The 144,179-nt window shown below is 40.1% G+C and overlaps 1 protein-coding gene across 1 annotated transcript; it reads right to left on the bottom strand.

The window, feature by feature from the left end:
- Positions 1-37,317: 37,317 nt before the first annotated feature.
- On the bottom strand, positions 37,318-135,793 carry LOC126174143 (CCR4-NOT transcription complex subunit 3). Its single transcript, XM_049921013.1, has 12 exons — positions 135,395-135,793; positions 134,668-134,900; positions 132,931-133,086; positions 132,650-132,829; positions 132,453-132,572; positions 132,180-132,362; positions 131,940-132,060; positions 131,739-131,852; positions 121,605-122,173; positions 64,766-65,080; positions 60,193-60,402; positions 37,318-40,233 (listed from the first exon to the last, which is right to left on the bottom strand). The coding sequence occupies exons 1-12, from the start codon at positions 135,417-135,419 to the stop codon at positions 40,135-40,137; spliced, it is 2,325 nt and encodes a 774-aa protein (XP_049776970.1). The 5' UTR covers positions 135,420-135,793; the 3' UTR covers positions 37,318-40,134.
- Positions 135,794-144,179: the final 8,386 nt, after the last annotated feature.

The raw sequence follows: 144,179 nt of genomic DNA, 5'->3' as shown, positions 1-144,179 counted from the left end.
TTCAAGTTCGTTTGTTGATCCTTCCACTCAGGTTTTTATTACAGAGGCCAACTGGCCCTCTCACCGAACACGCTGAGTTACTGTGCCGGCAGGCAGGAGTGACTTACTTATAAGCCCAGTAACCACAATGACAGATATATTGCAACATAAGAGACGAGAGTAGTTGTATTATTACATTATTCAATTCAAATGACACCAAAATATCAAGTGAATTTAGCAGGATAGTTCTGTAGCATCAAGGAAGTAACTCGTCGGTCACAGAGTTGCCAAACACATTCTACATTGTTGCCAAGTTTCAGTTATACTGCCAGGAAGGATACAAGCTGATGTGTTCTGTGAGTGACATCGGAAGTGACTATAGCCTCGTCTCAAAGTTGTGGCTGGTAAGAGCCGGGATATCCTAATTATATTTCAGTGAGTCTTATTCACATTTCTGTAGCTAGGTTTAGGGGCTAGAATGTAATTACTTGTAATACATTGATGCACTGAGTGCAAATGAAACGTCATAAATTTATAACTGCGATGATTATTTGTGTTTTACTGTCTTAATCAGACCGAAACTTTGTATTGTGAAAGTGTATTCACCAGTCGCGATTCACAATTTTGGAGCTTCTCCAGTGGTTGAGTTGGCAACGTATCTTTGCTATACAATATTATTATACTGAGGTCACTGTCATTGACATACCTGCCAGAAGACAGGCATGACCTGGCTTCTACTTTTCAGCTTTTCTGAGGGGTATTCTGCCGTTGTTCGAAACGTGAAGACTTAAGGTGAATTCGAATATTCCATGGTGCGAAAATCTGATGTTTCTATTCTTCCAGCTCTAACATTCAAAAAAACAGTGGTAGGAAAGCGTCTGTGAACCAACAATTAATAATGGAGTCATGATTAGTGGAATCTGACAAACTCCATCTGTCATTTGATAATTGTGAAACAGCACCACAGTATGAACTCAAGGGTTTCGCGGGATTCCTATACTTAATTTCGTTGTGATCGTTTTCAATGACTGTAGAGGAGGAGCAAAACCATCTGACTTGAAATATACTTTTCCAGAGGGATTGGAATCTTTGGCTACGGTATCAGTAGCACATCCAGTGAGGTATCAAGAATGTGAGTGATCACTCATTGCTGTAGTATAGGCTAGGACAGAAAGAAGCAGGTTTCCCACAAAGTAAACGATGAGAGACACTGTCGCTGTCACTTGTTGAACATGAATGGGTCAGAAAATTACAACTATATCTAGTGAAATGAGTAAGTTAATGCAGCTCCAGTCCGTCACTGTCACTGGGTTGCCAAACATTTTCCGAATAGCTCTTAAGATAGAAATGTGTGTTTGCCAGACTTTCAGGAAACATCCCTCACACACAAATAAAGAAAAGACGTTATGTGGACATGGGTCCGGAAACGCTTATTTCCATGTTAGAGCTCATTTTAGTTTCGTCAGTATGTTCTTCCACCTACGATCAATGGAGCACGTTATCATGATTTCATATGGGATACTCCACCTGTGCTGCTAGAGCATGTGCCTTTACAAGTACGACACAACATGTGGTTCATGCACGATGGAGCTGCTGCACATTTCAGTCGAAGTGTTCGTACGCTTCTCAACAACAGGTTCGATGACCAATGGATTGGTAGAGGCGGACCAATTCCATGGCCTCCACGCTCTCCTGACCTCAACCCTCTTGACTTTCATTTACGGGGGCATTTGAAAACTCTTGTCTACGCAACTCCGGTACTAAATGTAGAGACTCTTCGTGCTCGTATTGTGGATGGCTGTGATACAATACGCCATTCTCCAGGGCTGCATCAGCGCATCAGGGATTCCATGCGACGGAGGGTGGATGCATGTATCCTCACTAACGGAGGACATTTTGAACATTTCCTGTAGCAAAGTGTTTGGAGTCACGCTGGTACGTTGAGTTGCTGTGTGTTTCCATTCCAGGATTAATGTGATTTGAAGAGAAGTAATAAAATGAGCTCTAACATGGAAAGTAAGCGTTTCCGGACCCATGTCCACATAACATATTTTCTTTCTTTGTGTGTGAGGAATGTTTTCTGAAAGTTTGGCCGCACCTTTTTGTAACACCCTGTATATGCATATGCTCCGCAAGCTATAAAAAGAAGAAACACACCATAAAACACTTGATGTCGCGTTGTGCTGAAAATTATTTTGTGGCAGCATGTATTATTATTCCCTTATCTCCCCCCTACAGCTCAAACGCGAATACAACAAAAGTGGACATATCGGGTTTTGTTCCGGCGCTCCTCAGTTGTGTTGTCTGCCGCATGAATTCTGTTAAGTATTGTGGCAGCTGGCAGTCATTACTGAATTCAGACATGTGCAAATATCTCCACTGCTCTAGGGGAACTCATCTTTGTTGGATTATTTCCATACTGTAATAGCACAGTAAAATAAGGCTCATTCTGCTGAAGAACTTGATGCCCTGAAGTCCTTATATAAGAATCTGCGAGCGGTAGTAATGCATGAAAGGAAACTGTCTGTTGGACAAAAGAATGGAGAGCTCCCTTCTTTTTGCGTATATGCATATACAGGGTGTTTCGGAGGAATAATAGATATTTTAGCAGGTGGTAGTACAGACGAATTGCATAAAAAAATCCATGTAAATGTGTCCAATTTTTATTGAGTACAGATATACAGCTGTTAGTACGTAAGCCTAACAAACTCAAAGCAAAGGCAAATGAAGACGTTCAAAGTTGATTTTCAAAAATTCCCCAACCAACTTCAATCCACTTTTGACTTCTCTGGATAACATCATGTGTAGCTCTTCTGAGGTCGTCTTTGCGTTCTTTTACGGGGGCTGCAGTATTCATAATCCGAACGATCAAATCAGCTCTTGAGTTTACTTTTTCTTTGTAGATTTCGCTTTTCAACCATCTCCACAGGCAAAAATTTAAAGAGATAAGGTCCGGGGACCTCGGTGGCCAAGAAAAGTGCCCATATCTACTGATCCATCATCCAGGAAATGTTAGGTTTGGACGATGTGTCTCCTGACGACTAGACTGTGCACGCGGCCCGTCACGCTGGAGGAACATACGCATTCTTGTAGCAAAAGGAACCTCTTACAATAATGCTGAAATCTCATTTTCAAGAAAGTGTAGACAACGGTGTCCTGTAAGGATCAACAAACGAAACGAAGATGCATTGAACCCAGTTGTATGTACTCAATAAATATTGGACACATGTTATATGGCATTTTTCTGCAATTTATCTGTACTACTACCTCCTACAATATTTACTATTCTCCTGAAACATCCTGTATAATTATTCAGGTCTCGACGTGCCATCTAAAGTTTTCAGAGCTAGACGCACGTCATCGTCCGAACCCTCGCCGGAATATAGTGTGGCTGCGAGCGAGTGGAATAAAAGGGGGGAAGGTACCGGTTATGTGGTATGCAGCAAAGACGGGAATTTTCGTCTGACGAGGATCATGTATAGACAGGTCCTGCAGGCAGCTTGGGCGTTTTGTCACGATAGCGCAGCCGGCACGGTAGTTCAGCGTGTTCAGTCAGAGAGCCGGTTGGCCTCTGTAATAAAAAAAAACTGAGTGGAAGGATCAACAAACGAACTTGAACGGATGTCACTGTGACGCGCGTCTGCCTAGTTTGCAGGAGGTCCAGGTTCGAACCCCGGGCGATCACGAATTTTCATCCGCTGTCGTTGTTGTATTTCAACGCCCTGTGACAGTGTGGACGTCTTTCCTTCGATATTTAAGATGCCTTTTTTTTTTTTTTTTTTTTTTTTTTTTTTTGAGGCAGTACAGGTTATTTGCGAACATTCGTCTTGCCAATAATGTAACGGGACTTGAACGGCATCCATTCATTAGTCAATGCTTTGTGATGGCGCTAACAGATGTCATATACATACGAATCAGACTGCAGCGCATATTTAGTCAAGTAATGAATGGTCACTATACAAGCATTTACGAACAGTAGAAGCAGGAAGTTGCCGATCACTTAACCAAATGCAACATAGAGTACCTGTGTAGTGAGTCATTTCAGCTGCATAGCTGATGGTAATATTTGTCAAGCAGTTCACTGTAGAATTAATGTAATACCTGCACGATTATCTCTGTAGTCATACTGTATATTAGCAGTTTGTGAATGGAGTATTATGTTTGTTAAATCAGATTACTCGTGCTGATGCCAAATGAAGAGAAGTGACGACGCCACCACATTATATTTACGTAGGTAGTCAGCGCCAGATAATGTGCCCCACCATTTACGTTACTGTAAGCAGTCTGACAACATAACACCACCATATCCACTGCAACCCGAATCATTATCATCACGCAGTTGTTGCTCGCAGCGATTAAAGGTTGCTGATGTTTGTCAAGAATAGCGGAAAGTTCCTCATAAATGTGAAGTTCCATTTGCATTATCTGTAGGACAGAGAGAATCCTAAATAACAGTAAGATGTTAGCCAAAGAAGGGAAGAGTCCACGTATTATCTCAAGTTGTTGCAGTTTGATATTAATGTAGTTCCCCATGGTTTCACACTAACCGGTTCTTTTGGCTATCGGAATACTCATACGTAAATTATCAAAGCGTAATTCCTAGAACGCTCAACTACCTTAATAACATTTAATTTTGGATTGAATATGACTAGAAAAGCGACTTTAATTTTACGTTTCCGTCCGTCTCCTGACGACTTCCGAATGAAGTGTGAAGTGCACTCACAGTTGAGGAGCGCCGGAACAAAAACCGATAAATCCGCATTTGCTGTTAATACAGAAAGTAACAAATAGTGATCTCTAAATGGCTCCGCAAGCTATAAAAAGAAGAAACACACCATAAAACACTTGATGTCGCGTTGTGCTGAAAATTATTTTGTGGCAGCATGTATTATTATTCCCTTATCTCCCCCCGTGCAGCTCAAACACGCGAATACAACAAAAGTGGACATATCGGGTTTTGTTCCGGCGCTCCTCAGTTGTGTTGTCTGCCGCATGAATTCTATTAAGTATTGTGGCAGCTGGCAGTCATTACTGAATTCAGACATGTGCAAATATCTCCACTGCTCTAGGGGAACTCATCTTTGTTGCATTTTTTCCATACTGTAATAGCACAGTAAAATAAGGCTCATTCTGCTGAAGAACTTGATGCCCTGAAGTCCTTATATAAGAATCTGCGAGCGGTAGTAATGCATGAAAGGAAACTGTCTGTTGGACAAAAGAATGGAGAGCTCCCTTCTTTTTGCGTTTCCGATAGGGCCTACGATAAGAATCTGGTGTCATGTTATGCTTCAGAACCCTCCATACTAAAACAAAAGCTATGGTATGAGAAGAGGAAATGACATATATGCTTCTCAGAAACTTTAGTTTTTTGTGTTTATTTTCTCATTTCCTACTAAAACAAGGGCGTTGATATGAGAGGAGGAAATGAAACATACGCTTCCAAGACATAATATTTCCTTGTGTGATACAACTGCGTGCATGAAGGCTCTGCCGTTAATTTTTGTGTGTTGGATAAATTTTGATATCACCTCGGATTACTTTGTGAGATGGTTCCTTGGGATTCAAATAGAGTGGAGATTTCATCACTGGTTAATATTCTGATGACTAATGACATGATACCCATTCCAATTGCTCCACTGCGCCTGTGAATAGTCTCACATTGGTTACTATAAGAACACGCAGACAGTGATGTCCGCTCACTGCAGTCAGAGCCAAGATGATTTCTTTCTGTTTATGACGAAGTGTCTGCTGCAGTGTCCACGCTCAGCCAACATATACAAATCGCGGTGGCACTGGGCACTGCTAATCGCTGCACTTTTCGCGAGCCGCGACAAGAATGCATTGTCTCTACTAACGATGCTATGGAGTTAATACATCTTAGTTACTTAACGCAGTATGTAAGTCTTGGTTGAGTAAAAATTCGTTTGTAGTAACTAGCCACTGCATTAAAATACTTTACTGTTTTATTTGACGCAATATTTAATGTTGCTAGTCTCTCTAATTTTAATAGTATTGATTCAGATTGTGCGTGAACACGAAAACACACACACACACACACACACACACACACACACACACACACACACACACGCACACAGCCATTGATTCTAGTGAGAGTGACGAGTGCTGTCTGTTGAACAACACATGCGCCAATCAATAATTCCTCAGTTTGTGTCGAGTGAATGAGATTTTTCAGTTACCTCGCATTGCAAGAATTGTGAGGAGGAGATCGTCTTGTACTCTAAAGAGCTGCGGCAAAGCAAAGCTTGCCCGATTATCAGATGATTGTCCGCATGGGTTTTGTGGACCAGTATACTTTTAGTAACCAACACACACCCCATTATTACGTAAGATTTCTCGAAGGCGTCGGGGAATTGATTCCACTAAGGCTCTCGATAGCGTAGCGTGATGGTTTACTTCCCACCATACGTTTTCTATATTCGTCCAAAGGTTACTTGCATTTGTAGGTCCACATGGCAATGACCTCGTTACCTCTGCCCACATATTCACTATTGGCTTGATCGTGAAACAAACGGCAACAGCCTTATCCTCTCTTGGTCCTGAAATCAATCTTGCACTGCTCTTCTCTGATGGGTGGAACTGTGGTCCTGTAAATAAACTGTTATCTCGTTAATTCATAGATTTATATTTAAATAAGATATATAAGCACATTGTATTAGTATTTTCCATAGTGTTTAAGAATGCAGGCCCTGTCATAGATGAGTGATCTAGATCCAACAATCCGATTAGGAATGTGGTTTACCGAGTCTATCATATGATGAGAGTCGCAGTCGGAAATCCACATTAAGACCGACTGGCTGAATCCGATTAGAACGATCTGGTATCAAACTGAAATGACAGAAATCAGATAGTTTGAACGTCTGTATTGCAACAATGCTGTGCACATTAATTCCTTTGATAGAGTAACAGGTAGCAACTGTCTAAGAAAAGTGAGAAATATGTCTGCTAACAGCAATGTAACGTAATTATAACCTCTATTTATGTGATGCAAAATTGAATCGAACAATACACATATACACTCCTGGAAATGGAAAAAAGAACACATTGACACCGGTGTGTCAGACCCACCATACTTGCTCCGGACACTGCGAGAGGGCTGTACAAGCAATGATCACACGCACGGCACAGCGGACACACCAGGAACCGCGGTGTTGGCCGTCGAATGGCGCTAGCTGCGCAGCATTTGTGCACCGCTGCCGTCAGTGTCAGCCAGTTTGCCGTGGCATACGGAGCTCCATCGCAGTCTTTAACACTGGTAGCATGCCGCGACAGCGTGGACGTGAACCGTATGTGCAGTTGACGGACTTTGAGCGAGGGCGTATAGTGGGCGTGCGGGAGGCCGGGTGGACGTACCGCCGAATTGCTCAACACGTGGGGCGTGAGGTCTCCACAGTACATCGATGTTGTCGCCAGTGGTCGGCGGAAGGTGCACGTGCCCGTCGACCTGGGACCGGACCGCAGCGACGCACGGATGCACGCAAAGACCGTAGGATCCTATGCAGTGCCGTAGGGGACCGCACCGCCACTTCCCAGCAAATTAGGGACACTGTTGCTCCTGGGGTATCGGCGAGGACCATTCGCAACCGTCTCCATGAAGCTGGGCTACGGTCCCGCACACCGTTAGGCCGTCTTCCGCTCACGCCCCAACATCGTGCAGCCCGCCTCCAGTGGTGTCGCGACAGGCGTGAATGGAGGGACGAATGGAGACGTGTCGTCTTCAGCGATGAGAGTCGCTTCTGCCTTGGTGCCAATGATGGTCGTATGCATGTTTGCCGCCGTGCAGGTGAGCGCCACAATCAGGACTGCATACGACCGAGGCACACAGGGCCAACACCCGGCATCATGGTGTGGGGAGCGATCTCCTACATTGGCCGTACACCACTGGTGATCATCGAGGGGACACTGAATAGTGCACGGTACATCCAAACCGTCATCGAACCCATCGTTCTACCATTCCTAGACCGGCAAGGGAACTTGCTGTTCCAACAGGACAATGCACGTCCGCATGTATCCCGTGCCACCCAACGTGCTCTAGAAGGTGTAAGTCAACTACCCTGGCCAGCAAGATCTCAGGATCTGTCCCCCATTGAGCATGTTTGGGACTGGATGAAGCGTCGTCTCACGCGGTCTGCACGTCCAGCACGAACGCTGGTCCAACTGAGGCGCCAGGTGGAAATGGCATGGCAAGCCATTCCACAGGACTACATCCAGCATCTCTACGATCGTCTCCATGGGAGAATAGCAGCCTGCATTGCTGCAAAAGGTGGATATACACTGTACTAGTGCCGACATTGTGCATGCTCTGTTGCCTGTGTCTATGTGCCTGTGGTTCTGTCAGTGTGATCATGTGATGTATCTGACCCCAGGAATGTGTCAATAAAGTTTCCCCTTCCTGGGACAATGAATTCACGGTGTTCTTATTTCAATTTCCAGGAGTGTACTTCAGTGGTAGGAAAATACACCATATCCAATTTGCTAATGACATAATAATAATAATAATCCCATGTGATGTTGTTAGACCCTCCATCGGGCACCTGCCCAGTTGGCAGATAGGGGAAAGCCTCCCAGATATGGGTGGTACCAAGGAAATCAAATACTTGGAGTGGGTCAAATACTAACACAATCCTCAACAGATATTCAACCCATTGAACCCGAAATCCAGACACGTATGAGTGAAATCACCAGTACTCTGGTCACCGTCTCTTAGCACAATGAGCTTGGCTGAAAATATTTCGTTTCAAAGGCTTCAACACAAGCAAACATGAACAGTGCAAGTAAATTCAACTTTTCTCTTGGTGGTGCACAACCCGTCCGTCGACAGACGGCAACTGAACTTTTGGTTTCTGGGGTGTCCAGGTTACCACGGCAGAGAATATCGGAGATCTCTGGTGAACTTCCCTACAAGCAGAAAACATTCATTGGAACAATAAATATCAATGCATTGATCCAAACAGGAAAATAAAAATCTCACATAAGAATTCGACCGACAAAAAATTCTCATCCTTGCTCTTCAGAAACATGACTAACTGATAATGAAACCTTGCATTACAGAAACTATCGCATCTTCAAGATCAAAACAGAACAAAAAGTAACAAAAGGCGCACCAACATGTGGCATGGCATTTCTCGTACACAGATCCATCATCAACTCTGTCAAAGAAATCACACCCATAAACAATCGACTTATCACTATGTGCATCCAGAGCGCCAATAAATAACAACACTCATCAATTCACATGCGCCCCCCCCCCTTCTGGAACACACTCGAAAAAAACATGAACAAAATTCGCCAAGAAGAACGTGAAAATGCTAGTGGCAGACTTCAACGCGCAATTTGCGACAGAAAAGAACCTATAGCAAAATCATTGGTAAAAATTCTACACACCGAAATCATTTAAAACCAACGGCACACCTGTTATTGACATTTGCCAACAATTCAAACTCAAAATGATGTCTACCCACTTTAGGAAAAACCAGTTCCGAGGTAACATGCCTGCCTACCAGTTGCAAGCTGCTTTCGTTCGCCTTTCGAGACTTACTGAAAGCCATATTTTTAATTCTTTTCTACCAGAGCTACAAGCAGGCAGATAGAATTCAACAATGGAATCATAAGACAACGCTCTAGCAAAATGTCAATAAACCAGTGTAGTATGACGAGCATTTCCATCGATAAATGAATTACCTTGACAGTTAATCGATCAAGAGCGGGAAAGGTAAAATTTTACGAGTACCGGTATACGATCAGAGGGACGAGTGCCTGAGAAATGACTTCCCTATCAATACTAGTGTCTGAGAGAGGGCTTCCCTATCAATCTCCTGGATAGTTCTGTGTCTCATATCAACAGTGTGCATTATCATGTATTAGCACACGAGATGTATTTTTGTCGGTCGATTTTCTTGCACGGCAATCAAAAGGTGTCTCAATTCCTGGCAACAAATTCCAGCTGTGATGAACACACCCTTGGGGAAGCATTCGTAGTGCAAAACACACTTTTGGAGCTATCAGATGGAAAATATGATGTTCACACTACTCTTTTCTCGAGTCAACGTCTTTTGGTGGGCTCAGCCTTTCATTTCTTCTTAGGAAGTTAACGATAAAGGCAACGTAACGCGTCACCAGTAAAAGTATTGAATAGGAATGCTCAATGAGCGACCTGATGATGTTCAAGCAAAGCTGCAATAATAGTCACTCTGTTGATTTTTGTTGTTTCGAATTAGAGCATGCAGGACTCCTATGCCACACTTCTGAATCTTGCCTGTTGAATGCAAATGTCGCATGATGGTTAAATGGTAATCCATCACTTATATCAGTAGTCGAGACTTTCTTAACGTGGAAAATCAGTCATGCTAGAAAGATCTTTGTTGAAACAAGAATATCTTTTGGTGACGTATATTTCTCAAAAGCACCCGCTCCACACACAGTTCAAATCTTTCGAGCTGCCTCCTCTACATTCACCCCTCTGTTATACCAAAAGTAAATACTATATTACAGATATTACACCTTTCTCCACTTGCAACCCAATTTTACAACGCTTAGTTCATGATTTTCAAGTATGCAAAATACACTTACAGCATCGCGCCGCGTTCACGTGGGCGGCGCCCGATTTCAGTCGGCGTGTGGCGTCTGGCCGGGGGCCGGTAGCCGCTGCAGTGCGAGGAAACGCTCGAGTGTAAGCTGCAATGAACGCGACACAACCACGAGCTGTCCTGCGGAATTGTTTCTGAAAGTGTTTGTTATTACTAGTGGGTAGAATGTGGAGCGAATGATCTTCGATGTTCAATGAGACTCATAACTTAAGACAAGGGCCGAAATGTGTTAAAAAAAGAAGGAGAGATACAGTTGGACGTGAACACGTGACTATAAGTATAGAATGGATGACTATTACCACTAGACCACGGGCCAACACAACCCCACAATATTTCGTAACTATATAACACTTCCTCCTGAAATTTCCGCATCTTACAACCTTTGCCAGATTGTGCAGATGGCCGGACTTAGCATTGTGAGAGGCGGTCGGTTTTATTGGCCACCTTAAGTGAACCACTCGGACTTAGTCTCTATGGCGGCCAGCCGGCGGTCAGTTTTTATGTCTAAGACTGTACCTAGATTGATATTGGGTAAATTATGGTTCTGTCATAGCTGAACTGCCATAGATCGCCATCCACCATAAAGATGACATGTTGAGTTGCAGACAGGCACAATGTAAATAGTATTACACATTAAACTTTCAGCCAAAGACTTCTTCAGAAAAGAAAAGACACACTTTCATGCAAAAAAAATTCAAATGGCTCCGAGCACTATGGGACTTAACATCTTAGGTCATCAGTCCCCTAGAACTTAGAACTACTTAAACCTAACTAACCTAAGGACATCACACTCATCCATGCCCGAGGCAAGATTCAAACCTGCGACCGTAGCAGTCATGTGGTTCTGGACTGTAGCGCCTAGAACCGCACGGCCACCGCGGCCTGCCTTTCATGCAAGTAAGTACACCTCACCTTACACACTTTTGCTATTTGATCCTGTGTAAACAGGAAACTATTTACCATATTGGTACCCCAACTTCATAGAAATGATATTTGAACTGTGTGCCACAGGATATGTGTTGTTAGTAGTGTTAATGTCATGAGTTACTGTTAGGTACCAGCACTAGTACAGTGACACAGAACTGAAACATATATGTGTGTGTGCATTACGGTTGCAGACAGTCAACATGGGCCTGGACTAGGTGAGCAGGGCTTTACCAGTGAAGCCGTTTTATCAAAACAACAGCAATAGTGCTGCTGCTCTTCATGAGTATTGATGCACTGAAAGGACACCTGGGTTGAAGAACGTAATTCTGAAGTTTGAATTAACTAGTAATTTGGGAATTACTCCTGGGAGAGCCCAATGGCCAATTCTGTTACAAACTTTTGAGGAAGTTTCTGTTGGCCTGGCTATGAACGCTTGATGTAATGTCCAATCTTCAGGCAGTGCACAAGCTATGTCAACTGTTCAGAAAGTGCTGTGAACAATTGTGATATGGTATCTTTAGTGCGGTTCCAGGCTGACGTGGATGCAAACGGCTATCGGATTGAGCAAAGTTTGTAACCTGGAACATAAATATTGTACGTGGTGAATAATTTTGTTACTCTCTCATATGGAACTTAAGATGTATTTCTTTCGATTATTTGATCGTCATTTCTCTACTGCATGTCTTTACAAATGTTTCCACCACTTGGTTTTCATAGGGATCCTCACAAGTAGCAAAAGTTTAGTTATAACCACCTTGTACAATTAACTATTTGCAAAGTGGGAAACTTTGTGAAGAGAGATTCAGAAAAAATCTGTACACAACAGTAACAGCACTTGATGGTATATGTTGCCAAATGTCAGTTTGATCTGCAGAATAGTTACACAACTTTTTAGAGCAACTATCATATAGAATAAACTGAATTCCCATGCTATAATAAATTCCTTTGTTTCTGATAGTTCATCCAGAGTTGTTGAAAATTTGTAAGGAATGTGATCCTTTGTTTTCAGGACTTAAGAATTTGATGGCTGAATTCAGATGTGGTTATACTTCACTTAAAGATGATGTGCATCAAATAAATCTCAAAAACTGTGAAGAAAATATATAATATTGTATGGAATGGTGGAGTTGATAGTCTCCCATTGGGCACCTCCCCAAGTGGCAGATAGGGGAATGCTCTCCAGATATGGAGGGTACTGGGGAAATAAAATACCCGGGGTGGACCAAAACTATCAACTGAAATCCACTAATGTCTGCCTGGTATCCAGTGGTTAGGGCTCAGCGTCTGTTCGCCTGCCCTAGATGGTGCGGCTGCAGCAGCCTTCTTGATCTGAACAATCAAGTCGTATTCCTTGTGATCTTTCCTCGGAAGGACTGTAACCTCCCCCTCACTTATCGACCTTAATGACAGTGAAAAATTAAACCACGTGTACCTAATGGAAATTTGGGAAAAGCAATGGTCACCGAAGTTAATTTGTCGGTAAAGAGGGAGGAAAGGGTTACATCTAAATGAAAGGAAAATTGCAAATGAAACTGGTGGAAATTAATTTTGAAAAGGGGTAAAGTTATTAAAGATAGTAAATGTGCGTCTGTTACGTTAACAGTTAACTAGCGGTAATTAGATATTTGAGATTTGGGGAAAATTACGGTCGCCCGTCCTATGGACAATTACTATAGTAACTGAAAAAGAAAGGTTATTGCACATATAATTAGCATTAGAAGCGTGGCAACTGAAGGTTGACACGTGTAGTGTGAAAACTGAGTTTGTCAGAAGTTATAAATTTCGCTACACCCTGACTTAATTTAGCAAAAGAATTAATAAAATCGGAAAATTGAAAGTTAATTTAGTGACTGAAATTAATAGTGAGCTTTGTTTCTGAAGCGCATCGAAATTCAGTAAAATACGGTTAGTCTTGGACTACCTCAACAATCATTTCAAAAGCTATTGAATCTACGCAGTTTAGAAATAAGAGATTTAACTTTGAAATTGAATTAAATGATTCTGAACAATTAACAATAGTAAAATTTAGTACATACCAAGCTGAGCTGCAGTCACAGATAAGCTAAAATATGGTAACAAAACTCGCACTCTTAATTTGTGCTTGTGTAATCTAAATGTTGTAGCCAGCTATGAATACCTTAACTGAACTTTGAAATTAAAGCAGTGAAATCGAATGGTATTACTTTAATGCTGGCATTTGAATTTCAACGACACTCGGGTTCATTTCAGAAAAGGAAGGGACCCTGCTTGGTAATGCAATTGGGACAATGAGCAACAAAAGTTCATGCTACGTAGCTGTAATTTTGTGTTTTGAACAGTTTTAAAAGCTGAGGTCTGCCATACAGTTCTAAAACTTTACGTGCTTCCAGTCTTCCTTGTCGGTTGATTGAAGGTTTGAAGCTGTCGATCGAGGAGGTGGCGACAGTCACTCATTGTCGGCGTCGCTGTTGCAAAAGCTGGATGTTGGCGCGCCTCCTTCTCGACATGGTCACCAGGCGAAATGGGCTCTTGATGTGCGCCAGCTAATGCTTCCCGTCCGCGACACCTTGTCAGAAACTATCATAGCAAGTCGAGCGCAATTACATGCTGCCAAAGCCCGAAAGCGCGGCAACTCGCGGGAGCGTCACACAACACACCTCCCCACTGCACCACCCCAGCCAGACTCTCCCTCTGCCCGCGCTCCACGCGACAGAGTTAACACTACCAAAGATCCTAAACACTTTGGTTCTCCACATGACCTATCGATGTATTCGTTCGATAGCATAGTTTTCCCTAGGCCAGACCCAGCGTATAAATACAAATAATATTCACAAAACAAACCAACATAAATGCATATATATATATATATATATATATATATATATATATATATATATATATATATACAATCACAATATATGAAGAGACAGATGTGTCATATCTTCAGGTGACAAAATAAGGAAAAAAATTTGCAGTGCAATAGATGGAAATAGGAGGATATGCATTTCCGGCGTTACAGGACCACCACCAAGTTAGTTTTCAACTTGAAAACCAAACATGATTATAACACAAGGAATGCATCCACTACCCCGGGCACCAGTCGCAAGGCTGGCTTTACCCAGTCATCAGATTCCGGGGGACCAGGAGCATCATGTTATGCATAAGGTTGAGAACCAGACGATGTCCAAATTATTACACACAAAACAAAGACACTTCATTGGTGCACTTAATACTAATACTCTCTTCAAACTGCTGGGCAAGATCAAACAACTTACAGGTGTGCTGCAAAAATTCCAGATCAAAATCCTTGCAATCCAGAAAGCACGATTTACGGACGAAAACCATTTTGACACAGACTACTCCAGGATCTACAAAGGAAAACCAGCAGTTGAAACTAATGAGAAAGGACTCAAACAGTTTGGTACAGCATTTGTGGTCCACAAATCTAACAGCGACTCTGCCATTGACTTCCAGTGTGCCTCAGAATGTATACCAACGCTCTCCGTCAAATCGGCCAACGAAGCATATACAAGCATATACCTTGATCAGCGCACATGCACCCACAAATAACTATAACAAGAACCACCCTCAGAAAGTGGATGACTTCTGGAATGACCCTGAAGAGACGACAAACAAAATTGCCAAACACCACGTAATAATCTTGTTAGGCGACTTTAACGCACACTTAGGCAAAGAGAAAAAATACAGGAAAATCACCAGAATCCATACAGCTCACAAGAGAACTAACAAGAATGGGGAAAGATTCATGAGCTTTTGCAAAAATTTTGGCCTCGTAATTATGTCAACACAATTAAAAAAACCCAACAAGAAACTGTATACTTGGAAGTCGCCCCACACAATGTTGGGTGAATTCCAGATATACCATGTGGCCATCTCCAAGAGTAACACAGCAGAAATTCTGAATGTGAAAATGAGAAGAGGATTTTTTGAATAAGACCACCATCTTCTGCAAATAAAGACCAGATTACAACCCAACAGAAAAAAGCCAAAACTAAACAAAGTGCTGAGACCAGATCCCGAATACATGAAACTCAACAAGGGAAACATCTTACAGGAAATTAGTCAGACAAACACCACAAACTGGACAGAACTTGTGGACATACTCAAATCAGCGATGAGATTGGGTCAACCCCTGAGAAGGAGAAAACACAGATAGTGGAATATAATATGTGACCAAGCAATAGAAGAAAGGACCAATGCGTGGAAAAACTTCAATAGACACAAAACATCAGAAAAATGGCAAAAATTTCTAGTAATCCGAAAACAAACATCAAAAACTATTTGGAGGGAAAAAAGAAATTCTGACAGACGGCAACTAGATGAGATAGAACAAGACTTTAAGAAGAACAACACCAGGAATTTTTATAAGACATTCAAAGAACATATTGCAGGATACCAGCCACATAATCTTTGCTTCAAGAAACCGGATGGTTCACTAGAAACTAACATGAAGAATAACTGCCAAATCCTCGCAGACTATTTCAACAAACTTCTCAACTGCGAAATACCTACAGAGGATATTCACTACCAGAAGTCTACACCAAATCCCGACGCTAAACCACCAACCATCACCGAAATAGTAGAAATTATCAAGACACTGAAAAACAATAGAGCTCCAGGAGAAGATGGAGTTATTGCAGAACTATGGAAACTAAATGATGAAAGATTAACAGGAAAAATCCACAAAATCATATTAAACATTTGGGAAACAGAACAGATCCCTTCTGAATGGAAATGCGCACTCATCCATCCACTCCACAAAAAAGGGGACAAAACTGAACCAAATAATTACAGGGGTATCTCACTCATGCCGGTCACATATAAAATCCTATCAAAAGTTCTCATGAATAGATTAGAAGAACAAGCTGACCCACAAATAGGAGAATACCAGGCTGGTTTTCGAAAGGGACGATCATGCATAGAACAGATCTGGAATCTGAAAATGATTCTCCAGATGAGAAACACCCAAAACACAGTGGTCACTTTTGTAGATTTTAAAAAGGCCTACGACTCAATAGACTGAGTAGCACTCAGCAACATGCTAGAAGAATTCAGCATTCACAGAAAGACAAGAGCAATCATTTGGCAAACATTAACTGCCACAATGGTTAAATTTATGGGGGATATCTCTGAACCATTTGAAATCCAAACTGGAGTGCGACAGGGTGACGGACTTTCACCATTACCCTTTAATATCATTCTTGAAAAAATTATCAGGGCATGGGAAAAAGACGTCAAAGGAATCCAAATTGGCATTAGAAAAGATAATAGATTCAATGTGAAGTGTTTAGCTTTTGCAGATGACCTTGCAATCCTCGCAAATAATAGAAAAGAAGCCACTAACACCATAGAGAAGTTACACGAAATTGCACAAAGAACTGGCCTGCAAATCTCGTATGAGAAAACCCAGTACATAGAAAGAGTGCCACAAGACAAATTGCCTGTTGTGACAACCCATGGGAAAATCGTACAAGAACCACATTTTAAGTACCTGGGAGAAATCATCCAGCCATCAGGGATCAACCTAAAGGCCAATGAGGAAAGAATAAAAAAAACTACAGAAAGCATATAAACTCACATGGAACTATTATAACAGAAAGTCCATATCCATTAATGCAAAATTGAGGAACTACAACACTGTCGTACTTCTGGAGGCACTGTATACATCTGAAACAACACAAATAGGTGGGCAAACTAAAATCAAGGAAACAGAGAAACAAGAAAGGAAAATTCTCAGGAAAATTTTTGGCCCAATACAAGAGCAAGGAATCTGGAAGAAGAGACCAACATCAGAATTATATAAATACACAGACAAGATTATGGATACAATAAGGAAAAGAAGAATGCAGTTATACGGACATATCCACAGGATGAATGAAAACAGAATTTCAAAGCAAATTCTTAAAGTCATCAACGCAGTCAGGGGAAACACAAAATGGTTAAAAGAAGTTGAAGAGGACCTTAGACAAGCACACATAACAGTAAACGATGCAGAAAATAGAATTGAATTCAGGAACATCATCAACAAACATAAATTTGACACCACAACACAGAAGAGACCAAGATGCAAACGGACAGTGGAGCGAAAGAAACAATGCAGTGAACACATGAAGAAAATTTGGGTTCAGAAAAAACATAAACAATCATCATAAAGGAATTCAAGTTCAAATGCTCTCTTTAAATGGGAATAATCGAAAATAATAATAATAATAATAATAATAATTGTATTGAATGATTAGTACTGAAAGGTGTATGAAACAGTATTAACTATGAGAAAGCTTGTGTAACTTTATGAATGGTGACCAAAGGTAAATGTGAAAACAATTTTCTCACCTATTTGGTCCATTTTAAAAAATAATTCAGTTGATTTTGTGTGGCTCTTCATTACTGTGGAGGTAACATGGTGATATATCCCATGCTGATGGAGGTGCAGTGAGAACACAGTGCAGGTAAACGACGCAAAACAAGTTTTTTAAAAAGCACATAAACAAAAGCTCTTTCTTGGAGTAAGTTATTTACAAGAATTTTCTATGGTAGTTGAGGGTGATCACTAATTTTACTTAAGTTGGTAAGAAGATAGATGGCCCCAATAATGGACAAAGCTGAAGTCTGAGTTCACTCTGAAGTGTACAGTTACAATGTATGATGATGGGAATGGCCAATATCAAAGTCCTCTGCAGTCTCAAGGGTAATGACAACTTCCTGGTGATGCCTGAGGTAGTCACTGGTGGCTCCAGTGGTGACTGGCAGCAGCATCACATTTACGGTTCTGATTTTTTTTTCTTTAGTGAAAGCCCTGATGATGGACTGCTACTGTGGTCAGTGTCCGAGCCAGAAGTCTCTAAGAAAAAGACTGGTTCAATAGCCCAGACTTAACTGTCATTCTGTGGTTGTGTATCGGCATAAATACTGTTGCTGTGCTCAGATACAGCACAATCTGCTAATGGGCGCCTCTTGTTGTTGTCTGGAATGTGTACAAACACGAGGTGAGTGTGAGCCATTGTCTGACTTGCATGCACTTGTGCCTGTTGTGGCAGACAATGCCTGAAGTGTGGCCATCAGCATAGTGTGAGTGTGTAGTTGGTCACAGGTTGCTGTCTCGCAGGAGGAACGTAGCATCTCTTTTTCCAGAGAAGATATAGCAAAGTTTTCTTGGTGGAGAGTAATGATTGGGCCTCTCCCCCCTCCCCCCCCTTCCACACACAAAATGATGGCGGCGTCATTGAGAGAAGTAGGGCAAGGAGCCACTGCAGCATCTGCCTTGAGGAAGTGGCATCACAGATGTCCAGCAGATCAGGCCATATATGGGGATCCTGAACCCACTGTGAGGATGGAGTGGGTGGACCTGAAGTGGCCAGTAAGAATGACAGCAGCCAAGGAGCGAGATGTCTGGAGTGAATCTACAAGGATGCCAAACACGGTAGTAGACATACTGTAGGGTGGAGTGAGAGCACCATGGAATGAACACAGTAAAAGTGCACCTGGAGGGCAGATGAATGCAAAAGCACCTGAGAGATATAAAAGCTTTACTTGGACGGTGTATGCTATGCAAAAGCAGCAGCACCGATGAGTGCAGGAGCACTTGAGAAGTAGAATTATTGTGTCGGGGGGGGGGGGGGGGACTGACAGGAGTGGGAGTGCCAAGAATATAAAATTATTGTGCACAGAGGACACAGTTGAGTGCAGGAAGACTGGTGAAAGAACTGCATATATTAAGCACAGAAATGATATTTATAAAATGTGTGCATCGGTTAGGCACATAAAAGATTATCAGGAAGTGCTTGTGAGAAATAAGTACAGATTGAGCCAGGGGAAAGAGAAGATGCTAAAGCACTAAGGTTCACTGTTGAGAGTTACCGCAAGGTCCATGCACGAGATAGTATTGCGTTGAGGAGGTGGCTGACCCTAGAGGTGCATTGGGGATGACGGCTGGGTACCTCAGGAGCCATGATGATGCTGACCAGCTTTTCCAAAATGCATCTCTGTGTCTGCTGCACATTGTGTAACAAAGATAGGACTTGGGGAGTTGCTTCTGTATTGGGGACAAACATACTTGTCACTAGTTGATGGGATGAAACTTTAAGCAATGGTGCTGGAGTCAGTGCCGGCACTGGAACTGGCAAAAAATTCTTTATCCTCAGCACCAGTTGATACATCCTGCACCAGTGGAGGTGCAAGAACACAGTCCTGGTGAACAATGCAGAACATGTTTGTTAAAAAGTATATAAACACAATTTCATTATTTACAAGAACTGTTTGTGGTAGTTAATGGTAACCACTGATTTTACACAAGTTCATAAGTGTCCCAATACCGAAGTCAAAGCCCGAGTTCACTCAGACATGGAACAGTTACAATGTAAGATAACAGTGATACCCAACACAAATGACTTCTGTAGCCTATGGTTTAGAGGCCACTTCCTTGTGGTGCCTGAATTAGCTTCACATTTGGCAGTGACTGGAAGTAGCACGCCATTTATGATTCTGAGGTGTTTCCTTAGTGAGAGTTCTGATTGATTGATGCTACTGAGGTTGGCACCTGACCAAGAGTACTTAAAGGAAATGACTGGTTTGGTGGCTGAGACCGAACTGCCATTCTGATGCACTGCATAAATAGTGTCGCTGTGCATGATGTGCTAGAGGCCATGTGACATGGTGTAGGAAAATAATGCCCACAATTGTACCACCATGCTCACAGAAACACACTCTGCATCAGCAAAGTGACACCCCATGTAGTTTTTTTTTTCTTCTGTTCCTCCCACCCCCCCCTCCCAAAATGTGTACCAGCATGTTTGGCGAGTGTATGGAGCACTGAATGATCTTGCATTTAAATATGTAAAATCGATTTTATCTGATAGAAAGTTTATGAGTAGTGTTTTCTGCAGTGTAAAAGGGATTCCTCTAACTGATTATCCAGCGAAGTACAAAACGTTAAATGGTAAATACCCAAGTCATCTGTAGGCTCTGATGTAGATGTCACTTCCTTGCAATGTCTCATATACATGGAAGTCACACAGGGACAAAACGGATGGATCTGAATTAAGAACTTTTCAGAAACTTCAGCATCCTCTGACTCTCATCTATCCACACATTTTAAGAAATTTATTGCATTTAACAGCCCACTGATAAGAGTTATGACAGCTATATGTGAGTATTTTGTAGACCTCCAGAATTCATGTCAAGGATTCAAGGATAGAGCCTACTTGGTGGTAAATTATTGGATTTCTCTCTCGGTTAAAAAAAAAAAAAAACCACACACACACACACAAAATATAGTCTCTTACTGTTGGGCCGACAACTTTTCACCTTGCATTTGTAGTTACAATCCTTTAGGATTGGTGTTAAAAAGAAGAACAGATGAAGCATTGATACATCTGTGTGCAGCAAAAGTTTTGTTTAGCTGAGTGCCTGGACTGGGTGACTGGCAATTGTCAACAGATACAGTGTTGATGATCCAATACCGTAGTTGTCAATAAAATAATACACTCATGACAACTATCTTCTGCACATGTGAATTTATTGGCTATTTGCAAATTATTGTATATTATGTTTATACAAAACTAGCTGAGTACCCAGCATTGGCCTGGTATGTATTTATTCCAATCTTCTATTAGGCTGTCTCCTCCTTCCCCCTCTCACTGTCCATCTGCTCCTTCTCCTCTCCCTTCTCTGCGTCCATTCCCCCTCCATTCTCTCTGTCCATCTCATAATTTCCCCTCTCTGTCTGCAGCATCTCTTACTCCTCCTCTCTCCACATTATCACCACCCCCTCCCTATAAGAGGTTGCTGTTTCTTACACTCACTGTATTTCTTTCTAGACAGTGTGTAATAGATGTACCAATTATGGCTGAAATCGATCTGGGGGTTTAGGAAAAACTTTGTATCCCTGGCTTTGCCCACATACACACGTTACATATAATAAAATATTTCACCTTTAGGTCTAGTAAATTTCGCCTGTAGTTTAATTTTCACACAGCTCAGTGATATCATATCCCCTGAACTATGCGTCATACAATGATATAATTTTGCAGGTACCTCCAGAGGTATATGTGGATGCGTTGCAAACAGAGCTAGTAGTAAACAAGCAATAAATTAAAAGGGCATTCCTGAAGTGACAGCTTTATACTGCATGTACAGTGAAATTGTAATAAGTGATAAACTTCAGCCTTTTTTGTAGAGGGTGTCAGCAAGAAAAATTCTCGTAAATTTTTGAAATTGTGGGTAGAACTGGTTGCAAGTCACTAAGTGTTGTCATTCTCAAATATTGGATGATTGTAGTCTGGTTATATGTGGCAACGGCCTTGCCACAGTGGATACACTGGTTCCCGTGAGATCACCGAAGTTATGCACTGTCGGGTGTGGTCGGTGCTTGGATGGGTGACCATCCAGGCTGCCATGCACTGTTACCCTTTTTCTGGGTGCACTCAGCCTCGTGATGACAATTGAGGAGCTATTCAACTGAATAGTAGTGGCTTCGGTCAAGAATACCATCCCAACGACCGGGAGAGCGGTGTGTTGACCCCACGCCCCTCCTATCCGCATCCTCCACTGAGGATGACACAGCGATCGGATGGTCCTGGTAGGCCACTTGTGGCCTGAAGACGGAGTGCTTTTTTCTTTTTTTATACGTGCATTGTGAGCTATGATCCTTTTTTGTAACCCCCCCCCCTCTCCTTTTGAGAGGTACATGGTTCTTATACCCACAGTGATTCTTTCCTGTCAATCAGTGATATTTGACCACTTTTGTTGAAATTGGTCCTGTGATACTGGAGGAGATGCGAAACATACATACATTTTCATAATGCATGTGGATTAAAGACATCATGTCGGTTTTCTTGGTTTTTGACATTCCCACAGTAGGGTATAATCCTCCCTCCCTCCCCCCCCCCCCTCCCCACCCCTTCTGTGCACCTTTGAGTCAACTGCATTCTTTTTTTTAGGCTATAGTATTTGATTATTCTGATGACAAAAAAGGAGTTATGTGATGATCAGCCAGAAGTTGCAACAATAACTAGCAATGAAATGTTCCTGAGCATTAATGTTGTCAATAACCTAGGCGACATTTGTTCAAAACAAATAATTTTTGCTTTTGGGATTCTCACTTGTTTTTTTTTCCTTTCATTGCAACCCTCACTTATACTACTACAACTACTTAGCACAAACTCATAAGAACCAAGAGTGCCGTGGCATTTAAAAATTAAATATTATACGGACACGTTAGATGAAGGCAAGGCTAAATCAGCCTGCTCGGTTAGCAGTGCAGTCTAACGCACTGCTTTCCAGGTGGGAAGGCGTGCCAGTCCCCACTACGAATCTGCTTTGCGGATTAGTGTCAAGATCTGGTGTGCCGGCCAGTTTGTGGATGGTTTTTAGGGCTGTTTTCCATTTGCCTCGGTGAATGCGGGCTGGTTCCCCTTATTCCGCCTCAGTTACACTACGTCAGCGATTGCTGCACAAACACTTTCTCCATGTATGCGTACACCATAATTACTCTACCACCCAAACACTGGGGTTACACTCGTCTAGTAAGAGATGTTCCTGAGGGAGGGGGGTGACCACTGGGGGCCAAAGGGCACAATAACCTGGGGTTCAGTGTGGGGTGGGGTGGCGGTGGGGTGAGTGGACTGCTGTAGTCTGTTGTGGGGTTGCGTACCACTGCAGGCTAAGGCAGGGACAAAGCCTCTCTGTTGTTTCTAGGTCCCCATTCCATACATTACAAGTTAAATCACCTCAACTAGCACTTTGCTGGTTAACTGGGGACAAAGTCTAAGTAAAACTGGAAATGATCAATCCCTATATACAGGGTGTTACAAAAAGGTACGGCCAAACTCTCAGGAAACATTCCTCACACACAAATAAAGAAAATATGTTATGTGGACATATGTCCGGAAACGCTTAATTTCCATGTTAGAGCTCATTTTAATTTCGCCAGTATGTACTGTACTTCCATCGATTCACCGCCATGATTTCATACTCTACCTGTGCTGCTAGAACATGCGCCTTTACAAGTACGACACAACATGTGGTTCATGCACGATGGAGCTCCTTCACATTTCAGTCGAAGTGTTCGTACACTTCTCAACAACAGATTGGATTGGTAGAGGCGGACCAATTCCATGGCCTCCACGCTCTCCTGACCTCAACCCTCTTGACTTTCACTTATGGGGGCATTTGAAAGCTCTTGTCTACGCAACCCCGGTACCAAACGTAGAGACTCTTCGTGCTCGTATTGTGGATGGCTGTGATATAATACGCCATTCTCCAGGGCTGCATCAGCGCATCAGGGATTCCATGCGACGGAGGGTGGATGCATGTATCCTCACTAACGGAGGACATTTTGAACATTTCCTGTAACAAAGTGTTTGAAGTCACGCTGGTACGTTCTGTTGCTGTGTATTTCCATTCCATGATTAATGTGATTTGAAGAGAAGTAACAAAATGAGCTCTAACATGGAAAGTAAGTGCTTCTGGACACATGTCCACATAACATATTTTCTCTCTTTGTATGTGAGGAATGTTTCCTGAAAGTTTGGCCATACCTTTTTGTAACACCCTGTACAAAATATATTTCTAAAAACAAAGATGATGAGACTTACCAAACAAAAGCGCTGGCAGGTCGATAGACACACAAACAAACACAAACATACACACAAAATTCAAGCTTTCGCAACAAACAGTTGCTTCATCAGGAAAGAGGGAAGGAGAGGGAAAGACGAAAGGATGTGGGTTTTAAGGGAGAGAGTAAAGAGTCATTCCAATCCCGGGAGCGGAAAGACTTACCTTAGGGGGAAAAAAGGACAGGTATACACTCGCACACACACACATATCCATCCGCACATACACAGACACAAGCAGACATTTGTAAAGGCAAAGAGTTTGGGCAGAGATGTCAGTCGAGGTGGAAGTAAAGAGGCAAAGATGTTGTTGAAAGACAGGTGAGGTATGAGTGGCGGCAACTTGAAATTAGCGGAGGTTGAGGCCTGGCGGATAACGAGAAGAGAGGATATACTGAAGGGCAAGTTCCCATCTCCGGAGTTCTGACAGGTTGGTGTTAGTGGGAAGTATCCAGATAACCCGGACGGTGTAACATTGTGCCAAGATGTGCTGGCGGTGCACCGAGGCATGTTTAGCCACAGGGTGATCCTCATTACCAACAAACACTGTTTGCCTGTGTCCATCCATGCGAATGGACAGTTTGTTGCTGGTCATTCCCACATAGAAAGCTTCACAGTGTAGGCAGGTCAGTTGGTAAATCACGTTACCATGCCCCCACAGAACGTATCTCTGCCTACGTAGATCAACACCTTCAACCCATTACATGCAGTCTCCCATCCTTCATCAAGGACACCAACCACTTTCTCGAACGCCTGGAATCCTTACCCAATCTGTTACCCCCGGAAACCATCCTTGTAACCATTGATGCCACTTCCTTATACACAAATATTCCGCATGTCCAGGGCCTCGCTGCGATGGAGCACTTCCTTTCACGCCGATCACCTGCCACCCTACCTAAAATCTCTTTCCTCATTACCTTAGCCAGCTTCATCCTGACCCAAAACTTCTTCACTTTTGAAGGCCACACATACCAACAATTAAAGGGAACAGCCATGGGTACCAGGATGGCCCCCTCGTACGCCAACCTATTCATGGGTCGCTTAGAGGAAGCCTTCTTGGTTACCCAGGCCTGCAAACCCAAAGTTTGGTACAGATTTATTGATGACATCTTCATGATCTGGACTCACAATGAAGAAGAACTCCAGAATTTCCTCTCCAACCTCAACTGCTTTGGTTCCATCAGATTCACCTGGTCCTACTCTAAATCCCATGCCACTTTCCTTGACATTGACCTCCATCTGTCCAATGGCCAGCTTCACACGTCCGTCCACATCAAACCCACCAACAAGCAACAGTACCTCCATTATGACAGCTGCCACCCATTCCACATCAAACGGTCCCTTCCCTACAGCCTAGGTCTTCATGGCAAACGAATCTGCTCCAGTCCGGAATCCCTGAACCATTACACCAACAACCTGAAAACAGCTTTCGAATCCCGCAACTACCCTCCCGACCTGGTACAGAAGCAAATAACCAGAGCCACTTCCTCATCCCTTCAAACCCAGAACCTCCCACAGAACAACCCCAAAAGTGCCCCACTTGTGACAGGATACTTTCTGGGACTGGATCAGACTCTGAATGTGGCTCTCCAGCAGGGATACGACTTCCTCAAATCCTGCCCTGAAATGAGATCCATCCTTCATGAAATCCTCCCCACTCCACCAAGAGTGTCTTTCCGCCGTCCACCTAACCTTCATAACCTCTTAGTTCATCCCTATGAAATCTCCAAACCACCTTCCCTACCCTCTGGTTACTACTCTTGCAACCGCCCCCGGTGTAAAACCTGTCCCATGCACCCTCCCACCACCACCTACTCCAGTCCTGTAACCCGAAAGGTGTACACGATCAAAGGAAGAGCCATGTGTGAAAGCACCCACGTGATTTACCAACTGACCTGCCTACACTGTGAAGCTTTGTATGTGGGAATGACCAGCAAACAAACTGTCCATTCGCATGAATGGACACAGGCAAACAGTGTTTGTTGGTAATGAGGATCACCCTGTGGCTAAACATGCCTCGGTGCATGGCCAGCACATCTTGGCACAGTGTTACACCGTCCGGGTTATCTGGATACTTCCCACTAACACCAACCTGTCAGAACTCCGGAGATGGGAACTTGCCCCTCAGTATATCCTCTCTTCTCGTTATCTGCCAGGTGGCCACTCATATGTCACCTGGCTTTCAGCAACATCTTTGCCTCTTTACTTCCGCCTCGACTGACATCTTTGGCCAAACTCTTTGCCTTTACAAATGTCTGCTTGTGTCTGTGTATGTGCGGATGGATATGTGTGTGTGTGTGTGTGTGTGTATACCTGTCCTTTTTCCCCCTGAGGTAAGTCTTTCCGCTCCCGGGATTGGAATGACTCCTTACCCTCTCCCTTAAAACCCACATCCTTTCGTCTTTCCCTCTCCTTCCCTCTTTCCTGACGAAGCAGCCGTTTGTTGCGAAAGCTAGAATTTTGTGTGTATGTTTGTGTGTCTATCGACCTGCCAGTGCTTTTGTTTGGTAAGTCTCAAAATCTTTGTTTTTAGATATATTTATGTTTCCCTCTATTATATATATATATATATATATATATATATATATATATATATATATATATATATATATATATATATATATATATATATATATCTAAAAACAAAGATGATTTGACTTACCAAATGAAAGTGCTGGCAGGTCGACAGACACACAAACGAACACAAACATACACACAAAATTCAAGCTTTCGCAACAAACTGTTGCCTCATCAGGAAAGAGGGAAGGAGAGGGAAAGACGAAAGGATGTGGGTTTTAAGGGAGAGGGTAAGGAGTCATTCCAGTCCCGGGAGCGGAAAGACTTACCTTAGGGGGAAAAAAGGACGGGTACACACTCGCACACACACACATATCCATCCACACATATACAGACACAAGCAGACATATTTAAAGACTTTAAAAACTGTTGCCTCATCAGGAAAGAGGGAAGGAGAGGGAAAGACGAAAGGATGTGGGTTTTAAGGGAGAGGGTAAGGAGTCATTCCAGTCCCGGGAGCGGAAAGACTTACCTTTTCCCCATAAGGTAAGTCTTTCCGCTCCCGGGACTGGAATGACTCCTTACCCTCTCCCTTAAAACCCACATCCTTTCGTCTTTCCCTCTCCTTCCCTCTTTCCTGATGAGGCAACAGTTTGTTGCGAAAGCTTGAATTTTGTGTGTATGTTTGTGTTCGTTTGTGTGTCTGTCGACCTGCCAGCACTTTCATTTGGTAAGTCACATCATCTTTGTTTTTAGGTATATATATATATATATATATATATATATATATATATATATATATATATATATATATACGTTGAATCCAGGAGGAGTTTCCCAAGTTGAATTAACTGTAATGATTAATATTTCACTAACCAGCCCACAATGTTTACAGCAAAATGGGTTAACAACCTGTTGATCTAAGGATGCACTTCAATTATGGTTGCACTTACTATAGATCAGTACCAGACAAAAAGACTCAAAAAGCTCAGCACTATGCAATAAAATTCTTGCATACAGTTACAGGGGCTATTACGCCCACTCCAAGCAACAGATTGCAAGTTGAAGCATGAAACGCTCCATGAAAGCACCACAGAACACCTGGTACAAGAAATTCCTTCTAGAGCTCCATTTCAACGAGTACCCTATGTACCCGGATGATAAAATTTAAGAATTCATGTCTTAGTGTACGTTTGGAAGATATTAGATAAATAAACAACTTCTACAAGAAGTGATCAAATACAAGGGGAAGCAGAAATTAAGAAATATGTTTTGGAGACACCACTCATACTAAGCTATAACAAGACATACAGAACAATAACTCAGCATATTGGTGTTAGGATGAGCTTAAAAGTTTCAAAACCATGTTCACAACAACACAAAGAAAAGGTATTCATCCACTACTATAGTGGAACATATGTAATATACCCCCATGGGCTACATGAAGTGATGGTTCAGGACTGTTGGTCTCAGTTAAAAAAAGAACATGCAAATAATGACAGGCAAAAATTGTTGGAATCTTTGTGTACGAACAAATATTGGTACATGAAGCATGTAACAACTACCACAGTCATACCTTAGCAAAAGCTCTTCCTGACAAAATTCTGGTCCCAAGAGTCACTAAGCAGGTCAAAGGCCTCTATCAAGTCGTTCATCGATCTGTCTTGTGTGCCAACAGAATACAGCGAAAGAAGAACTGAAGCTTTAAATTCCGCAGAAGTATTGCACAAACATACTGCCCTTTAACCATCGCACAGACTCCCGCGTGGATGAAATTGAAATAGGCATCCCTGGCATAGAGAAGCAACTGACAGAGTTGAAAACAAAGAACTCATCAGATCTGCATGGAATCCCAATTTGGTTTCATGGAAAGTACTATACAGCAATGGCCCATTACTTATCTTGCACTTATCACAAATCTCTCGCTCAGTGCGAAGTTGCAAGCAACTGGAAAAAAGTGTACGTGACTAGAAGAGTAAAAGAACAGACCTGCAAAATTACAGACCAATATCCTTAACATTGGTTTACTGCAGAATTCTTGAACATTTCCTCAGTTTGAGTATAGTAAATTTCCTTAAGACAAAAAGCTTCTGTCCACAAATCAGCATGGACCTAGCTTTCCATTTTCGCACACAATATCCTGTGACCATAGATGAAGGCCAATTCGCAGATTCCATGTTCCTAGATTGCCAGACAGTGTTCCTCCTCCCCCCCACCCCCCTGCAGACTGTTAATGAAGGTTAGAGGAAATTGAATAGATTCACAGAAATGTGAGCGGCTTGAAGACTTCTTAAATGATAGAACCCAGTACATTATCATCAATGGCAAGTGTTCATCAGAGACAATGATATTGTCAAGAGAGCCCCAGGGAAGAATGGTAGGACGGCTATTATTCTCTATATACATTTGGTGAGCAGCAATCTGCTGATGGCATTGTGGTATAACAGAACGTTTCACCATTGAGTGACTGTAGGACCACACAAGATGGTTGGTACGATGAACAGCAGGTTGGTTTAATGTAGAAAAATAATACAAAAGAGTAAAACAAACAATACAGCATCAGTAGTGTGCTGTGTGACACAATCACGTCAATTAAAAATCTACACATAACGTTGCAGATTGATGTGAAATGGAATGCACACATAAAGACAATAGCAGGGAAGACAAGTGGTCAACTTCAGTTTACTGGAAGACTTTTAAGAAAGTGTGGTTCATCTGTAAAGGGAACTCTACCAGGTCAGTTTAAAGGAAGACAATGAAGATATTCCACATGGGCAGTTAAATTGGATACTGGTAGGTTCAATCAACATATGAGTATTAGAGAGATGCTTCATCAACTCGAATAGGAACCCATGGAGGGAAGATGATATTCTTTGCATGAAATACTGTTGAGAATATTTAGAGAACAGGCAGTTGAAGTTGACTGCAGAATGAGTTTACTGCCGCCAGTGTATAAGGACTGCGGAGATAAGGGAAATTAGGGATTGTGCCAAGGCTTATGGAGTAGTTTCCCCTTGCTCTGTTTGCGAGTGAAACAGGAATGGGAATTACTAGTAACTGAATAAGGTACCCTATACCAATCGCCATACAGTGGCTTAAAAGTATGTACATAGATATAGATGCAATGCCTAAAAGGCCTCAACAACCAACCAATAAAGTTCACGTAAGCTGACCCACACTTCACCATGAAGAAAAGCCAGGTTGATTGCCATCTTAGAAGCAATGGTATTTGCATAGACAACTGCTACAGAGACAACAGTCATATTATCTGACAACATCTCAATCATATAATTACATATGAGAGTAATCCCAAAAGTGAGGGCTCCAGTTTTTTTTTAATATAAAGAAGCGTTCATTTACACTAAATTGTATACAGTTTTGAAGCTTGAACATTTTTCTATTTTTCCATGTAATCAACACATTTTTGTAAATGCTGTAGCAGTTTTTATATGCCCATGTCATTCCAGCCCACTGCCATGCTATTGAAGCAGTGTCAGACCTCATCTTTCATCTTGTTATTGTTACTGAAATGCCTTCCAGCCAAGTGTTCTTTCAAATTGAGAAACAAGCAGTCATCATGGGACACTAAGTACGGACTATAGGGTGGAAGGGTGATGATGTCCCATCCAAACTGTTGCAAAAGATCCAATATTTGACAAGCGATGTGAGGGCAAGTGTTGTCATGGGTAAGGCCCATGACCTCTCTCAACATTCCTCTCGTTTGGTTCTAAATCACCCGTCTGAGACTTTTTAATGTCTGACATTAATTGTTCTCCCAGAAACCATGAAGTCAACCAACAAAATCCCCTTTTGACCCCAAAACACAGTTGGGATGACTTTAGTGGCAGACTGTGTTCTTTTGAATTCTCGTGGCTTGGGTAAATTGGAATGCTGCCATTCACATGACTGTTATTTGGTCTCAGGTGTGAAGTGGAAATCCCAGGTTTCATCATCCATGACAATTGAATCCAAAAGGTTGTCCTTCTCATCACCACAGCATTGAAGAAATTGGCAGGAAGTTTCAATGCATTGCCATTTGTGGTCTTCTGTCAGCGTTCTTGGGACCCATGTTGTGCACACCTTTAAAATTTCAAGTCCGGTGGATGGTTCTATGCAAAACCTCAGGAACAACATTGCAGAGCTCACTGAGAGTGATCCGCAGATCTTTAAGCATGATTTGTTCAATCTTTGGGATATTCTCTTCAGGAATTCTACATCTACATCTACATGATTACTCTGCAATTCACATTTAAGTGCTTGGCAGAGGGTACATCGAACCACAATAATACTATCTCTCTACCATTCCACTTCCGAAAAGCGCACGGGAAAAACGAACACCTAAACCTTTCTGTTCGAGCTCTGATTTCTCTTATTTTATTTTGATGATCATTCCTACCTATGTAGGTTGGGCTCAACAAAATATTTTTGCATTTGGAAGAGAAAGTTGGTGACTGAAATTTCGTAAATAGATCTCGCCGAGACAAAAAACGTCTTTGCTTTAATGACTTCCATCCCAACTCGCATATCACATCTGCCACACACTCCCCACTATTACGTGATAATACAAAATGAGCTGCCCTTTTTTGCACCCTTTCGATGTCCTCCGTCAATCCCACCTGGTAAGGATCCCACACCGCGCAGCAATATTCTAACAGAGGATGAACGAGTGTAGTGTAAGCTGTCTCTATAGTGGACTTGTTGCATCTTCTAAGTGTCCTGCCAATGAAACGCAACGTTTGGCTCGCCTTCCCCACAATATTATCTATGTGGTCTTTCCAACTGAAGTTGTTCATAATTTTAACACCCAGGTACTTAGTTGAATTGACAGCCTTGAGAATTGTACTATTTATCGAGTAATCGAATTCCAATGGATTTCTTTTGGAACTCATGTGGATCATCTCACACTTTTCGTTATTTAGCATCATCTGCCACCTGCCACACAATACAGCAATCTTTTCTAAATCGCTTTGCAACTGATACTGGTCTTCGGATGACCTTACTAGACGGTAAATTACAGCATCATCTGCGAACAACCTAAGAGAATTGCTCAGAGTGTCACCCAGGTCATTTATATAGATCAGGAACAGCAGAGGTCCCAGGACGCTTCCCTGGGGAACACCTGATATCACTTCAATTTTACTCGATGATGTGCCGTCTATTACTACGAACTGCGACCTTCCTGACAGGAAATCACGAATCCAGTCGCATAACTGAGACGATATCCCATAGGCCCGCAGCTTGATTAGAAGTCGCTTGTGAGGAACGGTGTCAAAAGCTTTCCGGAGATCTAGAAATACGGAATCAACTTGAGATCCCCTGTCGATAGCGGCCATTACTTCGTGCGAATAAAGAGCTAGCTGCATTGCACAAGAACGATGTTTTCTGAAACCATGCTGATTATGTATCAATAGATTGTTCCCTTCGAGGTGATTCATAATGTTTGAATACAATATATGCTCCAAAACCCTACTGCAAACCGACGTCAATGATATAGGTCTGTAGTTCGATGGATTACTCCTACTACCCTTCTTAAACACTGGTGTGAGCTGCGCAATTTTCCAATCTGTAGGTACAGATCTATAGGTGAGCGAGCAGTTGTATATAATTGCTAAGTAGGGAGCTATTTTATCAACGTAATCTGAAAGGAACGTAATCGGTATACAATCTGGACCTGAAGACTTGCCCATATCAAGCGATTTGAGTTGCTTCGCAACCCCTAAGGTATCTACTTCTAAGAAACTCACGTTAGCAGCTGTTCGTGTTTCAAATTCTGGAATATTCCATTTGTCTTTCCTGGTGAAGGAATTTCGGAAAACTGTGTTCAATAACTCCACTTTAGCGGCACAGTCGTCGGTAACAGTACCATCGGCACTGTGCAGCGAAGGTATTGACTGCGTATTGCCGCTTGTGTACTTTACATATGACCAGAATTTCTTCGGATTTTCTAGCAAATTTTGAGACAACACTTCCGTCAACTATCGATTGATTTAACAACTTTTGTACTCAGAAACCAAATAACTTTGCACATTGCGGTAGTGACTAATGGGAACTCCATTACAACTGGCTGCTAAGTTAAGACCGAAAGCTCCAGTCGATGTGTGGTGGTTTCTGTAGAGTGTGGAGGGAGCAAGGAAAAAAACAATGTCGCTAACAGCCACGGAGTTTCCCTGTGGCACCAGCACTTTGGAGATCTCACGTTTGGGATTACCTTCATAAAAACAGCCTTACGTTTGGGATTACCTTCATAAAAACTGCCCTAAGAGTTGCACAGATACAACAACTAACACAAACACTGACATAATGTATGGGATGAAGAGAAAACATCTCAAAATTGTAATTACCGAAATCCCACAAAATAGAAAGGTAGATGCCTTTGCTAAGCAAGTGTCTGCAAATGGGACTCGGAGAAGTTAGTTGGAACCCGTGCTGTTCAGGTTGTATATTAATGACCTATCAGACAATAAAAATGCTAACCTCAGACAACTTGCACATGATTAGTTATCTATGCTGAAGTACTATCTGAAAACAGCTGCACAAATATTCAGTCTGTTGTTCATATGATTTGAACTGATGAAAAGATTGGGAACTTGTTTCAGATGTCCAGAGGTGCAAAACTGAGCACTTCACAAAATGTAAAAATGTAGTATCCCATTACTACAGTATTAGTGGGTCATTGCTGGAATTAGTTATCCCATATGAATACTGTCTGTAACAATTTGAGGACATTTGAAATTATCACATACGCAAGTGGCAGACTTCTGTTCACTGGCAGGATACTGAGAAAATGCAGGGCAACAACAGAGATTGTTTATGGAACATTCACTGTGAATTGTCTTACATAAATGCTCTAGTGTGTGGGACCCGTACTAAATAGGACTAACAAGAACATTGAATAAATAGGAAGAAGAGCAGCACAAACTATCTCAGGTTTGGATAACAAGTGGGAGGTTGTCACAGAAAGGCTGAGGAACTGTAACTGGAAGAAGCTTGATGATAGATGTCAACTATCACATGAAAGCTTACTCACAAAATTTCAAGAAAACTCTGGAATGTGGAAACATCTGCCACTTACTTCACAGTGGTTTGCAGAGTAAGAATGCAGATTTACCCGTAATCAGAAAATAGTTGACAGAGAACTGGCAAGATGCATGGCTGAGACCATCTCAAACAAAAGGTAGTCATATGAATTTATCCAAGGCTTCCAGCTTGACAATAGTTTGATAAGACAAAAACATTAACAAACACTTCCACCCTACTAACTTGAGTGCCACACCACTTGACCTGCACTAAAGACGAGTCAAATCACATTTTTTGACAATATGTTAGAATATGGAGAAAGTAAAAATAATTTAATGTATCTTAAGGAACTAGGTCATTAGTTCCCAATGAGTTTCCAGACCCTGTTAGCTACTAACGACACAGCAACACAAACTACTGTACAAGGTTTTAATCAAACAAATTTCTCACTGTAGAAAATTGAGCTGTTAAACTAGTAGAACTTGTGCTGCACTTTCAACATTTGTAATACCTTTAACTGAGAATCAAAATATTTGTTTCCATATAAGACAGAGATGGAATGAAGCTGTGTGTGTGTGTGTGTGTGTGTGTGTGTGTGTGTGTGTGTGTGTGTGTGTGTTTTGTACTGCCAATCAGAATACTCTGGTACCCTATTTGCTGTTCATCATCTCATCCTCTCTTTATATTAAATACTGCACTGAAAATATGAACTTTTATAAGTTTATGTAGCTTTGTATCTGAAAGTTCATTATATTGTGTAGTTTCAAAATGTTTAATATCAAAGAATAACAAAACCAGTTGTAAGAAAGACATTAAAAATAACTGCAACAACATGCAGATCAATATGTAGATGCTGTCATCCACCCATTTCACCAACAGGGTGCTAGATATTGCAGAAAGCACTAATCAAGAAGTCAACTACATTTTGTAATAATGCATTTTTGGGAACTTGAATAACTGCAAACACCACCTGAATGTTGTGTGCAGTTACAGCTCATATTTCTGCTGGGCACAAAATCTGAATGTTGTGTGCAGTTATTCCACACATTTTTGTTGGAGAGAGACCAGGTGACACTGTGCCACATCATATCTATACATTCATGGTACTTTGCAACTTTGTGAGGTTAGTTGACATCTTGCTGGAACATTGTTCAATTGATAGGAAAAAAAACTGGACAAATGACTAGATAATCTTCTAAGCTTAAACAGCAGTATTTTACACTTTCTGAAATTAATACTAGGGGTGCTTTGGTATTGTAACAATCACAATAATGTCACTGGGTGCTTGCACATACAGGGCCAATGGTCCTCCTCATCTATTCAGAAGCATGATCCATTTCTGGCAATCATACACTATGCTCATCAAAGTCTGACATCAAAACTTCCCGCACTTTGTTCAGGGTGACAATAATATGAATAGGACAAATTTCTACTCACCATATAGGGAAGATGCTGATTCGCAAACAATTACAACAAAAAGATCATCAAACAAGTAAGCTCACAGTCAAGAATGCCTTCATCGATATTAGACAAAACACACACACACACACACACACACACACACACACACACACACACACACACACACACACACAAAATGCGAAAGCAACTCGCACACATGTGGCCACAGTCTCTGGCTGCTGAGGATTAGACTCAGCATCTCTGCTACATGATGAGTAGCAATCTAACCTTTTCTAATACTGTCATTATTCCATCCTGGATTTTCAATTGTTTGCTTTTGTTGAGGGAGAACAATTCAGTGGTGACAACATAGAGGAATAAATCCAGCATGGTGAATTTGTTGGTGGCTGGCTGTGGTACGGTTCACTGCTTTGTGGAACCCCACATTAAGCATGGTAGATCATTCAGAACCCATCTGACAGTCCTCCCAATTTCTCTTAGGACACTCTGGGTCTTCCATACAATTCTCATTTGTGGCAAGTGCCTTCTCATTCTTTATTTTAAACACTGTGCAATAATGACAACCACATGACACAGCCCTTACACAAAAGTGTTCATAGACTCACAATAATCTCTTTTTTTCCCCCCTATGCGTCCTGTTGCTGGAAGAACACATACAATTTCCCTTCAAGACGTACTCCTTTACCAAAGCTGCTCTCATGGCCAGCTGAAACACAGACCATAGGATTTTCTTTCACTGCCACATACTTCCTGAAAAGTACACCTGTAATTGAATATGATGTGAGGCCAGCAAGATGACAGAATAATTCAGAAGTTGTTTGACACTGAACCTACTTGCAAGTTGAAATAACCAAATTGATTTATTTGGACTGTAACTATTTCCATGTATGTACAATGCACTTGCAAGGAACTGTTGGCTTTACCATCATTTTCCATTTAACCCTTCAGGTGTAGCATTTATTTTCATAATTTCAGAGACTTATATTCTCAGCCTACTTCTCTTTCATCTAATCCTATTTGTACTGTCACAAACTCCTTTTTCATAAAATGTTTGGCATTTTCGCGGATTGTTCTGTTCTGCATGTTAACTATACTTATTCATTTCTCACTTGAAAACATGGGTATAACTACCCATTTTGGCTCTAGATTACTCAGATGCTGCGGAACCTTGTCTGTAGTTTTGCTTTCCAGATGGATATGCCATTTATACAAACTTCACGGGTCCCCTGCACCTTTATATATTGTGTGGGACAAAGCAGATAACATTTTCATAAAAATTTTACTGGAACAGCAGATGAGATCAAAACGTGTTATCCTCCACAAAAAAAATCTAGAAGCTATTTTCCCTACTATGGAAGGTTACACAATGCCAATAACATCCTTATTTATCATACACAGCAAACTTCACTTAATGTGACTAACTAAAACATCCATTTTCATGACTTATTTCTGTAGGTTGTGGCTCATTTAATCTGCTTCATACAACCTTTTTTTGTGTGTAGTAGTTCCCATACTTTCATTACTAATGGAACAACCAATTCATTTCATGTAGCTACTCCAGTCATTTCATATCATTATCTATTTATGCAAATGGTATGTTAGACAAAATTTAAATCATAATTCTAAGCACAAAAGCACCAGCAACTACTACAATAATCCAAAATTTCTGCAGTGCAGAAAAAGAAAGAACCTTCTGAAATGTACATGAATGTAATGTTTAGAATAGCTTCTCCTCTCCTCTCGGACTTTTATTTGTACTCATTCAGTATTCTTGCATATTCCACAACCAAAGATGTAAGGCAGTGCTCAAATAGTTAGTTTCTGGGTACCTACATGTCACTTTTGACATAATCAGATATTAATATTATGCCACCAAAGATGAATCTCCCTAAGTGTGCAGAAATCTCATTTCAAGATTTGTTTACACATAACTGATGAGTATTTTAATTAGCAACAACAAAACAGAGTGCCAGAATATTTTTACCCACTGATAAAAGTGAGAATTCCAAACTAGGTTATAGGAAGCTCCAATATTTACCCTGAGTGTCACTGACCAACACATTATTTACCAAAGTCAGGCATGCAGAGAGGAATGAAAGTGAAACAGAGAGAGAGAGAGAGAGAGAGAGAGAGAGAGAGAGAGAGAGAGAGAGAGAGAGGGTCTATTAAGAAAACTATGTACAATTAACAGGTATAAGGAACAAATGGGAGTATCACTTTACAATGAAAGCTCTTAGTACACTGACAAAAATCACTGTATTTTGTATCAGGTTATCATTTTCTTGTATTCCTTCAGTTTTCTCTCTCAATGATTTCTTGTCCTGTCACTTTTTGTAGCAGACTTATTTTGAAAGTTCATTGTTATTATGACCAAAAGAAGCTCTGCTCTTTACAGTCTTTGGCATTATCTATACATAAAAGAATGACATCACTGGGTTTAATGTTACTGTAAACTGTAATAATTTCACATACTGTATCAGTCTTGAAAGTGAAACTCAGTCTTTCACCTACAGACAAATAATGAGATCTAATGACCACTGTATTACAACCACAATTCTACCAAGGTCATTTGGGACATAACCTTACAGTCAAATTTTTGATATTCTGTTCAAAAGTGGTATTCAAATACTGGTCTTCTAACACACCATTGATATTTCAAGTTCAAAATAGTCTTAACAATTCTGAGCATGTAAGGATAGCTCCCAAAATAAACAGCCTTGATGAATTAGTATTCAAAAATAATCATTTCAGGGATATTATGAAATGACAGCTAACATCAGATTAAGTCACAATATACAAAAATAATTTCTGAATTATTGCACTGCAAGAGCAGTACTTCTTTTGCAGTTTACTGCTGGAGCAGCCAGCAAACATTAAACATGTGCACAACACAATAACACGTATCTTTCCAAAGTAGAATGACTGACATCAGATTTTATGAACTACAAGTATGGGCAAACATATTTTTTTTATCCAGTTAAAAGTCTTTTAAATTCTATTAAGACACAGTGGTTTTATATACGAATATATACTGCATATATATGAACTGTTGTGTATCTCTTTGCAACACAATACATAGAGACAAAGTAATGTAAGAACAACTTTTAGAATACTCTTTATAAATATTTAATAACAACTGGCTCCTCCAACAGTAATGTAGTTATGTCTTGTTCCACACTGCAGCTACGAAAGAGTTCAGTGCCCTGGGATCCCATAAAAAAGTGGTAAATGGGACATTGTAAAAGAAAGGGAAGCTTTAGAAGGTAATAAACCCACTGTGATATTAGTCTGCTTTGAAATTAAAAATATAATTTAATACTTGCACAGAAATGCCGTCATCAGCATTGTAATATTTTTTTCAGTAGGATTTTTACTTTTAACAAATAAAAACATTTCATATATATATATATATATGTATATATACATATACAAGACATCTGCATACATCACATTGGCTTTTATATTACAGTGTTTGAAGATCCGAGTAAGATTTTTAAAATTGCAAAAAGCTGTGAAACATTTAATCTGATATAGCAGGTCGACATAAATAAAATGAAACTAAATGTGTTGAAGTGGAACCAAGAAAGCAGCCTGAGATCATGCCATTCTCTTCTAATTGGCAGTATCTCCTGGCACAAACCCCAGATGCATTCTGAAAATACGTTTCAAAGCTTATAGTTGAAAATTTTCATTAAAATTTTATCTCTCTCTTGAAGAGCTACAAGGACACACAAAAAACAGTATTGTTTTATGGACTGCACACTGGGGTTTGGCCAGAATTGAGAGCATGGCAACTGCTAGTACAATGAAACAACACACATAGAAACTAGACATACTATTACAACTCGACCATTATCTATACCAGTTTGTATAAACAAGCATTTCATTTCACAGAAATGTATACCGCAGAAACATAAATGCTATTTGACAGCAGATGACATCTACTGGGGAAAATGCCTCAAATTAAAGTACAAAAGTAAATGCAACTGACATTGTGACAGCAGTGGGTATAGGCTGTAAGGTAGAAAATCAAACTGGAGTTGTCTACTTATACTGCAGAACTAGAATACACTCAAAACCACCTAACATTGCTTGCACATAATTTTCAGAGACCCAAAAAATTTGGAGGGGTACAGTTATAATTTGATGATAGGCATGTACATATGAAAGTGATTTGAAAGTAAATCATTTCTGAAAATAATTCTAGGATTTGGGTCCCAGGTAGCAGCAAACAAAATACCTCAATTTTTGTAGTTCTGGGTTCCTTCTTGTCTGTAGTATAGGCATATGCTGTACAGACTTTTTTTGTGGTATTTTCATTTTATTAACAATAACCTCCTATACGAAATTCCCTGAACATCCAGCTGCATATAGACTGATAACCACTTTTACTGAGCAAGCACCTTCTAACCACAAGCCATGGCCTCTTGCATTCTACTCAGCTTCCAGTAGCTATAGACGTGCAAAACAATAAATGTAACATATTTTCATTTGTAATAATTATTATTCAATATTCTACACAAAAGTTCTGTACATAAGTATTTTATATCATTTCATGTACTTTTTACAAAAGTTAAGATCAACACAACAAGTACTTTGCACGGATATGAAGGCTCCATGCAGAATGCTGAGGCCATATGCTCCACATAATACTCCATTCTAGTCATTTATTTGTACTGGGGATTCATAACTTGGAAAGTGATACTGTTTAAGATGCACCATCACAAGATCTTAGGAAAAGAATCACGAACTAAAACACAGTTTCACAGTCACTTTTTTCCACTTAGGAATATTTCAACAACACACAGAGAGATCTTCATAGCATCACCGGAAAATGCACTTCCGACTGGATGCCAAGAACAGCTGAAAGAACTTAAAATAACGATAACCTGTACCAAAAAACAATGTCTTTTCTCTCCACAAAAGATTCATGAGTGTATTCACAAATCCAATTCCAGCCAAAAGTGAGAAAAAAAAGTTGTTCTATACAATATCACTGTGGATGGCTCCACTGGGGTAAAAACCGGCATCCATATCCGGTGGAGTCTGATGTTTCAGTTCAGGTCACGATCTTCTAAGTACTTGTATTCAAAAGTAAAACCCTCTTTCTTCCTTTGGCCCCATTTCTCATAATCGAAGTAAATGTAAGTGCCCTGAAACAAAAGACAATGCAAACTTAGTAATCGCTGAATAAAGCATACACGACAAAAAATATGTTTTCTAAAATTTGGTTAACTTACTAACATAATGAATGCTGTAACTAATCAACGCCGTACTAAATACACTACAATATTGGTAATAATCAAAAAATCATGCGGCTACGAAAGCAAGACATTGCACTACACAATACTATTCGAAACAATGCAAAAGTGGCACCCTCTATCCAAGTTTACCACTTCTTTGTCTTATCAAACTATGTCAATAACTTGCAATTTTATACGCTGAATTGAACTGCAGTTTTGCTCAAGTTCTGAGACATTTAGAAACAATTAATGGAATGCAAAGAATGGAAGAAAGAAAAATATTACTAAAAAGCAGGTGGAATAGAAATAAAGTGACAAATAATGAGAGAATGAGAAACAGAGAATGGTAAGAGTGGGTGGATGAGAGAGGGAAGAGAATACAGTGAAACCCCGCTTTTACACTTTTCAAGGGACTTCAAAAACCGGTGTAAAATGCAGAAAAATATAAAATGTGGGAAATAACAGTTTAAGCTGTAAAAGTTATGTACAGGATACCCCCCTTGCCTTTTCGCACTTTATGTGTGGTATATGTATGTAACACGCTTCAAGAGACTTGTCAGGGACTTGTTTATCATCTAATCAAGGTTTATTATCAAATAAAAACTGCTGATTGAAGTGGAACTGATAACTGTCTGGGAAGTAGGAACGTCTGACTCAATTTCATACAACACAATCAATGTTTTTGAAAGCCTGCAACTGTCATTTGCTATTTAAATACTGAAATACTGCACTAGTTATGTATTTTTTCATGCTTAGGAAGGTGCGTTTCAAGAATTTTTTTCTTGTTATCAAGGGCAAAAAAGTATTTTGTGTTGCGTTTGCATGTGTTGTTTTGCATCTCTCCTGTAGTCATCTTTCTGAGGTTATCAGGTAGTGTGCCTCCTCAGTTGTGTAGAAAACCACACACTCGCAAACTACCACTCACATTGTTTGTGCAAAATAAATAAATAAATATGAATATAATAGAGGGAAACATTCCACGTGGGAAAAATATATCTAAAAACAAAGATGATGAGACTTACCAAACAAAAGCGCTGGCAGGTCGATAGACACACAAACAAACACAAACATACACACAAAATTCAAGCCTGCTTGTGTCTGTGTATATGCAGATGGATATGTGTGTGTGTGTGTGTGTGTGTGTGTGTGTGTGTGTGTGTGTGTGTGTGTGTGTGTGTGTGTGTGAGCGCGCGCGCGCGAATGTATACCTGTCCTTTTTTTCCCCTAAGGTAAGTCTTTCCGCTCCCGGGATTGGAATTACTCCTTACCCTCTCCCTTAAAACCCAAATCATTTTGTCTTTCCCTCTCCTTCCCTCTTTCCTGACGAAGCAACCGTTTGTTGCGAAAGCTTGAATTTTGTGTGTATGTTTGTGTGTCTATCGACCTGCCAGTGCTTTTGTTTGGTAAGTCTCATCATCTTTGTTTTTAGATAAATAAATAAATAAATATACGTACAGAAATACTGCACTTGACAACAAGAATATATTCTCGAAACACACTTTGCTCTGCATGAAAAACTTGCATAACCAGTGCTGTGTTATACTAAAACGTACAAACATTTGAGCAACGCAAAAGTGAATGACTGTGTCAACTAGCACTACAAGTGGCCACGCCGAAACATGCTAAATATGATTCGACAAAGGTGACACGATGATCAAAACAATCACAAAAATGAGTTTGCGCAGTAGAGACAGTTTGGAAATAGTTTTTGTGATTGGTCATAATATATTTATTCGAACAATCCTAATTACTTCCATCAACCACATTGCCAAGTAGAGCTTGGCAGTGGTAGGAGATTTGGCACAAATTGTTGTAATTGTTGCATGTTTACTGGTTCAAATCCATTGAGTAAGGCGCTCTGGTGTAAAGAAACTTAATCATGTACTATTCATAAACACTACTGGACGGCCAACATCATGCCAGCAACATTTTTTTCTCCACAAACACTTTTTCGTAATGCATAAATTGCAGGAAAATTATACATATGTTGATGCAAAATCGGGTGCAAATTAACATTGTGGACGTACGAAATTTGATGGGAACCATAAAAAAATCCCGTAAACAGTGGGGAAACATTAATTCCAGGAAAGTAAATAAGGGCTATACTGTATAAGTGCCCATAAATTCTAAAGTATTTGATTATTACTGTGGATCTTCAGGGCAGTATTGAGATCACTGTAGGAGGTCACAAAGGTGAAAGAGTGGCTGTGGAAAACCTCATCTGAGAGAGGGAGGAGGGGGAGTTGGTAACTATTAAAATGGCCGTTTAGTGCTATTTTGCAAGATAGTGTGGGTCAGCATAGAACACAGAGACAGCAACATATAGTGCAGTAAAAAAAAATTAAAAAAATACATATAGTTTCCCACTAGAGTGCCTAGTTAGGATCTGATGGCTACAGGAGACTATTTTATACCAGAAAATACAATACACCTGCTGCAAAATAGATGAGAAAGATCGACGGTGAACACTTACATACTGTATTTTGGATGATTTAGAACTCGGGTTATACAGAAGATCTATCTAAGCAATAATGCAGCTATATATTTGGTCTCTTATGTATAATCCTTCTGACTTTGGACATTGATTCTGTATCTGTACTGCATACGGATGCTCCTGTAGAAGTTAGCCTATGCCTGACATTGCTTTCTACATGTGCAAAACAAATTCAAAACATATAAATAATTGGGTAGAATTTCACTTCTAAAAATATGATGATTTCAGCAGATTCAAAATCTGGTGAGTATACAGTCACATTATTTTAAATCAAAATCTCCACAATGAATAATGTTGTGGAAAGTTGTCCCTGTGGACACACTTATTGTTCTTCAATACATTTAACACGTTTCACAGTTCGAGAGCCAGAACCGATTCCCTGGGGATTATTTCCCTGATACAATTAAACCACTAAAATGATCCCTCACACAATGTTAAAATCACACTGCTTTTGCTTCATTTGGTAACATTCTCAAAGAAAAATAGAAAGTGTGAAGCAGCAAATTCATGAAGGTGATCAACCACAGGTGCACTGCTCATCAGAGAAAGATGTATTTGCAGTGAGCAGGCCATCATGCATACCATCATGCATATAGCACGTCAATGGAAAACTATCCCCTTCATGGATGATTCTCATTTTAGACTGTAAATTGAAAGCACAGATTTTTTTTATCTGCAGGAAGTTGCGCATGTTATAATTCACCAAATGTCAGTAAAAAGGATGATTTTGGATGATTATCTGTGAGCTGGTATATCATATGTTTATTTGGACACAAAAGAAATGTGGAATTGTGATTGCTCATGTCTGCAGAGGCTATATAGTTGCATGATTATTTAGAGCCTTATGCAGGTGTAATGGATGGTGTTTTCATCTTACACTATGTCAACAAACAACAACACTTACACTACACCAGCAAACAACAACACAATGCTTATGAATGAAAAACCTTTACCAGCATACAATTCAATGCATGGAACAGTCAGCTTGACCCACCAACCCGAATCAAACAGTACAACTGTGGGATAAAAATAAATAGATAAATAAACATACTGTGTAGCACAACAGCCTGGGGCAAGTCTTTCAATTGGATACCACTAGGACGAATTGCGTGTCCTTAAAACCAAATCGCACCAATTTTTCCCAGGCGATCTCCCATCCAAATACCAGGTGGGTGGGATGCTCCTGGGAGTTGTATTACTGCTCATAGTCTTTAGATGACAGCAACTTTGTGAGAAGAATGACAATTTCTTCTTTTGGAGGTCATTAACAGAATTCCTCATCACCGCATGTGTTGTACTGTTTTCTCACAGTACTCATATTTCACAGAAGTATTATTTTTTATACACCAACATTGCTCAAATATTTTAACTTCAAATATAAATTATCTGCCTCCAACTAACATATATTCAAAATTTGGCAAAGTTGTTTCACAAATGTGTTTCATCACATTTGTGAAGTAACTTTTTAGCAGCCTTATAAGTTGCATTTTTGATTTTTCCTTGGGTTACAGGGACCTGGTACTTTTATAGTTTCTCTCACACTCAGTACTGCTTTGAGACGAAAACTGATAATTGTGAAGTAACTTTTTAATAGTTCCTCTTCTGATTTTTTCTTGTGTTACAGGGACCAGTTTATTCACGTAGTTTCTGTCACACTAAATATAGCTTTAAAACAAAACTGTATCACTACTCATAATTCTGCACTACAATTCATGACATAGCCAGCTAGATTACACACCACAAATCTAAATTACCAATGAAATCAAATGACAGCAGTATGATGAAAGGTTGAGACGTAACCCTACCTGTACATATAGACACCAATCAAATTGTATCACAATTTTAAAAGTAACACATACTACTAAAGTAGTTATAGATATTGTACCATCTCAAATGGACAAATATGGAGAAGAAAATCAGCCATTGCCTTGCTGAGAGCGTAACTTGACATTTTCCCAAGTTGATATAGGGGAATCACAGAAAACATAAACAAAGACAGTGTTTTCATCTATATTCTTCCATAACTGCATACATGTATGGAATCTTAAACACCACAACATCTCATTCACTCAATGTTTACTATGAATGGCACTGTTGACAACAGGGTAATTTCCATGGATAAACATGCGTTGTAATGTTAACATGAAATAAGAAACTTTAAGGAACACTGGGCTGTATTGTTTCACAAATTGAAACAAATATTTCATTGGAGTTAATACTTTGAAATAAAAGTGACAGCTCACCAAAAACCAGAAGCATTCAATCAGGCACACACATAAAGAAAGGAAACTTGCTGGCTTTCAGACTAATCCTATTATGAGCTAAAATGCGCACGCAAACACATGCACCCCCGACAGTAGACAACATTCTGTTGGAGCTTCTGATAGCCTTGGAAGAGCCACCCATGGCAAAAAATACCCTCTTACTTCAAGAAAAATATTATAATTCCAATTCCAAAGAAAGCAGGTGCTGGAAATTGTGAAAATTACCAAATTATCAGTTTAGTAAGCCACAGTTGTAATAAACTAACACGAATCCTTTACAGAAGAGTGGAAAAACTGGTAGAAGCTGACCTTGAGGAAGATCACTTTGCGTTTAGGAGAAACGCAGGAGTGTGGGAGGCAATACTGATCCTACGACTTCTCATAGAAGATAGGTTAAGGAAAGGGAAAGCTACATTTTTAGCATTTGTAGACTTAGAGAAAGCTTTTAACAATGTTGACTGGAATACTCTCTTTCAAGTTCTAAAGGTAAGCAGGGGTATAACACATGGAGCAAAAGGCTATTTACAATTTGTACAGAAACCATTCACACAGCAGTTATGAAAGTCAAGGGGCACGAAATGGAGGCAGTGGTTGAGAAGAGAGTGAGATTAGGCTATTCAATCTGTATACTGAGCATGCAGTAATGACAACAAAATAAAAATTTGGAGTATGAATTAAAGTTCAGAGAGAAGAAACAAAAACTATGAGGTTTGCCGATGACTTTGTAATTCTGTCAGAGGCAGCAAAGGACTTGGAAGAGCAGTTGAATGGAATGGACAGTGTCTTAAAAGAGGCTATAAGATGAACATCAAGAAAAGCAAACCGAGGTTAATGGAATGTGATTGAATTAAACCAGGTGATGCTGAGTGAAACAGATTATGAAACGAGACACTTAAAGTAGCAGATGAGTTCTGCTATTTGGCAGGCAAAATAAAATTGATGATTGTTGAAGTAGAGAGGATATAAAATGTAGACTGGCAACTACAAGAAAAGTGTTTCTGAAGAAGAGAAATTTGTTAACATCGAGTATAGATTTAAGTGTCAGGAAGCCCTTTCTGAAAGTATTTGTACTGAGTGTAGCCATGTATGGAAGTGAAACATGGACGATAGTTTAGACAAGAAGAGGATAGAAGCTTTTGAAATGTGGTGCTACATAAGAATGTATATTAGATGGGTAGACCACATAACTAATGAATATGTACTGAGCAGAATCGGGGAGAAAATAAATTTTTGGTACAACCTGCCTAGAAGACGGGATTGGTAGGTACGACACATTCTGAGGCATCAAGGAATCACCAATTTAGTACTGGAGGGAAGCGTGGGGGGTAAAAATTGTACAGGGAGACCTAGAGATGAATACAGTAAGCAGATTAAGAAGGATGTAGGTTGCAGTAGTTACTCTGAGATGAAGAGGCTTGCACAGGATAGAGTAGCATGGAGAGCTGCACCTAACCAGTCTTTGGACTGAAGATCACAACACAATTCTTACAGGTGTCTGAAGAAAGTAGATTGGTTGTTACTGTTGTAATTTATGCTTTAGAAGAATACTGAAGTAATCATGCAGAATTAGCTTAGTGCTAAATTGAGTTTTACAGCAAGTAAATAGTCTTAAGAAAGGAGTGGGTGAGTCTTCATTTTTACATGAATAGTTGAATTACAGAATTTACACACATCAACATAAATTGGAAAGAAAAATGATTTTGCTTTTCTTATTAAAAAGCTTGCAGGATAAATGAGAGATGAAGTTGCACAAAATGGGTCGACTTCGAAAGACACTTCTATCAAAGTAGTGGGGAGGGGGGTTGGTGAAGCATCATGGACATGAGAAAGAAATGATTACTAAAAGATTTTAACATTACAACAAGTTTGTGGCAATATGGTAATGAGGAGGCATAAAAAATGACAGGAGCTGAGACAGAATTCATTTAGATAAATAAGAAAACAATAAGGACAGAAGAAAAAAAGAGTGGTTCACTTAATGACAAAAGACTACTTGACAGAACTTCTGTCAATCTACATGGTTTTAATATTGAGAAGGCATGAATGTAGCCAAAATACAAAGACATTTAAAAATATAGTTCTCTAGATGGTGCAATGTTAAGTTTTAGGGTTAAATATTTAGCTGCTTGCTTGTGGCAAATATGTAAACTATCATGTGTTAAGATTTTCATGTACTGTTAAGGAGGGGGTTAATGGTAGTAATATTAATTAACTATTGTTAATTGGAGGCACGGGGGCTCGCTTTCCCAACAATGATCTTGACAGGCTATGTCTATCATGTTTAATGTGAAGTTTTGGGTACAACATAGCTTTCTGTTAGAATGTTACTGCATCAGTTAACTGTCTACTAAACACACATTCAAACAAATAACATGCGAGGCAGATTTTAACTGTTTAAATGCTAATTCCAGAGAGTTACAATGAGCCCAAATTTTCCAATAGTTTAAAAATGGCTGGGAGGAATTAAGATTCACCACAAATGAGAGAGAGATACATTTTCTATAGGTTGAACACATCTTATTTCACTGAAGCAATTCACAAAGTAGTAAAGAACTGAAATCTGAAGTAAAAACAATAGCCTGTTAAAATATTACACGATTCATCATTTGTGAGAAAACAACAGATGAAGTATTTCACATGCCCACACTTGGTTGGCAGCAATGTACAACAAAGATTATCATTCTAAAAACCAAGCAATAAAATAGTACAAAGAAAGACAGGCATGTTATCCATTAACAATACTATGGATCCAAACAAATGATGTGTGGTACATTTGAAGCTGGTAGTGTGAAGTTACTTGAATTATGAGTAGCGAGATTGGTGAATTGAGAGCCACTGATCTATTTAGTGACCAACAACACTTCTGATTTCAATCACACAGATTACTTCCCTTGGAGACAACGAAGTTAACAGCAGTCTCCTATGCAACCACAACTACAACTAGTGCTGACACATGACAAAATATTGAAACTTGTATTAGACAGCCTTCAGAAGCTTGTACTGAAACCAACAAACTGTTTTGCATATCACTAACAAATTAATGCAACTACTTTCATTGGGTTTTACTGTGCCGTGATGTGCTTATTGTTATAGTTATAACTCCTTCAAACTTTGTGTGGTACTGTTTATTTATTTGTCATGAATAAAAAGTGAGGTATAGTTGGGTAAAGTTCAATGCCAAAAACAATGCTAGTGTAGTATCAGCTAAACATATATAAAAAAACATTAATCAATATTTTTCATGAAACTAACAAGGTTCCAGCTCAAGGCAGTAGGAACCACAACTTCAAGATGTTTTGTAGCTGTGAGGTGTAATTTAACCATGGTCCCATTCCACAGTGCTGCCACATATACTTTATTAGATAGTTTGTCATAAAACTGGACCTTTGACATATTATTAGGGAAAGTCAAGAAGTGGAATGCCATTTTCTGCTGCTCCACATGTTTACAGGGCTGACTCACCAATGACATGCCTTATTTTTATTGTCATTCTTGTGCGTTAGCTGTCTTGATTCACTGAATAGTTCTATTCATAGTGATTTCAAAGCATTTCATTAGAGTGCCCTGCTCTCTGGCACAAAAGGTTTAACTGAGGGAACTTCTGCTTTCTGTATTCTGGAGGGACTAAAGCTGTGCAGTCTATTCAGAGAATGCAGCTGCAGTATGGTGATAGCTGCCTTGGTCAATAAAAATTTATGGGTGGATAAAGTAGTGGACAAGTATCTGTCTGCAAAGAAGAGCTCTCAAGTAAGCTACTCACTATTGGAAACAGAGAGGTGAGCAAAACAATTGGTGATTATTGTAATCCTACAATTGATGATATTGCGCATTAGTTGAACACTAGCCGCAGTTTACAATCTGCAATTGTCCACGAAACTCTGCCACACACCACAAGATGACTTGCAGAATAAAGATGTAGAATCTTTACACTATTGGAAAAATGGGCTCATTGGGTACCATGTCAAGTGACACACACATACAAAAAGATTAATCACTGCATTGGTGAGATAGAAGGCTGTGTAGTGCTGGAGCGGGAGCAAGAAATGGGGCAGGTAGCCAACACAGCCACTAGTTTCTTTTTTCTTCCTCCTCTATTTCTTTCCTTATTATGAGCAGTGGAATCGACTTCAATGGGTACTACCACTGACCAAATATACGCACATATATGGTGACTTGCATGGTAGAGTTGTAGATATATTTGGCAAGTACAGAAATGTGTAGCATCTGTCTCCTTTTTTTGTGTCATACCATGTACTTAACATTTCTGATGGACTGTAAGGACGTTCATTGACACTGAAGTGATCAATTTGATTAAACTTATCAAAGTGAACAGGCATGTTTCAGGGTCAGTAGAAAAGGAAAGAAGGTTATAACTGTGCAAATATAATTAGTTCTAATTAATCTGCAGGGGAAGTTTTATGGTGCACAGGTTTTTCACCCCCCCTCTCTTTTTTTTGGGGGGGGGGGAGGAGGGGGAGAGGCAATTATAGCATTCTGTAGCTAGTGCCATAGCGTAATAGAAATATCAAAACAATCTACTTAAGGAAGTGCTATGAAAAAGAAATGCAGGTCACATAAAGGCTCGTTTTTAAAGTCTGAAGAACACATTTTCAAAAACGACTGAAGGAACATGCTAACTACTTCAACAACGATGACAGTAAAACTGCTCCCAAGCACCACTTGTAAATGGAATAAGAAGGTAGTAATGTGATATTTGTACATTACAAACTGGTTGATGTGGTTCAAATGGTGGTTTATGGAGTGTGGAATGATGTCACATTGAGGACAAATTTTAAGGTATTGTAAGTGTGAGTGAAGCCAAGTACAATTTTCGAAATGCAAGCAGTGACCTCTATAAAAACATTTTATACAGGAGACACTCTTCCATCTTAGTGACAGTAGCGATAACAACTAACCAAAAAATAGATTCATGGCATAAATTCACGTCCATAAGCTAAAATACACTCGGAATCAATTAAAAATAGCTGAATGTAACAACTTTGTGCATATTAAAGTGTTTTGAACATGAAACAACAGGCATACGTGGTACACCAATACATGACAACTTACTGTGTTCCCGTAAGTTGATGCTTGCAGAGATGTCGGATATAGTGGTTCCACTTGACTGTTGTGAGCATTTGGCACCACTTGTTTGAGTCCTATGGAAGCAGATGATTTGAGGCACACCAGTAATATAAAATTGGCTGCAGCTTCAGTTTCTGTGCGACATGAAGACTCCAAATGGCAGTATGGGAAAGGATAACTATAGACTGATTAAAACTACTTGATAGTTTACATCTGTCACATGCTGCTACAGTTTTGCTTGGTTATAGATGACACATAAACATGGCAGGTCACTTTACAAATGCTGCTAATATGTAAGAAGGAGCAATGTTGGAAGTGACCACCACAAGGTACAATGGAAACAGAAATGCCAACAGCTGATTTTAAGTGATTAATGACTTAACCACAAACTCGTGAACTGTAATGTATTAGAGAAAATGGTGAGCACCAACCTGCAGGAGAACAAGAATCACAATTGCTTTGTCCACAGCACTTAAAGCTAACATCTACGACCAAACTCAAAACAGAAAACTTCCAATTTCAGTTGTAAAAGCAAACTGAAATTTATCACTGCCAATAGTTACCTGGCACACAATGGCTACCCAGGCTGCCGCATTACCAACCAATGAGCAGTTCTGCTTGTCACATGGTTGCGGATTATACTTGACACAAGCAGGTTCCAAATGGAAAAATAATGATATGAAGAAAAATAAGGGTGAATAAAACAGTCAATACAATGATGAAAATGATGTGGAAAAATGTCAGAAATATGACCTTCCACAAATCTGGTTGATACACTAACCGCTTTCCTATGCCAGCGCACTGCAGACAATTGCGGTATTTACGTCTCTGGACCCAGTTGCAACAATTCATTGCACCTTTCCGAAAATTTGGCTTCACACTATGTCATGCAAAACTTATCTAGTGTCAGCTGATCTCTGGGATTAGAATAACTGTATACGTCATGCTGAACCGCATCCTGTGCGAAAGGATTCAGTAGTTTGTGTGTGTGTGTGTGTGTGTGTGTGTGTTTTGGTGTGGCTGTCATGCGTGATGAAGTATGAAGTAACAAAGCCCAACCCAGGATTTGGAATCTAAACACATCAAGAAAGTGAAAGTGAACTGACATATTGATTGTGGCAGTTTGGCAATGGCACACAATTTAGTCATGACATAAGCATTATGATTGGACGAAACCAGCTACAATGAGAACTGTCAACTATCAATTAATTTTCATCATCATTTCATCCTCATCATCGGCGCACAAGTTGCCCAATGTGGTGTCGACTAAAATAAGACTTCTACTTGGTGGCCGAACTTCCCCAGATGGGGCCTCCGATGCCACTCGCTCATTTTCTTTTTTCTTTTTTAATTTTAATTGGACTGTACTTGCCACAATCCTGTATCAAATTTTATTGACTTATCCAAAGTGCCAAAAGACACACAACACGCACAGGAAAAATGACCCCTTTACAAATATGACATTTCACATAGTTCATCAAGAATGACATTGAATATTGTAAAATAATGGGTGTGGCATTCATAGAGCTCTCCACTACCTATGATACTGTACCCTCACACTCCTGACGCACAATATCTATCTATATTGCAACAAAAAGACTACAATTTGACTGTGGCTACAGGAGGCCAGCTTGAGAAAACTATGTGGTATTTGTGAATTCCTGTGAAGACAGAAAAATGACCTAGATCAGGGCAGTGTACTGGCCCAAAAGTTTTTAATATTTATACCAAATAACAACCACTACTGAATGACACCACAAACTTAATATACATTAATGACCAAGCTTTGGGTATCCAAAGCGGTGTGGTTCATAAGGCTGAAGCGATACTCACTATAACACTGACAGGCTTGAAGAATAGTATATCTGGAACCAACTTGAGCCTAACCCACACTTCAGTTTGCACATTGCGTCTCTACATCAAGCAAGTGTCAAGAGCACTCCAGGTTACGTGAAGGCAAACACTGTTGGAGCACTGACCTCATGTCAGATATTTGGGTATTGCCCTAGACAGGGGCCTGACATACAAACAGCACTACATCAACACAGAAATGAAAATCAGCGGAAACCGGTAGCCTCACTCTGGGCTGCTAAACCATGCACCCATTAAGCAAGCTATGTCACATTCAACGAATCCTGCTGCCCTGTACAGTCTGTCTGAAAACTACTCCGAGAGATAAGATCTACCATATGGCTGGGATAACTGCATTTACAATTTGATAGAGGACAACTACCTACAAACAAAACCCACTATCTGGCATCTGACACATGGGTTACGCATAGTTACAATTTCACATCATCAAATCAAGAACTAGTTTCCTCAGAGCAATGGAGGACTATGAACACCAAAGTCAGCCTAAAGAGGATATGTGGTTGCCTTTTAAGGATGAAAACTGGATTGAACCATTAGAAGAATTAGCCCTTGGCTATCATGAAAATTGGGAAGTCTCAGAATCCATTAAAAGGCTTTGGAATAGGAATAACAAGATGCAAAGCAAATCTTGTGAAATGGTGATGTACAATATTATCTACTGCATGCAATTTTAGGGAGGTCCAGGCAAGCCAACACACATTCCTGTCCTTATTGCCTCACCAAGCGCAGCCTAGATGACCTCATGTCAGAAACTCATAAAGCAATTGACGTTCCACACTTTAGGGCAAAACTAGTTCAAGTCACACTCTGTGTTTTGCAATTTGTAATATGTAATTTCTGTTATAAATTTTTTGTCTGATACACTATTCTTTGTTTTCTTTCTCTGAATTTGTAATCTGATTCTACTGACACAAATAAAAAAATTAGATTTACTGTTACAATTTCACATCATCATTTGTCATTTGATTTTCATTTAAAAGATAAAAAAGAAAGACTGGTTACAGGAAGCCACAAAGAAACTGCCTGTCACAAGGTAGAGAGGGGAAATTATATATATATATATAATTATATATATATATATATATATATATATATTCAACGAATCCTGCTGCCCTGTACAGTCTGTCTGAAAACTACTCCGAGAGATAAGATCTACCATATGGCTGGGATAACTGCATTTACAATTTGATAGAGGACAACTACCTACAAACAAAACCCACTATCTGGCATCTGACACATGGGTTACGCATAGTTACAATTTCACATCATCAAATCAAGAACTAGTTTCCTCAGAGCAATGGAGGACTATGAACACCAAAGTCAGCATATATATATATATATGATATGGTTATAATAGAAGGAAACATTCCACGAAGGAAAAATATACCTAAAAACAAAGATGATGTGACTTACCAAATGAAAGTGCTGGCAGGTTGACAGACACACAAACGAACACAAACATACACACAAAATTCTAGCTTTCGCAACCAACGGTTGCCTCGTCAGGAAAGAGGGAAGGAGAAGGAAAGACAAAAGGATATGGGTTTTAAGGAAGAGGGTAAGGAGACATTCCAATCCCGGGAGCGGAAAGACTTATTTTAGGGGAAAAAAGGACAGGTATACACTCGCACACACACACATATCCATCCACACATATACAGACACAAGCAGACATATTTAAAGACAAAGAGTTTGGGCAGAGATGTCAGTCGAGGCAGAAGTGCAGAGGCAAAGATGTTGATGAATGACAGGTGAGGTATGAGTGGCGGAAATTTGAAATTAGCGGAGATTGAGGCCTGGTGGATAACGGGAAGAGAGGATATATTGAAGAGCAAGTTCCCATCTCCGGAGTTCGGATAGGTTGGTGTTAGTAGGAAGTATCCAGATAACCCGGACGGTGTAACACTGCGCCAAGATGTGCTGGTCGTGCACCAAGGCATGTTTAGCCACAGGGTGATCCTCATTACCAACAAACACTGTCTGCCTGTGTCCATTCATGCGAATGGACAGTTTGTTGCTGGTCATTCCCACATAGAATGCATCACAGTGTAGGCAGGTCAGTTGGTAGATCACGTGGGTGCTTTCACACGTGGCTCTGCCTTTGATTGTGTACACCTTCCGGGTTACAGGACTGGAGTAGGTGGTGGTGGGAGGGTGCATGGGACAGGTTTTACACTGGGGGCGGTTACAAGGGTAGGAGCCAGAGGGTAGGGAAGGTGGTTTGGGGATTTCATAGGGATGAACTAAGAGGTTACGAAGGTTAGGTGGACGGCGGAAAGACACTCTTGGTGGAGTGGGGAGGATTTCATGAAGGATGGATCTCATTTCAGGGCAGGATTTGAGGAAGTCGTATCCCTGCTGGAGAGCCACATTCAGAGTCTGATCCAGTCCCGGAAAGTATCCTGTCACAAGTGGGGCACTTTTGTGGTTCTTCTGTGAGAGGTTCTGGGTTTGAGAGGATGAGGAAGTGGCTCTGGTTATTTGCTTCTGTACCAGGTCGGGAGGGTAGTTGCGGGATGCGAAAGCTGTTGTCAGGTTGTTGGTGTAATGCTTCAGGGATTCCGGACTGGAGCAGATTCGTTTGCCACGAAGACCTAGGCTGTAGGGAAGGGACCGTTTGATGTGGAATGGGTGGCAGCTGTCGTAATGGGGGAGGATGGCCCCCTCGTACGCCAACCTATTCATGGGTCGCTTAGAGGAAGCCTTCTTGGTTACCCAGGCCTGCCAACCCAAAGTTTGGTACAGATTTATTGATGACATCTTCATGATCTGGACTCACAGTGAAGAAGAACTCCAGAATTTCCTCTTCAACCTCAACTCCTTTGGTTCCATCAGATTCACCTGGTCCTGCTCCAAATCCCATGGCACTTTCCTTGATGTTGACCTTCACCTGTCCAATGGCCAGCTTCACACGTCCGTCCACATCAAACCCACCAACAAGCAACAGTACCTCCATTACGACAGCTGCCACCCATTCCACATCAAACGGTCCCTTCCCTACAGCCTAGGTCTTCGTGGCAAACGAATCTGCTCCAGTCCGGAATCCCTGAAGCATTACACCAACAACCTGACAACAGCCTTCGCATCCCGCAACTACCCTCCCGACCTGGTACAGAAGCAAATAACCAGAGCCACTTCCTCATCCTCTCAAACCCAGAACCTCTCACAGAAGAACCACAAAAGTGCCCCACTTGTGACAGGATACTTTCCGGGACTGGATCAGACTCTGAATGTGGCTCTCCAGCAGGGATACGACTTCCTCAAATCCTGCCCTGAAATGAGATCCATCCTTCATGAAATCCTCCCCACTCCACCAAGAGTGTCTTTCCGCCGTCCACCTAACCTTCGTAACCTCTTAGTTCATCCCTATGAAATCCCCAAACCACCTTCCCTACCCTCTGGCTCCTACCCTTGTAACCGCCCCTGGTGTAAAACCTGTCCCATGCACCCTCCCACCACCACCTACTCCAGTCCTGTAACCCGGAAGGTGTACACAATCAAAGGCAGAGCCACGTGTGAAAGCACCCACGTGATCTACCAACTGACCTGCCTACACTGTGATGCATTCTATGTGGGAATGACCAGCAACAAACTGTCCATTCGCATGAATGGACACAGGCAGACAGTGTTTGTTGGTAATGAGGATCACCCTGTGGCTAAACATGCCTTGGTGCACGACCAGCACATCTTGGCGCAGTGTTACACCGTCCGGGTTATCTGGATACTTCCTACTAACACCAACCTATCCGAACTCCGGAGATGGGAACTTGCTCTTCAATATATCCTCTCTTCCCGTTATCCACCAGGCCTCAATCTCTGCTAATTTCAAGTTGCCGCCACTCATACCTCACCTGTCATTCATCAACATCTTTGCCTCTGCACTTCTGCCTCGACTGACATCTCTGCCCAAACTCTTTGTCTTTAAATATGTCTGCTTGTGTCTGTATATGTGTGGATGGATATGTGTGTGTGTGCGCGCGAGTGTATACCTGTCCTTTTTTCCCCTAAAATAAGTCTTTCCGCTCCCGGGATTGGAATGTCTCCTTACCCTCTTCCTTAAAACCCATATCCTTTTGTCTTTCCTTCTCCTTCCCTCTTTCCTGACGAGGCAACCGTTGGTTGCAACCAACGGTTGCCTCGTCAGGAAAGAGGGAAGGAGAGGGAAAGACGAAAGGATTTGGGTTTTAAGGGAGAGGGTAAGGAGTCATTCCAATCCCGGGAGCGGAAAGACTTACCTTAGGGGGAAAAAAGGACGGGTATACACTCGCGCACACACACACACACACACATATCCATCCACACATATACAGACACAAGCAGATATATACAGAGGCAAAGAGTTTGGGCAGAGAAGTCAGTCGAGGCGGAAGTGCAGAGGCAAAGATGTTGTTGAATGACAGGTGAGGTATGAGTGGCGGCAACTTGAAATTACCAACACTTCTTCGCCTTTTTTCACAACAGATCTCCAGTTACTTTCTCCAGTTATTTTCATTTTAACCTCATGTTACACTTTCCACCTTCTAATACCATGTCACCCTCACAACACCCCCACAACGACCCCATTAAGTTTTATTTACATTCCCTCTGCAAACATGCCTTCATCCTAGCCAGATTACGCTCGCATATTTTATTTTCTCAGGCTTGTCTGACATTTGGCATTACCCCCAAAGGCCTCACACTTATATTTCCCATCTCTGGCTGCAACCCTTCTTTCCATCAGTCCCTATACCAGTTCCAAACCGAACAATCCATTGCCCTCACCCACCTAATCCTTCACCTACACATCAACTCAGCCAATGAACACACCCGTCAACTCCTATCCTTAATAAAAGTCCTCAATCTTTCCTCTCCCACATCCACACCAGCTGTTCAGAGCATCCTCCTACAGGCCAACCGCAAATTAGAACAGCATGCCACCCTTCACCTCAAAAAACTATCCAATCTCCTGGTTTCCCACCTCCAGAAAGGCAACTCACTCACCCTTCACAACCTTTCCGCAAACCTCAACCTCCCCTCATTGCACACAAACCCAGTCTCTCCCATCTACTCAATCTCCCACTTCCAGCTCCACTCCCTCCAAAACCTCAAAATTCCAATCAACACAATCCGGTACCACAACACCCTAATTCAGTAGTTAACCTTTCCTCCAAACCTCTCTCCCAATCCGAAACCTCTGTCCTATCCAAAGGCCTCACCTTCAGCCCCACTCCCAGATTCAACCAAACAGCCCTCGTCAAAGATTTACTGTCCTACACTCGTACTCTCTGCTGGAAGTATCACTTTGCCACGAAGAAAAATGATCCTAATCCTACCCCTAATGATCCAACTCCCCAAGACCCTATCCAAATTGAACCCTGCCTGGAACAGTTCCGTCCTCCGTCACAGCGGGACCTACCTCCTCTTCCTCAAAATCACCCTCTCCAAACCTTCCAGGAATTTCTGACTTCCAGCCTTGCCTCTCAATCCTTCTTAAAAAACCTTAATCCTACTCCCAACATCACCACTGCTGAAGCCCAGGCTATCTGTGATCTGAAGGCTGACCGGTCCATCGTCATTCTTCCGGCGGACAAGGGTTCCACGACCGTGGTACTTGATCGTCGGGAGTATGTGGCTGAGGGACTGCGTCAGCTTTCAGACAACACCACATACAAAGTTTGCCAAGGTAATCCCATTCCTGATGTCCAGGCGGAGCTTCAAGGAATCCTCAGAACCTCAGGCCCCCTACAAAACCTTTCACCTGACTCCATCAACCTCCTGACCCCACCAACACCCTGCACCCCTACCTTCTACCTTCTTCCTAAAATTCACAAACCCAATCATCCCGGCCGCCCCATTGTAGCTGGTTACCAAGCCCCCACAGAACGTATCTCTGCCTACGTAGATCAACACCTTCAACCCATTACATGCAGTCTCCCATCCTTCATCAAGGACACCAACCACTTTCTCGAACACCTGGAATCCTTACCCAATCCGTTACCCCCGGAAACCATCCTTGTAACCATTGATGCCACTTCCTTATACACAAATATCCCGCACGTCCAGGGCCTCGCTGCGATGGAGCACATCCTTTCATGCTGATCACCTGCCACCCTACCTAAAACCTCTTTCCTCATTACCTTAGTCAGCTTCATCCTGACCCAAAACTTCTTCACTTTTGAAGGCCAGACATACCAACAATTAAAGGGAACAGCCGTGGGTACCAGGATGGCCCCCTCGTACGCCAAACTATTCATGGGTCGCTTAGAGGAAGCCTTCTTGGTTACCCAGGCCTGCCAACCCAAAGTTTGGTACAGATTTATTGATGACATCTTCATGATCTGGACTCACAGTGAAGAAGAACTCCAGAATTTCCTCTCCAACCTCAACTCCTTTGGTTCCATCAGATTCACCTGGTCCTACTTTAAATCCCATGCCACTTTCCTTGATGTTGACCTCCACCTGTCCAATGGCCAGCTTCACACGTCCGTCCCCATCAAACCCACCAACAAGCAACAGTACCTCCATCATGACAGCTGCCACCCATTCCACATCAAACGGTCCCTTCCCTACAGCCTAGGCCTTCGTGGCAAACGAATCTGCTCCAGTACGGAATCCCTGAACCATTACACCAACAACCTGACAACAGCTTTCGCTTCCCGCAACTACCCTCCCGACCTGGTACAGAAGCAAATAACCAGAGCCACTTCCTCATCCTCTCAAACCCAGAACCTCCCACAGAAGAACCACAAAAGTACCCCACTTGTGACAGGATACTTTCTGGGACTGGATCAGACTCTGAATGTGGCTCTCCAGCAGGGATACGACTTCCTCAAATCCTGCCCTGAAATGAGATCCATCCTTCATGAAATCCTCCCCACTCCACCAAGAGTGTCTTTCCGCCGTCCACTTAACCTTTGTAACCTCTTAGTTCATCCCTATGAAATCCCCAAACCACCTTCCCTACCCTCTGGCTCCTATCCTTGTAACCACCCCCGGTGTAAAACCTGTCCCATGCACCCTCCCACCACCACCTACTCCAGTCCTGTAACCCGGAAGGTGTACACAATCAAAGGCAGAGCCACGTGTGAAAGCACCCACATGATTTACCAACTGACCTGCCTACACTGTGACGCATTCTATGTGGGAATGACCAGCAACAAACTGTCCATTCGCATGAATGGACACAGACAGACAGTGTTTGTTGGTAATGAGGATCACCCTGTGGCTAAAAATGCCTTGGTGCACGGCCAGCACATCTTGGCACAGTGTTACACTGTCCGGGTTATCTGGATACTTCCCACTAATACCAACCTATCCGAACTCCGGAGATGGGAACTTGCTCTTCAATATATCCTCTCTTCCCGTTACCCTCCAGGCCTCAATCTACGCTAATTTCAAGTTGCCGCCACTCATACCTCACCTGTCATTCAACAACATCTTTGCCTCTGCACTTCTGCCTCGACTGACATCTCTGCCCAAAGTCTTTGCCTCTGTATATATCTGCTTTTTTGTGTGTGTGTGTGTGTGTGTGTGTGTGTGTGTGTGTGTGTGTGTGTGTGTGTGTGTGTGTGCGCGCGCGCGCGCGCGCGCGCGCGCGCGCGCGCGCGCGCGCGCGCGCGCGAGAGAGTGTATACCCGTCCTTTTTTCCTCCTAAGGTAAGTCTTTCCGCTCCCGGGATTGGAATGACTCCTTACCCTCTCCCTTAAAACCCACATCCTTTCGTCTTTCCCTCTCCTTCCCTCTTTCCTGACGAAGCAACCGTTTGTTGTGAAAGCTTGAATTTTGTGTGTATGTTTGTGTGTCTATCGACCTGCCAGCACTTTTGTTTGGTAAGTCTCATCATCTTTCTTTTTTTATATATATATCAAATGTGTGTGAAATCTTATGGGACTTAAATGCTATGGTCATCAGTCCCTAAGCTTACACACTACTTAACCTAAATTATCCTAATGACGAACACACACACCCATGCCCGAGGGAGGACTTGAACCTCTGCTGGGGACAGTCCATGACTGCAGCGCCTTAGACCGCTTGGCTAATCCCGCACGGCAACACAAGTTAGAAGTGATATTATTAATGAATACTAATTTTTTACTAAATAATTTGTATACTGAAACAAAACAAGTGTTGTCAACAGATTTTAATATTTTATACAGACGAGAGCTTCAGTCATACCTGTTCATACTCTTCATTGATTATCTTGGGCTCTTCATGTCGCTGGAACCACATCATGTACTTTGTATGGAACCTCCAGCTCTGTTTTTTAAGGGCCTTCGCTGCTAGGTATTGTGCCTTTGTTCCCTCCATATAATAAAAAATAAAGAAGAGCGTTTCCGTCGACAGCCGCTGGAAGAATTCCACAGTGTCCGAATGTGGCAACGGAGTCTGCAGTAATCAAAAATAGTATTGTTAGTAGTTGTTTTTGCATACAGTATATTGAAAAGTGCATCTATTTGCCCTTGGCCTAACACAGAATAGGTTATGAAACTGGTCTTTAAATAAATTACTCAAAAGAGTGCTCAACCAGTTATTGTTCAAGACAGAATAAAATGATGACAATGAGGTAAATATCAATGAAACAGTGGATGCATGAAACTGTGAATTTCAATGTTGAAATTTTTACGGAGTTTATCAACAAAATTACACCTTAATTTAACATTTTTGCAATGATACATACAAATTTTAAAGAATTACTTGCTATACATTCACAAATTAATGAACAGCAGTTTAATCTTACATTAATCCACAAGATTATGAAGGCAATATATGTTTTTTTCTTTCTTTGACAGGCAGAACAAACCAAGCTAAATGGCTAATAAGGGCACACTGGCTCTCAAGATACAGTGAAATCTGGGCTGATGGGCAACAACCCAATCCTCTGTATCTTCAAATATGCTCTACAAGTACACTATAATTAAATGTTTTTGGTAAAATGATAGAAGTTTTTTTACATAGGAAAAAAGAAATTACATTCTGCTAAAGTTAATATTGTATAAATAACCAATGTACCAATCACACAAACTGTGAGAGGTTTCACGATCAAAACTTAAAGTTGAAACTTAAACGGTCAGTTGCATGCAAGGAACTACGCAAAATGAGTTCTTACTGCATAAGAGGCTGGGATTGTTGGCAATAGGCTGTCAATTTTATTCAACTTTGAACAACTGTGAATTAAATTTATATAATCTATTGCTTGTGGAACACCATTTCTTCTTTTTAAAGCAAGTGAAAAAACTATGTAGCAGAAAAATCAGCTACGATCTACTCTCTTTTGCAAGAAGGAAGTCAGTACCAAGACTAACTTATCTATGCACCGTTCAATCTTTCGACCAACTTTGTTGTATGGGAGATAAAGCTGGGTGGATTCAGGTTACTTTATCAACAATGTTGAAGTTACGGATATGAAAGTAGCTAGGATGATTGCAGGTACTAGTAGATGGGAACAATGGCAGGAGGGTGTCCACAATGAGGAAATCAAAGAAAAACTGGGAATGAACTCTATAGATGTAGCAGTCAGGGCGAACAGGCTTAGATGGTGGGGTCATGTTACATGCATGGGAGAAGCAAGGTTACCCAAGAGACTCATGCGTTCAGCAGTAGAGGGTAGGAAGAGTCGGGGCAGACCAAGGAGAAGGTACCTGGATTTGGTTAAGAATGATTTTGAAGTAATAGGTTTAACATCAGAAGAGGCACCAATGTTAGCACTGGATAGGGGATCATGGAGGAATTTTATAAGGGGAGCTATGCTCCAGACTGAACGCTGAAAGGCATAATCAGTCTTAAATGATGATGATGATGATGACGATGAGAAAAATCTTCCACAGTATACATATTTTGTGAATTGAATAATCTGTATGTTTTTCCGGTTTTTCTTATTACTGTCATCAGTTTTACACTGATTGAGACCTCGATACCACTTTTGTTGCCATCATTATAAGATCATTGTCACTACGTTGAAAATATTCAGGTAAACATGACTAAAAAATGATATTTTATAGAACTGAACTGTAACCTGTTTGGAGAAGATTATGCACACTACTATTCCTCACATTATTATCTACCAAGTGAGAAGACCGTAACACACACCAAATTTCAAGTGTAATTTATGAAAGTGGCTTTTCTGCACTGTAATTGCAATCATGGTAGCATTTATAACTCCCAAGAGTGTCCTTTGCAAGCACTTAACGAAAACAAAATAATTATCTCATACTTGTGTATGCGCCCTTTAGTAAATACTATGCCTATCGTAATTGGAAAATGATACAAGCATATTCTTGTGAAGAAAGCAGTACTATAATGCGCATAATGCTGAATGTGTTGGAGGGGCACATCATGCCTCCCCAATGTCCCCACACACAGTTTCAAGGGGGGGGGGGGGGCTATTCATGTTACCGCTACCATTGGCTTTGGATGTACGAAAGACTTTCCCATGTACAATACTCACTACTTAGATTACATTTCCAAAACACTCTGCAGTAGGAATCACAGTTTTTATTAAAATTAATGCGATACATTCAGATTTCTGTCACTTCTGAAATAGTTGGGCCTAGTAGGTCAATGGGTGCTCTTGTAAATTTGATGTTATTTAACATTTTACTTATTTTCTTTTGTTGTTAGCAATCTGACATACAGTAATATTAAACAAAGCTGTCAGATCAAGGTTTTACGTTGAAGATATACAAATTAATCTGTGCACATGTGTTTTTTACTTCCTTCCAGTAATTACATTGCCTTCCAAATCTATTTTCCCCCTGTATTCCTTGTTAGTCCAACACTAAATCTATCAGTCTCCAACATGAACACAGTTGTCAAACATATCAGACTGACACCTAAATTCTTATATCTGGAAATGTATGGTTACAGATGATAACGAAAACCGCAAGACTGGGATGTGTCATGTGTGTACTGATTGACAAATAGTGTTGTAGTGGGATCTTAATTATGAACGCAATGTCACTTCACCTTTTCTAAATGCATTTCAAGCAAAATAAGTCACTTGGTCTCAAACTTTGAGAGCTATCTGCTACTCCTTGACTGCCAAACAACTATGGTAAACATGCTCACAATCTTCGTTAACATGACTGAATTACTTCATTATTCTCACCTTTCAATTCATAGACCCCTTTTTCTTATTTTTTTTCTTTCCTTTATTATTTATGACTCCCTTTCTTAACTTTTTACAAGGTATGTTTGGAACGCAATGCAGTTTTTCCCAAGCATTCCTATTCGTACCAGTTTCACATCACTTGAGGTATATGGGGCAGACACTAACTTTACATCCCTGCCTACATCAGTTTGATACAAGCTCCGGAAGTATCTGCACCGCTGTTGCTGTGAACTTTTCGATAGTGCACATAGTATGATGCACAATGCAGTTAACACTCTGACCCAGTACATGATTAATTTTTGTGCCATACTCATAAAATGTTATGTTGACAAGTAGTTGAAGAGTCAGCAAGTCTAAGAGGACTCTGCTTTGTCATATTCTCAAGTTTCAAGATGGCTGACGTCATTTAAGGAGGACTGGGAAAAGATGGACAATGAATTCAATTCAGGATGGCCATAAACCAGTAAAAGTTATGAAAATGTGTGTCATATTTGGGATCTTGCGAACACTGACAATGGAATATATATGCAGGTGCTAACAGTGTGTCTCCATGTTCCAAAAACAACTGTATACAACACCATTAGTGACAATTTGACAATGTGGAAAGTGCAAGCTGAGCTGGTTCCAAAACTGATGACTGCCGACCACAAGAACAACCGAGTCGTGATCATGAGAGAACTTTCAGATGCACGCAAACCAAACCTCACTTTTTTTGGATAATATCATTACCAGTGACACAACACACGCAATACAGGTGTATGGTTACAGACCTAAGAAGGAACTCTAATGTTCTGACAAGAACATTTTGGAGTTCCATTGTCCATCAGACAACAAGAATGAGAAAGTTGAAAATGAAAACCACACTAACTGACTTATTCAACACCAAGAGTGTGGTTTACATGATTTTGTACATTGCATGGACAAAGAAGGAAATGGTTGATATCTGCCAGTCACACCTCAACAACAATCTTAGCTACATTTCTCTGCTTTCAGGAGTTTCTGTCGAAACCCAAGTTAGCAACCTACTCCGCCCCCTACAGTCATCATGTGGCTCCTGCAGCTTTTTTTTTTCTGCTTCTACAAGTCAAGATTGAAAGGTGTCCATTTAGTGACCACGAAATACAGTCAGTACAACACACCAGCTACAAAATTTATTTCTGTCAACAGTGTCCAGGATGCATACACTGCATGGCCGAGTTGTTGGAAAATTGTATAGATGTCTCAGCTGTCTTTCGTTCTTTACCTCAAACAAATTTATTTATGATTATCAAGCCAAATTCAAAATAACTAAAAAGATTCAACAAACTGGCCATGCTATAAACAGTTCTCACATTGTTGTTGTCTCTCTCTCTCTTTCTTTTTCCTTCTTAATGAAAAAGACAAATAAACAAACTTCATAATTAAATAATGAACAACTTTCTTGTACAACATTTACAATTATCAGGTGGTACTTTAACAGTCCCATCTGTGATACACTACCCTAATAAACACATATCAGTTTTTAACATTCAAGTTTGGATAACTTCTTTCAATACTTTCACCAACAGATACATTAATGTTAATGAATGAAGATGTGTCTCATTTAGGTGACATCAAATAGCTTAACAAGTTTATCAATATGTCTAACTGCAGTTCTCATACCTGGTTGTAATACGCAGGTGTTGGGCATGGATTTCTTGGCAAATATGGCCTTAACCGCTCTGAATCTGATGGATGAGGCATATGGTAATATGCAGCTTCCATCATCTGGAACTGGCACTGGTGTTCTTTCTGCAAAGGTACTGGACCAAGAGGAGCGACACCCAGCAATGGTGGTATGTGGGCCTCAGATGTTTCCGAAACTTGCGATTTACTATCAAACAATCCCCTGCTAGGTTCAGATGGTGGAATTTCCAGACCTGCTCGATCAATCACCTGCTGCGCAATTGACTTTAGGGATGACATACCTTCAGGAACCTAGAATACATTAAAACAGTATAATAATGAATACATACATATTTGATCACACAGAACACAACAGTGATGGAAAAATTTATTAAATTTACGAATAAGACTGAATGGATAGAGTCTTAGCTTGTTGGTTTCAATCCAACTGCATAATGAATTCGCTATAATGGATGTTCAAAACACAAGGATACACATTTTCTTCGTGTCACATGGCAAATGTTCATCTTTCAACAGAAGCAAGTTTGGTCAATGGTGCTACCTCTTTCGTCAACTGTTGCTTGGTAGATTTTACAAACCAAAATGGTCTCAATGATTTTATTTAAAACTATGTACCAGTTATATTATGGTAAAAAACTTTCAACACCCAAGATTGCATAAATTAGTCTTTATTTTCGATAACCGGTTTTGAGAGACATAACAGCCATCTTCTAGTCTTAAAAAAAAAAATTATGTTACCATCATTCTGTATGTCGAAACCGGTTGTCAAAGATAAGGCTGAATATATGTTATCTCTGCTATGGAAAGTTTTTTATCAAGTAAAACAGATCGCTGCTCCAAATTTCTCAACAGGAGAAAATTCAGTGTATTATTATGTCATACATAAATTATAGTTTAACAGGTGAATGAAATATTTTGAGTCTAATACATACAATAAGTGAGAAGACCACCACTCATTGCATATACGAAAGGAAGAGAAATTCCTTTTTGGTATATTTGAGTCACAGTCAACTTCCTAGACTGAACTTCTCTTGGCAGCAGTATAAACTTCAATCTAAACTACATAGTAAGTAAGTGAAGCACAGTGAAATAAGGAATGTATCTCCTCTCCTCTCCTCTTTTTCAAATGACATCATTGCTCTTATCTGACTAGCAAAAATTATCAATAATAATATATTGGATATTCGGGAATCCAGCCGGATGTTCGCGTCGTTCTCGCACGATATTTCAACAGTGTGCCTCGCTGTCTTCTACAGGTGCTACCTGAGACTGATGTCAACAGTCTCTGAACTATACAGACGAGACTGTCTTTACAACATAACCTTCAATTCCACAAACCTACTGGTCTCATCCTCCGTTAACCCTACTGGCCTCATCCTCCGTTAACCATTGTTAAACCACCACCTCCATCTACCCCTCTCACATTGACCCCCCCCCCCCCCCATCCCTTCCATTCTATTTTGATCCTACTATCCATTAACTTACCGTCACATTGTGCTCTCTGTGTTCTACCTCTTCCTATGTTCTATCTTGCACCACTATACTTTCAGTCCATTTTTCTACTACATTGCATGTCACACACAGCTTCCTCAGCCTGCACCCTAACAATCTTACTGGGGCTACATCCTATCCTAGTCCCTTGCTGGTTCTCTGTAGCTGTCACTGTCCATTCCCTTCCTCTTCCCTTGTTCCTCTCAATTACTGCTCCCAAAACAACCCCTCACCTTAACCAGTCTACAGGACTAGAGTAATGCGAGAGGGGGGAGGAGGGGGGGGGGGGGGGAAGAGAGAGAGAGAGAGAGAGAGAGAGAGAGAGAGAGAGAGAATCTGTTTGTAAACTTGAAATTACATGTACCAAATTTTAGTGCAGTGTATCCTGTACAATAACATCCAGCATCCAGTTTCGAGTCATAGCCGACATACAGTTTAAATCTGGCATGAAGTTTCAACATGGAGAATAACATTTTATTGTGTACCAGAAAGTTACGAGCAACTGAAGAACAATAATGCAAAACACACAGGTCACACCCAACAAACATTAACTATGTAGGTATCCCCGTTTTAATTGGAGACTAATATACTATGCTATGTTCCTAAAACAAATTACTGTTTATATTAATTAGAACACAAACAGAAGAAACATTAAATTTACGCATGGGGGACAGCCGTAACATTTGAATTATCACTACCAAAAGATAAAATTATGTGAACTGTATTTTGTTTGTTTTCTGGTGCATGTCTGCAGTCCTGGCACACACTGAAAACCCCATGCCGCACTAACACACAGCATGCCACTAGAGGGAAAGCCCACTGATACAATGGAGTGGAGTGTGCCATTTTGTTTTGGCTCCTCTGGTGGCATGCTACAGAGAAACGGTGTAAGGATTTCAATGCGTACCATGATTGAAGACGTTTACCTGGGAGAAAAATCTTTGTGACTACACCTCAAACATTGTGACTATAAATGCCGCCTGTAATGATTTTCAAGTAACCACATACATACATGAAAAAGGAAGAAAGAGAGAAAGAGAGAGAGAGAGAGAGAGAGAGAGAGAGAGAGTGTGTGTTCCCGTCTCCTACTGAGACACTGGATTGATTTCAGCCATGTTTGGTGTACATACTACTTACTATCTCGGAATTAATAAAATCCAGTTAGCTCCCATAAGGCTGAAACACAACAACTGGTTTCCCCAACATCTAGAATTTCCCCACACAACAAGCATTTTATGTGAGTAGTGTCAGATTGTGTTCCAGGGGGTATATATGTGGTTGGACATAGATGAGCACACAGGGGACAAGGAGGGAGGATGAGGTGGACAGAGAGACAGGGGGGAGAGGGACATGGTCAGAGAAAGATTGTGTGAGAAGCGGGGGAAGGGGTAGCAGGCAGGCCAGGCCGGCAGGGGGACGGCCAGGCCGGCAGGGGGACGGCCAGGCCGGCAGGGGGACGGCCAGGCCGGCAGGGGGACGGCCAGGCCGGCAGGGGGACGGCCAGGCCGGCAGGGGGACGGCCAGGCCGGCAGGGGGACGGCCAGGCCGGCAGGGGGACGGCCAGGCCGGCAGGGGGACGGCCAGGCCGGCAGGGGGACGGCCAGGCCGGCAGGGGGACGGCCAGGCCGGCAGGGGGACGGCCAGGCCGGCAGGGGGACGGCCAGGCCGGCAGGGGGACGGCCAGGCCGGCAGGGGGACGGCCAGGCCGGCAGGGGGACGGCCAGGCCGGCAGGGGGACGGCCAGGCCGGCAGGGGGACGGCCAGGCCGGCAGGGGGACGGCCAGGCCGGCAGGGGGACGGCCAGACCGGCAGGGGGACGGCCAGACCGGCAGGGGGAGTGGGGCAGACTGGAAGAGTGGGGGGCCCCAGTCGGGCTGTGAAAGTCGGGGGGGGGGGAGGGGGGGCTAAATGAACATGGGCAGGGGGGACAGAGGAAGAGCCAGAAGGGCAATCAGACAGCTGGAGGGGGGGGGGGAGAGGCAGGGAGGAGGAGCCAGCTCAGTGGGGGGGGGGTTGGCTGGGTGGGTGGGGGTCAGGGTCAGCTGGGTAGGGGGAGAAGTTAGTTGGGTGTAGGGGTTGGGCCAGCTGGGTGGCAGGTTGGGCGCGTGAGGATCTGGATGGAGGGGGAGGGACTAAATGGAAGGAGAGAGACAGGGCGAATGGGGAGACAGGGCGAATGGGGAGACAGGGCGAATGGGGAGACAGGGCGAATGGGGAGACAGGGCGAATGGGGAGACAGGGCGAATGGGGAGACAGGGCGAATGGGGAGACAGGGCGAATGGGGAGACAGGGCGAATGGGGAGACAGGGCGAATGGGGAGACAGGGCGAATGGGGAGACAGGGCGAATGGGGAGACAGGGCGAATGGGGAGACAGGGCGAATGGGGAGACAGGGCGAATGGGGAGACAGGGCGAATGGGGAGACAGGGCGAATGGGGAGACAGGGCGAATGGGGAGACAGGGCGAATGGGGAGACAGGGCGAATGGGGAGACAGGGCGAATGGGGAGACAGGGCGAATGGGGAGACAGGGCGAATGGGGAGACAGGGCGAATGGGGAGACAGGGCGAATGGGGAGACAGGGCGAATGGGGAGACAGGGCGAATGGGGAGACAGGGCGAATGGGGAGACAGGGCGAATGGGGAGACAGGGCGAATGGGGAGACAGGGCGAATGGGGAGACAGGGCGAATGGGGAGACAGGGCGAATGGGGAGACAGGGCGAATGGGGAGACAGGGCGAATGGGGAGACAGGGCGAATGGGGAGACAGGGCGAATGGGGAGACAGGGCGAATGGGGAGACAGGGCGAATGGGGAGACAGGGCGAATGGGGAGACAGGGCGAATGGGGAGACAGGGCGAATGGGGAGACAGGGCGAATGGGGAGACAGGGCGAATGGGGAGACAGGGCGAATGGGGAGACAGGGCGAATGGGGAGACAGGGCGAATGGGGAGACAGGGAATGGGGAGACAGGGCGAATGGGGAGACAGGGCGAATGGGGAGACAGGGGCGAATGGGGAGACAGGGCGAATGGGGAGACAGGGCGAATGGGGAGACAGGGCGAATGGGGAGACAGGGCGAATGGGGAGACAGGGCGAATGGGGAGACAGGGCGAATGGGGAGACAGGGCGAATGGGGAGACAGGGCGAATGGGGAGACAGGGCGAATGGGGAGACAGGCGAATGGGGAGACAGGGCGAATGGGGAGACAGGGCGAATGGGGAGACAGGGCGAATGGGGAGACAGGGCGAATGGGGAGACAGGGCGAATTGGGAGACAGGGCGAATTGGGAGACAGGGCGAATTGGGAGACAGGGCGAATTGGGAGACAGGGCGAATTGGGAGACAGGGCGAATTGGGAGACAGGGCGAATTGGGAGACAGGGCGAATTGGGAGACAGGGCGAATTGGGAGACAGGGCGAATTGGAGAGACAGGGCGAATTGGGAGACAGGGCGAATTGGGAGACAGGGCGAATTGGGAGACAGGGCGAATTGGGGAGACAGGGCGAATTGGGAGACAGGGCGAATTGGGAGACAGGGCGAATTGGGAGACAGGGCGAATTGGGAGACAGGGCGAATTGGGAGACAGGGCGAATTGGGAGACAGGGCGAATTGGGAGACAGGGCGAATTGGGAGACAGGGCGAATTGGGAGACAGGGCGAATTGGGAGACAGGGCGAATTGGGAGACAGGGCGAATTGGGAGACAGGGCGAATTGGGAGACAGGGCGAATTGGGAGACAGGGGAAGGGGGAGGATTAAGTGATCATGGGGAGGAGATGGGCAGAGAGGGGTGGCAGGGGGTGATGGCGAGGGAGTGGTGGCAGGAGGAGTCTGGCAATGTGGGGTGGGAGGAAGAGACGGACGGAGAGTGATGTAGGAGGAGGAGATGGACAGAGAGAGGTGGGAGGAGATGGAGAAAGATAGGAAGGAGGAGAAAACAGAGAGGGTGGTAAATGTTTGCTACGTATGTGCTGTTTGCATCAGCAGGTGACAGCCCATGTGTATAAGGCTAGCGCGCACGTGCGCCCACACACACACACACACACACACACACACACACACAAAACGTGTGTGTGTGTGTGTGTGTGTGTGTGTGTGTGTGTGTGTGTGTGTGTGTGTGTGTGTGTGTGTGTGTGGTCGCATAAATGTCTAAACTGATTTCAACCTAATTTTGTACACTTATTACTCATTATACAGAAAGAAGAACTAAGGGGGTAACTACCACCTAGTTCCCATGGGGTGGAGCTGAGGTTAAAAATAGTTGGTAATGTCCGACATGTACAGTGCCCTGTATGACTAGCATGTTGTGCAGGCAGTATCAGAATGTGTTTCAGGGGAATACTTGCAGATAGGAATGGATGAACAGAAAGAGGCAGGAGGAGGAGATGGGTAGTGAGGGAGGAGGATGAGATGGAAAGAAAATGGGGGCGTAAGAGATGGACACAGAGAGGGGACAGGATAAGAGAGAGAGAGAGAGAGAGAGAGAGAGAGAGAGAGAGAGAGAGAGAGAGGGGGGGGGGGAGGATGATAAAAGGCTGGTGGAAGATGGAGGGGTAGAAGCAGGAGTTGGACATAGGGTTGGAGAGAATGGACAGAGACATGGGGGAGAAGCAGATGGAAAGGAATGAAAGGAAGGAAGATTGGGTTTAATGTCCCACTGATATCAAGGTCATTAGAGATGGAGCACAAGCTCAAACTGTGTTTAGGATGCGGAAGGAAACTGAAATTGGCTGTGCCCTTTCAAAGAAACCATCCCAGTATTTGCCTGGAGCAATTTAGGGAAATCGTGGTGCAGATAGAAAGGGATGGTGCACATGAGGAGAAGGCGGAAAGAAAGAAAAGAGAGAGAGAGAGAGAGAGAGAGAGAGAGAGAGAGAGAGAGAGAGAGAGAGATGGGAGGGGGGGCGGGGAGGAGACGTTTGCAATATATGTGCTGTCTGTAGGTGAAGCTGTGGGTAAAAGGCCAGCAATAAATAATCTGCAATGTGTGACATCATGTATAAACAGTAGTTGGAATCTTCAATAAAATTCTTCAGGGTATCAGACCGCATCGTCATAATTTAAAATGCGCCAACGTTTCGGCCAGCGTTGCAGCTAGCCTTCATCAGGCCTTCATCAACGGCCGCGGAAGCCTACGCTTACAAGTAGTTGGAATTTCAATGCCAATGGTCTTATAAGCAAGTAATTAATCTTCCTACGAGGGCAGTTCAGTAAGTAATGCAACACATTTTTTTTCTCGGCCAATTTTGGTTGAAAAAACCGGAAATTTCTTGTGGAATATTTTCAAACATTCCCGCTTCATCTCGTATAGTTTCATTGACTTCCGACAGGTGGCAGAGCTGTTAAAATGGTGTCTGTAACGGATGTGCGTTGCAAACAACGGGCAGTGATCGAGTTTCTTTTGGCGGAAAACCAGGGCATCTCAGATATTCATAGGAGCTTGCGTAATGTCTACGGTGATCTGGCAGTGGACAAAAGCACGGCGAGTCGTTGGGCAAAGCGTGTGTCATCATCGCCGCAAGGTCAAGCAAGACTGTCTGATCTCCCGCGTGCGGGCCGGCCGTGCACAGCTGTGACTCCTGCAATGGCGGAGCGTGCGAACACACTCGTTCGAGATGATCGACGGATCACCATCAAACAACTCAGTGCTCAACTTGACATCTCTGTTGGTAGTGCTGTCACAATTGTTCACCAGTTGCGATATTCAAAGGTTTGTTCCCACTGGGTCCCTCGTTGTCTAACCGAACACCATAAAGAGCAAAGGAGAACCATCTGTGCGGAATTGCTTGCTCGTCATGTGGCTGAGGGTGACAATTTCTTGTCAAAGATTGTTACAGGCGATGAAACATGGGTTCATCATTTCGAACCTGAAACAAAACGGCAATCAATGGAGTGGCGCCACACCCACTCCCCTACCAAGAAAAAGTTTAAAGCCATACCCTCAGCCGGTAAAGTCATGGTTACAGTCTTCTGGGACGCTGAAGGGGTTATTCTGTGCGATGTCCTTCCCCATGGTCAAACGATCAACTCTGAAGTGTATTGTGCTACTCTTCATAAATTTCAGAAACGACTTCAGTGTGTTCGTAGGCACAAAAATCTGAATGAACTTCTCCTTCTTCATGACAACGCAAGACCTCACACAAGTCTTCGCACCCGAGAGGAGCTCACAAAACTTCAGTGGACTGTTCTTCCTCATGCACCCTACAGCCCCGATCTCACACCGTCGGATTTCCATATGTTTGGCCCAAGGAAGGACGCAATCCGTGGGAGGCACTACACGGATGATGAAGAAGTTATTGATGCAGTACGACGTTGGCTCCGACATCGACCAGTGGAATGGTACCGTGCAGGCATACAGGCCCTCATTTCAAGGTGGCGTAAGGCCGTAGCATTGAATGGAGATTACGTTGAAAAATAGTGTTGTGTAGCTAAAAGATTGGGGAATAACCTGGTGTATTTCAATGCTGAATAAAACAACCCCTGTTTCAGAAAAAAAAAATGTGTTGCATTACTTATTGAACTGCCTTCGTACATTAAGATACCATTGAGATATTTGGTATAGCACAGTCATATCTTATGAGAGTGTAGTAACACTGTTACTGTTTACAGCTTATAATCATGGTCTACAGGGTAACACTAGAGACTCTGAGACTATTCAAAGATGATGCTATTGTCAACAGGAAGATCGAAATGCCAGATGAGGGTAGTAAAATGGCAGACCTGCAGAGAATTCACGATCTGTACAGGGACTGGTGATTGACTCTGAATGTAACATAAATAAATATAATATAATGTGAATAAATTGGCAATGAGGTCCACAAGTCTTTGATTGTATGAGGGTCATTCAATAATTGAAGAGACAAATTGGTCTGGGGAAAAAACTGCTAGTAGGGCAAGTTTGGTACTTTTATGGCTGCAAATTGGCATCATCAATGGGAGGAGCTCTGGTCAGCTGATGTATCAACATTGTTTTGTTTATAACCTCAAAAATACATTTCAAGATGGCGGGTCCACTTGAAATGTCCACATTAGTAGAACAATGTTCTGTTATTTATTTTTTACTTGCTGAAGGTGAGAAACTAGTGAATATACAGGGTGTACATAAAGTCCGGGAACATTTCCATTTATTTATTGCACAAGAACTAAACATTGTACAGATGTCATACATATTGCATTTTGAAGAGAAACTATGAAAGTTTTTTTTACAAACATTCGATATGCGAACCATGAGTGACCCGGCAGACATCAACATGGTAATCGAATTCTTGACACACCCGTCCCAGCATGGCATCGTCGACTGTGGCAGTCACTTCCCGTATTCTCTCCTGGAGCTCTGTTATGCCACGTGGTAGAGGCAGTTCATACACCAGATCTTTAATGTGTCCCCACAGAAAAAAGTCACACGGAGTGAGATCTGGTGATTGGGGAGGCCATTTCATGAAACATGCTGTTACCTTCTGTGGCACGGCAGATCCATTGATGCGGCTCCAATTTGAATGGTTTCATAGACAGCTTCTGTCACAGGACTTTCCACACTGTCATTGGAGCCATTTCGAGTTCATGGAATGCACGATGCACCAATTTCTTTGGACTTCTTATGCATGTCTCTCATATGCACTCCACATTCACTTCACTCACACTGGGACGTCTGCTTCTCTTTGCCAGGCACAAGCAACCCGTCTTAGCAAATTTGTTGTGCCAGTGGTAAATGGCCTACCTTGTTGGTGGATTCTTTCTGTACTTGGTTCTAAACATCCACTGAACAGCTGTAGCACACTTGTTTTTATCGAACTCCAACACACAGAAAGCTCGCTCCGCACCTGAACTTGCCATGTTTGTGACTAGCGCTGACTATCGGCAAATTACCAAACTACGTTGTGGAGGTATAAATGGGAAAAAAACTTTCAGTGTTTCTCTTCAAAATGACGTATGTATGATATCTGTATAATGTTTGGTTCTAGCGCAATATATCACTGAAAGTGTTTCCAAACTTTATGTACACTCCGTTTACTGCAGAATGTCTATAAAGTTTATGGTGAAGGTTGTATGAATCGTGGAAATTTTTACAAGTGGGTAGAGCACTTAAAAAATGGTTGCGACTCAGTGACTGGCCAACCAGTTGCAGTTTCAACTCCTTCACTTGAAAGTCGAATTGATAACATTATTTGTGCCGACTGCTGTATGACTGTGGAAATGATTATTGATAAGGTTCAAGTTAGTACTGATACAGTTCAGTTCATAACATTACCTGTAACGAGCTGAAGTACCGCAAAACATGTGCAAGATGGGTCCCAAAGGAGTTGACGCGGCTACACAAAGAAACAAGGTTGAGAGTGTCCACAGAGCTAAAGGAATGTTATGAAAGTGAAGGTGTGCACTTCCTCAACAAAATTTTAACTTGTTACGAAACTTGGGTTCACTATTATGAGCCAGAATCAAAAAGACAAAGCATGGAGTGGAAGCACACCAACTCAAATGTCAAGAAAAAAGTCAAACTCAAGCATCAGCAGAAAAAGTAATGTTGACGGTGTTTTTGGATGCTCAAGGTCCATTTTTTTGTGATTATTTCAAAGAGCAGTGTACAATGAACAGCCACTACTACTCAGATTTGTTTTTAAACAAGGTAAAGCCAGCCATGAGAGAGTGACATCGTGGATCTCAGAGGAATGGTGCGATTCTCCAGCAAGACAACGCACACCCTCATATTGCTCAACTAACCAATGAAACCAATGATAAATGGGCTGGGAAGTACTGCCTTATCCTCCTTACAGTCCTGATTTAGCACCTAGTGATTTCCATTTGTTTGGTGCACTGAAGGAGGCATTGTGTGGGAAGAGGTTCCAGGACAAGGAGTACGTGAAAAAGTTTGTGGGAAATTGGTTCAAACATAAAGAGTTCTTTGCAGCCAGAATAAAAAAGCTTGCAGTCCGTTGGAATAAGTGCATATATGTTCAAGGGGATTATGTTGAACAGTAGAAAAAGCATTTTTTGTAAAAATAAACACTTTTTTCTCCAGACCAATTTGTCTCTTTAATTATTGAATGACCCTCGTACTACTGGAAACAAATCACTAGAAACAATAACTAACATAAAACACAAGGAGAAAACATTACACACCACATAAAATAAACAGTAGAAAAGCATATGTGAGTCTGTGATCCATTTGGAAAATCGTAAGGAAATGTAATTCAGTTATGAAAGAAGTCACCTAAGAAACATTTGTTTGACCAGTTCTTAAATACAGTTCATTAGTACCCTTTCTTCATTCTAATCTGCTAGCCCTACAGTTGGTTTGTGTGATTAACACCTCAGAAGTGCAAATGAATGAACTAAACCTACTCTTGCAAAACCACGAGTTGGATTAATAGAAAGGATAGAGTAGACCCAATGAAGAGCTGCATGTTCCGTTATGGGATTGTTCACTCAGTTTGAAAGTGTTATGGAGATGCTCAATATGCTGCAGTGGAAGTGCTACAAGTGAGGTGCTATGCTTCAAGAAAGTGCACGTACCAAGAAGATGTGAACAACATAATACTTCCTCCTACATATGTCTTACTAAATATCACATCTAGAAAATACGATAAATTAGAGCTCATAAGCAGCTAATTCTTGCCATGTGCAATGCCACATACCATAAGGTGTCTTACAGAGTGTAGGCCTACATGTATTTGTAGAAACTTCACCAACGCACTATAAATTATAAATAGGTTAAAATGTATCATATTTTCCATCTCAATGCTCAGTTGTTGGTTGCCAAGAAAGCAATTTCTCTGTAATAAGAATTTTATCACCTTCGAAGAATACTGGGAACAGAAATTGGCATTAGTAGAGTAACATAACCTGCCAATGCAGCTGTCTTCTGGATTCAACACAATGCCAAAGCATTCCAAAGAACTGTTTTTAATTTAGATAAGATAGCATTCCCAAGACCAGAAACAAACTAGGCTACTAGAGAAATACTACATTGCACATCTTGTACACAGTGGTATATAACAAAATACAGTATAAAGACATTTTTATGTAATAAGACTTGTCACTGGAAGTGCAACCATATTTTCACATCGAACTACAGATCATTAGTTTCATCCTGAGAGACCAGGTCAAGAAATTGGACATAACTTTGTTTCAATATGGTTACAGCAGAATGCAACTACTGTGATTAAATGCTGAAGTCTGTCTTGTCAATAACTGTAAATTGTTATTGAAATTTATGATCTGAAAGTACCACAGCTAGGAAACGTGAAATGGTTCTGCTACTAGATATTGCCTGCTTCCTATTATTTCTAGTGATGGTGTTATAACTGCACACTGACACAGACCTAACTGGAGATCTACAACAACTCAAGAATCTGAGACACACTACACATCGGACATACAAACTGTGCCGCACACCTGAAAAGCACACTGCTTGCATGCAGAAGCAAAACAGAGTCATTCAATCCATGAGAAATGCAAAACTCCCGCGTTCCCATACTCTAAATGGCAACAAAAATAGACCAGGTGTCCTATGGAAAAACTGGCATGGTCTTGGTATAGGTAAAGTAAAAGCTGCAGCTGTTCTCATTGTCCTAGCCAAAGAAATGAACTGGTACTTCACATTACCTACAACCACAAATGAAACAAGAGACTCACTAACTATTTCAAGGAGGTAAATGACTGTAGCCATGAAAAATTCTATCTACAGCATGTTACTTGCAATATTGTCAAAAAAGCCATCATGTGTATTGGTCAACAAGATGGTATCACAATCCAAATGATGAAGCTTATTACTGAGATACTACTGCCTGCTGTAACAGATATCTTCAACCACTCCTTAACCACAAGTGTTTTCCCTGAGGCTTGGAAACAGGGGCTAGTTAAGCCACTACCTAAAAAGGATGCTGTCACAGCAGTCTCAGATTATGGACCTATTTGCATTCTTCCTTCACTGTCCATGGACTAAGAATATATAGTTCATGAGCAACTAACAAACTACCTAACTACAAAAAACCTACTAGAGTAATACCAATCACGTTTCCGTTAATACCGAAGCGCAACATCTGCCTTAATAAAGAGGTATCAGATGACCTGAAGCTTGCCATGGATGCATTAGAGGGGACTATCATGTGCTTCATAGCCTGCAGCAAAGCCTTTGACACTGTTGACTTTGACATTTTACTTGCCACACTTTGCAGCCTAATTTTCTTGCCAAGTGCAATGCAATGATTTTGCTCATACCTGACGTCTTACCAGCAATATGTCATGTCTGGCACCATCATGTCACAGGGGAGACAGGTGCTCCCCAAGCTTTGATATCATATCCTATACTCTTTCATTGTACGTCAATGATGTGTCCTCAGTTTTTTCCTACCAAAAATACCACATGTACGCTGATGACCTCCAGTTGTATGTAAATGCAAAACCAATAAACCTGAAGACAACTACTGAGACTCTCAATACGGACCTGTGTCCACTATCAAAATCAGTGCAGGATATAGGGTTAAAGCTCAACCCATCCAGTACCTAAGCAGTACTCGTTGGTCACTCGAGGCTCATTACCCCAAAATATTAGGACTCTCTACCATCTTTAACCCTAAATTGGACAAATATCAGTTTCTTTCTTTCAGCAAAGAGTGTGGGAGTAATAATGGATGAAAATAAAAACTGGATTGAGCATGTAACTGCAATGTGCAAGAAGGCATCAATATCTCTCTGTGCCCTACAAAAATATGTAAAGTTCTTCCCTCTTGACCCAAAAATAAAGTTCTACTAACACTTATATTTCCAATTATTTGATTACACTGATGTTCTCCTCCAAGACCTTTCTCAGGAGAGCTCATGGCACTCCTGGAACTGGTTATGAATGTTTGTGTTCAGTATAATCAACAATGTAGGAAAAGACGGATTGCTACTTACCATACAGATGACACATTCAACTGCAGACAGCCACAATTAGAAGACACACCTAGCTTTTGGCCACAGCCTTGTTCACATCTTAAAGTGTCATCTTTACCATAAGTAACAACCTATCTTTTCTACACTGTTTATATTTCTACCTGGAGTTTCCACTGTTTGATTCTGTGTTCAGTATATCTGTGTTGTTCGACTCTTTGATCATATTTCGCCATCATACGCACAGCTACTCTGGCTGTGTGCAGAGATTTTCATACCCTCTATCTTCTCTACCGTTTTATCAATGTACACTGTCCCTCACATCTCTCCTCGACCTTAACACACTTGGCTGAACAACATGGTAGAAACTCCTATTCCCATCAGAGCAAAATCCTTTCTGCACCATTCCATGACTCAGTCACTTTCTCGAAGTCCTTCGACTCTGCTATAATCTCACACATTATTTTACAGAACTGAATAACATCTGCAGCTTCAGTAGACTGAGAATGACATACCTACTAAAGCAACAATAATGATTACCATTGTCCCTTTACATCTTTCTTTCTTTCTTTCTTTGTATTCTTTGCTGGCACTGTCTCCTAAAATTTCCTTTCCCCAAAACTCACTATAGCAGGAAACAACTATTTTGTACACCTATAAAGTCTTTCTATATCTGCCACTATCACTATTGTTATTATTGTCATCATATTATTATTATTATTATTATTATTATTATTATCATTATCATCATCATCATCATCATCATCATCATCATTTTTGTATTAGCAACAGCAGCAGTAGTAGTAGTACAAGTACTGCCAGTATTAACGTTAGTAGTTCATAGGCAGTATTATTCACTTACATTGCCACTTGAATCATTTTAACATTATTTATCATATTAAAACTGTTATTTTGCTAACTATGATGTAGAAAAGGTACTGTATGTGTGAAATTCTGGTCCAACGTAAGAGGGGGCCTGGTGGTCCTACTCAGATCAGGTTAAATAATTAAATACTTATTTAGCAATCTTATGATTTTTGTCTCTCGTTTGTTTTGAGATAATGCCCTTTCATGATACATTTAATTTCAGCCAGAGCAAATTTAATGCAACTTGTAATCTTACTCTTTTGTTCATTAAATGAATGCTCTGGCTTCAATACATGTACTAAATCCAAACCTCCCCCCCCCCTTTCTTAAAATAATTTAAATGTGCGGAAAGCTACAACAGCAATTAACTCAAAAATTGAAAGATTGAAATAAATAGTCAATTGGTGTAATTATAATTGAAAATTCACAATCACAAAACAGAAGTCTTTGTCTGACATTTCCATTTGCTAGTAATGACCAGACATAAATTGAGTGAAGTGTGTGTGTCCTACTATACAGCAGCTGAATGAAAACCATAGAAACATATATTTAAAAAGGATCTATAACTGATCTCAAAATAAAATAATTTACAATACATATCTGAACAGAAATATCCCTGTTGAAATAAGGGGAGTACGCAGGACATCACATTCTCCATTTCATTATTTATAATTAATTCTTATGTTTACTGCCATACTAATGAAGTAATCACTGAATTTATGGGGCAGTGATTAGTTTCCTCAATGGCGTTATTTGTTCTCTGTTTAATAATGCTCCAAAATGTTTCTACTACCTTCTTGGAGTATTTCATATTTTTACCTACACTGTATGGGTCTTCTTTTTTAGATAAAACAGAGTGGTTTTACCACAGTATTGGTAATGTAGAAAAACCCTTGACTACCAGTTATTTAAGTCTGAATGTTGCTCCTTTTCCCTCATTGCTTCTGCCTAAATTGTACCCTTAATATTATGGAAAGAAGGTTCATAGTCGTGTACTAGTCAATGCATGACAGAGCAAAGTACCAATATGTTCCAGAAAGCTGCACGCAAAAATGTGATTTTTATACCTTGGTTCTATTGACCACAGAGATAAGCAGTCAAATGTTTTGCTTAGTCCTTGGCCTATCGGAAGAACATGTATACTGTTAGCTATCCTACAGCACAGGGCCAAACTTTAACCATTACACACTTCTGTCAGCCCAGGCAAATTAAGTGAATTGGTTAGTTCTTTCGTATCAGGTGTGGTCTAGGGTGGACATTAGAGGGCTTACCAAAGCACCGTTTGTTCATGGGTAGTTCCTGAGAAGACCCCAAAAACCAGGATTTTTGGATACCAATTGTGGGGATGGTCACTTTTAGAATTTGTATTCATCGTAAATTGTTGACATTTTTACAATATTTTTTAAGATGATGTTCATGGGAAACTTCAATACTTTTTCTGGTATCGTTAGCAGTTACCTAGATCCAAAGGTTCAAAGTTACCGTACTTATGCACATAGTAGCTGGTCTGGGGAATATATGCAATTTTTAATTGGTGCAGTGAACAAATGGCAAGGGTTCTGGGGTAATCGCATGGGTTCTGAGTCATCAAACTACATTTTTATTTGCCATGTTTTCACCAATAAAACTTTTATAATATGCTGTCTCTGTATAATGGGCACCTCGTTGCTAAATGGATGTCTCAGCCTGGAAATAATTTGGTAGTGCCACCTGGCGACATATGCACCTTACAAAAATTTATTTTGTCATACAAAATTCTTTGTACTTGCAAGCACATGCCACTTTTTTTGATCTACTGTAGATGTAGCCTAAAAATATTGTGTATTTTTATGTAAAGTAGTGTTAAGTAAACATGCATTGGATGGGAAAAAATTTTGTGTTAACTTACATTATGCATACTTATTCATGCAGTATGTAAATGTGTCAAAGTATATAAATATGGTTATAATAGAAGGAAACATTCCACGTAGGAAAAATATACCTAAAAACAAAGATGATGTGACTTACCAAATGAAAGTGCTGGCAGGTCGACAGACAAACAAACGAACACAAACATACACACAAAATTCAAGCTTTCGCAACAAACTGTTCCCTCATCAGGAAAGAGGGAAGGAGAGGGAAAGACGAAAGGATGTGGATTTTAAGGGAGAGGGTAAGGAGTCATTCCAGTCCCAGGAGCGGAAAGACTTACCTTAGGGGGAAAAAGGGACGGGTATACACTCGCGCACACGCACACGCACACGCACACACACACACACACACACACACACACACACACACACACACACACACACACATATCCATCCACACATATACAGACACATATACAGACACACATATACAGACACACACTGGTGTCTGTATATGTGTGGATGGATATGTGTGTGTGTGTGCGCGAGTGTATACCCGTCCCTTTTTCCCCCTAAGGTAAGTCTTTCCGCTCCTGGGACTGGAATGACTCCTTACCCTCTCCCTTAAAACCCACATCCTTTCGTCTTTCCCTCTCCTTCCCTCTTTCCTGATGAGGCAACAGTTTGTTGCGAAAGCTTGAATTTTGTGTGTACGTTTGTGTTCGTTTGTTTGTCTGTCGACCTGCCAGCACTTTCATTTGGTAAGTCACATCATCTTTGTTTTTAGGTATAAAGTATATAAATAAACTGACAAAACTTTACAAACCTACAGAATTAATTTTGTTTGAGCAGCACACCCTGCTGTAACATGAAAATGAAGGGAACCAACTGAAAACTGCACCTGTCTGAGCACAAAAAAGACAAATACGCTTCTCTCTAAAAGACTGTCAGAAAAATGGGGAACTGGTTGCCTTAATCCACATTCCACCATCCTCACCAAAATTTTGGCATCCAAACACATTCAGAGTTTTTTGTCTTGAGAGAGATTAGCAGACACACATTGATAGTGGAAGAGCGGTGACAGAGCCAGTGAGAGAGAAAGACAGAGGAGACAGTGATGACGGGAATGACGAGGTGACAATGAAGGAGAAAGAGAGAGAGATGGGTGAAGACAATAGCAATGAGAGCCAAAGAGACAAGAGAGAGTGATGGTTACTGAGAGATAGTGACATTAAAATAGAAAGAGAAAGATGGATGGAGATAGTAGAGAGAGGAGACAATTTAAATGATGAAGAGAGATGAGTGGATACCATACACAGACTTGGGCGATCTGAACCATTCCAAACCAGTGAACTTCAAAATAAACCAGTGAACTTCAAAATACAAAAATTTGTCTTCTTTATCCCATCCACTACACCCATGCATTAAAAGCTTCCTGGTCTAACAGTCAAAACAGTTAGCAAACCATTCCCAAGGACGTGTGGAGAGGAGACAATGGTGGTTGAAGAGAAAGACGGCAGGCGGTAAGCAAGAAAACGACAGTAGCAATGGGAGACAAAAAGACTGGGACAAAGACAATGGCAGTGGGTCATAGAGACAAAGTGACAGAGAAGGTGACAGTGGTAAGGGAGAGTGAATGTATGGAGTGAAGATAGTGACTGTGGGAGAAACAGATAAGAGAAAATGCCAATACAAGAAAAAGGATACAGTGGATACAGTAGACACACACACACACACACACACACACACACACACACACACACACACACACACAGACAGTGGCAGTGAAAGGGAGATGCTGAGTATAAGGCTTTGCTACAAACTGAGAGGCTAATAGGATTTAGAATGTAAAAGAGTGTGAATATGTTTGCATGCCAAAATTTTTGTTGAGGAAGATGACATGAGGATTGAGGCAGCTGGTTTTCCATTTTTCTGACAGTCTTTTGGAGAGGAGCGTATTCAGTTTTTTTGCAGCTAGTCAGCAATTTATCTAAGAAAGCATGAAGATTAGAGGTTAACTCCCAAGTGAAGAAGTTCACTGGAGACATGGTCTTTAGAATGGAACCATTTGCATTAAGTCATTTAAGGAAACAAATGGAAAAATCACATCTGGATAGCATGATGGAGATTTCAAACCTGTTCCTCCCTAATGTGCGTCCAGTGGCAAGCCGTTCACAGTCAATTCACATCATAAATTTAATGTTCAATACCATGTAAAGAAAATGTTTTCAAATGGCATATAGTTTATTTACAAGGGAAGCTATGCTACCAGACATATAAATCCCTGTTCAAGAATAGTGCAATGACATTAGTTGGGAGAAATTCATAAGCTGATAGACAACAGTGCCTGTCACTTCGAAAAGAGTAGCCTCCAGCAGCAGTTTAGTAGTTTTGTTATATGGTTCTCAGAACTGAATAGCAATGGTTTGTTGATCTGTTTTCAGTAGTGTTATTAATTTTGTTCCAAGAGTTTGTGTATTCTGTTATTGTTAGTGGCACATGATCTGACTTCATAGTGCAATCTAAGTACTACTGTACTTAGATTGTGTTTAGTAGGTACACTGTTAATAGTATATAAATCTTTATTTATTGCTCAGTGTGGATTAACAATGATGGCGACTGCACGTGTTGTGTGCAGATGCCATTTTCGGAAACAGGTGGAAGCTGTGTTGGTAGATTTCAGGCTGTTGGTAGGGTGGAGGCACCTATGGCGAAAGTTGTGGCACATCCCTGAAGCCATTGCACCTTCCAAATTCACTCAACCTGACTTGGCCTGGGAAATGTTCACACACATAAGAGGGAATGGTGAATAATGGTGTGATTGCATCTCACAGGGAAGAAAGAGAAAGTGGGTCCTGGGGAGCACCAGTCATGGCTCATGTTGGTACAAACAATGCCTGCCGCCTGGGTTCAAAGGCCATCCTTGGTTCCTACAAGCTGCCTTGCATGTGGGGGTGGAACCTGAGCTAATGTTTCTGCAGTATCATTTTGAGAACTGATCCTAGTTCTATGGTTCGGAGGGTTAAATCAAAGGCTCAGATGATTCTGTTATGATCTTTGGTACAGATTTCTCATCTGCTGCTGCTGGGTGGACATTTATAGGATGTACCCTACTATAATGGATATGAACTCTACGCAGGAAGCAGCTACTAGGGTAGTGAAGTAAAAACGGCACGCACATATTTTTTATAGGTTAAAGAAAGTTTGTCAACTGGTCTGATAAATTATGTACTGAGAGAAAGAAGCGGGGAGAATATCAGCATCGTTATTTACAAAAGATAGCATTCATCATGGTAGATCAGAGAAAGAAAATGTTAATATGGTATTGGTTAACTGCACGACTGTCTATGGTAAGGTCGCTGAACTAGTATCACTTATAAACAGTAATAATGTCCACACAGTGCTACAAACAGGAAGCTGTCTGCAACCAGAAGGGAACAGCAATGAAACTTTCAGTCCAATTGGTACGTATATTAGAGAAGTCCAACAAGGACCAACTGGACAGAAAGAAAAACCAATGAAGATGTTTAAAAAGAGAACACTGGGCAGAGAATCCTCTCAGCAAATATCCAAAAAAAATGGAAAATAATAATGTATATCAGATAGCTAGGCTGACTGTCAGTAGTGGTGATGTCATCAAGTGAGGACTGTTTCAAGTGTCTTGACCAAAATATACTATTAGCAGTTAATCAGAGAACTAATTCATGAGCATAACATCCCAGACCTGGTTACAAAGTGACCCAAACTATTTCATTCACTAAATGTAGTGCAGGTAATCAATATCATAAGGTTGTTATGACATTGCTTGCTTACAGGTGTCAAGTGGAGAGCTAAAAGAAAGGTAGGAAATTTTTTTGCTTAGTAAGTGTGATAAGAAGCTGATTTCCCATTTTCTGAGCAGGTAACATGAAACATTCATTTTGGAGACTCAAAAATCTGAGTAAATATGAACAAAATTTAAGAATTTTGGAAGATATGCCTTACAGGATATGTGCCGAGTAAAGTTCTAAAACGAATGAAAGACCTGTCATGATTAAACAACAATATTAGAAAGTTGCTCTGAAAACAAACAGAACTTAATCCAGACTTAAATACAGCAAAAACTTTCTTCACAAACAAAAGCTGAATAAGCCAAAAAGAGCACAAGGAGAGCAATGCAGGTGGTGGTCAATGAATTCAAAAGCAAAATTCTATTTACCAAACTGATAGAAAATCCTATGAAATTTTGTTCTTAACATTAATTAATTAAATGGATCAAAGTCATTAATCCAGTTTCTTAGATGCCAAAAAACAGACGGCGATAGAGAGAAGGCCGATATACTAAATTTCTCCTCACAATTGTCACACGAACACCAAAACAACATATTTGAGATGACTGCCCCAGGATAAAAATTAACTGAAACTGCTCAACAGAACGAAGGAAACTGGGTATTATGGGATACCTGTACAATTCAATATAGAGAATGTGGAAGAATTTGCTCCAATTCTAGCAGCAGTCTATCACGGGTCGACAGAGAAACAGAGTATTCCAATCGAAGGTGTTTGTAGAATGTATATTATGAAAGCACTAATCTGGAACCAGTTGCAGGTTACCTTTCTAACAGCTTCCAGGACCCCCCTCCTGTCAGCGCGCACGCACGCACACAAATGAAATCAATATTTAATGTAATTATTGATTGAATTTAAAAACTTAAATCACAGTCATAACCTACTCATTAAGAGGTATAATCTTGTGTTAAATCTTTAACACACTAAGGCAAGCATTACAGTTGGAGACTATCAGTCTGTCTTGAGGAATGACGGCACGCAAATTACACTAAGTACATTCATCCACTACTTGAGAATGAGAGTAATTTGTGATTTCCAGAAAAAATTGAACATAATTTTGAACCTTTCCCTCATTTACATGGTTAATGTCAAATATTTAACACATTGACTCATTTGTAAAGTAAACAGATGTTTGAAGCTGATTTATAAATGGATGTTCAACTCTTTAAAGAACTGGGAGTTTACTTGTAAAGCACTAACGCACAAGGCTATATTTTGAGGTATTTCATGTTGAATGCTAGGCTAAATTAAAAAACAACGACATAAATAGAATAACACAACACAATTTATGTAGTAGACAGTGCTGGTCATCTAGCAGATACAGACAACTACAAGGTCTACATTGCTGACATCAATCTATTGTAGAATCTTGGAACAGTTTTACACTCTCGTATTGTGACCTTTCTGAGGACCAAAACTCTCCTCTGGAGGAATCAAAATGGATTCCACACAACATTCTTGCTAAACCCAGCTCACTCTGTCCACAAAAACCCAAACATCCAGGGGTTAAAGTTGATGCAGTGTTCCTCGCCTTCTAGAAGGCACTTCACAGTTCCACAGTGTCTCCTAATGAACAAAATACGGGTGTTCAGAACAGGAGACCAGCTTTAAGATTGGACTAAACAGTTCCAAGCAAATAAAACATTGCGCTATTCTTAATGAAGAAAAATCTTTAGCCATCATAGTTAACATCCGCAACACTCAAAGGAGCGTTAAAGTAGCATCATTGTTCATTACATATGTTACAGCCAAAGCGGGAACTGGCCGGCTAAGTCATGAAGAGGCCAATGTTGCTTTAAATTGGCCAGCCAGTTCATAAAGGGGCTGGGACCGATCGGCCAAACTCTGACAAAAGAAGCAAAGCTGATATGATTGAACAATTTCAAATTGTATAAGTCAGGAAATGGCCAACATCGCTGTAAATTGACCTGCCAGTGTCTGATCTTTTCTTGAGTTCGTGATCTAGCCGGCCAGTTTGCAAAGTGGCGCAGACAGATCGGTCAGAGTCTGAAGATAAATAAAGAGATCAGCCAGAGTCGGAAGATAAATAGAGTGTGGATGAATGTGTAAATTTCAAGTTGTATGTAATCTATTTAATCAAACTCACTTATAAAAACATAACCTTCATAAAATCTATTAACTTTATAAATATTTTTTAATACGATTGGCATTCACTTATTACAAGTGAACTGTTTTCAGACATTTGGAATTACACAATATTTTCTTATTTCTGCATTTGCAGTGACTTCTGGCACATTTAGTAGAGCAACTGCATTGATTGTATCTTTGGCCTCTGGTCAGTGGCTGCAAAGACGATATGGATCGTAATGATTTTTCTTCTTTGGCCATGAATTCCAACATGAGCAGTTTCTCGTGCAAAATAGAAAATTCATTTCTGGAGTAGAGTTGCTTGCAAATACCATGTTCTGTTCCCAGCTTGTAGGAAGTGGCTTCGATGTTCATGACAACTGCAAGAACACTTCTGGGATCTCTGCGACCTCTGTCAAAATCTGGTATACAGAGGCGAATATTGTCTACAACTTTTGCAGTTGTGAATTTTCCATCTGAATTTTTAAGAATCTTCGCACCTTGTGCTTGCAAATTGTTGTGAGCTCCTGCCCTCTTCTTCCTGATTTATTGTTTATTATAACATAATTTGCAAATAATTTTCCCTCCATATCGTTCCTCTGCTTCATTACTTCTTCCACGCACATCTTTGCTGCATTATATACAACAATGAGATAAATTACATTCTTCTTCATAAACCACATAGAATATTTTCAGCTTATTATTGTCAGGTAACTGGTCTCGACTTTCCCATGGTTCGACTTACACAGCAGCAATTTCATTGCTGGAACAGTACTTACATTTATAGCATCCTCCATTTCTTGTTTGAGTCTCTCAAGGTCTTCCCCTGTCACTATGTTGTCAATCATTTCTTCAGACAGATTTGAAGTACTCAGCCACTTTTTCTTTACAGCCAAATATTGCCTCATATGGCAATTGCTGAATTCCTTGATGAAAAGAACGGTTTTTCATGAACTGGATGAATTGAGGACTCTCAGCCCAATGTGCTGAATTATTTGTATGCATCCATGACAATGTGGTATTCTGTATATCCTGACTGGCCCGTTTGATGGGACCTTGGCTATGCCTGGGTTGATAGTGGCAAACAGATGGAACAGCCTGGGTTCGCCACTATCACCAGCAATAGTGAATTTTTTCATGGAGGATTTTGAAGAACGAGCGTTGACCAGTGCTCACTTTCGCCCATCATGCTTCTACAAATACGTCGACGAAACCTTTTTAATCTGGCCACATGGCAATGACCCACTGCAGCAGCTCGTCGAACATTTGAATGGTGTACATCTAAACATAAAATTTACAATGGAGGTAGAGAAAGGAAGGGAAGTCACCTTTTTTATATGTGTTGGTGCAGCGAAAACCGGATGGATGACTGGGCCATTCTGTGTACAGGAAGCCCACACATACAGACTTATACCTGCATAGCCACAGCTTCCATCATCTGTCTCAGCAGAGAGCTATGCTGAATACTTTAGTACACAGAGCCAGGACTATTTCTGACAAGGACCACCTCAGTCCCGAGATTAACCATTTGACGGCTGTTTTCAAGAGGAATGGTTATTCTGCCGGTGAAATTAAATCAGTATTGTCCAAGAAAGTAAGACACGATGCCGTCCATAAACAAGAAGAGTACCAACACATAGCACGGCTTCCATTTTGCGGTGCTACAACAAGCAGGATAGGCAGAGTCCTATAGAGGCAAGAAATAAAACCAGTTTTCCGACCACCTAGGAAAATGAAAGAAATGTTGAGACCAGTCAAAGACAGTCTTGGCTTAAGGGTGCCGGGAATTTATAGTATTCCTTGCAAATGCGGCAAGAATTACGTGGGCCAGTCGGTACGAACCGTTGCCGACCGTTGCATCGAGCACCAGCGCCACCTGAAATACAGGTATTTGGAAAATCAGCGGTGGCTGCTTAACAAGCGTAAGATTTTATTTGAAGAAACGAGAGTAATAGCCCATGCATCGAATTACTGGGACTCTGTGATCCGGGAAGCAGTCGAAATTAGACTTAGCGATAGTAACTTTAACAGAGACAACGGTTATGCACTTAGCAACACCTGGAAGAGTGCATTGGATAAAGGAAAATCGTAGAGGAAAACTTCCCGCACTTTACCTCCTGATTCAAGGGATGGCGCTGCAAGCAACGCATGATAGAAACTACATCTATGGAAGTAGAGGGCACCATTTCACTACGTGCCATATCGTTGTTGCTATGACTTATTCCAGCCAATCAGAAGCCGTCCTTTGCATATGAAAGTGGGAGCCTCGCCAGTTTACGACAGTCAGTTTTAGCCCTGACGACGATCATGGTAGTGGTCGAAAGCTTGGAGTTTTATCCTAAATTGATGCGGCATGTACTTTTATTCTAGTCTGACAAGGTTTGCATAAGCAAACATAGAAAGCAATGACCTTATTGGTGACATTTTTGTACATAAACTGCAGGTCCTTTTCCATCCATGTGCGACGTCCGTGTCTTATTTTCAAGTGATTATCGTGCTATACTTCAAACAGTTCTTCTGCATGGACAAATACAAAATGGTGATGATGTCTCCTGTTACTGTAGCAATAAGTTTTTCTTTCCCATCAACTTCAATAATAATGCATTTTCTTAGTTGACAATAATTAACACTCTTTTTTCTCTGCTTTTCTTTGACTCATTTAATGTCTTTTTCTTGCAGCAGTATATTCAAAGTGTCCTGGAGAATGCCTTTCATATCAAATATTGTTTCCTCATGTGCATGTATCCCATTTTCATCATGAATATAGTTCCCATGTGAAGTAGCCATGGGTAAGCCTACAGAAGAATGATCTGAACAAGTTAAATTGAATACCATTGCATGTGATATGCCTAGATTCTCCTGTCAAATAATTAGTACTGGCATGTTTAATTACTGATTTAGGGCACTTCCATTAATTACATGGGTCCAAAATGGAGGAAATTAGTCTGGCAAAACCTCACCAATTATCATTTAAAATGGGGAAGTCAATTACAATCTCATGTTGACTTTTTAATTCAGAAAACCTCCATTATTATAAAAGATAACATTTTGTTTTATAAAATTAATCCCGAGCATAGACAATATTAAAGTACACACCGGTCTTCCTATGTAGACTGTGATTTGAACTGAATGCATTATATGTGTGTATGCCCAGGATTCCCCAATCTGAAAGGAGTGCCACACAAGTGCCAGATTTCATTTGCGAAGTGCCCTACCAGAGAGACCGAGTTCAAGCATGTCAGTTGAGAAAGAGTCATGATAATCTGCAACTGACAAATGTATGTTATTGTGTTTGAAATGAATTTTTGCCAACTGTGTGTTAACTGACCTGCTGACAAGTCGAAACGAACATCCCACAGAGAGGTTAATCTTTCGTTAAAGGAAGCTAGGCTCAAGTTCACTGAGAAGAATTCTCTTAAGTGTTCACATAAATTTAGAAATTGAGAAGGTATGTAACAATAAGGCTCGGAACACGGTACAAGCAATATTGTTTTTCATATGTATAGTAAGGTTCAATCCCATCAGTCTATATCAGTAGGTCAATTTTTTAGTGATCTGTTAACAGTTAGGCCTACTATTTTCAGGAACCATTTTGTCAGTCTGTCTGATGGTTCTATGACGCCTGCTCTGGTTCTGCACTTCAGACTGCGGCCCACACCTGGCCGCTTTCAGCTCTACATTGCCTCTTCAGGGGAAAGGCATTTAGTATCCCTGCCAGTGGACATCATAATTGAGGCAGATGTGCTCACTTGGGTAGAACTGTGTAGTAGTCCAGAAATTTTGCAAGGGTAGAGCAGTGAAGTAGTTTGGACACCTGCCACAGAAGGTGCATGCATAGTATTATATGGGTAGACATGCCGGTGTAAGTGTTTACTTGCTACAAGCAGTAAGCAGAGCAAGTAAGTTCTCATGTGGAGCTAACCCACCATGGACATCACTTTGTGCTTCATGCAGAGTGTTGTTATGTGCTCAGTTGCTAGCCGTCCACACCAGCTGTGTGCCGAGCATATTGCCATGGGCATATCTAGGTGGATTTGGACACACTTCTACCAGTTTATCAATTCACACACCGAGTTTGTTCCTCTCACAGGGTACTATTTCTCAGTTGTTACTGAGCCACTGTTGGCTCGTGAAGTACTCATGCCGACAATTGTTGAATAGCGGCATTGTCATGCCTTCTGCAGATACTAAATATCACTTACAGGGAAAATCGTCCACTAATGCACAATGTAAACAAAAGTGTGAACTGAATGATCGTGACAGTCACTTAAGAGGACTGCGACAAAAATTAGAGGATAACAGTAGCAAAAGCCACAGTAGAATAGAATTTCGCACTCGCAAACCTTATCAGAACTAAAATGCAACAAAGGGAGCTCCATAAGTAGCGTACTGCACGGTGAGCCGTAATTTCAAACCCACTTATTTGTGATGCTAATGACCATAACAGGAAAATGTGCTGCCGAAGCCATAAAACCCGAACTATGCAGCAGTGGATAAAAGTCATTTGGTTGGGCGAGTCTTGATGCACATTGTTTCCAACTTCTGACCATATTTATGTCACAAGAGTGAAACATGTAAGGTGTTCGGTAATGATTTGGGCAATAGTATTGTAGTATTCCATGGGTACTCTACAGGGTCGCATTATTGCAAGGATTAGGTGATAATTTTGGCTGATCACGACCATCCCTTGGTACAATGTTTGTTGCCAATGGTGACGTTGTGTTCCAAGACAACAAGGGCCCTGTCCACAGAGCTCACATCAATAAGACTAAGTTTTGAAGGCATGAAGATGAATTGTTGCATTTGCCCTGACTCTCATAGTCACTAGATCTCAATGTTATTGATCCTTTGATGAGAAAGGTGGGTGGTAAGCTACCACCTCAATCATAATTACCTGCATTTGCCACTATTTTGCAGGAAGAATGGTGTAAAAGTCCCTAGAAAACCATACAGGATCTGCATTCATCCATTATAACATGAGTGGAAATAGATTTTAATGGCAACGGTTATACAACACCATATTAGGCATGGTGTTTCCATATTTTTTTCCATCTCCATATTTAAATTGGAAAGCCACTTCCCTTGTTCGACCAATACTTTAGTGTCACCCTTATCAGGTTGGTTTGCTCACAGGAAACAGAGAAGATCCAAAGATGATTAACACATTTTGACAGGGTTCATTTAGTGTCACCAAGATGATTGTCCAACTCCTGTGGCAGACGTTAGGGAAGAGCTGTTGTGTCCCAAGGTATGTTTTACTATTAAATTCCAACACTGTACAGTGTAGAAGAGTCAACCACCACCTCGTTTCCTTCTAAATACCTCTCACAAAAAGAACATGAAGGTAAAATTAGAGATTGAGTTCACACTGAAGCTTGCTTGGTTAGCAACTGGGACACGTAGTAGTACACAAAGTATCTTCCGTCGCATACCGTAGGGCGTCTTGCAGAATATATTTGGGTAATTGACATCACAAAGGGTGACAGCGATTTTGCAATACACTACTGACTGAAACTAATCGCAACAAGCTATTTTTCTGGGTTATGTTGAGAACACACAGAAGAGGGATTAATACTTGAAATGTTACTCAAAACTGTTACTGTCTGGTTTTTAGACCCACATATTCTAAGAATATACAGAAATTTTTCTCCACGTGAAATACACTTTACTTGTTACACAGGATGTTTCTCTTAAGAGTCATTGGGAGCATTTTCTCTGGTGTTTCAGCAGTTATTTGCAATATAGTTTTTGTGTTTTGTAGCTGGAGTTGGCCCAAACAATTACTGCTCACCATGTCTTTCATGCAACACCCACATCAGTCCTTTTCCCTTTACAAGAAAAATTATTTTTAAATCAGAATTTTACGTTTCCATTATATAGAGCACTCCCAAATTAGTCTAGTGCAATATTCGTTTTACCAGTATCTATTAACAGGGATAGTAAAACATGAAGAATAAATACCATTCCAGCAGTGACCAAACAGTGCTGCATACTTGGCAGTAGCAGTCATCTCAGGCCAGAGTGGCAGTGTCGCTGCTCAAGTACTGGTTAGTCTACAAGTGTTATTGTCCCTTTTAACACATATTGAAAAAACAAATATTGCACTAGACTAATCTGGGACCACTCTATCAAATACACACATAAAATTCTGCTTTAAAAATAATTTTATTTGTAAAAGGAAATAAACTGATTCTTTCCACTGACACTGGGCATCGTGTGAAAAGAGTCATGAACGCTATTCGTTTTGACTGGCTCCAGACAGAGAAAATGTGCCTCACATCTTTTAGATACACTGCAAAGACATGATCCAGGAAAAAAATTTATCAGATCCAATTGCAACTTTTTTTTTGTCATGAAAGACGTATACTGTATCACTACTCACCACATAGAGGAGCCTCTGACTCGCAGACAGACACAATGAAAAGACTGCAAAATGTTTAATTTTCATACAGAAAAGTTTTTCTTCAGAACACACACACACACACACACACACACACACACACACACTTACTATCTACAGCCACTCAGGCTGTAGACAGCAAGTGTGTGTGTGTGTGTGTGTGTGTGTGTGTGTGTGTGTGTGTGTGTGTGTGTGTGTGTTTCCAAAACTTAATCAGTCTTTTCACTGTGTCTGCTTGCGACTCAATGGTTCCTCCATGTGGTGAGCAGCAATCCATATTTTTCATATTTTTATTTTTCGATCCCAGACTTTCCATTATTGGAAGGAAGTAGTAGTAGTAGTAGTAGTAGTAGTAGTAGTAGTAGTAATGAATTAATTATACCATAGCCCAAAAGAAGATTATCAAAATCTTATTATTCATCAGTTATTATAGATTATCTGTCTTGAGCTGACTGCAATGTAATTAAAAAGAATTACACTATATGCATTTCACTTTTATTTACAAAGCATCTTCTGTGGTATTGGTGTTTCTTTACACAGTCTGCACCCTCCCCTCTTGCTTGCAGTGATTGATGTCAACAGGTTTCATTTTACATCTGCAGCTTTTGGCATTTTGCGTTATTTCCTGCATTGCACTATTTATAATTGACTTTCTTAACCGTTTTTCATTCATCACCGATGGATGAAAATGAAAAACAGTTAAGAAAGTCAATTATAAATAGTGCAGCGCAGGAAAAAAATAAAATAATTCATCATGCATATTGAATTATAGGGTACTTTGGTGCACGCCCATTTCTTTCACCTAGTAGCTGCAAGAAAAGAAATTTCAATTAAACTAATCAAGATGTGCCTGTGCCTAATCAGTAAATGGTAAGAGTACTTTGATATTAATGTGAAACAATGTGTTGTTATTACCTAGAACTGTGTTATTATTACCTATATTATTATATCATCCTTTAATTATTGCACAAAGTGAAGTTAATCTTCAGTTTATCATATCAGGTTACTTCCATTCAGAAAGTGGGTGCACTCGGCGACTTATAAATTATAGAGAGCAGCAATCAGCCGAAATTTGGATTTGCTTTATAAAATCTAAAACAGGATGACTGACTGCCGCACTCTATAATTTATAAGTTTTATTATACTTTCAATTATCCATATGAAAAACAAAAAGGTGACTGAATGCATTTTAACCTTTGAGTCCTAGTCGATATGTGGTTACTCTACTGGCTGTGGCAACTTTCCAACTGAAAGTACTTATGTGTTCAAATGTGCTAACAGCTGACATCAATTATTATAAACTACGCTCTGGTGAATGAAACCATGTTCCTTTTCTGGGGGTGAGCTGAGGGGTGAGCAAGACTTCAGATGGTCGGGGAGGGAGAGTTGGAGCAGCGAGGGGGAAGGGGCGGTGGCCAGCCGTCAGCCTTAGGACTGATTTGATGAGGGCCACAAATTCCTCTGATGTTTCAACATCTTTATATCAGATCAGCATTTGCACCCAAATAATTTGTTGGATGTACAGGGTATGTCTAGGAAAGTACTGTGTTGCGACTGGTAGGGGAAAAGTTGGTTGGGGGAGGGGCCTGGGAAGGTAATGCGTTCCTCGCCAGTTGCATGCTGCCCAATGCCCACTGCATATTGCTTGTGGTGTTCAAGTGACATATTAGGAGATCAAATATCACAATTCACTAAACAGTGACATTCCATTAAATTTTGAGTTAAGTAAGTTACATCAGGCTCCAAGACCATCACAATGCTTAAATGAGCTTATTTGGAATGATGTGATGTCTCAAACTGCCTTCATTGTTAGCAAATTCCTGGCCAGGCACAGTGTAGCAACGCTGTCCCTGCCACTACACAGTTCCAATCTGGCACAAGCGGACTTTCATCGAATAAGGTGAAGCTTAAAGGGCCATAATTTTGTGTCGGTAGATGCCGTAAAAAGCACCGTGATATGGTGTCTGAAGGAGGTTCCCATAAACATGTTCCAGGAAGCTTATCAGAGCTGCCAGAACAGCTAGAAAAAAACGTACTGATGCCCAAGGGTTCTATTTTGAAGAATACTACACATTTCTACTTTTATTTTCAATAAATTATTTTTTACCGATTCATTCAGCCTATTTTCTACACACACCCTGCATTCCAAGCTCTACCTTTCCTGACAGTTTTTACCCTCCACAGCTCCCTGAAGTACCACGATGTCTTAATACAGCTTAACGGCCTGTCCCTTGTCAGAGTTGTCCACATGTTTCACTTTTGGCCTTGTCTTTTGCGGTATTTGGTGGGATTTACTGCTGGCTTGTTTCTCATTTTTTGATTATTTATTTTTGTTTTATTTAACCATATTGGAATACTGAAAATGAAACCATATTTTTCATAAACATTATACAGGGTGATTCAAAAAGAATACCACAACTTTAAAAATGTGTATTTAATGAAAGAAACATAATATAACCTTCTGTTATACATCATTACAAAGAGTATTTAAAAAGGTTTTTTTTTTCACTCAAAAACAAGTTCAGAGATGTTCAATATGGCCCCCTCCAGACACTCGAGCAATATCAACCCGATACTCCAACTCGTTCCACACTCTCTGTAGCATATCAGGCGTAGCAGTTTGGACAGCTGCTGTTATTTCTCATTTCAAATCATCAATGATGGCTGGGAGAGGTGGCCGAAACACCATATCCTTAACATACCCCCATAAGAAAAAATCGCAGAGGGTAAGATCAGGGCTTCTTGGAGGCCAGTGATGTGCTCTGTCACGGGCTGCCTGGCGGCCGATCCATCGCCTCGGGTAGTTGACGTTCAGGTAGTCACAGACAGATAAGTGCCAATGTGGTGGCGCTCCATCCTGCTGAAATATGAATTGTTGTGCTTCTTGTTCGAGCTGAGGGAACAGCCAATTCTCTAACATCTACTCAATAACACAAAAAGCTTTCTGTTGAGCGGTCGCCATCTTAGCATCAACTGACGCTGACGCCTAGTCAACAGCGCCTCAAGCGAACAAATGTACAACTAAATGAAACTTTATAGCTCCCTTAATACGCCGACAGATAGTGATTAGCTCTGCCTTTTGTCGTTGCAGAGTTTTAAATTCCTAAAGTTGTGGTATTCTTTTTGAATCACCCTGTATTTATTACACCATACACATCACACTTATTTACATTACACTGACTTGGGAAAAAAAACGTAGGCCAACCAAAACGTATGGTACCGAGCCTTAGCTTTGACTCATGATGCAACAATGTTTTGTTGACTGGGCAGAGTAATTAAAAAGGGTGTTTCATAGGTTGTGGTGGAACACCCTAGTGTTGAATTTCAATGTTCTGAAATTTGTTTGTCATACAGTTTTAGGTGAGTGGTTGCAACCAAAGGTAAATAGCGGCGAGTGCTTTGTTTTGAAGTTCGGAATTGTTAGCAGTTTGTCAAATCATAGCCCAAGGCCTACATTAGGTTTGAATGTGACAGTCTGGGCATCAACTCACGGCAATAACTGTTAGAATGCTCAAAAAACTGGTAGGGTACTTTCAGAAAATTCTGGTTTCTGAGCTCGTGCTTAGGCGAGTACAATTAAATTTTACAGAACATTCAATTCTATATTACAACATTTTGCACAACTATACTTCATTGTGCCATCACATATTTTAAGTCACTTGTCATGATGGCATTTATTGAATTATATTTTCTCCCTGGCCCCACCATCTTGGGTAATCAGTTGACACTAGCAGTTGCTTAACAGCTCTCCACATTTTGTGCAGTTCTCTTAAAATATAATTTTCAGTGTACAGTATGGCAATTTTTACTATTTACATTAGCAGGTGTACTTTTTACCTATATTTTAGTAACATATATATGATTTGTTTGTTTGTTTCACTAGCCCAGATTTCCTTTGTGTGATGCTGGATTTTGACTTTTAATTTTTTGTTTATATTAAGAAGTATGTTTTGTTTATAAGGTGCCACAGCTTGCGATTTAGCTGCACACACAAATTAATGTTAGAAAATATCTGCACACTTGTAGGTTGCTTTCTTTGGTCTGTCAGTTAAAAATGTTTACTTATGGTTGGTGGGTATCATGAAGTTCGTTCCAGTTATATGGGTCAATTGAAGTTTTTTATACCAGTTTTTGCAGTGTGTTTTGGTTTCTTGGTAATGATGACTATGTTCTAGCTATATGGGACAAGCAAACTCTTTGGTACTAGTTATTTTGCAGTGAGTTTTGTTGTCTTAGACTACGCACTTTGTTACAGCTATGTAGATCAATTGAAGTTTTCGATAACACAACTTGATGCAAAGTTTGTTTTTGGTTAGTGGCTTTTTCAATAACCTTTTCTGCAGATTTACTCATTCATTGGTATCAAGTAGCTCAGTTTCTCCCCACCCAAGGCCTCTAATTTTCATGGGTGTCCTGTTGGTGTCATATTGTTCTACAATTTATTAAGATTAAACTTTGTATTTGTTTTAATTTGTTAATTGTATGTGACATAGTCACCATACTGGACTGAGGTGATATGGCTGTGTCCTCCATCTTTAAGATGTCTAGCACAAAGCTGACTGCAGGTATCTTACGTTTCGGTATTTCAAACAAAGTGGAATATAAAACTTTAAGACAAGTATATTTACAGTCAAATACTACAGAAAGTTTTTCAAATGACAGCATTGTTGATTTCCAGCGTATCTTCTGATGGATTTTGCTGGCTGATCTGTCAACATTTCACGGTAGTAAGGAAATAACCTCTCACTGACTATATTGGGGCCGGAATCAAAATAACCTTCAGTGTCACAACCGCAAACTGTTGATAATCAATTCCTACTGTCCGCAGACATTTAACTATGTCAACATTTTCTGACTGCATTGACATTTGCTTTTTAGCAAAATTATTAAGAGATTTACAACCCTTCAGAATACCTGTACTACTGAGACACGCCATTCCAGGTACAGATGGCAACAGCCTTGTCATGTTTACATTAATGGGATTCAAGCTTGTTGCCCATGTGTTTAAACATGACTCTAAAGCTTAGAAGTCTGATCTGCTTGGATGTGTGACCATGGGACTTGACAACCCCGTCTTAAGATGAAACAAGTTTGCATCAATCCCTCCTTATCTTCTGCATGAAGCACTTGCCACTTTAAATTTTTTAGTATTAAATTTGTTTCATCACCAAAAATTTTCTTGAAACATTCTTTAAGCTGTTTTAGCTTTCAATAAAGCTGGAGCAAAATGAAATACTTTTATGTCACTAAGAAGGGAGTCATAAGTTTTTAACGAACGTGGCCTTCACCAAGAATCAAGTTCAATTAATCATCTGACAATGATTTGACATACTCATTGTCTTCATTATACTGTTCCCAGAAACTGCCTCTGAGGAAGAGTTACATCAGTTCTTCAAAATGTACCACAAACAGAAGTAGCTGTGGAGAGCCACGAGTTTCAGCATGTTAAAACTGAAAGAAGGAAATCTTTGCATTCTGTTCTTTTCTTTCAGAACATGCAAATACATCTGATGCTCTTCCTGAAGTTCAACAAAGCACTTTTTAAAATTGGTTATCACAGTGTTCAACTTCATAAGTTTCTTTGAAGGAATAAATAAATAAAGAGTTCACAATAAGATTCAGTTTATGTACCCTGGGACAAACATGGTTTAAATTACCACCTCTGATTGTTTCCAAAGAGATGATACATTTATTCATGTATCTGGCACTGTCATTCACTACTACACATTAGTCTTCATGGAGTTCCCTTTAACCTTCGAGTTCTAACACTCCACCAGCCTCGTAGGTCTTGTGAGTCCCACACTTGTTGGCTGCAGTTATAGCACCTCTCTTTGGCTGTCCTCTGGTTTGAAACTTTTGGGGTGGTTTCTTTTCTAGCACCGGCACAGCAGGTGGTGGTCAGCAGGCCGACTGATCATGCAGCTTGCGCCCACAGGTGTGTGTGTGTGTGGGGGGGGGGGGGTCGAACATTCTTGAGAGCATGGCAATCGGGCTGCCGATGTTGCAACTTCTCGATGAATCCGTAGCTGGGAGCTGCGTTGTTGCGTGACTGCTGTTACTGCCTTCCACAATGTGTGTCCCACCTGGTCTTCTTATCTGCTGTGGGCAGGGCATGTGCCTCTTGTTTTGCCTCCACTGTGGCGGGTGGTGCACCCTGCACTTCCACTTTGTGTGAACTGCCCATCGGTGGATGCAAAGTGCACTTTTTGGCGCCATCTTCTCCAGTGGTGTCATTCACTATGGCTTTCACATTATCGTGCAGTATTTCTATCCCTGAAGATTCCCCCAAACTGCATGAGCATGTTGCGTTGAGTTTGCCTGAGAACCCATATACTTGCAACAAAAAGCTTCAGCATGGTCTCAACAACACCGCGAAAACACAACAGCTTCTTCCGTCAGTGGTCTTGTTGGCTAACATAATGACTCTCTTTCAGTCGGCTGCTCCATTACATCATTTTACACCATTGCTGTATTGAAGGCACAATAGTCTCCCCGTGTTTACACATGTGGAATTGGCATGTCACCAGCACCTAAAATGGAATAATTAGTAATTTGATCTTTTAAAACAACTTGATACCATAGTAGAGTAAAACATTACTTTATTAAATATTAAGTTTTACCTTTCAATAGCGTGAAGACCAAACTATATTTTTACTGTTTAAAAAATTGCTGATCACCTTCAATGAATTTGTTCATCCACTGTTGAAAATCTTTATTTTCCAATTCGCTGAGTGCTGTTGGACTTCAAAACTCGTTCCATAATGTCCTAAGGCAGATATCCAGTCACTTTTTTGCAGTTTTAAAAAGCTGCGGCTAACTGGAGACTGCCGCTTTATTGGCAAATTCCACTGCTTCATCCTTTTTGCCCTTACTTTTTTTCACTCCACACACTTTTCAAAATTGTATCTTTATGCTACGATAAAGTCTGTTACTGCAGCGGAGGAAAAAAAAAAAAGGGAACACAGACACACACACGCATACACGCTTATTTTTTGGAACCGTAAAATCCTTCAGTTTCAAATTCCCATGCCCTGTTGGCAGCAGTCACTGCAGGCTTTAGCATTTTCACAGCACACGTGTTCATCACTGGGACACCATAGTGAGATGAACTGTGACTTGATAAATAGTTTTATAGATTTTTCTTGCAGAAAATCTTCCAATGGCTTTTGAAAAAAATATCGAAACAATTATAGCGCTACTAATAATATTTTTGTATGTTAGTATGCTTTACATGCTGAGTTTAAATTGTGATGGATACAGTTTGTTCTACTTTTACCCCCCCCCCCCCCCCCCCATGACAAATGCTCCCCCCATGACAAATGCTGAAACGTTTTGTCCAATGAAAATTTAGATGACATAATATATTTATAAGTTCAATAATGGTACCTTTCTTACAAAGATATCCATTAGCAGCAATGGGAAACACAATTAACCAAGACTACCACACTGCTACTGTGCACAATACTGTTTAATCATTAAGGTTGGCAGTGAGTGGACATAAAACATCTCTGATCTCATTTCTTAATGTGAAAAATTTGCTGTTACTTCAAAATTTATGACATTTTTACCCATTAACAGAGAAAAACCCTATTTTCTATGTAATTTTGTTAGAAAATGTCCAAGCTACCATTTATCACATTATTGTTTCAATAAAATTATCATATCCCTTCTTATCAGTCTACCTAATTTACAACATCCTTCTAAAGCACCATATCCCCAACACTTTGAATTCCTTCTTTTCTGGTTTACCCACAATTGACGATTTACTTCCGTACAATGCTGTGCTCCAAATTTCATTCTCAGAAATTTCTTCCTTAAATTAAGGCTGACATCTGATACTAGGAGACATCTTTTGGCCTGTTTTTTATGCCTTCTTTGCTCTGTTCCTCATGTGTTATTTTGCTTCCAAGGCTGACTACGTCTACTTTGTGGTTCCCAATATTTAGGCAAAGTTTATGGCTGATTTCAATTCTGTTATTCCTCATTAGTTTCATCTTTTTTTTGTTTACTTTCAATCCATGTTGTATGCTCACTATACTGTTTCTTCCTCTGAACAGGTCCTGCAACTTTTCCCTGCTTTCAATGAGGATAGTAATGTCATCAGCAAATCTTGCCACTGATAGCCTTTCACCACTAATCTTTCTTTTATTTCCATCGTAGCTTATTTGACATATAGGTAGATTGAACAGGAGGAGCAAATGGTGTCAATCATGTCTTACACCCTTATTGTTCTTTCCCTTCCATTTTTAATGTTCCCTGCTCGTTCTTGTACACATTGTATATTACCAAATGTTAAAAAATAGATTGCACCTATTTTCCTAAGCATTTTTAACATCTTGCATCATTTTACATTTGCAGACACTTTTCCTATGTTGACAACTTCTATGAATTTGAGATTTTTCTCAAGACTTGCTTCCATTATGAAGCACAACATCAGAATTATTCCTCTCTTTCCCAAAGCCAAAGTAATCAGCATGTAACAGATCCTCAACTTTTTTTCCCAATCTTCTGTACACTATTCTTGCTAGCAGCTTGGAGGTACCAGATGTGAAGTTGGTTGTATGATAGTTTTTGCACTTATCTGTCCTGCCCCCTTTTGGGATTGTGAATGATATTTTTTCTCAAGTCTTATGGTAAGTCTCCAGAACCATAACTTCTACAACCCAACTTATATCGTTTGGTTGCCAGTTCCCCAAAGAAATGTTATTTATACTTCCTGCTTTTTTTGATCTCAAGTCTTCCAGAACTCTTTTAAACTCAGACTCTAATACTGGATCCCCTATGTCTTCCACATCGACTCCTCTTTCTTCTTTTATCGCTTCATCAGACAGTTTCTCCCCTTTGTAGAGGCTGTCAATACACTCTTTCCACCTACCTACTCTCTCCTCTGCACTTAACAGTGGAATTCCTCTTGCACTCTTAATGTTGAGGCATTTGCTATTAATTTCACCAAAGACTTCCGACTTTTCTATATGCAGAATGAATCCTTCTGACAACTATTTCTTTTTGCACTTCCTTTTTATTTCACTTTTAAGTGACATGTTGCTGTATTTTTGTCTTGTCCTTAACATTTTTCTACTTCCTCCGTTTGAAAATCAACTGAATTACTTAAAGAAATCATGAGCATCTACATCAATAGACATCCTCTTTAATAAATAAGAGTCCACTGTCCTACTTCAGTACTTTAAACCCTAGATTGGCCGACTGGTACATGTCACCACAAACATGCAATACTCTCATAAGTTACCCTATCCCATCAGAGGCCACGCTATCCATCTTGTCAGATACCAACTCTGCTGCAAACACTGCACAGCCTTTTATATTAATATGACTACCAACTAGCTGTCCATCAGGATGAATGACCACTGCCAGACTGTTTCCAAGAAAAAAGTTGACCATCTGGTGGCACAACATTAAACTGAGCATAACATGATCAATTTCAATGGCTGCTTTATAACCCATGCCATCTCGATTCTTCCCTCCACCAACAACTTCTCTAAAGTACGGAGATGGGAATTATCATTGCAACACATCTTCTGCTCCCGTAACCGTCCTGGTCTCAATCTGCCCCCCACATCATCCACCCAATAATTTCCTCTCTGTTGCATCCTGTCACCTCCTCCCAATTCACGGCCACACATTACCGTCAGCATGCACTGCTCTAACACCTGTGATCACGTGTACAATCTGTGTACCTGCCATACTTGCCTCCTGCATTCCTAGCCGGAGAACCAACTGCCTCGCTCTGAGCTGCTGGCCACCCACCCCAAACCTCACTCTCTGCCTCCTGTGTCTTTTCTGTGTGTGTCCATCAATTACTGAATGCATCTGATTTTTTATGATTGGCCTCCTTTAGTCCTAAAGTATTTACATTTCTGCAATGTGTCTCACATGCAGTCATTTAAAGGCCCACTGATGCAAGCTGCCACTTGTATCAATAAGCTAGAGGGATGTCACAGGTGCCACAACAGTAAGATCTCTATACAGGACATATCACAACTAGTAGTGAGCCCTTGGGGCGCCAAGATGAGAGGGGTGCTCAAATGCAACATTTCAGCGAAAAGTGTAGAGAGAGCACCAGATGATAAGTCACGTGGGTGAAAAAACATTCTCAAACTGGCCCTGGTCACATGGCACATATTAAGACAAAATAATTTATATTTTGCTTTAAATTCATCTACCTCATAATGTTGAGCACTGTTGCAATCCAACGCAACACAAAAATTAAAAAGTGTAAAGGAAAAGGAAAGTGTGTGAGTGTTGGTTAGCAAGTTCCTGAGAGCTTTGCTTTTCACATTTTCATAACAATGGCAAAGCACAGCAGTTTCAGTTTCATCATATATTGTGAGGGTGATGGGAGGAACAGAATATTGATGATACATATTGAAGGGGATTGGAATGAATCACAAATATCTTCCCATTACCCAAACTGTTGACCAATTTTCTCCATTGTGGACAGTGCAGGCTCTCAGCACTGAAGGAACTTTAAATATCAGGCTCTCTTGTGAATTCCTTTCAGTGACACTAACATTTCTAGTTCCTCCATTTCCACCTTTTAATACTGATGTTGATCTTCCCAAATTTTTTTTTCTGAGAAAGTGGTGAGCAAGAAGCAGCACAACAGTTTCCAATAGACTTTAGGATACAATCAAAATATAATTTTTTTCAGCAGGATTTGTGCTAAAAAAAAGTGGCAGAAATAGGTCTGTGGCATCTAAGTGAAAGTGCCCACGTGGAGCCAAAATTTGTGCCACAGCTGCAGCACAAGCGGGGTGTGTCTTCAATGTTGCACACAGTACACTGTGCCCTGGCTTATTTCTGTGCAGGAATTCTAGTTGCCTGAGCAACCACACAAGCAGTTTTTCACGTAAATTTCAGTGCATTGCATGCTTCCATTCACATTTCAGTGTTGGTGTACAATACAGATTATGTAGGCAGAGAGATGTTAATTCTGGGGCTACAAAACTGTTTATTTACAATATAAGGTGCTCAAATTATAAAAACAAGGGTACAAAAACGAGTCTTGGCTAGCAAGTACTGTAAGACTTACTGGGGGAGAATGGAACTGGGAAAAAGAAAGGAAGTTGACAGATATGGACTCCATAAAAGGTTTTACATTTTACCTCACATATATTAAAAAGCAAGTTTATCTTAATACTGCAATTAGAACTACGATTTAAGTTTATTCCTTGCAGCAGTTTTACCACGGCACTGATGCATAGCTAGAATAGGAGCAGACTGAAAAGCTGAAATTTCTACATCTACATCTACGTGATTACTCTGCTATTCACAACAAAGTGCCTGGCAGAGTGTTCAATGAACCACTTTCAAGCTGTCTCTCTACCGCTCCCCTCTCGAACGGCATGCGGGAAAAACGAGCACTTAAATTTTTCTGTGCGAGCCACGATTTCTCTTATTTTAACGTGACGATCATTTCTCTCTATGTAGGTGGGTGCCAGCAGAATGTTTTCACAATCGGAGGAGAAAACTGGTGATTGAAATTTCATGAGAAAATCCCGTCGCAACGAAAAACGCCTTTGTTTTAATGATTGCCACTACAACTGACGTATCATGTCTGTGACACTATCTCCCCTATTTCACAATAATACAAAACGAGCTGCCCTTCTTTGTACTTTTTTGATGTCATCCATCAGTCCCACCTGATGCAGATCCCACACTGCACAGCAATACTCCAGAATAGGGGGACAAGCATGGTGTACGCAGTCTATTTAGTAGACCTGTTGCACCTTCTAAGTGTTCTGCCAACGAATTGCAGTCTTTGGTTTGCTCTACCCACAATATTATCTATGTGATCATTCCAATTTAGGTTATTTGTAATTGTAATCCCTAAGTATTTAGTTGAATTTACAGCCTTCAGATTTGTGTGACATATCGTGTAAACGAAATGTAGCTGATTTCTTTTAGTACTCTGTGAATAACTTCACACTTTTTTCTTATTCAGGGTCAACTGCCACTTTTCACACCATACAGATATCTTATCTAAATCATTTTGCAAGTCGTTTTGATCAACTGATGACTTTACTAGACGGTAAATGACAGCATCATTTGCAAACAATCTAAGACAGCTACTCAGATTGTCTCCTATGTCGTTAATATAGATCAGGAACAATAGAGAGTCTATAACACTTCCTTGTGGAATGACGGATATTACTTCTGTTTTACTCGATGACTTTCCGTCTATTACTATGGTGTCGAAAGCCTTCTGGAAATCTAAATATATGGAATCAATTTGACATCCCCTGTCGATAACAATTATTACTTCATGAGTATAAAGAGCTAGTTGTGTTTCACAAGAACGATATTTTCTGAATCCGTGCTGACTATGTGTCAACAAATAGTTTTCTTCAAGGTACTTCATAATGTTTGAATATGGTATATGTTCCAAAACACTACTGCAAATTGACGTTAGTGATATAGGCCTGTAATTCAGCGGATTACTCCTACTTCCCCTTTTGGGTATTGGTGTGACTTGAGCAATTTTCCAGTCTTTATGTACGGATCTTTCTGTGAGCGAGTGGTTGTATGTAGCTGCTAAATATGGAGCTATTTTATCAGCATACTCTGAGAGGAACCTGACTAGTATACAGTCTGGACCGGAGGCCTTGCCTTTATTAAGTGATTTAAGCTGCGTCGTTACTCTGAGGATATCTACTTCTATGTTTCTCATCTTGGCAGTTATTCTTGATTGGAATTCAGGAATATTTACTTCATCTTCTTTGGTGAAGGAGTTTTGGAAAACCGTGTTTAATAACTCTGCTTTAGTGGCACTGTGATCAGTGACTCCACCATTGTTATCTCGCATTGAAGGTATTGATTGCGTCTTGCCACTGGTGTGCTTTATGTATGACCAAAATTTCTTTGGGTTTTCTGCCAGATTTCGAGACAGAATTTCACTGTGGAAATTATTACAAGCATCTTGCATTGAAGTACACGCCATATTTCGAACTTATGTAAAACTTTACCAATCTTCGGGATTTTGTGCTCTTTTAAATTTGGCATGCTTTTTTTGTTGCTTCTGCAACAACAATCTGACCCGTTTTGTGTGCCATAGGGGATCAGTACCATTACTTTTAATTTATGTGGTATATACATCTCTCAATTGCTGTCAATACTGTCTCTTTGAAAATATTCCACAACTTTTCTACACTTACATGATCAGATCGGAAGGAGTGAAGACTGTCTCTTAAAAAGGCGTTAAGAGCATTTTTAAATAGATATACTTTGCATTTCTTTTTTATGGTTGTAGGTGCTACAGTATTCAGTCTAGCAGCAACTGCCTTGTGGTCGCTAATCCATGTATTCGTTACAATACTCACTATTTGGCCAGGATTATTTGTTGCTAAAAGGTCAAGTATGCTTTCGCAACCATTTACGCTTTGAGTCGACTCATGAACTAATTGTTCAAAATAATTTTTTGAGAAAGCATTCAGTACAATCTCAGAAGGCATTTTATGCTTGCTGCCGGCTTTAAACGTATATTTTTTCCAGCATATCGAGGGTTGATTAAAGTCACCACCGACTGTAATTGTATGAGTGGGGTACTTATTTGAAATGAGACTCAAGTTTTCTTTGAACTGTTCAGCAACTATATCTTCTGAGTCGGGGGGGGGGGGGGGGGGGCGGGGGGGGGGGGGGGGGGGTGGTCAGTAAAATGATCCTGTTGGTATTGCCTTTAGTTTCAGTATGAAAACATATTTATTACGGACATGTTAGTGTCGGTTGTACCTGTCAACAATCCTCCCATAATTGTGAAGTACGCAACATATTGTAACAACAATGTCAATAAATTCAACAATCATATTTATCAGCTGCTGCAAAATCCACCATTTACTTGCTAAAATGCCAAAACACCTTCAACAGAACACCGAACTCTTGATGATCTGTGGTTGAAAACTTTTTTTTTTTGAAGTGTGAAGCTTTTGTATGGAAACATAGGGCAAATGCTTCATTGGTCACAAATACACACAGAAGAGTTGTACGAGTAGGAAAGTTTGAAAGAGATTTGAATTAAGGAAAATTTAATAATTCTACTAAAATTCCTTTGTCTAAATCACTTGCTTTGAATAAATTTGAATTTCATTCACACATAGTTTTCCACACAGTAATTGCTATTTGTCACAGCTACCAGCAGAAAAGAAAAGAACAATTCCTGTTCACTATGGTGCAGTGTTGAGTGCATTGATAGATGGCTTATTAGATGCTGTAATAGATAATTGCAAGACAGTTACTGGAATAATGGAACAACCCAGTCTGAAAAAAGAAAAATTTTTGAACATCCATTTAAATTGGAGTGGGAATGTTCTTATTTTTTTGTTAGTTGTGACAATAAAGCCAAATGTCTAATCTGCAGTACAGTAATTACATGTGTAAGAAAATCAACTACTGAAAAACACTACAGCAAATTGCATTCAGAAAAGTATAGTGAAATCATCTCCATCTACACTGATACTCCACAACCCACAATACAGTGCATGGCAGAGGTTACACTGTACCACTAATTTCATTTCCCCTCCTGTTCCACTTGTAAACAGAGTGAGTGCAAAACGACTTTACGTACACCTCTGTATCTTATCTTCGTGGTCCTTATGCACGAACTAAATTTTCGTAATAGTGTTTCCTGAAAAGAATGTTGCCTTCCTTCCAGGGATTTGCATTTCAGTTCCCAAAGCATCTCTGTAACACTTAAGTTTTGTTCAAACCTACCAGTACCAAATCTAGCAGGCCTCTTCTGAATTGCTTTGATGTCTTCCTTCAATCCAACCTGGTAAGGATCCGAAACACTCGAGCAGTATTGAAGAACAGGTTGCACCAGTGTCCTATAAGCAGTCTCCTGAACCACTCTTTCTTAAAATTCTCCCAATAAACTGAAGTCTACCATCTGCCTTCCCTCCCACAGTTTTCACATGCTCATTCCACCTTGTATTGCTGTGCAATGTTACGCCAAGATATTTAAATGACTTGACTGTGTGAAGCTGCACATTAGTAATACTGTTTCTGAACATTGCAGGTTTGCTCTTCCTACTCATCTGCGTTTTTCCACATTTAGGGCTAGTTGCCATTCACCAGACCAACTGGAAATTTCGTCTGAGTAATCTTGTATCCTCCTACAGTCACTCAAATTCAACACCCTACCGTACGCCACAGCATATCAGCAAACAACCACAGACTGCTGCCCACCCTGTCTACCAAATAATTTATGTATGTAGAGAACAACAGTGGGCCTATCACACTTCTCTGGAGTATTCCTGATGATACCCTTGTCTCTAATGAACACTTGCCATCGAGGACAACATACTGAATTCTATTATTTAAGAAGTCTTCGAACCACTCGCATATCTGTGAACTTCTTCCACATGCTTGTACCTTTGTTAACAGCCTGCAGTGGGACACTATATCAAATGCTTTCCGGAAATCTAGAAATATGAAACCTGCCTGTTGCCATTCATCCATAGTACTCAGTATATCAGGTGAGAAAAGGGCAAGCTGAGTTTCACATGAGCAATGCTTTCTAAAACAAGGCTGATTCATAAACATTATATTTATATTCAAACTGAGAATACGTTGCAGGATTCTGCAGCAAATTGAAGTTAGGCATACTGGTCTGTAACTTTGTGGGTCTGTTCTTTTTCCCTTCTTATATACTGGAGTCATCTGAATTTTTTCCACTTGTTTGGAACTCTGTGCTGGGTTGGAGACTCACGATTCTCCTGTGCGAACGCTTTCTTGAACGTGAAATTTAAAACTCTGTCTTTCGTACTGCTATCTTCAACTGGCACAACAGACTGGCCAACAAGGAACTGAATGGAAGCCTTAGAACCGCTTAGCGATTTTACATCACATTATTGTAGAATACACCAGACACAAGGAATTACAGAAGTTGCAAACTCTTGCAGAAGAGACTTCTGTAGCCAGGAATGAGATTTCTACAGGTACTGTAGCATGTTTACTTTGGTTAACAGACCTGCGAAACGAACTGAAGTTTATTTACATTCCTCTCAAATTTATATTCATTTTCGTTTTCATTTTTATTATTTCTTCACTAATTTAGGGTGAAGAAGTCCGCCTCCGTAGCATAGCACTAGCGTTACCGCCTACCACGCAGGCGGCCCAGGTTCGAGTCCCGGCAGGGGACTGGGTGTTGTGAGTCCATCATCATCATTGACTTGCAAGTTGCTGAAGTGGTATCAACTAAAAAGGACTTGCAATACGGCGGCCGAACTCCCCCGAATGGGGCCTCCCGGCCAACAATGCCATACAATCATTTCCATTTTAGGGTGAAGAAGATAAAGGATGCTGCAAAATGACTCTTAGAGCTAGTTATGAAGTTCCCCTATATTTAGCAAGAGCTGGGAAGCCATTTATGGAAGAGCCATTAATAAAGAAGACTTTGCTGGACAACAAACCACACATTAACTCCCGCATATAGCGGAAGACCACTTTTCCCAGTATGACTCTCTCTCTGCGAATCAGCGAAACTGATGGCAATTTGTGTGAACAATTAGCATGCAAAACTGAAATCTTCCTAGCGTTCTCTGTAGCATTTGAGAAATTCAAGGATATTAATGACATGGATCAGTTAGCCATTCTTTTGTATCGTGGGGACGATGATTTACATATAACGGTAGAGTTCCTGTATATGCTTTCGATGAAGTACACTGCTACAGGGGCAGATATTTTAGAAGCGGCTGACATGGTAGCTGAAGGAGTACGACTCACTTGGAAAAAGTTGTTTTGCACAATCACGCAAAGGGTGTCAGCAAGGAGTGGTAAGGTAAAAGGTTTTATTGGTCCGCTAAGGAAAAAGCTTAACATGCCAAATTTACCTTCCGTTCACTGTTTGGCACTCCAAGAGACACTCTGTGCAAAAGTTACTGGTCTCCAAAATGCCGTGAATGCAGTGGTGTGTAACGTGACCTGCGTTCATTCTCACAGGCTCATTTAACGTCACTTCAAAGAGTTTTTGATATTATTTGAAGAGGAATATACAGATATTCCCTACCACCCTCAGGTATGCTGGTTAAGCAAAGGGAAAGTGATTTCCAAAGTTTTTTGACTACACCCTGCCAAGGCTCAGTTTTTGTATGACAAAGGACGTTTGGGGCCAATTCTGCATTACCCTGAATGGGTAGTTGATTTAGGATTTTTAGCAGACATTACAGGTCTCCTAAGTTGAGTCTGAAACTTTAAAAATAACTTCATGAATGTGGACTAGTGCCAACATCCTGAGAGACTCAGGCTTACACTATAGATAACAATGTTTCGAATGGACTGACATTCAATAATAAAGAATAAATATCATGATATTCCTTCTGTTACTACGTTATATGGTGGACTCACCATTTTTGCTGCTGTCTTTGACTTCAATGATGCTGGTAATAAACACAGTGTGAAAACAGAATTTTTGCCCAACAAAATGCTGACCATCACAGTTCTTGAGAAGTTGATTCTCCAGAATGTGTACCAAGCTATATCACTGCTAATGCTCAGCAGTTCTTCCTGCTCTATGGAAGAAGGAGGAGGAGGAGGAGATTACTGTTTAACGTCCCATCGACAATGAGGTCATTAGAGACGGCTGCTCTATGGAGCTGGGCCACTTGCAAAAATTCCTGCTGCATTTTTTCTAGCTTCAATTCCACTAAAAAAAAAAAAAAAAAAAAAAAAAAAAAAAAAAAAAAAAAAAAAAAAAAAATCCAGGTGTGGTGGTAACCTTGCAGTGTTGCTCTGTAGCAGAAGTCATACATGAATCATGTATGTTTATAATTGTAGGTAATGAATTCTGTTTTTGGATTTACTTTCAATTTTTATTGCATGTATATTTTTCATTATCAGAAAAAGAAAGGTAACAAGGAGGTGGAGAAATATTGTTTAACTTTCGTACCTGTCAATGGCTATGCTGTATTTTGGAGGAGGGGTTTATATGCAGTAATTGTTACTTTTATTTGTGGAGGAGTGTTAGTATTTCTTGGAATGCCTTTGCAAGCATTAAGTAAAAAGACAGCAACACTTGTTGTGGCATTCTTAGTGTTGTTTGTCTTACGGATTGAATGAGATGACAATTATTTTTTCACAAAAAAAGCAAATAAAAATGGCAATATTAACATTTTCTAAGTTTCAAGAGCTACTCTGCCTCCAGATGTAGTACCTTTCATATTTATCAGTTAGAGTTTTACTATTTTCTTCAGCACAAACTACACAGTCTTGGCGGTTTAAGCTAGGCCTAACTGTAGACACTTTAAGCAACACAAGTTATACTGTGAGTGTAAAATCTAACACTCAGGTAGCATTGCCCTACTTCAACAATCCTGACTTGTGCGTTAAACATTTCCTCTATTTCTGTACCACCATTGTATGATAAACATTAAATGAAACAAGTCTGTTGACATAATTATCATAGTGCTGTCACTGAGTTTGTCTAATTACATCACAGATGTAGCTGTATGTTGCAGCGGAGTGTCATTTAAGTTTCTTTTTCCCCTTACGTAAAAGTAATGAAGCTTTTCCAAGGTTTTATCTGTTCAAAAAACAATTATTCTTTTTTAACAGGTGCCGTCTTATCAATAATTTACAATCTTTACAATCCTCATATCTAATATTAATTAATTTTACAGTCTCTTGGTGGTGTGGGTGTTCATACTCACGAAGTGCCCATACCATTTACTGTGACGCTGACTGTTTTGCAGAGATGTCTCTGTTGTCTCATTTGCAATTATGAAATCAAATTACTTGCCCTGAAATAGCGTCACACGACTTGTTAGACTGATATCTACAACATACCCCAGAAGTCTCTCAAAACTGTGTGTTCTGCCTTAATTCCCATTTATATCACTGATTTGTTATGAATCATTATGGTGATTGCCTTCTATGAAGATCCTCATAGTTTACAAACAGTCAATACCTCCAACTCTACATAATATATGACTTATAGATGTCGAACAATGGAAAATACAGGATGGAATACAGGCAATAGTATGAAAAGGATACATTGCTACATGTGTTTAGTCTACTTTAAAAGAAGGCCTTTTCGCTGGAAGCCCACACGTTTAACAGTTTTTTAATTGTACCTGTCAGTGACTCAACATCGCCTCCACATGGTAAGTAGCAATCTATCCTTTTAACGTATAGAAGTCGTGTTGAAAGAGGATGTAGGTTTGTACGTAGTGTGTCTGCTCCAAAAGTAATATCATAGAAAAAATATTTTATAGAAATCAAGATCAAACATACTTGGTAGTTATCAAAGAGGACCCCACTGAAGTTTATGCACTGAATCTAATGTTGCTGCACTCTTCATAACAATGTTAGCAGTCTTCATAGAGACAATGTTCATAGTTTTTTGTCACAATCAATTTGATATTATCTACAGATCACAAATGGTTTTTCATGCATTTGTTATAAAGGAATGAAACAAAGTACTTTGACAAATCATGTCCAAGTAGTAGGGTGTCTGTGGAAGTTTTGAAATGTTCTACATCAAGTATTGGGATGTTAAATGATATAATTACTGATACTCTAGGCAGTACAAACATCCTGTGGATGCATCCTTTAAAAACATGTCAATGACAATTGAACTTTGACCTCCATACTTTTTTATTGCAGTGGAGTAGTGCATTTTTTGGTTAGGATGCATTTATACCCAAGTTCCTTTGCTTGTAATTACATGCTATAGAAAAGTACGTTAGCTTATAAAATGATGAGCAAGTTTGATGAAACTGAGGGGGAGTGGGGGCTGAATTTTGGACTTTCAAATTGTAGTTCTATAATTTTCTTACCAACTTGCTAACTGAAACATAGGTTGCACAACATTCTGGTGACTGAAGGGGAAAACAATCTCTCTCTTTTTTGGAGCAGGGAATTATAAAAGTCAGCAGCTTTGAGATATACACTTGCTAGATTTGAACTCTGCCATTCTGACCTAGCCACAGGAATGCTCTACATTCTTTAGTATCTGTGGAAAATGAATTGATGGAAAAATACTTTTACTATGACATGGACAGGATTCTCACAGAAATATTCAAATATTACGGGAAGAAGCTATCAGAAAATTACAGGGTGTTTATAAATGAATATCAGGGTTTTAACGATTTATAATATTTATTACATTAAACTTACAGTTATAAATGATATGTCAAATGAAAGAGCAACTCAAACAGTTGTGTTTGGCACCAGTGCGCATGTGCAGCGCACGATGTTTCCACCGCAATCCACTGGACTTCACTGTATCCAAGCGCTGGATAGGCCGCAAGGGGCCCAATGACAGAGCTTGTTTTGCATGGCCTCCACGTTCACCTGACCTAATGCCATGTGATTTTTTTCCTTTGGGGTTTCATCAAGGATTGTTTGTATGTGCCTCCGCTACCAGCAGACCTCCCTGAATTAAGAAACTGGATTGAAGCAGCTGTTGCTACAATCACTGAAGACACACTTACCAACATTTGGGAAGAACTTGGCTATAGACTTTATGTGTGCCTGTGACAAATGGTGCTCACAATGAACATTTATATGGTTCATGGTAAAACTGTTTGAGTTGCTCTTTCATTTGACATATCATTAATAACTGTAAGTTTAATATAATAAATATTATAAAATGTTAAAACCCCATTATTCATTTATAAACACCCTGTATTCTCTGACACTTCAAGTTACCACAAATACCTCCTTTAGAAAATATCACACTATTAATTTTATGAATGAAGGAAAAAACATTAATGGAATACTTTCTCCATTGAGAATTTTTGCCATTTAATGTTATTGGTTATAATACTTGACATTAAATTTAACGGTATGTCTTCATAGGCCAGCAATCTCCATTTAATATATAAATTTAATGGTATGTCTTCATAGGCCAGCAATCTCCATTTAATATACATTACAGATTCAAATCCAAAAGAAAGCAGGTGTTGACAGATGTGAAAATTACCGAACTATCAGTTTAATAAGTCACAGCTGCAAAATACTAATGCGAATTCTTTACAGACAAATGGAAAAACTGGTAGAAGCCGACCCCAGGGAAGATCAGTTTGGATTCTGTAGAAATATTGGAACACTTGAGGCAATATTGACCTTACAACTTATCTTAGAAGAAAGATTAAAGAAAGGCAAACCTACATTTCTAGCATTTGTAGACTTAGAGAAAGCTTTTGACAATGTTGACTGGAATACTCTCTTTCAAATTCTAAGGTGGCAGGGGTAAAATACAGGGAGCGAAAGGCTATTTACAATTTGTACAGAAACCAGATGGCAGTTATAAGAGTCAAGGGCCATGAAAGGGAAGCAGTGATTGAGAAGGGAGGGAGACAGGGTTGTAGCCTCTCCCTGATGCTATTCAATCTGCATATTGAGCAAGCAGTAAAGGAAACAAAAGAAAAATTTGGAGTAGGTATTAAAATCTATGGAGAAGAAATAAAAACTTTGAGGTTCACCGATGACATTGTAATTATGTTACTGACAGCAAAGGACTTGGAAGAGCAGTTGAACGGAATTGACAGTGTCTTTGAAGTAGGATATAAGATGAACGTCAACAAAAGCAAAACGAGGGTAATGGAATGTAGTCGAATTAAGTCTGGTGATGCTGAGAGTATTAGATTAGGAAATGAGACACTTAAAGTAGTAAAGGAGTTTTGCTATTTGGGAAGTAAAATAACTGATGATGGTCGAAGTAGAGAGGATATAAAATGTAGACTGGTAATGCCAAGGAAAGCGTTTCTGAAGAAGATAAATTTGTTAACATCGAGTAAAGATTTAAGTGTCAGGAAGTCGTTTCTGAAAGTATTTGTATGGAGTGTAGCCATGTATGGAAGTGAAACACGGACGATAAATAGTTTGGACAAGAAGAGAATAGAAGCTTTCGAAATGAGGTGCTACAGAAGAGTGCTGAAGATTAGATGGGTAGATCACATAACTAATGAGGAGGTATTGAATAGAATTAGGGAGAAGAGGTGTTTGTGGCACAACTTGACAAGAAGAAGGGACCGGTTGGTAGGACATGTTCTGAGGCATCAAGGGATCACAAATTTAGCATTGGAGGGCAGCGTAGAGGGTAAAAATCGTAGAGGGAGACCAAGAGATGAATACACTAAGCAGATTCAGAAGGATGTAGGTTGCAGTAAGTACTGGGAGATGATGAAGTTCGCACAGGATAGAGTAGCATGGAGAGCTGCATCAAAACAGTCTCAGGACTGAAGACCACAACAACAACAACAACAACAACACAGATATGTCCTCCACTGCAGTCTCTTCCATTTGTTTATTTACTTGTCATTATTACCAATTATTAACATCCATCTTTTCACTGCCCACTGAGAAACCTCTCAGGTTGTCTATTAAAGGCCACATATTACTGCTTCAAGTCAAATGACTGTAAACTTTCTATTTCAGACCTGCATGAAGCTTGGTTTAAAAAACTCTGTTTAGTTTATTGAAAGCACCTTAGGTAATTTTTTACACTCTATTTATTTATTTTGCTGTTCCATCCAGTCATTATCTCCAACTGCCATATATACAACAAAACTCATGAACTTGTTATGTAACATCACTGTTTACTTGCACAGTTTTCTTTTCAATGCATTGATTAGACATTATTTTCATCTAAAGATAATTGATATAAACACCTACCATCAAATTGGTTCTGCCACATTCTTTCATTAGTTGTTAAGCTTATCGGTACTAGAGAAACACAACACAACATCAACAAAGTGTAGTGCCATTAACAGTAACTTGCTCTCCTTTTTCAATGAAGAATGGATAGCTTGTTTTTCACGGATTGTTGTCACATATTTAGTTGAAATTAAGTCAAAAGCTTTTTCAAAATCTATAAATCCCAGGAAAAATGGCACTTCATACTCTATGGTCCTTGCTACAATTTCAATAGTAGGCAAGCACAATGAAAAGATAGCTATATATTTAAACTTTTGGACAGAAGGCCTCCTTCTGAAATAGTAAACATACATAGACATGCGAGACCTCTGGCCATAGTGGTCGTGTGCGTGCGTGTATGTGTGTGTGTGTGTGTGTGTGAGAGAGAGAGAGTGAGTGAGAGAGAGAGAGAGAGAGAGAGAGAGAGAGAGAGAGAGTTGTGCTTGCGTGAATGTGGGTATGTTTTCTAGTTTGGAAGAAAGCCTTTTGGCTGAAAGCTTAAATGTGCAGCAGGCTTTTCATTGTGCCAATCTGCGAGTCAACATTTCATGAATATTGTGGGTAGCACTGTATTATTACCATAATATTGTTGTCATTCCGTCCTGGGCTTTTCACTGTTCCATTCTATTATTTTGTTCACGACTTGCAAATTATCCATCATCTGTTTCTAAATCCAGCTCACGCCTTACATTCATTAAAATCTAACATTCTTCTCTATGCAGTTGGGCTAATTTTAGAGAACATTTAGAAAATTACAGATCAGAGGCTGATAGCCCTATGTTTTCTTGCATCATCTGTACCCTCTCTTGTTAAGTATAATAATTACAGCATTGCTACAGTTAAAGTAAATTATCTTTCTCTGCAGATATTCTGTAACAGTTTTTCTAACTTCGTTTTACATCAATTTACTTCTGGCTTTAATCATTTCTACAGAAACAGTGCCATATCCTGAGACCTTTTCTTTCTTCACATCTCAAATAGTTTAATATACATCACATGGCATTAATTTTATTATGACCCCTTTTCTATGTTCTACTACACAAAACATTTAAATAAATCTTTGAATGCTTCTGTAGTTTTCTGTTTGTTGGTATTTACTGTGCTGTCTGAAGCTTTAATTAGTGAAGTGTTATTTCTATCCAAAGTAAGTTTCTGTTTTGGTAGTCAGCGGTTGCAATTTTTTATGGTTGTACCTGGAACAAATCTGTAAACCCTAGTGAAGTCAACTGAGGAATTGCTTGAATGAAGAAATAACTTTTTTGGGATGTTTAACAACCCAAGGGTACTTCTCTCTTTTCCAAATTGATTCTACTGATGCTAGTCTCACTCTTAATGAATCACCCGATATCACTTTTCGTCGATAATTGAGCAGAGCAGTTGTCAGTGTTTGCCAGAGAGCCTTTTTTTTGTACACTAATGGATTCTTACAAAACATTTGCTATTTTTTTTAAATAAACAATATACTCAGAAAAAAAACTAGTCATCCAGATATTTTACATTTAACTTCAACGAAATTGGTGAAAAATTATTATGTAATGCAAATTATATTTTAGAATGATGCATGAATCTCTACTTTTTTTAATGTACAAAATTGTCACAGTATAGATCAATATCGATTCTTTGAAAATTATTTGTGGTGTATTATGATTTTTGGTCATTTGTCGATGCCACGTGAAGCAGTCTGTGTAGAAAGGTGGTTGTGGTTATCGCACTGCTTGATTAACTCACATATCGTATCTGTCTTGTGAAGTTATGGCATACGTGCATTGTCGGTTGTGACTGTTACAGACATGAAGAAATGCAAAAATTACTATGTGATAAAAATTGTGACAAAAATATGTTTGCAATCTAGAAAACGGTGAAATAAATCAGCAATAGCAAATACTTAGCATTCAATTAGTTACAAAGTAAAACACAGATCCCATATTCCAAAGTTTCGATAAATGTATTTTAGCCCCAGGACCACTGAAGCCATTAAAAGATAAGTACAGGTCGACTTTTATACTACCTCTCATGGACTATTTTTATTCTGCAGGAATGTGATGATTCACTGAATTAAAAGATGCACATTTTTCTGATTATTGTCAGTTACACCACTGTGAAAAGTACTTATAGGTGGGGATGGCAGCACAATGAAATGCATCACAGCCTCACTCAAAATTTCAGCTGCGATCTACTAAGAACTGTGCTCTATCAGTTCATATGAACTTGGTATTTTGACAGACTTCTCTATATAATCAATTGATGACTACTTCTATACAACAATTAAAAATTTGAAAAATCAACTCTCACGGCAGAATTATACAGCATATCAGTTCTCTCTCACATTTTAGCTCATCATTATTATTACCAATTTTTTTCCAAGATTAAAATTAGTTGGCCTGTAATGATTCACATCATGGAACTGATTTTCTCCAGTCAATAATCTCGTCACCATCATGAACGGTTCACCACTGCTAATGCCTCACAGCAAAGCATCAGTTTACTTTCACAGCTTTCTAGTGTGGTGTACACACCGGTACTGTCTTCTAATCATTTGGTTTGCTTTTCATACAGTACCTTATTTTTAATGTTGTTTGTAGCGTGTCTATTACATCTGATGTAACCCAAATTGTAGAAGAGGAAGAGTGAGGATTTTGCATCAAGACATAACAAGGAAGAAAGCTGGACAAGGAATTGGCCTTCAGGAACTGTTGCACCAATTCTGCAATGAGTGCAAATACTTTGAGAGAGAAAGAGAACACGTGGGACCCCTCAAGTTAGCCATGCAATCAGTGTTAAGAATTGAAGTGTGTAAAAAGCTGAGGTAAGTAGGAGGGTGGAAATAATAATAATAATAATAATAATAATAATAATATCCTGGCTATTAGATGAGCTACTTAATAAGAGAAATTTATTCAGAAGCTTATATGCATTCCTCCTCACAAGAGACTATGCTCAATAATCATCAAAGAGAGCACTCACTTCAGGTAAGCCCACATGACATTGTAAAATTCTGAACTTTCTGAAGTCAGTACAGAATTGTTGTGGCTGTTTCTCACTAGTCCCTATTTAGAGTACCAAAGTATTTAAGGCCGGACAATGTCAATACAGTGAGTTGTTCTTTCAACTTCACTGAAGGCAAAGTCTTAAATGAAGCATGAAACATTAATTTTAAGGATACAGTCTGAATTAACAATACATTTGTAAAAGTACGACAACATGTGAAGAAACGTTGGACTGATGACAGAGTATGCTACTCCTCAGTAGCACAGGTGGTAGAATTATTCTTTTGCATCTTGATACGTCTCGTGACTATTCCCAGCTGTCAATCTTGACAATTTTTAGATCAGTTTATAAATTCTTTGTTACCAAGTTTAGGAATTTCTTGACACTGATGAAAAGCCCTCAACTTCCCAGTCAGGTGGCAGTGTTAAGATACTATGATGTTTTGATGAATGTCAAACATATCATCTTCACCAGAAGACATTTTGACAAATGACGTATTCATCATCTTTACAAGAAGATATTTTGATTTGTAATGCTCACTAACCAGAAAAAATAATGTGGTATCTCAACATTGTCATCTGGACAGAAACCCAAGCACTTTGCATCAGAAGCACACACCAGTGAAGTGTATGTACATTTACACAATTCCTAATGACGTTTCATCTCTTCTGAGGATATGCTGTTCAGTTATAACACCGACTAACTGCTGACAACATACTGAAAAGAGTAGAGGTACTAACTAAACTCTTTGTCACTTCAAAGTCATAATTCCTTAAGCAGAGTTCTGGTGATGCCACTTATAAATGCATACAATATGTCATATAGGCCTAACTGTCTCCTTATTAATTAATCTTTAATAAAACGGTACTCTTTGGCACAAATGAAAGGATATGTTGCAAGTGAAACAAAAAGTTTAAAGCTCAGTAAAATAGTGTGTGAGCTTTTCATGCAAGCAGAATGTGATTTTGCCCATTATGGCCTACAGGGTCAAAGACAGTGTGGGTAGGGTGCAGTGTTCCAGTTACCAAATGGTGCTTGTCGTGACTGAGTCAGCTGCTGTGCAAGAAACATGAGCAACAGATGGTGAACTGTTGCTTTCATTTGCACTATCTTCACGGAAACAAAGTGTTTATATTATATTTATAATAAATGAGGAAACTATGGCAATTTCCAGCAGTTTTGCAAGGACCTGTATTCTTGTGAGACATTTCTCCAGTTACTTTCATATGTCTCATGAACAATCCAAAACATTACGCAAGCTCACTGGACAAAAATCTTGACTAACTCAGTAGTGCATCATTAAGCATCTAGTTAAAAGATAGAAGGGATAAATAATTACACATCCAAGAATTTTATTAAAAGATCCTCCAGAATGGTATTGTATTCTTACTATGTTTAAGCCTAATCTCTGCATAGGAATAACTATGATATAGAATTATTGGCTATAAGTTCATAAAAGCAATACGCCAACTACCCGCCACAGAAAAGAGCAGTCTATCACCGGTGGCTGCCTTTTGTTTGACCAGGATGATGCCACATTGTGGAACTGAGAACTATGGCAGGCACCTCACTGTCTGATTGATTGATCCTTTATATCAGCAAAGCTGAAAAAATAATGTTACTGAAATGGAATGGAGGCCTTCTGTAATGCACACAAAGGAAACAGCTGACAAAGTACAGAATTACAAATGTTTCCTTGGAGACAGAATAATAGAACTACAATTGCTTCCAGCAGCTCAGCTACTTTTTCAAGTCCAAGTGATTCGGAGTTGAGTAGTGTGTGTCCATTTCAGGGCAATGTTTATGAATGTATGTATGTGTAGAACATATGTTTCTTTTAATTTAAATAGTATTTCCTTACATTTTGATCTTGTTGTCTACAGCCATAAGACACGTGACAGTCGCAACACTGTACTTGCCGACATCAATTAACATGTAATTTCAAGTAACCTATAGTAACAGAGGATCTGCAGAATAAGAAAGTATGTGAGAGATGATGGCAGATGTAAGTTTTGTTTCGGGATCTAAAGAAGACTAGAAAAAACAATTGCCACAGAAAACAAGATTGAAGGTTTAAATGAAGTCTACTGACCACTGTAATTCAACGATTCATTTCAAAGTTGATCCATTGGTTGTATGTGAGAAATGACTGATGTCTTTTAAAGGATTCTCCAATTTATAAAATGTCTAAATTCCCAGTTTTATTTTATTTGTAAAACAAGTTTCAGCATTACATTATGCCATCTTCAGATTCTGTGACCGACACGTAGGAGGAATCCCACCTCTTGTCCAGTCGAAATAGGGGCCAGCATTCAGTAACTGGTATCCACAAATTTCTTCTAAGCACAGCAATCTCTTCAATCACAGGGATTGTTGTGCTACAAAGAAATTTACGGATACCAGTGACTGAAGGTAGGATTCTTCCTACACATCAGTCAGGGGGCCCGAAGATGGTGTAATGTAATGCTGAAACTTGTTGCACACATGAAATAACACTGGCAATTTAGATGGCTGAATGTGTTTTCATTTGACATTTTATATTAAATAGCCAAGGCCCCGCAACCCTCTTCTATAAATATGGACTTAACAGTGTCTCTAATTTATCTTTTCAAGTCACCACTATATACACAACAGTGACAGTACCCTGCGGAAAATCTGGAATATACTAATATACTTAAAATTTTTCATGTGCCAGTGAAGAGTGAAGTGATTACCTGTATTCCACAGACCTGAGCATTAAGAAAAGTTGCCAAACAGTAACAAGAGATAGCTTATCCATTGAACGTACCTTTGCAGAAATGGGTCCATTGAGCGTCGGCACCTGGTGCGATGGTGCTGGGGAGGGAGTCGAGGTTCCTGGAGCTGGCAGCGGAGATGGAGCGCTGCTCACCGATGATGGCGGGGATGATGAGTTATTGTTATTGACGTTACTGCTACAACTGCTGACATTGTGCTGGTGCTGGTCCAGAGAGTTAACAAGGCTTTGCTGTTGCTGCTGCTGCTGCTGTACAGCTTGCTGCTGTTGTTGCTGTTGCTGCTGCTGTTGTGACTGTGGTTGTTGCTGTTGTTGTGGTGGCTGTTGTTGCTGCTGCTGCGGTTGCTGCTGCTGTTGCTGTGGCAGTTGCTGCTGTGACTGCTTGCCACTCGTGACAGTTGTCGAGGATGAGGACGGTTGCTGCTGTTGCTGCAGTGAAGGCGGCGGCACAGACTGGGATGCCTGACTCCCAACAGCTCCACTGCTGCTTGCCGCGCCTGCTGTGTGGTTGTGATGATGGTGGTGGTGATGGTGGTGGTGATGTGTTGGAGGAGAGCTGCCCAGTGAAGACTGGCTGACACTGCCATTTTCGGAATTATGCGCTACAAGTGGAGAAAAAATAGAATTTGTCAGAAGATACCAAAGAGGCAAATGAGGCCAAATTCAGAATGTGTCCATATAAGGATAATAATGGGTCAATGTAACAAAAAAACTAACTATAATTCAGGATGCCATATGCACATATCCAGTAGTTTCTCCTGTAAAACAACATTTTATTTTGTAGCTTTAAATAATAAATGAAACTTCTCTGAAATAAAGCAGTATACCTTTTCCTTTCTTTATGTGCTATCATTTTGCACTGGCAATTCATGGTACAGGTGTGTCATATTATGCAAATATCATGAACTTGACATATCATCAACTAAAAACCTGACAACTTTTGCAGAAATAGTGACCCATGTTCATTCTACTTACTGATGTAAATCTGTGAAGAAACTTGGCAAACATGGTGACTAGATTACTACTAACAATGCTCTTTAGAATTAGTTTCTACATGCCTCGCCCAATGAAAGTCATATTGTACAGTCAGAACATCACACACTTTGAAGTATGTGAATGGCATACAACGTGGTAAAGGTCTACCAGCAGCATTTCCGTAGTGCGCATTATTAGGAAATGCTACAAAGTGATTGCCAGTCAAGCACGGGAGGGGGGGAGCACAATCTGGTTGTGGCAACAACAGCTGGGTGCTTCTGTTGTGGATACATTCAAACACTGTCAGTTAATGTGCTGCACTGGATTTGCTTAGCAGGATGGTAATAAGCAGCACTGTTCTGTGCATTTTTGGAACTAGTTTAGGAGATTCTCTCCAATGAAATAAATATCTGCATAGAGAAACAATGCAAATGAATCACAACTGTTATGTTACCAGTTGCAAGCACACTGTGCAACTGGCTAGGCAACAGGTACCCGATGTAGGAGAGAGAATGATAACAGCGAAAGAATAGAAGGCACCGAAGCTCACTCACTGATTGGCTGTTGCAAAGGTAGCTGTAAACAACACGCTGTCAGTAACTTTTTTAAATTCTGAACCAAATGTACTTAAGATGGTATTCCTCTAACCCTTTTCCTCTAATTGTACTAGTGTTTAATGTCAACAAGGAAGACAACAAAAACTGTGATATCATGCTGGGTATACAATTGGCATGAAGGTGCACTGAAATTAACACTTCCAACGCTTTTTAACTCTGTCCTCAACAGCAGTTGAGGTATTACTTGTCACACCTATTACTTGGTCATCTTTCACGTAACTAATTATGTCAGCGCATGAGAAAAGTGTGCTGCAATAGAGGTTCTAATCTCAGAAAACGTGTCTCCAACTGAAATCCATAGACGAATGAAAGTTGTGTACAGTGATAATTGTATCAGCGTCAGTAATGTTCAACACTGAATTGTCCGTGCTCGTAATGAAGGAAACAACATGCTAACCTCAAAGTATAAAACAGAGCTAAGGTTTCCAGAACTTAAAGAACACCTTTGGAAGATTCACCTTGATATATTTGAAGCAGTGCAAGCAGAGCTGAAATTATGGCTCCATCAACGAAACATTCTTTGTGCTAGTGTCAACATACCAGTTTCTCACTGGGAAAAATGTGTTTGTTGCAAGTTGACAATGTTGAGAAATAAATATACAGACATGAAGAATAAAGACGTAGAATGTTAATAAAATTTGTTTTGCTTAAAAAGCTCTAAGAATTTTCACATAAAAAATTAAGAGGCATTACTTTTCAGTACACGCTCGTAGTTTCGGTGTAATATTCTGGGGTAACATGAACTAGTATAAGTTATCCCCTGAAGATGATTCTTGCTTGTTGTCCGTCAATGGTATTTTTTCCTATTTGTAAAGCTTTTACAGCTGCAGGCCTCAATTAATAAGTACGACTGAACTACAACAGAAAAACACAGATCTAAAAATGTGGATAAGTGAATAAAGATGTTTCTCACCTGCTCAACTGTAAAATTTAATTGCACCACACAATTTTTGAGAGCTTTCAGCTGTTTTCTGTGTGTTTATTTACAAGCCTACAGAGCAATATTTTCCAGAATTATCACCTTTAATTGCCACTACTGCCCCTCAAATTTTTGTTTGAAATCTGTCAGAGCCTGAATCCAGGATGATTTTATGCCGTTGATTTTATGATAGCTTTTCTGCTACATAACAGATGTTGAAATCCAATGTCAATTGAAATGCATCTAAAACTTTACTCTAGAGTAAATAGTTATCATGTACTGGCATTAAGTAAACTTAAGATCTTATGTTTTACTATTGATTTCAGTTAGCTAGCTCCGTAGTATTCTACAGTCACTAATTCGGTCTCACAGATGCCTAACTCAGTTGCAGACTCCCAAAAAAGTTAATTAATCAACTGTTTAAATAGCTGTTTCCACATTAAGTTTGTCACAATACTGATTCACACTTTACTTGATAACATAACATCTCTGTTATAAATGTTCTAGTTGGTATTCAATTCATAGGTGTTGCTAAATGCACTAAATTGGAGTACAATAGTGTGGACACATTACAAGTTTGTAACTGTTAATTACAGCATGTTCTTTCAGTAGTAATTTCTTGGCCCTCTAAACCTCTACAAAGGACGGCTGAGCCATCATGTAAATTTCTATGGTTACTGGTAGATGCAATTCTTATGGCAGATTTGGTAATACTTTGAAGCAGCAGCTATCAATTAACTGTGCATATTTATGAAAAGGAAAGCTGCTACTCACCACAGAGTGGAGATGCTTAGTCTCAGCATCTCCACTATATGGTGCGTAGCAACTTTTCTTTTCAAATAATACTGTTACATTCCATCCTGGATTTTCCATCGTTTGAACTGTGCATATTTCACAGAAATGAATAATGGTAAGTACTGCAAAGTGAGAAAAGCTTTTTAAGTGGCCATAATATAAACAGTTGAAGAAATTTAAAATTTGTTGGGGGTTCTGGTGCAGCACTCATGGCTGTTCATTACAGGACAGGGTCAAGCTGTAATGTCAGAACAATGTAGTTGGCTAGGACAATGAAGTCCTCCAGGTGTGTGCACCTGGCCATTGTTCTGTTGGTTCTGATGGATGATTCGCCTGAAAGCTAATAAAGTTCTCAGTGCAATTTATGTGCCTGATGACAACTATATAGTGAGTTGCTATCCCTACCTTTTTCAGTATTTATTACTGGATAAATGAAGCTGGGGCACTTAAGTGCAGCAGAATGCCTTTGCCGTGTGTCAGATACCTCCACCATCAAATCTTACAACAGTGATCTCACACAATAAAAGACATCAATTATCTCAAAACAATTCCCAAATCTCACCAACCACTACTAAAACCTCTAACCCACAATTGCCAATCACTTCAATCCCACTATTCATCACACCCCAACTTTCACAGGTTTCCTAAAATTGAAAAATCCAGTACAGCTAATTGCAATCAGTCAGTTCACTCTCACTCAAGGGACTTCAGCCTTTGTGGACTAGAATCTTCAGCCATTTGCTGCTGCCTACCATCTCATATTAAAGGCACCAATCACACCCTCCCAAGCAAATCCACAGTGCCCATCTCATCACCTGTTCACCACTGTGCGGCTCCCTTGTCAGACACAAAGGTATTTGTATCTTTGCTTTTAGTTTCAAACCCAAACTCTTCATATAAAAAAGACTACTTATCTACTAATTATTACTTTTTCTTTGCACACCATATGTATAAAAAAAACTCAACAGCACAGCCAGACTCTTGTGCAATATCTACATATGTGCTCTTGTTTGAGGGCTAACAAAAATTATTGTTAACCAGCTAAATTCCTGCTGGTGATTCAATGATCAATAACTAGATCTCGACTCTTGGTACAGACTAAGACTCTCTCTCTTCATCCCTTGAGAGACTTACTACCTTCTCCCAAATCCATTTCTGTATGTTATGCCTTGACAAAAAAACCAGCTTTCCCATGGCTGATAAACATATCTCTCATATTTTCAATATTTCCATAAAGATCAAGTTTCCACATTAAAACTGGTAACAATATCAACTCTCACCCCATCCATACCTGCAACTTTTATACCAGTGAGTGTTGCAACGTAAAAAGTAATTCCTTTTCATATATGCTGAAGATCTAAAAAAGGTTTTTACTGACAGTATCATCTTTAGCTGGTCCTCCACAATCATATTTGCAGCACCATTGTCAACCAGCCACAAACAGCATCCTACATTACACATTGCCATCACAGTTTTACAAGCCTATTGAGGAGATGATTATGTGAGCAAGAGCAACCACACTTGCTCACCACTTAGATAGTGAGCACTTTCATTAAAATGAGGTTTAGCACAGGAGGAATACAGGCAATGGGCTGTCTTCAGATAAATGACAATAGTTATGTCTGTTGTAGCATTAGAGGTGAGTGCATATACTTATGATGCAATTCTTAAAGTGGAGGGTAGCTCCTTTTAAGTTGGAGCAAAGTAACATGATCAAGTCAGGAACTTCAAAGAGAAGATCAGACACACCAACATCAATGTACAACATGTCAGTTTTACATATGTTTATGACATACAACAGTGTCTTGAAATGCTTAGTGTGCTTCAAACCTCTGAACACAATGAAAAAATTCAATTTACAATGACATTACGATACCTTCCATACAAAAGATTATGGACATCTGGACGGCAAAGAGTGAGAAGCGCACGTGCAAAAATTGAAGAAAGTACTGTTAAGCAATGTGACTGAAGTAAATATTCATCAACGGGAGCAGGGGAATACATGTCTGAATTTTCCCCAACATTTGCATGATGAAAATATACTTTTGTTTTCAGGAAAAACACTCAAAAATTGCATCTGTAATTCATTCAAGTTACCATATTACTTTTGCCAAAGAATTGTGTAATTTCACTGAAGGCAAGTTTATAAAGACATCTTTAGTATCTGAAGTTGAGCATCTCCTCGAGAGACTTTAGGAGTTTCGTGCGCTTAGTCTCTCATTCACTGATTTGATGTGTAATTAAAGCAATAGCAAATAATGTAAGGTAATGGTTCTTGCAAAAGATTTTATTGCGTTTTCTTCAGTACTCAAATGAGTGTACAGATGTTTCTGATACTGCTCAGTTAGAAATTTGCATTTGCTGAGTACATAATATCCTCGCTATCACAGAATATTTACTGGACTTGATTGCAGGAAAGACACTATAACAGGGGCAGATATTATCACAAGGTAGTGTTGATAATATGGGTCTGCAACGCAAGGATTTTGCTTCTCCAAAAGCACAGCATCCTTGTGGTTGGCTGAAACATTGGTTTCGTGGCCCCTTTAAGAGAGATGCTAAGGCTGTTACTCATTCCACATGACATTTCTGCAATACACTGCAGTCTCCATCAAGAGTATTATTGTGTCAGACAGTTAATATGAGAAAGTGATGAGCGTGATGATTCGTACAACATCCATAGTTATGCTCTCAAACAACACAAATTCAGAGCCTTTTTGGAAAAACTGGAAAGCAGTTATGGAAATGTGCAATATCACAGTGAAACATACTGGCCGAGTCGAGGTGAAGCCCTTGACAGATTTTTTTTTTTTCCAACTACAGAGTGATATATACATATTTATGGAGTGGTAAGCCTGTTGTAAAATTGAAAAATTAATGGTGAAAAGCAGATTTGATCATCCTTAGCGAAACTCTGCACCATATGTATGTTTTGAATTTAGCATTGTAGGGTAAAAACTTGTTAGTTTCACAGATGTACGACTGCCTTCAGGGCTTTGAGATGAAACACTCTGTGTAGAATAGCCAGCTAGGTTATGAACAATGCCACTGCTCCAAGGAGAGCACCAATTTTCAACAGTATCAAAAGAAATTCAGTGATCAGAAATTCGCTGAACATCTCCACAAATCTGAGACTCACCCCAGGATTTTGAAAAGTTAAATGTCTTTTCACTTTTTCACCTGAAGTTGACAAAATGGAAACAGAGCTACAATTAGAACTTATAGATCTGCAGTGTGTAAGTGTCGTAATGAATTTGGTCTCGCAAAGCTGTACAAGAAGTCTCCTGAACATAAATGCCCTTTATTTTACATGTCTGCAGCTATGATTACGTCAGTGTTCAGATCTACACACATGTGAAAGCTTTTCTGCAATAATGAGAACACAATATTCTCACAGAGGCTACTGGTAGAATTCAACTTAAAAGCTTGTCCTCAAAATAGCAGTGCTCAAAAAGTGATACCAGACACTGATGCTTTTTACTTAATCAAAATAAGTAATATCCATTGACATCCTGTGTTTTTATGTATAATGTTCACATAAAATTGTCACAAAATACAAGTTTACGTCAATGTAAATTTCATCCTAAAACGGTACTCATCATGTGGCGCATCAATCATACGGAATATCATGTTTTGTACTTAGCTGCCCCTTGTTCTCCATTTCATCAAAATATTAAGAGAGATGCAAATTTAATTTCGTTGTCATTTCTTATTAATACAACTGTCTTACAAATTGCCACAACATGCATTAATGAGCCACCTTGCAGCCATACATCTCCATATAATGTGACACTATTGGCTGTAGAATCTGACTCCTTGACAATTGTTTCTTTTGCTGAGATGTCTTGTTCTGATTTGCCCTCCCTTCCTTTCCCCACTATTAGTTTGCACCAGCTGCTCCCAGCTGTGTCATGAGTGCAAGCCAGGTCACAAAAAGCAGACCAACAAACAGGTTTGGTTTAGCAGATAAATATATTATCTGTGACAGAAAAGACCGACTTTAAGGTGTGCTTGAAATAAGGAATAATTTGCTAGAGTCATTCCCACACTTCCAAAACTGAGACGATACACACAAAATTAATCACAGGGAACTACCTTCCTGCAAGCAAAGGCACATTATTGACAGGTTATCTTATGAGATGCCTAGGCTACATGCTGTTTTGAATCAAGTGACCAGTCATCATTGATACAGAAGCAACAGACTGATTAGAGTGTCAATTTTTATAACTTTTGCTTCACATAAATGTAGAAATTTATAGAAACAGGCACTCAGACTTAACCGATGCTTCAATGTGAATGACTTGGTAAACCGATTTAAAACAGTGTGGTGTAGAACTCAACAAAGGAACTTGTCACCACTACCTCTGGACTCGCAGGAAAGGAATCTAGCCACTGCTGCCCCCCCCCCCCGCCCCCCGCCCCCATAATATTACTCATCTGTTCACCTAATCTGTTATTTTTTAACAATCCCGGCACCCCTCCTGGTGGCAATGGGTAACAATCAATGTGAATGATGCAGTTTTTTTACTCAGTTCCTGGAGCCAAACACTGTTTCCATATGGAACACACCTCTAATGGCTCCAGAGGTAAGCAGCTTCTAATAGGGACAATGACTTTCCCGTTATACTGCACTACATTCTATATGGGAACTGCAATGGACCAGTTCACCAATCTAATTAATGACAACTGACAATCACCGAGGGTAAAGCAGTGTATCTGGTCATAACGCACACAGGCTACTGCAGTCAAATATAAGTTTTTTTTTTTTTTTTTAATTTTCTGTATAGATAACAATACTTTAACTTGCACTTTGCCCAGTGTGGAATTCACTTTAAAGTTCTAGCACAGCATTCAATTAATTTGTAATATGCATCTGTGCGATTGTTAAGAAGCCTTGGGGAGGGGGGGGGGGGGGGAATAAATTATACAGGCAAATGGTAGATAACTGATCCTGAACTGAAAACTTTCATTGGCACTTCACTTTTTCCCCCTCTGCTTTGTGCTAATGCAAAAGAGTGAATATACTGTGTTTCACAAAGAACTGGCTGGTTGAACTGCACACAAGTATACCACCTCCAACAGATCAATCCTACCTAAATACTATTATATTCAAATTGACTTTCAATTTGCTCGCTGCCTTGCTTTTACGAGATGTAAGCGATGTATATGCAGCTACAAAGAAGACACTTGGGATTCAGGGACAGGAAAAAGGCATGAACATTCAGAAATAATAAGAGAAAAACTAAAAATGTTTGAAGGAGACGGACTATGTGGAACTCTATACGAAGATTCAGACTGAACTTCAAAATGGCTTTCTGAAGGCCATTTGGATACATGTCTAGATCAGGGCCAAGCATTTTGTGCAACAATGTTGTCAGTGCTCACCATGATGTATGATGGGAAGGAAATACGGGATGTTTTCGCTTCTGGGTCTCCACAGCCAATTAGAGAGCGGCAAACAGGTGATGTGTCGTTTTGGAGGACTCCTGTCACATACTCACATCAACATATCGCAACCTCCAAAATCTTAACACATTTAGAAGAAACAGGCAAATATTTTGACAACAAAGATTATTCAATTAATGTAAACTGTACTATTAGCTCCAAATCTAACCACAACCTTGTAATTTATGAAATATTTGGGATAAACAGACATAGGTGGCAACAGAGATTATTAATTAAATTTCTCTGAGTAAACCTATCATTTATTTTTTTTTAAATGTCATCATCTTGCTTCCACCTTTTAGAATTTTATTTTACAATTTCAATTTTAGCAGAAACTTTGGCATTAAGCCATTTTAAAGCTTCTACTCAACATAGACAACATAATGAGGATGATTTTAAGTGGGATTAACAGCATGCACAACCAATTTTGTAGTTTGTTGACATCTGTATACTGTAATTACAAATTTTGAAATGTAGGTTTACGTTAGACAGAGATGACAACATAATATGCACATCAAAGAACAACTAGTTAGTGATACTAGTCAATGTTCCATTGTATGTACTGTGATTCTGAGGAGACTACACACCACACTTCTAAGAGTGTGCACTTACAATATGTAGAGTAAATGTCTAAAACAACCGAGAAAATTCTTATTTGTGAGATTTACTTGTTCATCAAGTGTATACTGCAGTTGTTCTCTGCAGGTACTATACATTTCAATTTCTTCTAAAGCACCCATTAATCTGCCTTTTACTACCCTATGTAGTACCTTCAAAGATTCCTTGATGCTGAAAAAAAGGTGATGACATTAAAAAAATTTTTATAGAAGCTGTGGCCCATATTACAAGAAACTAATTAAAATTGTTGTGTTTCAACCTAGACCTTGAGCTAATCCCCAGATTCGTTTGTCACCAAAATTGACTTTATTAGCTTTCACATGCAGTGAACTGCCACACTCTAAACTAACCACAACCTTGCAATTCATGACATATTTGGAGAAAAAAAAAAAAAAAAGAAGTCAAATATTTTGAGACAACAGTGAAGAAGAGAATGGTTTCTAATTTGGCGCTAGAAATTAATTTTCTCACCTTTCACCATTATGTGAAAGTATTGTCCCATTGGCTACATGAAACTGACATGTTATAAAACTTTGAACACTAGAGAAGCAACGTCATCACCTCCACCGGCCCTGATCTCGACTTCCACTGACAATTCAGGTTTCCTAGTTTTAATAGCTTTTTTATACATTACAAAAGAAGATGTGATGAACAGAACTTTTCAAAAGGGCAGCTTATTATTAACCAAAGATTCAAGCAAAGTGAGGGCTACATAGGAACAATAGCAGAACTGTGTGTCAATATGCGGCCAGTCATTTAGAGATGTGGTAAATTCCCAAAAATAATTGCAAAACTTACATGAAACTTTGCTGGTACTGGAGGATGACTGGGTATTTGCTGCAGCCACTGCAGCAAAGTTGCTAACATGATTACTCAACCCAGAACTTGGAGAACTGTTGTTAGGTGTTGAACCTGGAACACAAAAAGAAAGTAACAAAAATATGATTTGCCTTTCAATATTCTGCCCTTACTTGACGATATTAATTGCACTGTGCATACCTGATACAGGTTTACTAGGTGTACTAGAGTTTAGGACTGGTTTTAATGCAACTTGTGAACAGTTGCTGGAACTAATTAAGGAATTATTGTTGCTGGCTCTAACTGCTGTTGGTTTCAGAGGCTGTAAAAATTCATCAGTGACTCAGGAACTCAAATTGACAGATATCCACAGTTTACAATCATAAAGAACACATACACACACACACAACAAATAAATACATATATATGTTGTTGCAATACCTTTGCAGAAACCTCATCCTTAACCCTTTTCTTGTCTTCATTAGAACTATCACTGGAATGATTGTGCAATGTACTAAGAGGAGGAGAAGGTGCTGGTGAATTGCCTGATGTGGTGGAAGTTGGAGTGCCTCCAGTGTCATTGCTGTTGTTGCTATCAGTCGTCGCGGAAGACGGCAGTCCCGCCTTTTATAACAAACAAATTGAAAGATGTGAGACACTTTACATTAGTTGAAAGAAAAGTAAGGAAGAAATGTGAATTTCTTAAATACATACTCCAGTCAGTTCAACTTCATCTAGACCACTAATGTCATCATAAATATATTCATTTTCTTCAAAATCTGGCTCCTGGGAAGATTCAATGTAATATTCTATGTCATCCTTTATTCTCCTTATCTGAAATTATACAAGACACAATGTGAATGGCAATTTAATTATAATAAACTTACACATGTCACAGATAGTCTGTTTACCTGATTAACCTCCACAGACATATTATCAAGCATTCGTAACAACGTCTCAAGTTTCCGGATATGATACCGGTGCTTTTCTACTTTGCTTTTCAACTCTTCTACCCTATCTTGTTTATCCTTGTCAAGCCTCTTCTTTTTGCCAGCTAAGAGAGACTCGATTTCACATTCATACTGATCCAACTAGAAAAAAAAGTTATATAAATGAATGGTAAGTCAGAATTTCCATATGGGAACAAAAGTATTCTTTATTTGTAACTGGAATGTGTAACTGATATGTTTACCTGAAGGTTAAGAGCAGCAATTGAAGTTGCTAACCATGCAGCTGTCTCATCCCGTTCCTTTTGTGCAGGATCCAACTTCTGTGCTGCTCCCAAACCTTCTTTGGAATACGCTTTGGTCTTTGTTTCTCGTTCCACAACCTTGAACCTTTCCATTTGCTGTGAGAGCCAAACGTAAAAATGTTATTTCAGCTCAAAATGGACATCCAAAATATAAAACTGTCATATAAACTTGCAAATGACAAGGGCCACTTAATGAATGTTCAAAAATGCATGCAAATTGCCTTTATTTCTTCCTTGAAAAGAAGACTGCAATACATAGGTAACAAGAGGAATTCCAAATGCATCACCTACCAAGAAGAAGGGAGATAAGGGGTCATTGTCCTGACAATGATGGACTCATTAGCAATGAAGTACAAGCAAGAATCATGGGCAATGGTGAAAATCTCCAGCTCCCTTTCAAGGGAATCGTTCCAGCATTTGCCTTACACATGATTTGCATTAGTCTTGTGAGCGATTTAGATAAATTATGGGAAATCTGAATTAGATCTTCCCGAACACGAGGCCAGTGTCTTACCGCTGCACCATGTTGTTCAATCTAATTGTCTAACAAATGTATTTATGAATCAGGAGCTGTCAAATTGAAATATTGTTCACACACACAAAAATCTCCTGATGAAATAGTATAAGGCAAAGGAACAACTTCCAACTAGCCTACAAAGAATCTGCCGCTTTAATCATATTCTCCTTATACAACACAAAGCTCACTGGATGTTACATTTATGATCTGCGAAACAGTCATAAGCAGTCCGATAAAGTAGCCCACAGCGAAAATAAATGAAAGTCACTGCAGCAAGTGAAGTAAAGGCATTTCCTCTTAAGTGTGTATTAGTGAGGTAAACAATAACATTTGATCATAAGTAGATGAAGATTGTTTTACTTCAAATTTTAAGTCTATTTTTCAATGAATTTGAAAATTGTGACAAATTCAACCAATTGTTTGAAACTACTTTGGTGTATTCCTGTAAGGTCAGTTTGTATTACACAAAATTCACACCAATGTGAAAAAAATCAATGCCATGCTTAAATTGCATAATATTTCATATGTATGATGAAAATGCCAAAGATTATAAAAACTATTTGACTTCATACATATACTTATTGTGGCAAAGGCTCAATGCAGGTTAATAACTTGTGTTTTGCAAGATGGAACTGGAATAATATACAAGGTGAAACAGCAGCATTTATGCTAAGAATGAGATGTGAAGAGAGATACGGATGTGCTTAAAAAAGTTGATGAACAAGAGATAAAATCAGTAGCATACATATGCTTCATAATATATTTGGGAAGATGCTTTAGTTACGAAATTTGTTATAAGTAATTGAATAGATGGTGAAAAACGAAATTGTATGAAATAGAGTTATATGCAACTGACTAACATTTGAACATAAGGAACTGTTATTTAACAATTCCTTCTGGATCTACTGTAGGATTCACAAAAGCTATTCTCTCAACACAAAATCTCTAATTTTGCACCACAATAAAATTTGAAATAAAATGTTGGAACTCACCAAACAGCATTTTGATTCCTCTTAATTTACAAATGCAGCTGTCAAAACACTGCAATTATCTCAGCCACTGAAAGCCATCACTCATGGATAACTTGGGAGAGCTCTTTGATGTGAATGCACGCTAGTGAAATAACTAAATAATTTCCACTACACTCAGATATCACTAACCGTTTCTATCAGTTTGCGAAACTCCAGAAGTGTGCTTTTATCCTTAATTTCTCCCGAGGCAATCCAACTCTTAATCTGGTCACGTAGCCGCTGTAACTTCTTAATCTCTTTCTTAAGATCTGCCTCATACTTCTCCTTCTGATTGCTGTTGGTGGCATTGTGAACCTTCTGCCAAATGTCTTCAAAGGTTTCAACTCCTTCTGTCACTTTTTTTAGACACCTATCAATTTCTCCTGAAAAATGTTTTATTCAGCTTTAATGTATGTACACATGCTGTTGTCACAGTATCAAAACATTTACTTATAATGAAATCTCATGCAATAGCTGTAATGACATTCTATGACAGATAAACACTTCCAATAACATGATGCGAATAAACAAACAACCTGCCAGGAACACGCAGTTTGACCGTGTATCACGTTTAGCACATATATTTTCTTAAAACTTCACAACAGAATACGACGCCAACTCCTGTTCACAGCATACACATTAATAACATCACGGGGAACCCCACATAAACAACAATCAAAACAAACCACAGTCCGGCGTCTGTAAAACATTCGCCTGTAAACATTATGTGATGCTATCGGTCACAAGAGTCTTGTGAGCCTGGTACGACAACCTAATGAGTTTTTCTGGTGAAAACAACGCTATACATACGTTAAGAAACTGTAAACAGGTCGGGAAGAGGTCATATATTTAGCAATAAAGGAGGTTTATCCCTTACCTTGAAGCTTTCTTGTAGCAGCCATAGCTAAGTAAACATCTGGGACAATAATTCGTGCATAGTCTAAATATACAAGTGAATAACACAAGGCGAAAATGTACAACAAATATTTTAATAAATTCTATACAGCTGAGGCTTTGTTCATTTGCAAGATGGCCGCCGCACTATCCTACAGTCGATGAGCAGAGCCCAATTTCATGTCCTTCCGCTCGAAAAACAAGTATAATTTTTAAGTATCGACATAAATGAGAAGGTTGGTATGAGAAAACTATCCGAGGGTTTCCAAAACCTTCAGAAGATGTGAAATGACTTCTTCATTGGGTACATGTCATTCAAAATTTCGTAAATCGCGTCATATCTTCGGGATACCACATCCCCGATTGAATGTGTCTACATACGCTCGGCCACGAAACTGCGCAGACTCCACATTTTTTTCCATCGTTTTGAAAAATAAACAAATGAGTATCGTGAAAATCAGCTGATCGAAATGCGCAAAACCAGCAGACGAAAATAAAATCCATAACTGTGAAATTCTGAAGTTATGGTTTTGTGTATATTTTTCAACATACATTGTTTTGCATCATAGATACAATGTATTTTGATTATAGTGGCTTTAGGTACATGATACTGATGAGTTTGACGGCGTGTTTTGGGTATTGATTTTCACCATTATTTTGCGCGCTGTGTATAACCTTTCAAAGTGTTCACGAAAAATGTATTGTCTTTGTTTACAAACGTTGACAGTCTTTGATGCTCAGTGGAAAACGTGCAGATTATGTGTTTTAAAAACTGTTTAGCAATAGAATTAGTTGTTTTATTCATGTAGAGAGTAGCAAGACGTAAGCTACATGAAATTGAGCGTTTATTTCTACTCATCAAGTGAGCCATATAACATATCGCAATGAATGTAAGACGATTTTAGCAAGGAGAGAGAAAAAGAGATTAATTTTTGCTGACACCTGTCGAAATTGGCCAAGGAATATACGAACTACAGCCAAGCGTGCTTCAGTTCTGTTATGCTTCATTATTTTCACCGTGTTCTGCAGTTACAACCCCATTGTGGCTGAGGCACTAGTGACGACTTAATTGATTGCGTGATTTATAATTTTATTTCTATTATAGGCTACACGGCAGGCCACAATCACAAGTCAGACAAACTTCATCTGTCGTCGCTCACATAAGACTCGTGTTGAAACACCCCAGAAGCTTCTTTATGTCATTCATGTAGGCACTGAAATATTGCCCTACCTGTATCTATTTTAGCATACAGTATATTTTACCTTTTATTAAAGTGGAAAAAATAGCGAATTGGGTAGAAAAATGATCAATCATCCTGTTACACCTATTTCCGTTCTTTCACTCTTTTCAACTGTTTCACATGGCATACACTACTCATACTAAAGTGTGATACAGACTAATGAAAACTGAGCTGTACTCCCACTTATTGAGTTTCATTCACTGCAAAGGTGAATGAAACTGAGATTAGTGCCGATTCTGCTGAAAGATAGTACATTTGTTTAGTTAAAAGAATTAAAACAAAACTATATTGTGGATAGTCAGCAATTTTTCATATGGAGTTTTTAATTAAGTCCTCTCCTCACCTGTAACTTTTTTAGATGTGACACTGTGGGTTGAGAGCATGACAGAATGGATGTCACACTAGTCTGCAGAATGATAATGTATCAAACTCACTGCATTATTGACAAATTTGGTATGACACAGAACTTTAAACAGAAATCTTTTTCAAATACAATAATCTGTTTTCAATAATAGGAACCAGGGAGGATCATGTCTATGAAACTTAGTTTTCCAATTACTATTAAGTCAAAATACATAATTGACAGTCACAATCTCAATTTTTTGAGAACAGATGATGCAGAAATTGCTTCGTTGTTCTTAAGCTCTAAAAGCACATTTCTGTTACAAGTTAGTTAGATCTTGGTTGAACCTGGCAACACATTAACAGTCATTGGACTGCCCATTTTGATGTCCTGATGCAATTTATTTTTGGTTGGGGATGTGCCATGAAAGTTTCCCATTTTCACATGAAGTATACACCAATCATAATATAAAAACCATGTAACCCCACTAAATAAAATGGCAGACAGTCAGCATTTACAAAGAATTGTCACTTTATACCCAAAGTCTGCCCAAATTGTCAGAAAACTCGCCCATGTACAGAATATCAGGTGTGTTTCAGTAAAAGAAGACCCTGCCAAATCAGTTTTTTTAACTGACAGCTAAACAGTGGAACCATCATTTACAAATTCCACTCTGAGGCTAGAAAAACACAAGACAAAGCGTCAGATAACTTTGTGTTAAAAACAAAATTGAGGATGAACGTCTTTCATGCTGGACTGTATATTTTATTCATGCAAATATAATGAGAAGGCACTGTACAACAGTGATTAGACCAGAATGTTCAAATGTGTAATCCAAAGTACCAAAGATATTTTACCATGCTGAATTTCTTTAATTTCTGTTGTACATTATATTCCTGAAAGTGTTTGAAAATACTAGCAGTAATTAGGTGGATCAGTAATTTTTTACTAATGTTTCTGTAAAGTGCCTTGGCAAAAGGTATTTAAATCTGTCTTGGTAAATGCCACAATGAGAAGTTAATTACATAAATAACTTTCTATATTAAAAAGTTCAACTGATTGCCATTTGATTGTTTCACTACTTGTTGCATCTGCGAATTCCTGCAAGTAGATCAGGAATGAGAGAGTTGATTTTAAGTTTCCAGAAGTAGATGGGCTCTTCCAACTCATAGTTCTCTGGAGTTTGAGCTGCAAGTTGAAAAGGTGTCAGACCAGGGAAGTTGGTATGCAGAGCAAATATATCTCTAAAAAAGTAAATACAAATGAAGGTTTATTATGTACTGCAAGATTGGGAGGTACTGGAAATATTATTGAGTCACTGAGAAAACTGAGTAAGGCATCGCTACCCTGTGCAATAGGTGCCGCGAAAATCTAAGTTCCATCCAGATGGCAGAGTAGCACAGAGACGGCGTCGAAGGCGGAGCCTTAAGACGGAATCTCTCAGGCCAGTTAAGCTGTCATTTATATAGGCTTCCATGACATCCCTCCCACACAATCGCTTGCTGTCCACCTGACCTCGACTCCTTCCAGAAGCTTCCTAGCATCCCTACTGAGGTTTCTGCATCCTCTGGGGAACTCCTGTCACCCTTGATGCCTTCCAACCTTCATTCGGTCACATAGTCCCTCCATATGGAAGCTTACCCCTTGTCACATACTGCCAGCTCTGGTTTCTTCTAATCCATTATTTTTGTAATTGCATTGTGTTTGGAGGATTTCCAGGTTTCCAAAGTACATGACTCTAGCCAGCGGCAACTTCCACCACTATGTTACAATATTTCAGCTCTGTGTAGCACGACTGCTTGATCTGTACCGTACTGCATTTTATTCATGACATACTGGTTTTGTAGCAAGCTTTGGAACATGTGTTTTTAAGAGAGTTGATAACTCTGAAAAATTCTTTTGGGGATGCACAATGTTGTTGAATTTTATCAAACACTGTTTTGGAACACTCTCTTAGAAACTATAAGTAATGAAATGTTCTGAAGTAAATTATCTGCTACTGACAGAAAAAAATCTTTTCACATCTTCTTGTGAGGTCCTCCATTTTTCTCACAAAACTAGCATCATATTAACATTTCTTCACTGTTCAGACTACGTGAATGGAAACAACATTCATTTAGATCTGTAGAAGCGAATCATCCCAAAGTGATGAAAATAATATCACCGTAGGGGCTTTATTCTTAAGAAAACAAATACTTCCAAATTCCTTAGTGTTGTGCGTTGCAGTCTCACACTATAATTGCACGGACAGAAGTAAAATTTCTCAAGACTAAGAACAACCACAGTAGCTAGAAGTTCGTTATTAAAATAGCTTCATTAAGTCTGTCATCTTGTAGCAACCACTGAGCAATAAAGTCACTTCAAAACAGAAAAAGACTATTTATGGGTTGACAGTTACATATTTTCGAACAATAAATATATTTTTCACAAATTCGTTAGATTTTGATTCACTTACTGTATCTTCACATATTTTGAAAGACTGTTGTATATTTTCTGTAAAAATAATTTGAAAATTACTATTTCTATTTTATTTGTTCACTTATTCTTTGACCACCTGTCACATCACTATAGGTCCTGTCAAATACAGTGCAGAAATAATATCATATATAAAACATATTAGTATCAGTTTAGGTGAGAAAAGGCTAGGAAGTCAGCTGTAGTCTTTTTGATGGTATTGTCCCAGCAGTCACCTTATCAACTTGGGGAAACAATGAAAAACCAAAGTCAGGATGGCCAGAAGGTTGTTTGAACCCCACTTTTCCCAAATATGAGTCCAGTGTCTAATACTGCCGTAGAGACTCACTTGGTACAAACACACTAAAATATTGTAGTATCCTTCTGAAAATGTACACATTTGACATGTCCCAATACTATGTCCTTCGCAACTATTCTTGCAACAGTTTCCCTTTGCGGAGATGGTGTAGTCCACTGCATTGGAAACAGAAAACAGGAAACCAACAAGCAAAACATTTGCGTGCAAAGATGTGCATTACATAGATGGTACATCTGTTAACAGATTAAAAAGTTCATAACAATAAATGAGTCTGTCTGTAAGCTAACATACTCTCTTAAACACTCCTCAGCAAGAAGTATTTCAACTCTCCTCTTTTTCCATTTCTTTTCCAACTTCTTTATGTATGCTAGCAGTGCGTTATAAATTATGACACTAATGTGATTCACATGTATTCGAGTATGAGGTGTTCGTGCCCACACTACATGGAGTTGCATGTGTTTTAACTATTGTGGTCACAATTAGTTTGCAGATCTTCACGTTTATCCCTTGTCTTCAACACACATTTTTATACGTAAGGACACACAACTTTTTAAATAGGTGCTTGCCATTTGCCCTTGAGAATTTTGTACCAAGGTTCAAATAGACTTTTTTTGTAATGTAAGATTTTCATGTAATAGATTATTAGTTTTACCCAGAGAAACAGTCCATAAGCTACAAGGGCTGGAAGTGTCCAAAGTATCCATTATAGCACCTTCTAAAGAGCATACTTTGGAAATGATTCTCAGAGTGATAAATGCCGAAATGAGCCTCTGTGGGAGTTTTTTCACAGGATATTGCCAGTTTAAGTTTGATCAACAAACATTTCTGTGTTTTGTACGATGTACACTTTCTAAGTCATTTCTGCCCCAGCAGTGGGTGAAGATCTCTTGGTTTCGGTTCATTTTTCAAATTGAATGTAATTTGTTTTCTTCATGGTAAGTAGCTTATGCTGTAAACTGGTGTAACCAATATTGCAGTACAAGTATAGTCCTAAGACAAATAATAAATACATCACTGGCTCCAGTACATATTCTGCATGCCACAACTATGTTGTTTGTGTACCGTATTTACTCGAATCTAAGCCGCACTCGAATCTAAGCCGCACCTGAAAAATGAGACTCAAAATAAAGGAAAAAAAAAATCCCGAATCTAAGCCGCACCTGAAATTTGAGACTCGAAATTCAAGGGGAGAGAAAAGTTTTAAGCCGCACCTCCAAATCGAAACAAAGTTGGTCCATTGTAATATGAGACACAATTTAGGTCGAATGAATGACGATACAGCTACAGTAGTTGAGGTCGAGTCGTAAGCTTAGCAGTTAAGCTTTACCACGTAGCCATTGCTATGCGTCAGGCGCTCCGTCCGTATTTATACGGGTACCCTTCCTTTTTCACGTGCTTCATCTGGTTTGAGTCGATTGCTTATTTTGCTTTGATCTGATAAGTTTCGTTTTCTTTGTTATAGGTGTTTGCGTCACTCTAAGCTGAAAATGCATTACTGCATTGTGTCATGCATTGTTTGTCGCATTCTGATAGTGCGTGTTTACGGCCTGTCGCGGCTCGCGGCATGGCTTGCTTTTGTGTGCGCTACCGCCACGTACAATTAAAGAAGAAGAGAGAGAGAGAGGAATCGTCTCATTAGCGAAACAATGGCAAGAGACTGCTATTTGTTGTTACTTACACTGCTGCTTTCTTTGATAATGATCAACAAGAATCAAATAATAGACTGCGTATGATAGAACATGTTCTGAACGAGAGTTAGGCGAAAATTTTTCTCCGTTTGAAAATCTTTGCGGCCGCTTCTTTATTACATCAAATTCTGCACAGAAATTAGAGTCATCTTAGATTTAAAAATCTAGTCACTTGCCGTGCTTCATTTCTGTCTGTATCACTATTAGGCATAAGAATAATACGAATATAAACATGACGTATATTCTTCCGCGTTTGCTGTTGTCTCACTCTAGTTTCGTAGTTTATTAGGCAGATAGGATTTGAATGAGATAGCAGCAAACACGAAAGAATACGTGGCAAAAAGTTTATTTTCGTATTATTCTTATGGTGAAGAAAATACTGTATGTGATTCAAATTTCATCAGGTTCCTATTAGCAACCATCTCTTCTCACAGATAGGAAAAAATTCAGAACGTACAGTTGGCCATATTGACAAACATCCCAAACAGTCTTGCCAGTCAGATTTTCGTAGTACACTGAAATTGTGCTACATTCGAAGATGAACAATACGGAATTTGTATTTACTTCGTTGGATTATGTATGAAAATGCAGTGGTCGAAACTCGCGTCGGAGAAAAAAAAGCTCGTCTTCCACTTTTTTTTTTTTAATTTATTTACTGACGCAGAGGTTTTGGCGCCAATATTTATCTTTGTGCCTACAAAGCATGCCTGCGTAGCGCTACATATATTCGACGGCAGAAGTTAGTTGTGGCGGCACGTACCAACATTTTTCATAACTTCCGCTTCCTTTGCACTCGATTCTAAGCCACAGATGGTTTTTTGGATTACGAAAACCGGAAAACAAGTGCGGCTTAGATTCGAGTAAATACGGTAATTATGCACCCTGTGAAATAATTCTATCTCAATATATATCTTATTGTTGGCCTTTTGTAAATTAATAATACTATTGACAAAGCAAGCAGTGGAGTTCCTATCATAAAGTGTAGAATTTTGTATTTATGTAAGGATTAATAAAATAACTAGTTTTAACTATAAATATTATATATTTATTTACTGTACTGACATAGGGTTTGGTATTGCTTTGTGATCAGGAGCTCAAGCGAAGGGGGAGAGAGTAAATGGTCCAGTGCCTGCCTGGAGATGTCAGCGATACAGCAATATTTGTAACAAAATTTATTTGTCAAACAGAGTTTACAAAGGTATAACTGACATCAGAACTGCAAGTGATGGATGGGCGCAGGCGCACATGCTGTGAAGGAATGGTGATGACTCATTAGTGAATCATGATGCCACTGCTACAGATCAGTGCCACAGCTGTATCCTGTACTGGCAACAGTAGCTGTGTGAGGAATGTGTTCTGCACAAACATACTGCAATGACCCCGTGCGGCATCCACTTTATCGCTCTCAATAACAGCTTGTCATACACCAAGGTGGAGACTGCTGACTGTGGTCTAGGATGCCAATTGTCATGAAGACAAGGATCTAGTCACCCATCAGGGATCGGCCAAGACTGTAACAGATGCTCACGAGTTGGCCAGGAGGCTGTGTGGTCACTTCTCACTTAGTTGGTGTGGGGATGGCAGCTTGCAGATCATCCGTGATGGCCCAGTAGTGGAGGAGGGCTGGCTGCTAACCAGTCTCCTCATCCACGATGTCCTAGTAGACAGCAGTGGCAGACCACAGCTGTAGTATGCATCAGGTTAGTAGCCCCTCAGTGTTGAAGTCAACAAGCAAGTAGCAGGTTGGCCATCATTGATCAGTGTGTTGTGGTTTCATTGAAACTCAACTCAGTCTCTCTGGTTCTAGCATCACAGATGGAATGGAGCCATGATATAATGTGCTCTTGAGCTCCAAAAGCCTCTCTGTTTAATTGGTTGAGCCTGCAGCTATGCCGTAGTAGCTCTGCTTGTATGAATGTATTTGTCCCCATTTATCGGACCCATCTGTGCTCCATGCCTCACTGTGTTAATTTCAATAACTCATCAGGGTCACTGAGTTTGGTGCTTTCTGTCTATATTTGACTTTGTAGCAGCCCTCGGCCGGTGAAGTTACATGATGGTACCTCAGTGCCTCATTGAGTAGCATAGCCGTGCTTATGTTTCTGCGTTACACGGTCTGTTGCATCGGTGGTATGATGCGTTGACATAACGATTGACACATCAGCCCTGTAGTAACCTACTCTGTCCAATAAAATTATTCTGCTGTGCTACATTCTTCTCTATTTCAAAAAAAAATGCGCTGAATTTTGCCTCTCCTTATCTTCTACACTATTTTTTAGATCTACTTATATAATTGTGCAAAACTTTGTTGTGTGTGGGAGCTGACTTACATCCATTGTTTCCTAATTCCATATTATCATTCTGAAGCTTTTGCTTGCTGATCCTTTTTTTACAGTTGCAGCCCACTGTCCCTTATTCCCTTTCTTACCAGCTATAATAAATTTACACCTTATGAAGTGGTTTCATAACACACTGTTTTTTTATATCATTTGGACACAGAAGTTTCCCTTACATTTTCTGAAAACACACAACCTTAAAACAAACCGAACAAAATAATTACTTGCAATACTATGACAGTGACTGGTAGCTCCAGTTACGTCTCTTATTTTACAGTTACTTGCAGATTGACTATGCCTTGCCATTCCTTGCTTTCCTATACCTTTCTTTTTTGAAACCAACTTTCTTGTGCTCTTCAGCACTTTACCATGTGCACTAAATCTTAG

This window comes from Schistocerca cancellata, chromosome 1 (assembly GCF_023864275.1).
Source record: "Schistocerca cancellata isolate TAMUIC-IGC-003103 chromosome 1, iqSchCanc2.1, whole genome shotgun sequence".
NCBI classification, from domain to species: Eukaryota; Metazoa; Arthropoda; class Insecta; order Orthoptera; family Acrididae; genus Schistocerca; species Schistocerca cancellata.
Note: the sequence above shows the minus strand (reverse complement) of the source record. Positions and strands in the feature narration are given on the sequence as shown.

Bases quoted from the DNA above. Each gene is read 5' to 3' on its own strand.
- LOC126174143 (XM_049921013.1), bottom strand. From the start codon at position 135,419: ATGGCTGCTACAAGAAAGCTTCAAG. The intron at 132,363-132,452 runs GTATGTATTTAA...TTGTTATAAAAG, and splicing joins ATGAAGTTGAACTGACTGGA to GCGGGACTGCCGTCTTCCGC. The intron at 122,174-131,738 runs GTAAGTTTTGCA...CTCCACTTGTAG, and splicing joins CAGTACCAGCAAAGTTTCAT to CGCATAATTCCGAAAATGGC.